Consider the following 144,179-nt stretch of genomic DNA (forward strand, 5'->3'; position numbering starts at 1 on the left):
GCAGAGCTTTAGATGTTCTGAGTAGCTCTTTGTCTGCTTTGGTGGACAGCAGAAAGGGAACGCTGTCTCCAAACAGAGGCTTTCCCACTGGGTTGTTGACACCATCGCTTTGGCCCATCACACCCAGGCCATGCCCACCCCCTTGCGGGTTCAAACACACTCGATGATAAGTGTGGCATCCTCATGGGCACTGGCCACGCAATACCTTTACGAGATTTTACAATCTCAGGGTTGAGTCGGTCTCATGCCGTGTTCTCTCAGGTCCAAGTACAGATGTTCCGCTTGCACATAGCACCTTTCTCCTCCACTGAGGTGATCACGTGCACTCTTTTTCCCCAGGAGAGTCTACTAGATTCACACTCCCTGGATGTTCTTCCTCCCTAGCCCTGGTCTGCGAATTCAGCTGAGGAATTCCCTGACCAGACCCACTACGGGTACTAAAATTAATCTGTACTGGAATAGGTGCTACACAGGATGGGCCCTTGTGGATTAATCCCCCTGTGAGTATTCTCCCCCTACGGGAGGACCCGCGTCTCCATTGGGCAGTCCCTGCTGCCGCCCGGTCGCTGTGTTTGTAGCAACTCCTCCCTCTCAGCAGGTAGAATCTACCACCGTGCCATTTCCACATGTGGCCTGAAAACCCATGTGACGTATTTTGCCACTCTTTGCCTCCCCCCAACCTGGGTAGGTGGTGGTCTCCACAGTGTCTTTTCCCCCTGAAAGAATAGGAGTTGTAAAAGAACGCCTTCCCTGATGTGTGTGATAGCATTAAGATGGCCCAGCCGCTTTAACTCAATGCGAGAAACATAGAGAGAGAAAAGGGCGTGGCTGGCGTGGCCTGCTCCCATGCTTGGCACGTCGCTTTAAACCTAAAAAGTTTATGACGATTTTATGGGGCGTTGGGGAAGGGTACGTGCAGTTTGACGCAGCCTGTTGCTTTGGCATGCAACTGCCTGACCGCACCTGCATCAGCAGCGCACGTACGAGGTTCAGCGCATGGTGTGATTGAATAGGGACCCCTAGTGTCACTTCACTCGACACAATGTCGAAGTGAGCGGCAGATGGGAAATGTCTAGGTTACTGTTGTAACCTCCATTCCCTGATGGAGGGAATGAGATGTTGTGTCCCCCTGGCCACGACACTGAACCGAGCCACTGCAATGGCCAAACCTTATTCTCGGCTCCTCAGTGCAAAATCTGAATGAACAGAGGCATGATCATGGGTTTAACAGTTTCTACCCCTATGTCCGGGGGAGGGACATGCAAATTCTGTCTGCCAAATTCTCATTGGCCTTTTCTCAAGTTCAGAAGTAACCGAGGCCTTCAAGGAAGTCCCCCTAGTGTCGCTTCACTCGACACAACGTCTCGTTCCCTCCATCAGGGAACGGAGGTTACAACAGTAACCTAGACGTTCTCAACATTCAAAATTCTTGACAAATTTGCTGGTGCACTTACTGTAGTGTCGCTATATTATTTACCATCTGTTGGTCAAGCACGTTGACAGAAATTAAAGGCACCTGAATTGTCTTTGCCCTACCCTGCCTTTCTCACAGCTTGAAGACAATAAATCCTTTGCTTCTATTAATAAGACTATTTGTGAGACATGCCCAGCTTGCTGTCACATTATTTGAGCCCATCACTAATAGTCAAATCAGGTGATTGTTTGGAGGGCAGAACTGACGGGACTGCAGAGACTCAGAGCAAGACTGTAAAATTGTACTGGACGCCTTTGAAGAGCATCACCCTAGAGGATTTTATACACATTTATGATCAATTGAACACTAACACTGCATATTATTGCTTTTTTGCTTGAGTTTAATGGGATAGTTCCCCCAAAAAGACAACTGTCATCATTAGCTCACTCTCATGTTGTTTCAAACCCATATAAACCCACGTCTTGCGTGGAACACAAAAAGAGGTGTTTGGAAGAATGACAGCCTCAGGTTTTCACTTTTATTGTGTGGAAAAATAATGTTCCATGGATTAAAGAAACTCATATGGGTTTGGAACAACATGAGGGTGAGTAAATGATGACAGAATTTTTCATTTCCAGGTGAACTATCCCTTTAAGTCACTTATGACTTATCTTACATCCATGGCAAATCGGTACAACCACCATGGGTTTCGTTAACTTAAAACAAAGACAGATATTCTGTACTGTATACAATATAAACAGCACATACAGTGGTGTGAAAAAGTATTTGGACCTTCTTGATTTGTTCTATGTTTGTGTATTTTCCAAGCTAACTTTTTTTAGATTTTAAAAATATAAAACCTAAAATAAAGGGTGGTATTGGACAGTTGGGATTGGACAGGCCCAGTTGGTATTGGTTGGTATTGTAACTTTTTTGATTCAATATATAACAGTATCATTTAAAAACAGTATTTTGTGTTTACTCAGATTCCATTTGTTTTATGTTAGATTTTGTTTGAATTTTGGTATGAGATATACACGAAAACAGAAGAAATCAGGATGGGGGCACATTGTTTGTCACAGCACTGTAAATAAACGACACAGTATTCACCTTATTTAGCCCCGCCTGTTTTCCGACCTCTGCTTTAACACTCAAAAAATCTACTCACCTGAACACGATGGGTGAATGACATGAGAAGATGCTCAGGGGTGTCTTACAGAGATATTTTTTATGACTTTTTGTTGTCTCTTGGAGTTTCATGAGCATAGTGGCATATCAGTATGTCCACAGAGTGAAGGTAGAATCTTGTGTGATATGAATTCATTACTCTAGTTTTACAATGCTCTGCTTCCAGTTCATATGAAATTCACTGAACACTTTAAAATATTCATGATAACTTTTGGCAACTATACAACCCATAAATCCACTTCGCTAGCTAATTACACTTAGACACCAACCGCTACAACGGAAGTTCTCGAGACAAAATATTCAAGATGGCTAAAAGCTAGTTTCTCTGTTGCATAAGGTGAATACTGTAGGAAAAAGTTGAATATTTTCTGGAGCATTCAGCTCTCAGTGATAGCTATTACCATTCCTCACTTCATCAAGAACATTGTAGTGCAATAAGTTCTAATTCATAAAGCATTTTATAAAAGATTCAAGAAGATTGACAACCAATTTATATTTGCACTTAATAAATATTCCGAGTTTAATACAAGTTAAGACAGCATTAACAGCATTTGTGGCATAATATTGATAGCATAAAAAATATATATATATTTTTACTTGCCCCTCCTTTTCTTAAAAAAATGCAGAAATCTGGGTTCCAGTGATTCACTTACAATGGAAGTCAATGGGGGCCAATCCGTAAACTTTAAAATAATCACTGTTTCAAAAGTATAGCTACAAGACATAAACAATATGCATGTTAACATGATTTTAGTGTGAAAAATTGCTAACTAACTGTGTAAAGTTATAGGCAATTTTGCAAAGGTAATTCATTTTATAAAATCATGTTAACATGCATATTGTTTACGTTTTGTAGCTATACTTTTTAAACAGTGAGTATTTTAACATTGGCCTGGATTGGCCCCATTAACTTCCATTGAAAGTACCTTATTGTAACCCAGATTAATTTTTTGTATTTATTTTTTCAAGAAAAGGACATTATGCCACAAATGCCGTTGATTGAGTTTAACTTGCATTGAACCCGGAATATTCCTTTAATTGAAGACATTCCAATTGTAACTCATTGAAGTGACTGAAACGCACCACCGTGAGAGCAATAAAGAGTTAATCAAAAGTGTCTTATTAAAACGTTCTCTCTGCTTCAGTGTGATTACAACAGTACCATCCTCTCTGTCCCAGGACAGACATGAAGGGTAAGAACAGCCTACAGCACTAGGTCATGTCTCTCAGCTAGCTTCAAAGCCTCCTGCATGCTGGCCGCCGAGAGCTTGCGGTTGATGTTTCGATAACGGCAGCGGATGAGGTTGTGGTAGGTGGTCCTGAGGTCCCGGTTGAAGAACGCATATATGAAGGGGTTGATGAGCGAGTTGGCATAGCCCAGCCACAGCAGGGTCCTCTCCACCCACAAAGGCACACAGCTGCACTGCACCCCACAGATGAACGGACGCGCAGTGGAGAGCACAAAGAAGGGCAGCCAGCACACAGCAAAAGCCCCCACGACGATCCCGAGGGTGGCCGCTGCCTTCTGCTCCCTCTTGAAGATGGAAATATTTTTACGGTCATTTTTGAGGAGGCGAGAAAATCTCACACACTCTTCCATCTCTCTCTGCAGCTTTAGGACAGCAGTCACGCAGTTCACGCTGTCCTCATCTTCGGCTTTGGGAAAGCCGGCAATAGTGTGTTTGGCAACACTCACCTTTGCCACCCTGTATATCCGGTAGTACATAATGAGCATCACAGACATGGGGATGTAAAAGGCCACAGCAGTGGAGTATATAGTGTAACCCAGGTCCTGGCTGATCAGACACACATTATCATCGTTGACATTCTGAGCCCATCCGAATAGTGGGGGTAGGGTGATGGAGGCAGAGAGAAGCCAAACAGACAGCACTATTTTGGCCATGCACTTTCCACTCTGTCTCACGGGATACGTCAGTGGCTTAGTGATGCCCAGGTACCTGAGAAAACGGAGTGGAGAAAGGGAAAAATTAAAAAAGAACTGTTCAAGCGCATCAGCATCAAATAAATACATAAGAAATGCCCAATTTCACAGTGACTTTCAATGTTATTCTTGGAAATAATACAATCAAAGCTTGCATATCTTAGTTTTAAAAAAGTGTTAAAGGAATATTCCTGGTTCAGCAAAAGTTCAGCTCAATCAACAGCATTTTTGGCATAATGCTGATTACAGTATCACAAAAAAATAGTTTTACTCATCCCTCCTTTTCTTTAAAAAAAGCAAAAATTGAGGTACAATGGAAGTGAATGGGGCCAATTTTTGGAGGGTTTAAACTGAAATGTGAAGCTTATTATTTTATAAAGCACTCATATTAATTGTTCTGTTAAAACGTGTGTATTATTTTAGCTGTAAAGTTGCTTAAATTGTCATTTTAGGGTTTACGCATTATGTCATCATGGCACAAAGTTGTAAAATTGGATATAACATTTCAGAAAAGATTAGAAAGTTATTTTGACAAGCATATTGTTTACATCTTGTTACTACACTTTTTAAACAGTGTGCATTTTAACGTATATTGATTAGCCCTCATTCACTTTTATTGTAAGTGCCTCACAGGTACCCAGAATGCTTTTTTAAAGCAAAGGAGGTTCAGTGACTCCAGCCAGGTCTTCTAAGCAACCAAATTGGCCCAGTTGCTAGGGAGTGTAGAGTCACATGGGGTAACATCCTTGTGGTCAAGATTAGTGGTTCTTGCTCTCAATGGGGAGTGTGGTATGTTGTGCGTGGATTGCAGAGAGTAGCATGAGACTCCACATGCTGTGAGTCTCCGCGGTGTCATGCACAATGAGCCATGTGATAAGATGCATGGATTGATGGTCTCAGAAGCGGAGGCAACTGAGTGAGTAACCGTGCCACCTCGAGGACCTACTAAGTAGTGGGAATTGGGCATTCCAAATTGGGAGAAAAGGGGATTAAAAAAAGACATTTTTGTGGAAATCAACATTACTCCACAAATGCTGTCAATTGAGCTTAAATTGTATTGATCGTGGAATATTCCTTTAACCTATATATCAAACATTAGGCTACTTGAAGTACTGTTAGTGTTTGTTATTATTATTGTAGCGATTGAGATTCTTATTATGATAATGATGTAAAGTATTATTGGATTATGATTTTCTATTTTTTTTATGAGAAGAAACTTAATACTCAATCAAAATAACTTTGATCATAAAAAGTACCGGTATGTATTTTTACTAAAGTACACTTATTTTGCCCCATGGCAGCCACTCACTTTATATCATACACTGTAAAAGTAACCTGCAATTATTGTGTTAATTTTCACATGACCTAACCTTTAAAATGAGTTTTGTTGGTTTAACCACATGTATTAAAGTTGATTTACTGATGTTAAATACTATTTTTGACTTGAATAAAACCACTTCATTTAGATGTTACCACATGAAGCACATTTTTAGGCTTACATTTGTTTAAGTGTACATCAGTCTCCCTTATTTTACACTCAACAGCTCATTAAAAGAGGCTCCATGACCTGAACTGGGTGTGTCAGATATAGAAGAGTGCTGAGGACCTCCAAGATTGAGAGCTACTGGCAAACATGAGGCATAATACCATCTGAGAAACCTACCTATCTATACTTATGACACAGAGTGTCATTATTGAAGCGGTACAACACATCACGTCCATAGCGATGAAAACGTTGCAGAAAACACGACCAAAGATCCACTGTCCTCCAATGAGATCAGTGATGATGACAAATGGCATTACGACCACGGCCACCGAGAGGTCTGCAACAGCCAGAGATACGATTAGAAAATTAGAAGGTTGCTTGAGTTTCTTGACAAAACACACCGATATGACCACTAACAAATTCCCGCAAATTGTTAGAAAGGTGAGCAAGAGAAGAACTCCTCCGATGAGCACTTTCTCAACATGTCCGTAACTCAAAATCTGCTCTCCGCATCTGGTGTCATTATCCATAAAAGTCGCCGTCGGCAAAGTTGTAGTCGTGTCGTGCATCTGATTACGCAAGCGCACGTCCATCACTTGAGATGTCAAACTAGTCATGAGTTCTTGCACGCGATCCTTCGTCAGCGCCGAGATCATGTTTTCTGTTGAGAGCTGTCCTTGGTCCTGAAACGATCCTTCTCTCATTATCCATCAGATCTCCAAATCCCCGTTAAAAATACATTATATTTAATAACACATGAATGAGATCTAGAATGTGTTTTCATTGATTTTTCTGGCTTATTTGTAGAACAATACCACCGCTGTACGCGCTGAGAGCCACTACAGTAAGTTGAGAAGTTAACTCTCACAGAACGAACAGCGCGCTCTTCACGGGTTATATGTGCGTCTAGCTCGTGCGTAATGACGTTCAGATTTTTGTGGGCGTGGCTGAATTATACTGTACTATCCCTGTTATACTGTACGAATGTAGATTGTGTCTTGTGAGACAAAATAATGTGGTAGCCTAAATATCAAATATTTGCTTCAAGAGAAAACAGCGCAATACCATCTGTTTTAAAAATTGCAATGATTTTAATTTTTGAGATTAAGTGGTAGACGTAACAGCACATAAACAGCTGGTCTAATACTGATTTAAAAAGATTATTTAAGAATTGTGGGTTGATGTAAGCAAACAAAAAAAGTAGGCTACAATGGTTTTGCGAGTTAGTATTAAAGGGATAGAGTGCCCAAAAATGAAAAATCTCTCATTTAGTCATCCTCATGCATCCCACAATTGTATGGCGTTCTTTCTTTTACTAAATACAAAGAAAGGTTTTCAGAAGAATATTTCAGCTCTGTTTGTCCACACAATGCAAGAGATTGGTGGTCAGAACTTAGATGGTCAAATAAGCACTTAAAAGGCAGCATAAAAGTAATCCATATGACTCCAATGGTTTAATGTATGTCTTTAGAAGCAATATAATAGGTGTGGGGGAGATACAGATAAATATTTAGGTCCTTTTTACTATAAATCTCCATTTAAATATTGATCTGTTTCTCTCCCGAAGCGACTGCATCACTTCAGAAGGCATACTGAACCACTGGAGTCTTATGGATTACTTTTATGCTGTCTTTATATGCTTTTTTGACCTTCTAAATTTTGGTCACCATTTACTTGTATTGAATGGACCTACCGAGCTGAACTATTCTTCTGAAAATCTTTCTCTGTGTTCAGTAGAAAATAGAAAGTCATACACGTGGGATTGCATGAGGGTGACTAAATGAGAGAATTTTCATTTTTGGGCACACTATCCCTTTAAAGCGGATTGCTTGAGTCTCTAACACCATCACATGGCCTTACATAGAATTACACTTGTTACAGAGTTTACGCTTGTAGAATTACAAGTTGTTAGTGACCTTAAAAGAAAGATTCCGGATTCAATACAATTTAAGCTCAATCGACAACATTTGTGGCATAATTTTCATTGCAAAAATGTATTTCTACTTGTCCTTTCTTTTCTTAAAAAAATGTATTAATAATAAATAATAATAATCTGGGTTACAGTGAGGCACTAACAATGGTAGTGAATAAGGCCAATCCATAAACATTCAAATACTCACTGTTTCAAAAGTATAACACAAGACATAAACAAAATATGTTATATTTTTTAAAGAACAGAAGGGATAGGTCAAAATTATTTTATAATATTAACATTATGCAAGAAATTATGTTGATTGAGCTGAGCTTTCGGGAATATTCCTTAAATGGTATTTATTTTCGCGTGAAACTACAGTTTGCTTTGAGATTGCAATAATTTATATTATTAATACAGAAAAGACATTGGCTATTGTGTAGGCCAGAGGTCATGACATGAAATTGTAACTTATGAAATGCATATGTAAACGAAATCAGTTTCAAACCATTTACACAAAAGTGACCAGAAATGCTGTACAATTTTCTCTGATTTTCCCATGTCTGAATCTGAGAACAACTTATAGAAGTTCTCTTTTAGATATCTTCCCTTAATCAGCAGGTTGATTAACAAAACAAAGTGTTTACTGTAACACTTTATACACGTTTCCTTTCATTAACATTATTTAATGCATTAAGTATCATGAATGAACAATAAACAATAAATTTTTTTTACAGCATTTGTTAATGTTTGTTAATGTCAGTCAATAAAGTGAAAATGATCATTTTTAGTTCATTTTAGATCATTAACCAATGTTAACATACTATATCCAACATTTGATTTAAAAATGTATTACTATATGTTGAAATTAATATTAACCAAGATTAATAACTGCTGTAAAAGTAACATTCATTGTTAGTTCATGTTAACTATTGTTGTTAACTAATGTTAACAAATGGAACCTTATTGTAAAGTGTTACCTTGTTCACAATAGTTTTAATTTGCTATTTAAGAAGTAGCATGTAGATGGCTCAACACTAAAATATGAAGAGTGAATTAAACAAAACCTGTAAATTGCAGTGTATAGCGTACAAGATTAAATAATATAGGATATTTTCCAGTAATGATCTAGATATGCACAGATAGCTATTAAGGTACAGTATTTTTGAATAAGGCTCCTAGAACTGGGATCAAACTGAGGCACAGAAACAATGGCTTATGTAGTGTCTGGCTTCTAGTTATCATTTGCTCATCGAGCCAGTATATGGTGGTGTGTTCTCCCTCTAGAGAGTGAACCCAGCTAACATTACAACAAGAGAGAGCATAAATGGATGGTGGTCCCAAAAACCCTGCAGAAGAGAAATAAAAAGGTGAGGTGATGTATTATTCAAGAAGAGCAAAGGAAAAACACTGGAAAGTGGGGGATAGAGTGGACAGGCATGAGAAAGTCACTAGAGAGAAAGAAGAGAAGGAGTTGAGTAAGTGGGAGGAAAAAGAGAGTATCAGGAGGAAGGAGATATATGAATTTAAGGGCACAGTTTAAGCATGTTTGTATATTTAAAGGTATAGTTAACTCAAAAATAAAAAATTCTCTCATCATTTATTCACCCTCATGACATCCCAGAGGTGTGACTTTCTTTCTTCTGCTGAACACAAACAAATATGTTTGAAGAATATTTCAGCTGTCAGTCCTCACAATGCAAGTGAATGGTGACCAAACTTTTGAATCTCCATAAACGCAGCATAAAAGTAATCCATATGAATCCAGTGTTTAAATCCTGCGTAAGGTGTGTGTAAGAAACAAATCAGTGTTTAAGTCCTTTTTTATCATAAATCTCCTCCCTGCCCAGTAGATGCCGATATGTACAAATAATGTTTGAATGATATTTAAAGTAAAAAAGGACTTAAATAGTGATCTGTTTCTCACCCACACCTATCATATCACTTCTGCAGACATGGATTTAACCACTGGAGTCTTACAGATTACTTTTATGCTGCATTTAAGTGCTTTTTGGAGCTTCAAAATTTTGGTCACCATTTTCTTGCATTGTGAGGACCTACAGAGCTGAGATATTTTCAAAAAATATTTGTTTGTGTTCAGCAGAAGAAAGTAAGTCATACGCATCTGGGCTGGCATGAGGGTGAATAAATCATAAGAGCATTTTAATTTTGGGGTGGACTATTCCTTTAAGAGTGCACTGTACTGTAGAGTTATGATTTATCATGTAATGTCAAACTAACAGATGATTTTTTTATTAACAGCAGATTGAATAATATTATGATAAACTATATTTAACGTTGATTGCACATTCATCATTCAAAATGATATTTAAAACATCCATAATTTTTCCAAAATAATGTTTCTGTCATGAAAAGACAAGTTAATGAGGATGTAAGAACAATCAACCTTTAAAAAATTACCAGCAAAAAAATAGAGGATTATGTCAGCTTTTTCTAAAATCAGTTGGATCAGCCAAAACTGGTTGGATTGCTTCAGATGCCATGGATTAAACCACTGGCATCTAATGGATTACTTTTATTCTGCCAATGATGTGCTTTTTGAGCTTCAAAGTTTTGGTCACCATTCACTATGTCCTCCTATTCACTACTATTCTGTTCTAAACACAGGGAATTTTTAAGTGTCTACTAGCTGTTCGTATCTATTTTCAAAGTACCGGTAAACACATTGTTAACACAAGAGGGTTAAACTGCTAAAAGAAATGTTGAAATGTCTCTCTCTCCAAAATATAATTAAAGCATTGCACTTATGGGGCTAAAAGAGAAATATGTTTGTCCTATTGACTGTACAATAAGAATGAAAGTGTAGTTAAGCTGTTCTTCTATCTTTGTCTTCAAGGTCGCAGCAGACATATTCATGAAGATTATTCACAGGTGTAGACCAATGTGTTAATCTCTGTGGCAAACTGGAGACTGTCAACCCACTCAACACAAACATCCACAATTATACACTGCTCCACTTATACAACTTACACAATTGGGGTGGAAAAACTAGCATGCTGTCTGATCGATGACCCTCAATCAGACTTCAGTGTTGTGAAAACTTTATAATATAAATTATAACTACATGTCTCCTTTGATTAGGGAGACTATCCAGGGGTTGTAAATTATGTGAATTTCCAAAACATTTTAGTGGTGTCTTTGAGCTGGAGCCAATTTGTCAGCTGGGTTTAGAAGTGTTTAAAGAGGAGAAAGGTAGCTTCAGGAGACTTTATCCACTGATGAAAACTTTTATTTATTCTGCCTCCCTGTGAAATGTAAATTCACCCAAGAGATTGGGATCCTTTAAAAAATGCAAATGATGGTCCTGACAGCGGTTCCTAGATTTATACAGCAAAATGAATTTAATGACAAGAGTCAAGGTCAGGTCTTCTTCCAGACACAGATTTGGACCGTATTATTATTTCCACCCTATCTCATTTATCCACAGAGCATTCTGCATTGAGTCCTGCTCAAGGACAGGTCAATGCTAGGGAAAGAAAATTATATTGTCACAAAAAATCCCTCTATTAAACCACATTGGTAAAAACTGTGTTCCAAAAACATGGATAGTGACAAAAACATTCAAAATCAGTTCAATAAGAAAATGTAACAGCATTTTAAACCCCAGTTTATGCAGTTTGCAATATACATGTAAAACGCAAGAAAAGCCAATGATTAGCATTACATTACATTGTCACCAGTTTGACATGGCATAGTCATCTGATCTGCAGAAGGATAGATAGGCAGATACTATCTAGGTTTACAGTAATAATATCTAATAGCCACTAGATGAAGTCGTCCAGACATAAATTCAGTTCATAATTGTTGTTGTGTATGCTTGACTTCATATAATTGTTTAGCCCTGTTTAAGTTCATTGCTGAAGCCTTTTTTTTTTTTTTTTTTTTTACTGATAAGCGTGTGCTTGCCTTTAACTTTCTGTGAATTTTTGAAGTTATTTTTTTTTATTCAGGTGATCATGTTCGCCCTGTTCTACACTTGGGTGCACGTTCTTCAGCTCTTCCATAGAGGCTTGGGGTTAGATGCCTAGTTTCTAATTCCAAAGCCTTGAGATCAGTACACCAGAGTCGTGACCTCCTGTTTTGACCTTTATCTTTATTGAGCAGTCAGAGGCATAGATTTTCACAAATCGATTTACTAAAGAGGTCTGACCATGTTTGGTACAAAAAAAGCAGAAACATACACTTGTAAATCTAACAATTTTAATAGAAATTAGATGAAACATTATGTAAATTTGTGATGCAACATTCAAAAATGGTTTCTTCCTGACTGTTTCTGTTGTGATTTGAGATCAAATTAGTGCTGAGCACATTGATTTTATGAAAAACAAAATAAACTGCTTGTCCTTTATCTTGATTTCTGCTCAAAGAATGAACTTGACTTCCAGCAAAAATAATGCAGCTGACTGATTGAAAGAGTTTTCTGGTTATTGGTAATAAGGTAAGAGGTTAGGTGTGATAAGCAGTGTCTGGCAGTAAAGGTCAACTATAATCAATATGATACGGCTTTTCATAGGTTTTTAAGCAGAACCACTTTGACTGCTTATAAGACTTTCCATAACTTTTTTCCATCAGATTTGTATTTCTATTTTACTCCTGGTCCATCACATATTTTAAAGGTTTCTTATCTTGTCAATATTTGTTCTCTGTCCATCTGTCTTGTTTGTTAAAGGTGCAGTAAGCAACTTTTTTTTAATACCACACATACAATGTCACTATTGCCCTTTTTTACCCAGTGGCCAATAAAAAATGCTCGCTGCCAGTGAATCATTTTGTGCGTGCGGTTGCTGATTACTGACATCAGGTTGGCTGACATGTCTTTGATAGGTGGAGTTTTGGTGAGAGGGTGTGGTTTAAATTAGAAAAAAATTAGTTTTAATTATTAACAGCACCATTAAAACCCTTAAACGTAAAGGCTGCACATTATAATACATATTACTGTAATCGGAAAAACATCAGACTGATGAAATAGCCATGTTTCATATGTTGTTGGAAAGCTCTGAAAGAGTTGAATACAACCAGCCTATTTGGTTTACTCACAGATGCATACAGCGATGTCTTTGATATACTGTACATGTTACATGTAAACAGGTGTTTCTTATCAGGGCGTGGCAGACATTTTATAAATGTGTAAATACAGTGCAGTATTTATATATTACAGTACATATTAATATACACGTCTGATATAAGAATTACATTAATATATGTATTATATACTTGTAGTATTTGTAGTATTTAAAAGATTCAGGTATTGCAAATTAAGAGCAAAATTTAGGAAATTAGCAGCAAAAATAAAGCGCTTCTTTTGGAGCACTTGCTTCTGTTTCACACATGACAAGAAAAGACTGAGCACAAGCTGGTCCTAAATAAATTATTAAATAAGTTACAATAATGACAATTAATTTTTTTATTAAATGTATCCCTGTGACTTGAGTGTTTTGTTGACATTCACCTAAATGAGTTCAGATCAATTTAATAATTTGTTCAGTGACCATTTCTGGTGATGCCAACAGTTGATGTCTTGTGTGAAATGAGTGAGTCACTGAATCAAAGATCAAAAGAAAATTTGAATCCTTTAAAATTTGTAAATCTACAGACCTACAAAGAGAATTTAGTAGAGGTTTTATGCATTATAATAACAAAGCAAATCTAAATTATAGTTTTAGTTTAGTTTGTGAGCTGCTCAGCATGACTTTTTTCAAAAGACAACAATAATAGTCTTATAATACTTATGAGTTTCAATAACACCTGTACATTTTCATGAATACATTTTTTTTTTTTTTTAATGTTTTTTATCTGGCTAAAAACACATTAGATTTTCATGGAAGATGACTTCGTCGGAAATTATGTAGTACATTGTCCAGCGTCATGGAACGCTAAACCAATCCTATTATGATTCTGATCGCTTCAACCAGTGGTGGAAGTCATCCAAATATGGGCAAAGAGGATCGTTCAAGATAATTACATATGGCTACCAGGAGATGGCTGTGTGGTTCACATGACACAGAATGGAACTGAATGAGATCTCATTATTCATGCCTGCATGCACTAGTGAGAGAGATGCCTTTAATCATTGATGTATTTGCATGTGTAATTAGTTCATGTGTACAGTTGTTATGTTTTATTTGTTAAGAGGGCTTTTGGACACTTGGAGATGCTTTTGGACACTAGGATCATTTATTTTTGCAATGCTATAACTTTTGAGGGCTTTGTCATATCAACATGAACTTTAACTCAGTTACAGGTGACATGATTGGGAATACAACAAAAGCAGTGTTTCTGAGCTACCTTATTTACACCCTGAGAAATATATAAATAAGTATATTTTTGGCTCACTTGAACCTGAAACTGTGCTTTGCAATGCTTTTGCTTAAGTAACTACTGCTTCAGCTACTATTGTAATTGTACTGATTTTTGCCTTTTTCTTAGCATCCACAGGATCTGTTCAGTCAAATAGTTGTGGCTATATTTATACTTGTTTTTCATTCTTCAATACAAAAAACTGGACACACATAATGTAAACTTTGATCTGACATTTCATGACAGTAGCAAAATATTAGCATGGGTCTGTTAATATTTTAACTTTCAAAATAAAATGTATAATTATTTTGAATGTATTGCACGTAATAATGAATAATTATCAATTATGTCAGATTCAGAAAAAAATAAATAATAATAATAATCACAGTTTAACAATGCCAAGTAATTTTTCAAATAATGAGGCTTTATAATTAAACACACTAAGGCCATATAAGTTATATGTACAGTGTATCATTCAACCAGATCTATCTAAAATGTTTCCTAATATTTGTTGAAATATTCTAGAAGAGGATCTGGTCAGTCAAGAGATACACAAGCAAAGCCATCAAAGAACCACACAGAACTGAGGCCCTGGATTCCCTCACTTAGTCTGTGGCCCATTTATCTGTGAACATATATATTGTAATGCAGTGATGCTTAATGTTGATATTTAATGAATAAAGATCACATACATGTAAGTCATTTTTAAAAGTGAAAATTCTTACCTGTTTTGCTTTTTGTCCTGATCAGAGGACCCACAGATATGGAAGCTGTGTCATGGAAGTCCAAAGATCTGCGTATTCTCCTGTGGTAACCAGGTTCACAGTGCTAAAAGACAATATTCGAGCAAATGTATTTAAAACTTTAAGATGTTTGAAAATGTATAATATTATATTTACAGTGTAGTCACAAAATTGCAGATCTTCTCAATCTACAATTGTGCTTTCGACTGCACATGCTGCAACAGAACGTGACCATCATACTGATACTATTGCATTTAATTTATCCATTCAATCCTTATGAAATCAACTGCTCACTTTTTTTGGTAATCGGAATGGCTATGGGAGGTCACCAAGAGTTCAGGGAAATAACCAACGATCTACTGCTTGCCGCTGTCAATGTTACAGCAGCCAGTGCAGGTCTCTAAGGTTTAATCTTAGAGAGTGGTGGTGGCGTAGTGGGCTAAAGCACATAACTGTTAAACAGAAGGTTGCTGGTTGGATCCCCATGGCCACACCATTGTGTCCTTAAACTTAAAGGCACTTAACCCCAGGTTGCTCTGGGGGGATTGTCCCTGTAAGATGTGCACTGTAAGTTGCTTTGGATAAAAGCATCTGCCAAAATGCATTAAAGAAAATCTGGAGAAAAGAATGACTAAAACCCTGATTAATATGTGGTGTTGTATGGACAAAAGATCAATGTTCCCCTCTGCAGAAATGTTTGATTTATGCTATCTTTCTTTAAAATAAGTGCCTCTTGGTTTGATACTCATCATTTTTTTTAGGTGTGTCTAAACTGATTCTTATTTTAAGGCCACTAATAGGATAGACTGACAAGCAAAATAGAACTATAATGTAGGTCCCATCTATTAAGAAAGTAACATGAAAGATGTGAATTAGAGAAGTTTCACTAACTCACCGCTGAGCAGTCATTGTTTTTCAGAAGGCAAAGGTGAACGGAACAATGCAGGAAAACCTTATCAGAGTCTGCAGTGAAGGTAAACATCCTAAAGGAGAAACGACCTGATGTGGACACACCATTCTGCAGCAGATCCACTGTGTCATCTTTTGGATTTGGGCACCTGAGAATATTTGGAAAATAATGTTATATATCATTATCATAAACTTCAAATCTATGTGTGGGACAGAAATTAATTTAAAGAGTATTATGATGCAATAACAGAAAGACAGAGTTTAAATTGGTGCATTTTTGATTGAATTTCCAAGAGCTGGTGGTTTTAAAATATACAATGTTTGCTCCTAATTCAAGCTATATGTTAATTATATCAGCAATGCATGTTTTAAAAATTTTAAACAGAGTTAAATAAGGAAACCTGAATAAAATAAAGTATCAAAAGCTTTCATCACTGAGCTATATTTTCTTATTCTCCATGAATTTTGTATGTTACTGGGCAAATAAAATAAAAGCATAGTCTCTTACTCTCCAACAATGAGGTCCCAGCGGACATCATAATGAGGGTCATTCACAGGTGTTGCCCAACATGCATCTATCAGCATTGCACTCTGTTGGCCGTCAATCCCATCTATAGCAACTTCCACAAAAATTGGTTGATCCACCTCCACATTCAGACTACCAGTGAAGGGTTGGGAGAACTCAGGATCCTGATATGGAACTATCCTGACCTTATATGTGCCTTGACCAGCAGGAATCTTCCTGTGCAAAATGCTGTAGAAATGTTAAGAGGAAACATTATACAGTTGTTTAACACAAATATGAAACATGTTATGTAAACCAGTATGTTTTGTGGATAATATTGTTCCGTTCTAATCCCTAGTAAACTGTCTTTAGGCCTGTAGGCTGCTAACATATACCTTCTGAAAGAAATATTATACTTCATGGAAACTCCCAAGTTATTGGTTTGGAAATCTCTACAGCAACTCACCACACATAAAGCGCTTTGCACAGGAGATTTGACTCAACTTCTATAGAGTTTACGCTTGCATGTTGCTAAGCTTACAATAAGCATATAAAATAGATGCGCTACACAACTTTTTGGTAAAATATAAATTTTTAATGACAACTATTTTTATTGATAATTTTCAGTTTTAAAGAAAATGCTTATTTAAGCCTCGTCTGCAATCTTGAAATTTCATTTTTAGCTTAGTTTGTTGCAGTACATTCTGAAATAGAGTGGAACAGTGTCCACCCGGTTTTCAGACGTCTTGGTTCCAGAATTGTTTTTCACATTCATTTTTTCCATAGGGATTTCATAGAAGAGTTCTGAACCATGAACAGGTGAATCACAACATTACAAAAAGGTATTTGAGTTTTCTGACAAAAAGACAAAGACTGTGTACTAATGTCTTTTTATGATGGAATGAACTACAATCCTATCAAGCAAATGATGTAATAAAATGTAAAATGATGGAAACTCTGATTTTAGGTTGTAGATTATAAAGTATAGACACATATTTGCTAAATATTCAGATATATACAAATATGAGTAATTTGAGTGTGTAGGGAGTCTCGATTGAGTCATTCACTGTGTGTTATCATGGGAATGAACGGTCACTGCAGAGCATTTTTTGCCACCGTTTATTTGCTGCGATGCCTGATTGAAAAATTATTTGCTGCGATGCCTGATTGAAAAACTCAAGCCCGCATCTACATATGTTGGCATTGTATTTTGGCTTCGCTATATGCAATGCATAATTTGATTTCATTTAAACTGACTGATCACATTTCAGGAGAATGTGCTGTAAGTAAAGGGTCAAACTTTGGTCATGTGACCAAACATTACATCGATCACAGTGGAGTTTGTGTTTGATTGAAATGCCAACAAAACTACATCTGGTAACCTAATTAAGTTTTTACAATAATAAAATGCTGTCACACAAACACATATACGGACTGTATGCTCAGTTTCATATAAAATATCCTATATTCACTGTGCATTATCACATTGAGAATTAACAGATGCATCCAAAAACAGGAAAATGTTGCTTTCAGAGGCTGTATACAGTGTTAAGTTAAGTCAGGGTTAAGGAGGTTAAGTCAATCTCGGTGACACTTTATAAAACCAGTGCATGAATAATCATGAATTAATACCTGAATTAATAGTTATTTCCACATAAATGAATGATGAGTTAAGGAATGGACTAAACAGGAATGAATGAATAGCTAACATTATCTACAACATGAGTCATATGAATTCATGCTTTAATGACAGCCACCTTAATTACATGGTAGTACATGTTTGATAGTTACTGCATTAATTAACATAAGGGAGTAAACTGAGTCAAACAGCCTTTATAAGAAAAAATGTGAAGTAGGCTACTTCCACCTTGAATTAAACATTCATATTTAATGTCATAGCCTAACTAAAATATTTTATACTTCTAGCTGTCTGTAGTTTCACCACAAACATTGAATGACGCAGTATTTACATAATCCTCCACCCTCATACTCACCCTACACATTCACTCATCATCCAGACCATAGAAGTAGGAAATTTTGCCTTTATGTTGCTGGATACATTTAGTTTTTGTTACATATATTTCTCAATATTTTTCGTGGTTAATCAGTGAGTTTTATCAGTAGGCCTACTCAGAATCTAAAAATGACGATAATGATTGGATTATCATCATCATCGTTAATTATAGTAATTTGTTTTGCTCATTTTTCTGTGGACATTTGCGCATGTAAAGATTGAATCATTTATTGTGTGACCTTCCATTTCGAGTGCAGATAGTTAGCAACATTTCTGCCCTGAACTACAGTATGTGGAGGGTTTGTTTCTGATGGGGCACTGGTGCTCTCTTGAAGTTGGCTGCCACACATACCTGTCAACATTTGGGGTTGGTGGTGCTGGATGGCAGAGGCAGGCTAAATACAAATTGTGCCATTTTGATTTAATGTGCTGAGTAACGTAATTTTTCCCACCGTGTCCGATATTAAAATCAGTGTGACACACATTGCAAAAGGTGTGGGCATTGTCAATATGTCTTCGAGATATGAAATACAATTTTTCCTCCCAGCTGTTGTTAAATTTACATGTATATTTTGTTTTTTTCCTCAGCACCAGCTGAGTCTTTTCCTCCCGTCTACCAGTGACGCTTGATTCAACTTCACGCGTCTACTGCCTGCGCAGATATCAACAGCGCAAATGGCTTTTGGTTGCCAGGTTGAGGTCACAAATGGGTTGACATTTGTATGATGTGTTGATTGTGTGAGTAGGATGCGTTTCATACAAGATCTGGCAACTGGACAACCTTGGAATAATATATTGACGTGATTATTCATATCACGAGGTTTGGGCCATACAAATTACGGGAGTTTCCCGGGAGAAATAACAAAACGGGAGGGGGTTTGAAATACGGAAGACTGCCGGCCAAAACGGGAGTGTTGACAGGTATGCTGCCACTATTTCCAATGTTAATGATGAATTTTTTAATCTAAAATTATTGGTTGTTTGTTGGACTGAATTAAGGATTGAAGTAAGAGTGTTCATAGTATAAATTTTTATGACGTTATTTTGAGTATTTTTATATGAATAATTTTGTTATTTGAATTTAATATTTTAGGCTAAGTGCTAACATTAGCATTTTTAGCATTTCCAATTTGACATCAGGAGATGTTGAGAGGGACAAAACACACCTTATAAATCATTGAAAAGTGTATTGTATGTCTTAACAGGTATGTTTGGATTTTTTTGTCTGTATATGTTTCAAAAGAGATTTAATTCATTTAAAGCATCATGGTGGAAGATTGACACTTGACTTTCAGTATTGTTCATTTCTTCACGTTAAAGGTGTTTTTCCCTTTAAATGTTGTGTTTATTAATGTCATATATGCTGGTGGATTTGTAATTTCAAATAAGCAGATCTTTAAAAAAAAATATTGGTCTATTTCACTGGTGCAAAAGGGTAAGGATCAACTTAGTGCATGTGTATCATCATGTCATGACTTTACCTGGAGGGGCACATCATTATTAACTCATTGTTACCTACTCGTGAACTGTCATCAACTGATGACTTGTTAATCTTAGTGCATGTGTATCATCATGTCAAGACTTTACTTGGTGGCACACATCATTATTAATTTTCTATCAACTACACATGTGCTACACTAGTATTCATCCTAGTTAAATCACATGTTGTTTAGCATCATTTAGACTGTCATGAGGTAAAAGCTGAGATTTGTACACGGCTTGAATATGGATGACAATTGAACTGAGTGGTAGGACTGACAGTGGTAGAGTGAGTATGATGGGAAAGGAATGGAGAATCCCACAGAATGGGTTGAGATTAATTATTATTATTATTATTATTATTATTATTATTAAGAACAATTATTGGTGGCCATCATTAAAGGATAAGTTCACCCAAAAATGAAAATTCTCTCATTATTTACTCACCCTCATGCTATTCCAGATGTGCATAACTTCCTTTCTTCTGCAGAGCACAAACCAAGATTTTTAGATCTCAGCTCTGTAGGTCCATAAAATGGTGAATGGTGACCAAAATCGCTAAGCTCCAAAAAGCACATAAATGCAGCATAAAAGCAATCAAAATTACTTTAGTGGTTTAATCTAAGTCTTCTAAAGTTGTCCAAACAGTTTTCAGAGAGATCAGACCAAAATATAACTCCCGTTTCACGATACATTTCCTTGGCCATCATGATTTCAAACACAATTTCACTCCTTTGCACCATCTAGAATTGTGCATATGTCAAGCTTTATAGTTAAAGTGTAATTGAGCTTGAAATCATGATTGTGCCTGGAGACGTACAGTAATAAAAGAGTTACATTTTGATTTATTCTCACCCAAAATTGATAGCAAGAAAGAAAGGAAGTCATACACATCTGGAATGGCACGAGGGTGAGTAAAAGATGGGAGAACTATTCCTTTAATGTTTTCAACAATTAATTAGGATGATCCATGTAAATTATGCAAAATAATCCTGCGTCATCCAGTGATGTTTGGGGCAAACCTGAAAACATCAAAAGTTATAATTCTTTTTAAAATTAAAACCATATTGAATTATGCACATTTAATTCAAGGACGAAGTACTTCACATTCTTTCTTATAAAGCCTGTTTGATTTAGTTTATTTCCTAATGCTAATTAATGCATTAACTATAAAATATGTACTAACATGGAATTAAGGTGACTGTTATTAATGCATGAATTCATATGACTCATGTTGTAGTTAATGTTAGCTCTTCATTAGTTCCTGATTAGTCCATTCCTTAACTCATGATTAATTTATGTAGAAGTAACTATTAATTCAGGTATTAATTCATGATTATTCATGTACTGTTATTATAAAGTGTTATCTCATTCTCTAAATAGGGAGCATCCTATAGCTTTCATATGCAGCTGCAAGTGCATTCAATCCAAACTTCCTATTTAAAGTTTAGTTTCAGGCTGCAGATGATGTTTTGACCACTCAACATGTTTGGCAGACATGGGACAATGATAATCAGTACATACATTCAGAATTTATTATGTATAATTTTATTTTAACATGGTTGGCATTGATTGGATGTTGCTGGTCATTAATTTGAATCAGAATTATGTATGCTAACTTCTGATGTAATTTCTGTAACGCCTCAAAAACATGAATAACCAACACTCCTGGAAACATAAACAATTTTATATTAAAAAAAATATGAATTTTTAAAGCATGGTATTATTTAAAATTTCACAACTTAGTTCACTGTCCACAATTTTTAGGAAAAATATTTGGTCTAGTAAAAAAATATTACTATTATTATTATTATTATTATTGTTATTATTATTATAATTATTATTAGGGGCTACTAGTTACAAATCAAAAAGGGAAATGGAAAATGCACACAACAATCACCCTCAGATCTCAGAAGTTTATATTCATAAAAGGCTGTTCATAACTATATTGCTTTCTCTGTAAAAGATGCATGCGGTGCTGCCTTAGAATTTGAGTAAAAACAAGGTAAATTTTGGTTAAGAAGGCACAGTTAGACAAGGAGCAAAATAAAGGTAATAAGGCAGCATAATTACATTTAATTAATTTAGGAACAGCCTTTTCATTGCTACTGTGCCTGTAGCGTGCTGTCACCTCTGGATGAAAAAAGAAAAAAATAGTAGAAAAGCTTATAAGTTAATTTTATAAATTAATTATAAACTATATTATCAGTGTAATAATTCATGTTATGTTCACTCATGTTATATTTTGACTTGGTCAACATAATCACCACCCGGTTTTTTAGTTCCCACAATGCCTAAAATACTGCCTCCATAGCCAGTTCACTAGGTTTGGCACAGAGCATATATATGTTTTGTCCAGAAATAGTTAGTAAACAGGCCAGCTGTATGTATGAAGTATGTGAGCTGTCAGTCCCAAGATAGTCTTACCTTTCCAGAGGGTTGATGTGCATGTTCATAGAAAATGATTGGCTTTGAGGATATATGCAGGAGACAGGCAGCTTCAGATGACTCTTCCTCCTGATGACCTCCTGAGTTGATTCCACCTCCCCCAAAATAACATTCTCATAGATAAAGTGCGTGCCATTAGCCTGTATAGTGGTGAAGATATATATATATATTATATATTTATAATATATAGATATATTTTACTGTATGGAAATTGAATATAGATTACCATAAGTTTTGTACCACAGAGGTGGTCATTGCTATCAAAATGGAACTCCACTCTGCCATTCTGGACAGTTCCTTTGCAGTTAGAATCACTGAGGTGTAGTTTTTCAGCAGGAAAACCATCCTCAAAAAGCTGACAGCGGGACAGTGAGAGGAAACCAGAGCTGCTTTCACAAATTTCAAAGGAATCTGAGAAAACAAGAAGATCCAAAATAGATTGCTTGAAAAACATATGAGAAACAAATTATTAAACAGTGCAGAAAAGGTATTCTAATATTTATTGTAGAGTGAATCCAACCATAAATGTTGTGGTTGAGTGGGAGATGGTTCTCGTTACACAAACAGCCATAGATTCCATCTTTCTCTCCACACCGTTCGCCATCAGTACATTTCAGCTCAACACATGGGTCTGTTACAGCTAAAGTGCAGTGGTGAGATTCATGATAATAATGAATTAATTTATGCTTTATATATATACCTGTAGTATGCATATGTATACATGCAGGTATACTCACTGAGCACTTTATTGGAAGACCTATGCACCTATTATTCATGTGATTATCGAATCAGCCAGTTGTGTGGCAGCAGTGCAGTACAGTGCATAAAATCATGCAGATAAGGTCAGGTGGTTAATGTTTACATCAACCATCAGAATGGGGAACACTTTTATCTCAAGTGATTTCGACCTTAGTATGATTGTTGGTGCCAGACGGGCTAGTTTGAATATTTCTGTAACTGCTGATCTCCTGGGATTTTCACACACAACAATCTCAAGAGTTTACACAGAATGGTGCCAAAAACAAAAATGCACATCTCAGAATGCATATCAAACATTAAGGCGGATGGGCTCACAACAGCAGAAGGCCATGTCATTTTATTAGGACCATAGTGTTGCTAATAAAGTGCTCAGTGAGTGTATACTATATATGTGTTATAAAAAAACATGCATATGAGCATTCTAATATCAAGTAGTTCTTTACCAGTGGTTGTGATGGACATTGGCATTGTTGTTGATGAGGGGTTTAGGCTTCTAACTTCTGAAAAGTGAAGCATTATATATTTACCATCAGTTAATTTCAAATACAAACCAGATCAATCAATTAGACATTTTGTTTTTGTATTACTGAATGTGTCTACCTGCACAGTAGGCTGAACAGAATGTTGGACTGACAAACTCATAGACATAGTAATTTCCAGGACAGGCTTTCACTTGTATGGGATAGGACCTGTAATCACAACAGTCACTCCAAGAAGAAGCACAGACTTGCCTGGTGACCACTCCATCTTCCAGCTGTGGGTGATGGCCATTGAGCCACAGTGGGTGATAAGTGCCACATGAGCCATAATTTACACATGACTCAGGCATCTGTGCACTCTGACCCTGATAGAAAAGTCTGTACCAGCCATTCCAATTGACATTATAATCACAAACTGAATTGTGATAGTTGTAATTATAGGAATAAGTATTGCTGGTGGATCTCCAAGGCTCGTCCAGACTGGTATAGCTGTCACAAGGGTCGACAGTTGGACTGAAGAAAGTGACTGAAATGTGAAGAAATTTGTTGTTTAAAAAGAGAAAAGCATTTTTTTCCCTCATAAATTACTGTCAAGAGATAGCTGAAAATGTAAATGTTCCAATGCTGTTACTGGGTCTGTTCCAAAACCTATGAGTTTCCCAGCAGCCTACATTGGCAGCTGACTTCTGCTGCAGCATATGAAATGAAGACCGATGTGGAACACTCAATATATGCAGCAACTCTGCGCACCTGCCAAATGCATAAATGTAAATATAAAAAATACTAGTGCTTTGGTATCAAATTGATTGTACTTTGTTTGTTACGGGTGCATTCTCTTAGTGTTTGGGGTAAAATTTGACCCGAAACAATAAACGAGTAATTTTGTACCATAATCATGTAATTATTTTTAAACAAATGTAGTAATACTAACTTCACTCATTTAAAAACTCTTAAGTTGTGCAGTTTTTTAGGGGGGTTGTGTTTTTGTTTTTTTTTAATCAAATTTGTACCTTCTTAACCTCTAAATGACTAAACTACACCATTCATTTTCATATAAAATTAGATTAAATTACCTTAAATTACAACTGTAGCCAGTAGATTGCAGCAGAGGTCCACTCATTTTCCTGATTAGCAAATTGTAGCAAACTTATCACAAGTTATGCATTTGGATAAATATTTAGACAAAGACATAAAAAATTTTTTTAAAGTTTAGCATTATTTGGTTTGAGGTGTTTTGAAGTGTCAGTTTTTGCAATGATGCCACATTATGATTACTGATTGTGCTGTTACAAAGAGAAGACTTTACCTATCATTGTGGGTGCTCTCTTTTATAGTTTCACAGTTTCATTCCTGTGTGTGTGTGTGCGTGCGTGCGTGCGTTGATGTTATAGTATCACCCCTTAATTTCTGTGTGTGTGTGTTCTGCATTTTGGCTGATTTATTGATTTTATTTGACAAATTAAAGAAGAAATCCTCTGCTTTATCATCTCATCCATTAATTTCCTATGTGGGGTAAATTTGACCCTGAATGTGATTAGTGTATTTATGTCACACCACCCCAATCCAGCCCAAGTGTGTGTGTGTGTGTGTGTGTGTGTGTGTGTGTGTGTGTGTGTGTGTGTGTGTGTGTGTGTGTGTGTGTGTGTGTGTGTGTGTGTGTGTGTGTGTGTGTGTGAGCGTGTATTTATCACTTTGTGGGGACCAAATGTCCCCATAAGGATAGTAAAACCCGAAATTTTTGACCTTGTGGGGACATTTTGTCGGTCCCCATGAGGAAAACAGCTTATAAATCATACTAAATTATGTTTTTTTGAAAATGTAAAAATGCAGAAAGTTTTCTGTGAGGGTTAGGTTTAGGGGTAGGGTTAGGTTTAGGGGATAGAATATAAAGTTTGTACAGTATAAAAACCATTATGTCTATGGAAAGTCCCCATAAAACATGGAAACACTACGTGTGTGTGTGTGTGTGTGTGTGTGTGTGTGTGTGTGTGTGTGTGTGTGTGTGTGTGTGTGTGTGTGTGTGTGTGTGTGTGTGAGCGTGTATTTATCACTTTGTGGGGACCAAATGTCCCCATAAGTATAGTAAAACCCGAAATTTTTGACCTTGTGGGGACATTTTGTCGGTCCCCATGAGGAAAACAGCTTATAAATCATACTAAATTATGTTTTTTGAAAATGTAAAAATGCAGAAAGTTTTCTGTGAGGGTTAGGTTTAGGGGTAGGGTTAGGTTTAGGGGATAGAATATAAAGTTTGTACAGTATAAAAACCATTATGTCTATGGAAAGTCCCCATAAAACATGGAAACACAACATGTGTGTGTGTGTGTGTGTGTGTGTGTGTGTGTGTGTGTGTGTGTGTGTGTGTGTGTGTGTGTGTGTGTGTGTGTGGATAGCAAATGTTGGAAAAGTTGAAACCGATCATCTTTGAAGCAAGAAAAGTAAAAAGATAAAAGTCATTCACATCTGGAATGGCATGAGGGTGAGTAAGTTATGACAGAATTTTTATTTATTTGGTGAACTATCCCTTTAAAGCATACATACAAACAAACAAACCTTTGGGCTAAAGGCCTGAATATCTACCAGAGACTATATAGCCTGAAACGGAGTAAAAATAAATGGGAGAAAGGGATGGGCTTAAAATAAATGGGAGAAAGGGATGGGCTTGAAATAAATGGGAGAAAGGGATGGGCTTAAAATAAATGGGAGAAAGGGATCGGCTTGTATGAGTATTTCTGTAACTGCTGATCTTCTGGGATTTTCACCCACAACAGTCTCTAGAGTTTACTCAGAATGGTGCCAAAAACCAAAAACATCCAGTGAGTGGCAGTTCTGCAGACTGAAATGCCTTGTTGATGGTTCTAGCTGACAGAAAGGCTACTGTAACTCAGATAACCACTCTGTACAATTATAGTGAACAGAAAAGAAACTCAGAATGCACAACTCGTCTAACCTTGAGTCGGATGGCCTACAACAGCAGAAGACCAGGTCTGGCACTTTATTAGGTCCATAGTGTTCTCAATAAAGTGCACCTATAATGCCTTAAAATGCTGCCCGCAGAGGCAGCTCACTAGGTTTTAGAACAGACTCAATATTAAAAGCATCCATTCACTAATACTGTAGTAGTACAATTCTGTTTCATCTTTAAGGCAAATAATTGAATCGGGTCTTCATCAAGGTTAAACTGTTTTCTGAAAACTAATATGTTTAAAGAACTACAAAGTAACGAACAGAAATTTTATATTTAAGGTATTAAGCTTTGTTTATCTCAATTAAAATCCAGTTTGAATGACTTTTTCTTCAAATCTTCATTAACCGTATAACTAGGAGCAGAGCAAACCAATCACAGAATAGAAGGAGGATGTTTGAACAAAGATAGGCAACTAATAGTGTATTTAAAGATTTATATAAATATTCTGTAAACATTTACTGTTTCAAAAGCATTTAACAATTAACAAGTTTCTAAATTCTAAAATAATTCTTAAAATTGTTCAATTATTTGTACTTATAATGTCTTTCTTGTTGTTTTTCAATTATGGCTCTAAGAAATCCATTTGTCACATATTCCCTGTTGTCTTTTGTTTTTGTGCTTTTATGTTGAAATTCTTGTTTAGTTCCTGTTTCCTGTTAGTTTTTGTAGTCCTTTGTAGTTTCATTTTATGATTGGCTTTCCCCTGATTCTTTCTACAATTGTTCCTCGTTCCCTAGTTTGTTCCCTTGTATATTTAAGCCCTTGTTTCCCCCAGTAAGTTTGTCAGTTCTCACGTGTTGTCATGTTCTGTGCCTGCTTTCCTTTGTTTTATTATATTCTGAGTTACCTTGTTTATCTTTTGTTTCAATAAAGCTGCACTTGGATCCTCATTCTTTGCCTGCCTCATCACACCATTAAAGTACAATTTGACCTATTAATGTGGCCCATACTAAAAATGTTTTTAAATATGATAAAATCAGAGTATGATTATTGAGACTGTACCTGCACAGTATGAAGGTATGTAGATCGACTCATCTGGTTTGACAAGTTTATAGACATAATAATCTCCAGGACATGCTTTGATCTGGATGGGGTTGGATCTGTAGCTATCGCAGTCAAAGGAGGAAAATCCCAAAACTTCACGTGTCACCACTCCATCCTCAAGATGTGGATGAGAACCTTTGAGCTTTAGTCCACTATTACCACCACATGAGATGTAATGCACGCACCATTCAGACAATTGAGCAGGTTCTCTGTTTAGATAGAACCGATACCAACCATTCCACTCAACAAGAGTGTCATCATGTCCATAATTGCCATATTGACGTATGTCTCTCCAGTAATCTTCCAGAATATTATAGTCATAGCATGGGTCAGTTGCTGTTTGGGAGAATAAAAAGGACATTATAATAATTATGCCTAAAAAATATATATATATTTAAGTGACAAACAACTTTATCCTATATATGTAAATGTGTCTATATACTGTATTATGTGTGTTGTTATAAATAGTAAATGACTTTTCATAGTTCCATCTGGTGAGTTGTGCATCTTCAGCACATATTGATTGAGCATTGTTGAGCACGCTAAGTGGTAACACACCGGTTGCTATGCTGGTTGTCATTTCTGTAAAACTGTCCTTGTTTGATGGTGTAGTAGTGGTGTAAACTTCTGTGAATATAAATTAAAGACAAAAAGTTAATGAACATCCTATACATACTGTATAGCTTTACACTCACAATTAACTGATAAAAATGGATGCTCATGTCAGGATTCCGGGGTAAGCTGCCAGTGTGTCTTTATTTTCTTCGTGTTTCTGTTGCCTCGTGTCATTTGTGTTTGTTTTTTGTGCCATGTGCTCACCGGGAAAGCGGGTTTGCCCACAGCGGTAGCCGCCTCATAATCCCTATTAGCAGCACCTGTTAATCACCTTCACTATTTAATCCCCTTGTTTCTGCTGTCTTGTGCCCGATTGTCTTGTATTGTAGAGCCGAGCAGGCCAGCATATGAGTCTTCTCTCAATCCTGCCGGTGTGTTTTCTGCCTGTTAGTCTTCCTTTTGTTTTTATGCCCAGACAATTCCTCTGCTTCATCAGCATGTCTCCGGGTATCCCTCTCTTCATGGTTCTCCCAACTGGCTATCAATCCTACCACCACCAGGTTCTGCATTAGTCGCGAGTCCCAGCCGACCTTTTCCTGGGGGTTCCCAAGCTCACCTCATGGCCCCCGTCCTGTTTTCTCTGCAGCCTCCAACTCTCTTTCCAGTTCCTCTACCTGGATATCACCTCTTCACCCCTCAGCCAGTCAGTTCAATCATCTTTCCTGCTGGTTTAGTATTATTGCTCTCTTGCTCTTTCTTGCCCTTCAAGTTTGTCAATTAACAGACTGATACTGTTACTCACCTGTCTGTGTCCTCCTTCCAGCACCTGACCGTAACAGTGCATCTCCTGTTGCCATTTAGTACTAACTTATTACAAGTTAAAGCTAAGAAATTAAGTAAGGGATAATATCCAGTTAGGCAGTCGTTATAGCTAAATAAACCCCAACAGGGTGATCAGACAGATTATTTTTGGGATAACAACCAGATGACTGTATATCACACTTTATCACACTTATTACATGGTTACCTGCCAAATAAATGAATAAATCAATGTGAAATATAGATTTGAGTTTAAATTATGTTATTTTGTGAAACGAAAGAGACCACAGATTCTCCAGGAACAGCTCAGTTTGAACCTCATTTGCGTAGGAGTGCTGTAGGTGTTTATATTGGGAAAATTAAAGTCTCACTGCTCATTATTCTGCTTCTTACATGACTTCTTGCCAAATAAATACAAAGAAATTAAATATTGATTTGAGTTCAAATTATTTAACCTGCCAGTCACCTCACGATACGATATGTACCGCAATACATATGTCACTATTCAATATATTGCAATACATCATGATATAATTTTTCAATTTACATGCTCTCAATTTCATTCCAATTCATATTGCTATATTTCAGTTTTGTCCATGTTCTCTTAGCTAATGTTTTCTGCATGCGTGTGTGATATATACATAGTGTGTGTGTGTGTGTTTATTGTTTAGATGCCTAATTTGTCCTTTTTACAACTATTTACATCAATATGTAGAACACATGCTAAAACCTGTCACTTTAAGGACAGGGACTTTAATGCAATAGTCACTATTTATGGTAGTGCCATCTTTGATTATTAAAGGAAATTACAAGGAGGCTATGGCACACATATAACTCTAAAAAGCTCTTAGATCACATCGGATTTTCCACAACTCATGGTGTGTGGATTTTACTGAATGTTCTTGGAAAGATGTTTTTTTTTTATGTTTTGTCCTCAGAACGATCCAAAAATGCCTTAAACTGCAGTAAACCCCATTGAAGAGACAGTACATATATCCCTGACCATAGATATCTATACATAGATACCTTCTTAGCAGTTGTTTGGACTGCGATCCATAGGGGCGTCTGCCATATTGGATAGGTCAGAGCCATTCATCAACAGATTTTTCTGCCGGTCTGCAAAAATATTTTGTCTTTTCCAACCAACTTTCAGATTATCAGATTTTCCTTAAACATTGTGCAATATTTTTGATGACATAAAAAATCCTGACTTCACTTCTAAAACGGGTAAACAGGTTGCGTTTCATCTGAAAATCTATATTTTTGCATGGCACTATTGCTGTGAGAGAAACAGGCTCACCCTGCTCTGTGAGTTTGCACTTATTTAGAAATATTGATACAGAGATCTAAAGTATTGATAAAATACTGTGAGGAAAAGTATTGTGATATATCGATGTCACAGTACTAGTCACGATACTAGTCTGATATCACTTTATCTCTGGATGTGCAGTTGTTATTCAGACAGCTAGATGGCGCTATTGACCAATCTAGTATTTCCGAGAGCGACGTAATCACTTAGATGACGTTAACTGATTCATTTGTGCTGTTCTATAGGCTTCCTGTTTTGGCACAGTTGCAAGATTAATATTTGTTTGATTTCCATGAATTCAAGCCATTGTATTATGGATGTTCTACAAGGTCAGTCATGCTAGCTAACTAATTTTGTCATATAGGCCTATGGTTAATGACAACAAAACAAGGAATTACAGGTCAACCAATCAAAACTGAGCAAAGACCAAACAAAGGAGAAGAACTTCATAGGAATAGAATATATGCAAACAGCAATTATCTTCAGAACAATCAAATCCCAATGACACCCTCTATTTGCTGGAAGCACTACAGTGAAGCTCCTTATGGAAAAAGGTGGGAGCTCAAAATCAATTTAAGCACATATTGGAAACATTTCAGACAACAAAACACCTGGCAAAGAATTATCCAGCAGTGAATTAGCATTAGAAAATTGTTATGTTGAATAGAAGGTATGTACATCAATATTTGGGTGCTGTCATTACAACATTGTAGGATTCAAAACTGTATTTTGAGTGTTACTTCAATAATGGGCTTGTAAGTTACATTAGAATCGAGGGTGAGATAAATCCTACTCGGAGTAGAATTGCAAGGAAAGACCAAACTGACAAATTATAATTTGCTAAACTTAATATGGGTGTTACCTGACCAACCGGTATTTTAGGATTATCCACATTATAAATGCTCATATGTCTGAACACAACAGTAATGTCACACCTGTATTGGTATGCATTCAAACCTTTGTTAAGGAACAATGCAGTACAGTAGGCTTTATAATTGGTTAATATGCAGACTGAGAGCCCTAATTTGCAATTTGATTTCAGACTTAAAATACTCTTGAATTGAAGTTGAAACCTCACCATTATTCTTCAGTAGTAGCACCACACACAATGGGATTAGAAACCCCATTGTGTCTAACTGCTCCTGGAGACTTTTGAAATGATCTGAAAAAGAAAAATGACGATTTTATGAATGTTAATATTCTTATAAAGGTCATTCTATGGTAAATGTTCTAAACTATGTTGGATAAATTCCCCATAACAAAACTAAAAAATAAAATATAAAATGCTCAGTAATATTCTTTTCAATGAAAAATTACTACTGAAAAAATATAATTTTAATAAAAAAAGAATTTCCCATTTACTTGTTTTTTACAATTTAGGTTCGATTGATTAGACTATCCGACACAAACATCTCACTTTGAATCATGTTTGTTGCTCTATCCTGTTGCTTTTTGCTGCTGATTGCGTTATACCTTTATCAAATTGCAACCATTTTGCAATTTTAAAATCAAGAATAAAATATTCTAACAAAATGAGAACAGAAGAATTTGTATCCATTAGAATATAGCTCCATATAGCTGAATAATAATGTACAATGTGTAACTTTACCTGAGATAAAATATTACTGCTTTAGCTACCTCAGGGAGCCTCTCTCTTCATTAGATTCACTGGAGCATGGATGCAGTCAACATCTGAATACTGTCCTATATGGATTCACACAGTTAGGCCAGGCAGGTTCTATGAACCAGTTTTCCTTTCATTTCACATCACATGAAAGAATACTATAAAGCAGCCAATGGAAAGGAGGAGGCGAGAACCAGCTTGAAGATATAAATAATATTTTAATGAGAAACTTAAAAGACACAAACACTCACATGAGGGACATGTCCGTAAACGATCTCTCTCTCCCGCAATATCCTCCGCAGTCGGCCTTTATCCCTCCCTGAGGCCTGATAAGGGACCGGGTGTGTAGAATCACGACCCGGCCCCGCCCTCCACCCTGCTACATTCCTCCCTTGTTCTCTCAGGCTGGGGAGCATGACGTTGAAAGTGTTGCTTAACTGACCTGTTTGTGGGGTTTTGCATGCTTTATTGCTTCTGGGTGACGTGAAAACTAACATTCCTCATATTGCTTATCCAGATACTGATGAATAGACATACAGATACATGTACATTATACATATGTTGCTGGGAAATTCAGATTCAAAACAATATCACATCTAATGTTAAGTGTGCAAAGAAACACCAACATGAACAATGTAAGTACTATCAAACTGGATAGTACAAGACACAACATAGTGTGAATGAATTACAGGTTGAAAAATATTGCAGTACTTGCTGGAAATGCTGTCGGGCAACATCGAACTGTCTGATTGCAGCAGGTACGTGTAATGCACTGGTGGTTAAATGACCTATTATAGAGAGTATTATAGAGAGGCAGTGAAGGATTGCAACTATTTTCTTTAGTTTTGACACAGTTATTTTCCTTTCTATTGCCTCCATGGTAAGCTGGAAATGCGAGCCAGGCTTCTTCATAAATCCATGATACATGTCTTCTGAGCCAGGGTCTGGATGACATTTTTAATAATGATACAAAAAAGTAAATGTATAGGCTAATAAATAATAAAAAAGGTTATTCCATTAAACACAGCAACCAGGAATAATATAAATAAATAAATCTCTTGATTTGAATGGAATGATGACAGGCATGACTTGGTCAAAATATTTGTGATTTCTGTATTGACAAACAGTAGTACGCTGTAAAAAAAAATAAAATAAACCAAAAATAAATGTTCAGGTAACCTTAAAATGTAATACCTAAATTAACTGGTTTTATTTGGGTACAAATATTATGTAGTATAACTAAAGCTACACCACCTAAAGTACAGTAATATTTAGGGTTAGATCAGAGAGAAATAGCTCCTTAAGGTAACAACTGTAAGTGTCCACTTTAACAGTATATGTTTTTTATTGTTGTTCTAATCTATTATTAACCTTTCACATAGTCCCGCAATAAATTGAAAAGAGTGACCAGAACGCAAGCACTCTCCTTCATCCTCTTAAATTGTCCTCCAAAGCATCTGAGGCATCATAAGAACTCACAAAGACACAGTAAGTCTTTGTTTCAGAGACCAAGGAGAATCCTAAAACACCCTTGTGTATGGCAGAAAGAAAAAACCAGCAAAGAAGATATATACAATTTAATGCAACAAAATTGGATCCATGTTGAAAAGTATGACAGTATGCATCTACAATAAACAGACATTTCTCAGTTACTCAGTATTGAGAAATGCTTGCAGTCACACTCTCTAGTTTATACACATATAAACTAGCACTTACGACAGAGACCATCACTCTAATAAACCCAGAGGAAAATTGTATTGCTCTTTCACTCTTTCACAGCTCATGTAATTTAAGTGCAACTTTCCCTCAGTAGATTCTTCTAGAATTTATTAAGAGATATAAAATGGAAACAGATGAGACATGTGAGATTACTGAAGTCTTTTTATCAAGATGCTGCGGGGCTATTGGACCCTGCAGACAAGTTGATAGCCCTAGCTCGCACCGGCCTGAAAGTGGAAACGCAGGTAATGAGCATGCACTGCACCGGCCATCCTCGCATATGGCACTCCCTGACCAGGTCCTCGTACATGGACTTCTTCCTCTTGTAAGCTTCCCCTATCTGGTCTTCACAAGGCACAGTTAATTCCAGCAGGACCACATGCCTGGATGTTTTGGACACCAGAACTATGCCCCTAAGTGTGGTAACTGCAATGGTATTTGGGAACTTTAGCGGTCTCCCAAGGTTGACCTTCAGCTGCCAGTCCCGACTTGTGGCTAGGAGTCCTTCTAATTGTTTTGGCTTTGGTTGTGACATCTCACCCTCCCTTACGAAGGCAAATCTCTGCTTCACCAAGCATTGTTTTCTTTGGGTGAGTCCTGTGCAGATGACATCAGCTATTGCCTTCAGGACCTGGTCATGCTGCCAGCAATAGCGTAATTCGCCTAGGGCCTTAGGGCAACTGCTAAGGATGTGCTCTAACGATCCTTTGGCACAGTGGGCATGCTGGTGTCTCCACCAGGGATGGTAGGGTGTGCGACTTTATAGACCTTCCCCCTCCTCACAGTCAGGGACCTGGATTTCGTTGGCTTAAAGCTCACCCAGGCCCAAGTGATGTCATTGTCACTGTTAGGTCACAATGATATAGCAGAGAGATCTTGTCACAAAGTGGCCTGACTGTGCTTCCCCTGGCTGTCTGTGTGTCATATCTGTGTGTGCCATGACTGTGTGTGACTGTATTTCCCATCATTCTAGTTGGATAGCCCTTTTAACAGATCATCAGGACCTGTGTCCCTTTATTTTCTCCTTTATTTAAACTCTCTTCTACCTTGTGTTCTCTGTTTGTTTGTTTAGTGAGTTTGCATGTCTGTTCTCAAGCCTAACGGTTCGACTTTCATAGCCCTAAGTTGGTACTGTTTACTAGTCAGTTACTGACTCAGTTTTGCTTTTAATTTTGTCTCCATTGTGAGGGTTTTGTTTTTATTTCGTTTTTCTGTTAATAAAAGTTTATTTTGCCACAAACTCTGCGATTGGGTCCTTTGTCTCATCTGTGATTGTGACAGATCTCAGGAGTTGTTTCTCTTTCCTACAGCTAAAGTTCTGACTTAAGGCTCCAAAATGTGACCATGCTCATGTCTATCAGAAACCTTTAAACTTCCAGTAACTAAATCATCCTGTACACATTTAATTTTAGGCCAGTGAATCAATATATAAACCTTTAATCTGTTGTTCCTATTTTTAAATAAAATTTACATCAACAATGTCCATATCTTGAGCATAGCATGTTAATACTTTATATAAAGGTCAAATTTAAAAGTAGGATGAACAAACAGGGCAAATATTGATTCACTTGTATGAACAAAAGTACTTTTATCATGCTCATAGCACCACCTTGAGGCGGTTTTTGGGGCCACATTGATTCATATTTATTTCTTTTTACAATAGTCTAATGCATTATTAAACAGATATATTATTTAAATGTAAAGCTAATTGAAAGCTATTGTAATTTTACAGCCTCCAGTAGTTACGTTTTGACAGGATTAGATTACCTCCTGTCCTCCTCTGCCTTGGCATATATGATAAGAGCTGTTTTTCCTCTAAGATCTTTCTTCCCAATTAAAATCTAATATTATTATTAATAATCAGCCTTAACAAGTTCACTTGTCCTTCTGATAATAATGAGTTAAATACCTGTGTGGGATGGTTGAGTGTCTGTCCAGGGAGAGGAGAAGTGGTAAGGATTCATACCAGGGTGATAGAGAGAGTGATGCACAGCAGTGTGGCGAATAAGTGTGTTTGAAGAAAACCATTATTTTTTTGTGTGAATAAAGAGTAGAACTTACTTGAACCTCGCTTCCTCCTTGGGAAATCCATCATAATCCATCATAAAGAATGCCATCATACAACAGGTTGGCCGCAGCCCAGAGCAACAACACTTCCACTCGCTGACACTGAGCAAGCACGGCTGCCCGTTTGCATTCAACCAACAGCTCTTTGACACTTTCCGGAAGTGGCTGCTGGCGGAGGAGCGTGGCTCTGAGGGACATCTGGTGGAGCAGTTCGTCCTTCGTCTGCCAACCGGAACAGCAGAATGGTTCCAGTGCCACCACCCGAAGTCACTGGAAGTGGCTGTCCATCTGACTGAGGACCATATGGCAGCATACCCGGGGGCGGAGCAGCCCTCGGCTTCTCTCTTTGCTCTTCCTCTTTCTCTCACTCCCTCTTTACCAAGGTCCAATATCCCCTTTGACAGAACTGGCATGGACTTTGTCGGGCCATTGCTTTGTGTTGATTCTGGTGGATTATGCAATGCGATATCTGAAAGCATCTTGAAACATCTCAGCACGCAGTGTTGCGGAGGCACTCTTCAGAATTATCTCCCGAGTGGGGATTCCGAAAGAATTCCTCACTGACCAAGGGACTAAATTTATGTCACAAACAATACACAAGCTGTACGATTTATTGGGTATTAAATCGATTCACTCCAATGTTTGTCACCAACAAAAAAAGGGGTTTAAGGAATGATTTAATAAAATCCAGAAAAATATGATTCGTAAGTTTATGCACAAGGATACTAAATTGGGAAAAGTGGTTAGAACTCCTGTTATTTACAGTACAAGAGGTCCACCAAGCCTTCACAGTGTTTTCCCCATTCGAGCTGCTGTATGGGCGTCACCGTGGTAAGTCCAAAATAAGTCACCAAGTGGCAAGGGCCCTTTGAGGTCACACAACAAGTAGATCTCGATTATGAGGTAAAATGAACAGACATAAGTGACACCAATCAAATATACCATCTCAACCTCCTGAAATTATGGAAGGAGGCGGTCCCTATGATGTTGGTGACGGTGGTTCTGGAGAGGGCTGAGCTCGGGCCTGAGGTGAACTTAAAAGCTAGTCATCTCACCCCAGTCATTTGTGGAGACCACCTCTCTCCGTCTCAACTCACAAACGTGGCTAAATTGCAGAAAGAATTTGCTGACGTGTTCTCACCTCTACCTTGTCATACAAACCTCATACAGCACTACATCGAGACTACACCTGGGGTAGTGATACGTACTCGTCCCTACCAACTTCCCAAGCATAAGAAAAAAGTGACACGAGAAGAATTGGATGCAATGCTTGAGATGGGAGTAATAGAAGAATACCACAGTGACTGGTCCAGCCTGGTATTGCTGGTTCCTAAGAGAGGCAGGTCGGTCCGTTTCTGTGTGGATTGTCAAAAGGTAAACGCGGTGTCTAAATTTGATGCATATCCAATGCCTCGAATTGATGAACTGCTCAATCGGTTAGGCACAGCTCATTTTTATTTGACACTGGATTTGTCAAAGGGCTATTGGAAAATCCCCTTAACCCCAATATCCCATAAGAAAACGGCCTTCTCCACACCATTTGGCTTACACTAATTTGTGACGCTTCTGTATGGTTTGTTTGGGGCTCTGGCTACATTCCAATGGCTCATGGACCGAGTCCTCGGACCGCATGCTGCTTTCGACTCTGCCTATTTAGACAATATAATTATTTACAGTAATGATTGGCAGCTGCAACTGCAACATCTGAGGGCTGTCCTGAGGTCATTGAGGTGAGCGGAGCTCACAGAAAACCCAAAGAAGTGTGCAATTGGGTGAGTTGAGGTAAGGTATCTTGGCTTTCACTTGGGCCATGGGCAGGTGCGTCACAGCGATTAGAACCTCCCCGAGACCTAAGAACCAAAAGGTGTTAAGGCAGTTCCTGGGGCTGGCTGGCTACTATCATAGGTTTGTACCTAATTATTTGGCTGTCACCAACTCGCTGACTGAATTTACTAAAAAGGCAGCTCCAGATCCAGTCCAGTGGACGGAGCAAAGTCAATGGGCATTTATGCAGGTGAAAGCTGTACTCTGTGGCGGGCTGCTTTTACATACACCTAAATTCTCTATCCCTTTCATTTTACATATGGATGCTTCAGACAGGGGGTTGTGGTCAGTGCTCTCACAGGTGGTGGAGAGGGAGGAATGGTCAGTGCTGTACATTAAACGGAAGCTCTATTTGAGAGAGACTAAGTACTGCACCGTGGAGAATGAATGCTCGACCATCAAGTGGGCTGTTCACACTCTCCGTTACTTCTTGTTGGGGTGGGCCTTCACCCTCTGTTCAGATCCCGCCCCGATATAGTGGTTCCACCGCATGAAGGATCACCCTTTGATATCTGGCGTTACAGCTATTTATGTTCGAGGGAATCTGGGAAGAACAATAAGAGGAGCCCACGCCAGAGCCCAGGGAGAGAGAGAGTGAACATGGCACATAAGTGCGTTTGAAGAAAGCAATCTATGAGTCATTATTGTGTGTGATTAAAGAGTTGAACTTACTTGAACCTAGCTTCCTCCTTCCATACTGACCAGTCCTACTACAACCTGTTATTATGTTTTCTAATTTTAGAATTGCAGAGAATTGAGACAGTAAACTCAATTCAATTTACAGCAATACATGCCAAGGAAGATGCTTTTGGACTGTTGATTGGATTGTCAGGTTTGCCCTCAGGAACTTTTTTGTTTGTCTCATCTTGGACTTACACTGACACCAAGTAGCTTGGATACAGCATCATTCGAAATCGATAGTTTTATGTGTCAGGTGCCACTGTAGAAATGTACATTGAAAATAAAATGTGTAATTTAATCATTTTAAGGTAAATAAGGTCTAATACATTAACCTGCGCCACACGCTCAACTGTAGTGTTTTTAGTTTAGTGAAATTGGTGTTATTACTTATCTTGAAAAAAAAAACCTATTATATTACACACACAATAATACACGTTTGGGGCAATTTTGACCCACAAACATCTGAATTTGTGTATTCCTCATGCAACTTTATTTCACATCTGCCATACATATAATTTTTCTCTATTTTCTGTGTCTTTTTATTCCTGTTTGTATAGATTTGCCATAATAGACAGACCTCCTGAGTACAAATGGAATGCAAGTTTCCAGGGGCATTTGAACAAGACTGTCAGATGGAGTAATATTACTGAAGGTAACATAATTACGCTTCTTAATGTAAAACGACCGCACTGTGAGATTTACAGACCTGTAGGATGCAGTAATGGTTAGTGCTGCAGTATTTAAGTAGGCTGCTCTGAAAAATGACGTTTCAGCAAAGGGAGTGGGGGCATTTTCCTTAGTGACGTCGCATCTACCGGCTGTTTGACTCGGAAACAGGCGCACAGCGTGTGAAGGAGAAATGACCGACAGTGACCTCGAATAAGATGTTGAAGACCTACCCATTGTCTTCATCTCATCACAACCCATCAGCGTTTATGTAGAAGTCGTAAAACAACGTTTGTAAATTTTAGAAGCGCCTTCGAGACGTCGAGAGGAAAACGGAGTCGTTATACGCATTTAGTCTGTCTTCCGAGCGTTCACAATTACTGCGTAAATGATGGAAAATGCTGAAACATCCGATGACAACGGAACGACGAATTATACTAATGGTTTAGTGAACGGATTTCACAGTCCACCGTCCAGTAAAGGGGACTGTATTTCTTGCGGTTCTAACGGAGGTGGTCTGGGTGGTACTGAGAGTGGCTGTAACAGTAGCGGTGGCCATTATGGTATTGAAAAATCCCACCATCTTCATCAGGATCATGTACACAACAGTGGTTCAACCGCGAAGCGCTGCAGACTCAGAAGACGCGTGGATTCGGGAAAGAAGAACAGACCGCGTAAGTCGAGCTATCAGAGTGTAATTCGTGTCTTAAATTGTAACTAAAGAGAACAATGACAGTTAACACAATATTGAGTGAACATGTATTTTTGACGTGTTGTTTGTATAAAATGACCATAATTTAGGTAGATAAATTATTTCAGCGTAAAACGCTTAATTTTTCTTTGAGAGTCCTTCATATGTTGGATAAAAACACTGAAGAACCATAGCCGGATATTTAAAAATGGACGCGTCAACATCACAAATTTAAGGTTATACCGCTATACGTTAAAATGTCAATTTTTGTTTTATGCTTTTTTAGTATAACGTTTGTTATGAGGCACGAACTGTTGGTTTTTCTCTCACTCTCATTAAGTAATTTTTCATATTTCTACCAACAACGAAAAGGCGAGATTTTAAGTGCCATGTCCCGGAAGTAGCGAACCCCCTAAATGTTGTCATTATTGTTGGTTTTATTTAACCACTCTTCTCAATTTTAAGGAAACAAATATGCCTCTTTGTGAAAGAAGACGGTCAAACACTTCAAGTCAATGTTCACGTTCCAAAATTGCCTGTATTAACAGGTTTATTTGTTTTGAAAGACCAGGGTATTTAGTGTTGTGAAATCAACGTAATGTTCGTTGTGCGGATTTCATTGGTCAGACCAGACAAAGAGGTGTGGCCATAACACGCCATATATAAAGGACAAGTGTTCTCAACCAATGAGCGTGATGGAACTCATAAAGGGGTGGGACAATCGCTCAGAATGAACCAACAGCCTGTACAGTTCTTGTAGAATGAACATAAAAAGTCAATAGAACACCACCTAAGTGATATAAAACACATGTATTCTCCTGACGGCGACGCACGTACTACAGTTAAGATTTGAATGATATATTTTATTTGATCGCTGCGTGGCTCAGTTTCAGATCCTGCCTGTCTTACCTGAAAGTATGAAGCTAATTGTAAAAAAGTCAGGTAACCTCGTATATAATATATAAATAATATAATAATAATAATAAAAAGACAGTACCAGTTAGTTAGTATTTAATGTTATAGTGTAAACAAACTTTAAGTTTAGGCTTTTATTAAGTTTTCAGTTTTTTTTTTTTTTTGTTGAAATTAATTGCTCTACAAATATTTACAGTTTTGGTCCACCCTCGTAAGCAAGTAGTTGCACATTGCAGCATGCCCATTCTAACTGAAATCTAAAACAGTTAGAGTTACAGGTGGATTTAATCAGTTGTTTTCAGATTTGAAAATTATATATTGCATTGCTTTAAAATACATTGACTTGTTTTGAGCCTGAATGCAGACCTAATCTGCTGTAACTTAACTTTTTGTCCATTAAATGCTTTATTGTCACTCTGTTCTTGGTGGCTGTGGAGTACTTTGCTCTCTGATCCTCATGGCAAGGAGTACACACACACCTTTAACCTACATGAACATTATCATCATTGGTCTAAGCAAAGGCTAATCAATAGCCTAAGAAACTGCTTTCTCTCAAACACTGCAAATCTATTCACTGATCTAAAATTTCTATGAGAAATACCCTTTCTGATATTATGTGATTAAGGAAAGACAAAAAGCTAGTTGTGCTAAAACATTTTACTATGAGATTTTATTGCTAGAGATTACATTTCCGCAACTAATGTTTAACTTTAATCTGAAGACAGGCTGTTTCTCAGAATCTCCAGGAAATCTCTTTAATCTGCTGTTTTTGTCATACCAACAAAATGCCTCACAAGCTGCTGTGAAAAGACAGATATACCGCAGCTCTCATAGTTATCTACAATCAGACAAATAATCTTTCATGTATTTATTACCCTCAGTGTCTGGTGATGGCTTGTAAAAATTCACTTGGGTATTAAATTGATAACTTGATTGCAAGATAGGTGATTGCACACCACATGCATTATTTAGTTTGGTTTTTGTAAAGTGTTATCTCACTCACACTCATCCACAGGTTATGAAATAATAGTACAAATTACCATTTTCAAAATGTATGTGTTTTGCAGCTTTTCCATGGTTTGGGATGGATATTGGAGGAACTCTAGTAAAGCTGGTTTACTTTGAACCAAAAGACATCACAGCTGAAGAAGAACAGGAGGAAGTCGAGAGCCTGAAGAGCATTCGTCGCTACCTGACCTCCAATGTGGCCTATGGAAACACAGGTATCCGTGATGTGCACTTGGAGTTGAAGAACCTCACCATGTGCGGCCGCAAAGGCAACCTGCACTTCATCCGCTTCCCAACACAAGACATGCACCGCTTCATCCAAATGGGCAGAGACAAGAACTTCTCCAGCCTGCACACCACACTGTGTGCCACGGGTGGAGGCGCATACAAATTTGAGGAAGACTTCAGAACAGTATGTGGTCCACTGAGGAATGGCAACATTAAATAATCAGGCATGGAAATCCTGGAAATATCATGGAATTTTTAAATTGTGATTTCCAGGCCTGAAAATGTTATTGAAATTAATAAGCTCTTTAGAAGTCATTTAATCCCATAAATTAATATACAATTATTGTATTTTGCTCTTCTCTAAATAATTTAATTGACCAGATATTGCTCTTGTGTAGAGCTTATCTAGAGTAAAACAAAATGATTGCAAGCTGTAGTTGTCTATTTTTTCAATTAATTGTCTGAAATGGTTAACATGGTCTGAACAAATTGGTAGCCAATGGGTTTGAATCAAAATTTTATATATATATATATATATATATATATATATATAGTAATCGCAAATTACTGCAATGTTCATGGAACTCACCAGTCTCTCAAAGTTGTGATCATGTATTTTCTTCTTCTCCTAGGTGGCTGGTCTGGAGCTGCAGAAGCTGGATGAACTGGACTGTCTTATTCAAGGTCTGCTGTACGTTGACTCCATCGGGTTCAATGGGCATCCTAATTGTTATTTTTTCCAAAACCCTTCTGACCCTGAAAACTGTGTCAAGAGGCCATGTAGCCTGGAGAACCCCTTCCCCATGTTGCTGGTAAACATTGGCTCTGGAGTTAGCATCTTGGCTGTCTATTCCAAGGACGATTACAAGCGGGTCACTGGCACCAGGTAAATACTGTCTTCATCTTTTGCTTGTAGCTAAGCAAACAGAATTACTAGAATTTTTTTTTTTTTTCCAGAATTCCCAAAGTATTGGCCTTTGAGGAAAATTTGGCCAGAAAAATACCATGAAGGGATATGGCCCTTCAAGTGTTAAAGTGTATCTTTAAATCTGGGCCACAAATCAGTTTTGACTTTCTGCATTTGGGTTCCTGTAATTATGGAGGCCCAAACCTGCAAAAATAATAAATACATAAATAAATGTAATAATAAAAAAATAACTAAAGGAATAAATGTCTTGATAAAACAAATATAATTAGTTTTTAATGAAAGTTATTCCTGAATTTATTATTGTATGATTTTATTCCTTTATTATTTTCTATATTTATTTTTAACTTTATTTTTTATTTATTAATTTATTTTGCATTGTTATTTATTTTTTATACATCAATAAGCACCTCTACTCTAAATGAAACATAGTCATTTGATTTGTGGTTATCGAATTAATTCGCAAGTTGCGCAACTCTCTAGATATATGTGAAGCGTCAGCTATAGTTTTTTTTATTGCAGAACTTGTATATACATGCATACATAAACGATCAGGGAAATGAAGCATGGTTGTATATTTTACAATGAACAATCATAACAACAGAAAACAATATTATGGATTTGCAGACATCAAAATATGAAGTTTTATTCACAGAAAAATAAGAAAACTATAAGGTTAAATTATATCATTTATGAAACTTGCTAATTTTTTAGTTTTGTTAAAGAAACAGTTCCCCATTTATTTTGTGATTGTAGTATAACCAATAAATCTTGGATTGACTTAAGCTCTTATGTTTTTAGCCCCACAAATAGCTTTAGTTTACAGGATATGGCTATGACCTAATGTCAAATCAAAACAAGTCAAGAGTAATCGAGCACACGCTTCAATCTACAATAAGCCAATGGTAAGCAGGACCCGCCCAAATAATTATCATACAAGAGATAGAAATGTAAGAATAAATATAAAAATAAATACATTTGGGAATAAATAAATATAAAAATAAATACATGTGTGAATAAATAAATAAATAAAAAATAAATGAATGCATAAATAAATAATAATAAAAAAAAATTAAAGAATAAAAAGGTTTTAAAGAATAAAAATAAAAAGAGAAAATAATAAATAAAGTGAAAAAAAGTGAAAACAAAAATTCAGGAATAGCTTTCATTAAAAACAAATTATATTTGTATAATCAAGACATTTATTCCTTTATTTATTTTCTTATAAATAACATGCACAAAAATAAATAAATACATAAATAAATAAATGTAATATTATTTATTTATGTATTTATTTATTATTTTTTGCATGTTTTGTCCTCCATATGGAATATCCTGTAATTTCTTTTATGGATAATTCACCCAAAAATCTTCTGCTGAGCACAAACAAAGATTTTTTTAGAAAAATATCTCAGCTCTGTAGGTCCACAATATGAAAGTACATGTTAGCCAAAACTTTGAAATTCCAAAAAGCCCATAAAAGCAGCATTAATGTAATCCAGTTGACTCCAGTGGTTTAATCCACATCTTCTGAGTTGATCTAGTCAGTTTTGGGTGAGATCAGACTAAAATATAACTCCTTTTCACTGTATATCTTGTCATTGCAGTCTCTAGGCATGGTCCTTATTTCAAGCTCGAGTGCTAGATGGAGTGTAATCAAGCTTGAAATCATGATTGCCAAGAAGACTACTAATATCATGATTTATAGTGAAAAAATTTAACATCTGATCTCACCCAAAACTGAAAAGAATGCGTGAATTCAACCCTTGTATTCTGTTTGTTAAGGGTTTAAATGCTGTGTGTTAGGGGTCAATTTTGACCTTATTTACCTCTAAATTACCAAACAACATTTATTTTTATATAAAATAAGAACATTTTATGTTAAAAGGTGCAATATGTAACAATTTTCATTCATATTCACCCTTTTTTTGCCAATGTGTGAACGGCTTGTAACATAACTTAAAAAATGAGCCCTTCCCGGACTTCCTAGGTTGCCTATTAAAGCCTGTAGACTGATTTTCATGCAAAGGGAGAGGGTCACTTTTGCAGGGAAAATCTAAAGGATGTATCATAGAGATGGAATCCAGCAAACGTCTGGCTCCCAGCACATCACTGACTCCTACACAATCTCTGAGTAAGCCAAAAAATAAATACAAATAATTTATTTACTGAATCCCGTCTGGCTAAGCGAGAATGTGATGGTGGTCTAGCAAAAACTAGAGTTAACATTGGCAGGGCATTTGATTCCTGGATGGACATTCGTTCGGTTTAGGGGTCCAAAACTGACCCTGAATTGGCGTTCTTGTTAATAGACAGGTAAGCTTACATAACTGCAAAGCATGTGAAATATAGTGCCATAAGGATTGATCTGTATAATTTTAGATAATTTGCTGACGAATTGCAAGCTACATTTCTGCGTAACTTTCAAATAATTTAAATGATATTCTCTTTGTATTAAAATCAGGTATACAGGATCAATGTAAGCAAATACGCTGGTTTCTTGATCATAGTACAACATATGACGTACATTGTATAGTTTGGTAGTATGTAGCTGAATGTGTGAATCAGTATGCTATGTTAACTGATAAGTAGTTTTAGTTTAGTCTCAACATTTGTAGTAAAACAATCATAACCGTGTAATTTTAATTATGCTACCTCATCTGTCAGCATGATGCCAGTTGATCACATTCAGTCTCTTTGTATGTTTCGTCATTGTTTTGGCTGATGCTCGCTCGCGCGTGTCCCTATGGATTAGCTGGCTGGCAGGTGTCATTAATACATACATACTTAAATACTGCACCTTTAAATTCACTACACTTTAACTACATGCCACAGTTTTATTCAGAGACATATTGTCATGCATTGGGGGCAGATAACTACCATCTGTTGGAGAGAAGAAAAACTTTAGACATGAAATGAAATGACAACATTTAACCAGCAGATGGCTACGGAGGTCAACACATTTGCTGGATATTTGTATTCAGGTCTTAAGACTAGTTATGCATTTAAATATACAGTATGTTTAGACATTATCAAAGACATTAAAAATTCATAATTTTTGTCAAAGTGTGTGTGTGCGCGTGCGCACGTGTGTGTGTGTCCTTCATTGTGGATGTGTATTGGTCTCATGCTTTAATTTCTGCTGTGTGTGTGTGTGTGTGTGTGTGTGTGTGTGTGTGTGTGTTGGTTTTTGTGGTTTTTAATACATTTTTTGCAGGTTACTAACTAGTAATTATGATGGTATTATGCTATATATGTGGTTTATGAGGACATCCCTAGTGTCCCTTTTATTCAAACGGCTTAACAAACATACTAAACAATGATTATTATATTTTAATGCAAAAATGCCAAAAGGTTTCTATGAGGTTTAGGGGTAGGTTTAGGGTTGGGGGACAGAATATATTGTTTGTACAGTATAAAACTCATGACGTCTATGGAGAGTCCTTGTAATGAGTATCACCCCTCATTTCTGTGTGTGTGTGTTCTGCATTGTGGCTGATGTGTGCGTGCGTTTGTGTGTACCTGCGTGCGTACGTGCGTGCGTGCAAGGAAGCGTGTGTTTATCACTTTGTGGGGACCTAATGTCCCCATAAGGATGGTAAAACCTGAAATTGTTGACGTTGTGGGGACAATTTGCTGGTCCCCATGAGGAAAACAGCTTATAAATCATACTAAAATGCAGAAAGTTTTCTGTGAGAGTTTGGTTTAGGGGTAGGGTTAGGGGATAGAATTTATAGTTTGTACAGTATAAACACCATTATGTCTATTGAAAGTCCCCATAAAACATGGAAACCGTGTGTATGTGTGTGTGTGCGTGCGTGCGCGCGTGCATAGTAAATGTAGGTAAAGTCACCATGCCTCATCACACTTGAATGAAAGGAACCATGTTTTTTTTAAAAACAAAGTTTAAAAGGAGTCAAAAAAGTCCCCAACAGAAGATTATGGTTACATTTAAAGGATTGTTATACACTATGGCTTATTACATGCCTAAAACATGAATGTAACCAAGCAATTGCAGCTTAGCTGACAGCAAACAAGCCTGTGTGCTCGCATCCATCCAAAAAGTTTGGGTAAATGTGTGTGCTAAATAGTACACAAACTGCATAACATTGGCAATAACTTGTAATGTAAATAGTTAAAATTCATGGTTGCAATAACACTTGTATCTTTTGTAACTGTTCAACTGGCTCTTTACAGTCATGAAAGTGAAAAATGGTAACTCTGTTTAAGAGATTCTTACAAACATTTAGTCATTTAGCAGACACTTTTATCTGATGCGACTTACAAATGAGGAACATAAGTAATTTGTCTCACAAAAGCCTATAATATCTGCAGTATTGCACTGCTAAGTAAAAATGAACACATCATAAATTAAATTGAATCATTCTGAAGCACTGCAACATTCTTTAAATACAGTGACATTGATTTGTTCCATCGGTTGTGCTTCAGTCTAGGAGGTGGTACATTTCTAGGCCTGTGCTGCTTGCTGACTGGTTGTGAGACATTTGAGGAGGCCTTAGAGATGGCAGCTAAAGGAGACAGCACAAACGTGGACAAACTAGTGAAGGACATTTATGGTGGCGATTATGAGCGCTTTGGTCTCCAAGGATCTGCCGTTGCATCCAGGTACAGACAGATTTACTAGCATTCGTGTGTAAAAAGTTTGTTTGTGATGAAGAAAACCAATTAAAGTTTTTTTTGTCTTTTAATTTGAATCCTTTAGTTTTTGTCATATGATGAGCAAGGAGAAACGTGACAGTATAAGTAAAGAGGACCTGGCCAGGGCCACTCTTGTCACCATCACAAACAACATTGGCTCCATTGCTCGCATGTGTGCAGTGAATGAGGTTTGACAATTCATTCATAACTCTTTACAAAAGGTCATTTTTCACAAGCTGTAGTTTTTAATCCATATTTACAGCCACATTACTAGTTTAAAATTACTTTGAAACTTGCACAAGTTATTTTCAGTGCCTAGAACCCTCTTGAACAAACAATATACAAACCATAAAGTCCATGGTGACAAAGATAGGGATGAACTCTGTGTGCTCTGGGCTTCTTTACAGTGTTGCCTTGTGGCATGGAGATCAAGCAGCATTGTACAGGGCTATCAAAGCACACTGAAAAGCCACAACATGGACTCTGGCACAGAATTGAATTACTAAACTTGTTTAACCTGGCATGTTTTCTTATGACCATCACGCCAGCTATTTATAATATGTTCAGTCTGACCAAGTGAAGGGATAGTGAGGGGTTTTCCCTTACTTGTACTTGTTTATTTAATTTTTTGGTTGGCTAAGGTTCTCAAATGTAATTAAACGATTATAAAGCAAACTTGTTTTGTTTCGTTTTTTCCAAAGATGCTGTAGTTTACAAGAACATGTGATACATTTATACATTCGGACTGCAACAAACATTTTCACAGTATAATTTATTTCATTTCTTTTAGAAAATTGATAGAGTGGTTTTTGTTGGGAATTTCCTTCGAATCAACACTGTATCAACTAAGCTGCTTGCCTATGCCATGGACTTCTGGTCTGATGGACAACTAAAAGCCATTTTCTTAGAACATGAAGTAAGTCTTTTTTCTTTTCTTTTTTTACCACGTTCTGTTTCTGCTCAATGCTAGAGCCACTTACTCTTATGTTTGTCCATCTAAGAGTTTTGAATAGGCCAAACAATCAGAAAATATCAGCCAATAACCACCCGCTTTGCTGATTAACAGAAGCGTTAGCTCCCCCTTGTATTTGTTTCAAAATCTACCAGACTTGTCAATAGATCGTGTAGATTTTATGTTTTCAAATATTGTGAATTTTCAGTTAATCTTGTATAAAATAAAGGAATTAATAAAATAATATAATATAATCAAAGTCTTTGTCTTTAAATATCTAGATAGCAGACAATGGGGGAAATCAATGCAAGATAAATAAATGCAAGTAACCATAAAATTGTTCATAGTTTTAATAGCATAATAATTTTTTCAGCAACTTTTATGGAGGAGAAAATACTTCCAATATCCTCTGTTAACATTAAAGGTTGTGCGTCCAATCAAACTCTATGGTATTATGATGGAAATGTATCCATCAATTGGTAGAAGCTAGCCATATTAGGCAGATGCCAATATGGACAAGTGTCATGGAATGCAATCATCATCAAAAAACATGAACAAAGTGCACAAGGTAAAAGATAGTATGACCCTGATTGCATTAAACCATTGAGAACCCCAGTGTTTATATCAGCATCATTCTTTGAAAAAGCCTAAATTATTGACTATTAATCATCTACAAATACCATCTTGTCAGATCTGAGCATGTTATTGAAAGTGTTTACATGCATGATCTTACTTCAGTTATGCTTAATAACCCAACAGCATGTAATGTCATGTAAACGAATGTGCTCTTTTATGAGAAAAAAATCATAAACTGTTTAAGCAAAGATTATCTGCGCATATGTTTTTCCCATTACCCCATATAAACCCTTTTACCAACATTTTGGCAGCTTTTCCACACTGTTAACCCTAATAAGTTAGCAGAGCTCAAACAATTTAAGGCAATCAGTTCAAACTCCCAAGTTTAAGTTAATATAGCTTTCAGATTTTTGTTCTGCACTACACATGCATGTTGATTGCTCTTAACTTGAAATATTGAGTAAGCTAACTGAAACATTTTAAAGACACTTAACTTTAAATCTAACTCTTTGGCTGAACTTAAAATGGCCATGTCAGCTCAACTAAATACTTCAAGTAGAGGAAACCTTACCAGCTAGAAATAGCTAGTTCAGTGAATGCTAGCGTGCTGAATGCATGCTAATTGGAAACACTATGCTAAGATTAGCAACGCAATTGCTCAAAGAGTAAAGTTTAAGTTCCTTAAAAATTAAAAAGACAAGTTCATTAAACTCAATACAATGAAACGATTTATGTTACTTAAAATGTGACAGTTTTGTGAACTCAAATGAAAGAGAAATTTCTAAATACTCCTCATTCCCTACTCAAAACATTTAATTATTCTGAGCCTCAAATTTTAAGTAACATAAATCGTTTCATTGTGCAATGTGTTTATGTCTTTTAAACGATTTGAGAATTTAAAATGTCACAAACATGGTTTTATTGCATTGATTTGTTTGAATGGGAAGCTTGTTGATAGTTATCAGTTATTATATTTTTGTGCATGTAATTACACTCAATATATGCTCTGCTGCTTCACTCCAGGGTTATTTTGGAGCTGTTGGTGCCTTCCTTGAGCTACTAAAGATGACTGAAGACTTCTAAGACACTGAAGATATCCCAACCTTCAAACCAGAAGCTGTTGTAAGATTTCAGGAAAGCCACATCCCCTAATAAGGAAAAGCCATTAATAATGTGACCGAGTTTCCATTTCCCTTCAAATAATTAACACCTTCACCCTTCTATTGCTGATCCTTGTCCATGCTCATGACTAAGAGGAGGTGGCACAGAAACGGAGCACAGTTTTCAGTGTGTGATGAGCTGCACCCCATACTAACTGTGCCTCGCCACCACTGTTATAAATCCAGCATAGTGTCTCCTTTGCCAAGACCTGTGTATTGATGATTTGAGGGGAAGATAATTGAGAATACTAATTAATATGTCTGTGTCCTTCCTGACTCCCTATTTGTTAGCTTTATGCAAATAATCTTAATGGTATAGAGGTTAGTTTTATGTCTATTTGTGATACAGTCTGCTATATAAAGATGAAAATGCATGTATTGCTACAAACTTCCCTTCTAAACAAATTAGGTTGACCTTTTTAAAGGTTTTTGAGCTGCGCATTGTGTGATCAGATTAAGATCACATATATAACGAGCCATTTATGAAGTACTTTGCTCACCCTCTTCTATTCACAGAGAAGTGTTAATTATGTCTGTGTTGCAAGTGTTGTTATTATTAAGCATACAATAATTTTGGACTCTCAGGTGTAAGTCTGAATTAATCAGAAATCCTTTTCAAATGAAAAATAATTTTTTCAAAAAGGTTTCCTAGAACACTCCCCTTTGATATTGGTCGAACAAACAAATGTTTGGATGGCGCAACAGAGCTACAGTGTTTACACTATTCGGGGTATCAACCTATGAATGGCTTGCTTGTCTATGCGCGTTCAGCTGCGATAGGACAAAGTATTTTAACATACAATTACAAAAATCACTCGCATTAGCTTTAAGTCGTTTTTCATTAAAACTAAATTAATTTTAAAATGTTCAGAACTGGAAATGACAGGAAGACCTATTTTATCTTTGCTAGACCTTGTTTGATTAGTTGATTGTTGATGACAAGAGTAGCTGTAGTTTCTAATATATCTTTACCTCTTGACTGGTGTGTCTAATGAACAGAGAACATATGCACCTGAGCTGACACTGATTGTGTTGGGACCAAACTGTCAATGTTGACTAGAGAACAATATATATGTTCATCTGATTGAGAATTCTCATAGTTCACTACATAAGGTTCTTCTCTGTGATTTTTGGGTTTAATAATCCCTAATGCTGAGATTTCTCAGATCTGAATGTGTTACCAATTCCCCTTACCCTTTGTACTGTATATACACTGTAGTAGTTTTGTTTTTGAACATTTGCACAAACAGTAATTTAATCATATTCATGATCTCAAGTTTCATGCGAGACCGCTAAAGAGTCTTTCGAATGCCTTCATCCTTCAAATATTTTCAGTTTATACATGGCATTGTCTATAACTGAAAATATTTTGCCTTATCATATTTTTGCCACCTATCAACATGAAAGAACCACTTTATGCTTAAATTTTTTTTTGTAACTCTTCCTTTTAACACTGGACAGATATGGGGTTAAAATGTACCTCAGTGACATTAAGTTGGGACTGACTGATAGCTCCATATTCTTGTTCAGAACTAGACCTGTGCGAAACAAGCCTTCCTGCAATTGGAATTAGGAATTCTAAAAAAAAGCTACTCCAGTCAAAATAATCTTTCTAAATATGTCAGAAAACAAAAGCACTTCCAAGAAATAAAGGTATTGCTTTTGTAGACCCTTTAAGCCATGTCAGCAATTACATATATCATCATTTGGCTCCAATACTATGAATTCAAAAGATGTTAAATCCTTTATTTTTAACAGCACTGAGACAGTACGCAGTTCTTCAGTTTGCAAGCTTCATTGCACTTAGATTTTGCAGTGTTATTTTGTGATCATTAGGAATGAAAGCAAGACCAAGACTCTTAACTGAAGTAATATTTCCAATAGAGGTTGATCGATAGTGGATTTTGCAGATACCGATAACGAAGGTGGTGGGAAAGGCCGATAATCAGTTAATTGGCCGATAGTTTTTAAAATAGAGTTATAGAATGTCAAATCTTATTCTTTTCTTTCTATGGTGGGCACAAAAAAAAGTGTCTAATAGGAATACAATTCCAGATGCGGTTTATTGTTCAACCAAAATAATAACCAGAAAAAATTAAGATTTGATGCATAACATGGGACTTTTATATATAAACAAGCCCAAAACACTCCGGGGACATTATTTTGAAAATACGAAATTATGAAAAAAAACGTTTTGCAGATAACCGATAGTTCCAAAAAGCAACAATCTTAATCTGGCTTAATCGGTAAAACCGATATATCGGTCTACCTCTTATTTCTATGTAGAAAACTATCAGAATGCAATTTTAATCTGAGAATTTACTTATTTCGTGTTGGAAGTATTAGCAGTGATACTGTAATGTGTGTACTGAACTAAGTATTCACCAGCTACCGTAACTCAACAATAGACCTGTGCTGACAGTAAAGTGTCTTCTAGATGTTATTAAAGGGTTAGTTTATTCAAAAAGGAAAATCTCGTTTGACTACCTTGGAATACAAAAGATAGAGGCAGAATTTTAATCTCAATGGTGATTGGGGCCAACAGCCGGCCTAACATCTCCTTTTGCTATCCACAACAGAAATAGTCATATGTGTTTGGAACAACTTTAGGGGGAGTAAATGATGACAGAATTAAAATTTTTGGTTGAACTATCCCTTTAACATCTGCAACAGCAAATTGCACACAATGCCTCTTTATGTCTTGATGCCACTTACTGGATACAAAAATTGTACATGCACTTGATGCTGTTTGCCTCTTCCATCTCCTTGATTTATGCATTACTTCCTCTGCTAAATCCTTAGAATTGCCTTATGCAGCGGAGTGCCATTTTGACTTTGGTTGTCTGGATTATGCAAAATGGCACCCCAACAACTCTCTGAGCCACAAAGGTACCTTCCAAGTGTAATGGGGTGCCTTTAACTGATAGAGACAAGGCTTTATCTCTGTGTCCTCTTTGTTGATGCTAATGCTACATCCAGATGCCACTGTATCCATTAATCAAAACTGTGTATTTGAGGAGTGTTTTGTTTGTGTTGCTTTTTCTTATTAGACATGCAACATCAGACTGAATGCATGTGTCGGTACATTGTATTTTAACTGAGCCAATGCAAAGCATGCAAGCGACTGGAAAAAGTGTGTCTTTTCCTTTGGCCCTTAGATGGTTCACTCCATCTAATGTAGTCCAAATGCCTTTTGTTTCAGGTTCTGTTCATGTAAACCAGTGTAATGCCTGGATGCTAATTGTCAAATTGTGCGAAACCTGTTAGAACCTGTCTTTGGGTCTTCTTTCATACAAACATTGTATTCTATTCTATTTGACAGCCATTTTTCAGAAAGCATGCTCTAAACTATTAATGCTAAATCATCATTACAATTTAACTGTCTGTTTTTTCAAGAGCTAAATTGTATGTTTCTAAATCAGTTAATTATATGTGAAATTCCATGCTAATAATCCACATTAATGACCTCAGTCTTCTGACAAATATGTCTCATGGATGTGATCTGAAAGAGTATGTATAATTCCTTAATGAAAAGTCCATTGTTTTTAGTTCAGTTCATTCAACAGTATCAAAATGCAGTTAAGTGTATTTCTTATAATATAACATTTGCCGTTGATCGCAGAGGGGCCCCTGATTTATTTATGCCTCCTAATAAACAGTTTGCATTACTGGCTCTGAAATTCATGTCACAAGATTTTTTTTGTCTCAGTTTTTAGTGAACTTCATTTGTCAATAGACTAATTTGTAAATACCTAATAAATGTGTTAATTAATGAAGCTAGTTTATTGTTGGGTGTTTCTTCTCTCGAAAAAAACGTTTACACTCTCACTAGTATTTTTTCTTTTCTACAGTGTCCAACAGTGTATGTGCATGCCCATAAAAGTATTCTGCTTGATTTTATTTTTTTGTTTTTATCAAACATCACTTTTCCCATATTTCTTCTCAATTATGCTCTCATGCTCTGACACTTTTTTCAACTTTAATAATCACACTAACTTTTGAAATTACTTAAGTAGCAGCAAAATTGTTTTGTGTTGTGGAAGTGAAGCAACAACTGTGGGAGAGTATGATTTTTCTTTACAATTATTATTATATAATTTGTTTTCACACAATAAAGAGTGAAAAAGTTTGTTTATTTATGTATTTTTTTTTTCCTCCCCAATTTGGAGTGCCCAATTCTCAATGTGCTCTAAGTCCTCGTGGTGGTGTTGTGACTCGCCTCATTCCGGGTGGCGGAGGACGAATCTCAGTTGTCTCCACGTCTGAGACCGTCAATCCATGCATTTTATCATGTGACTTGTTGAGTGTGTTACTGCGGAGACATAGTGCATGTGGAGGCTTCACGCTATTCTCTGCGGCATTCAAACTCCCCACGTGCCCCACCGAGAGCGAGAACCACATTATAGTGACCTCAAGGAGGTTACCCCATGTGACTCTACCCACCCTAGCAACCGGGCCAATTTGGTTGCTTAGGAGACCTGACTGAAGTCACTCATCATGCCCTGGATTCAAACTACCCAAGCCCCAAAACAGTTTGTTTATTTAACTTTTTGTTTGGATTGTAAGAGTTTTAAACATGTTTATGTTTAGTGTGGTGGAAATAAAAGCAAGACCATTAACAAAATAATATTTCCATTAGATGGTTTTTGAAAAACATAAAATAGGTTTATGTTTTCAGTCTTTGTTTGGTTTAAACGTGGACTCATTGGATATGGACTAGGTTTTCATAGTTGAATATGAAAAGTCTGGGTCTAGGACAAGGCTAAAACAATAACATCTACAGTGTGTTTAATAAAAATCAACCCTTCGGACATGGAAGTGCCTGAAGTTAACGAAACACACTGTTAGGGTTCAAGAATGTTGTTTTGTCCTTCACTTTTGTACCCAACAAATAGCCTAAAATCAATTTTAAAATTCAAACTTTACACCAAAGTCTGCCATAGTTCCCAAAACTAACCCTAGACAGACATGCACGTTTGTAAACAGAGCAAAGGCGTTGTTCTTCCACAACTTTTGAGGCGAGTCAGCTCCCACCAGAACCCACAAAGAACTCGTCACGATACCCTGCCATGCATACTTGCATAATTTTCTTTTCACGTGTCAGGGGGAGTGGATACAGAGGTAGGTAAGTTCACTGCTCGCACGCTGGAACACGTTGAATTACAGCGGCCAGGATGTTCCCGCAGCTGCAGACTTGTTCCCGGCTGAAAGCAGCACGATGATGATGATGATGATGATGATGATGATGATGATGCATATCGCACTTACTGAATTAATCCAATGTGCAGAACTGGACTTGTTCATGTGTTTCCAGGGTCGCGAAAATAGACTTGAATGGGGAATGTTTGGACGGTGACTGCGGTAAATGTCTGAAATGGTAAGTGCTTCAGACGATTTTGCCGCTTAAGAAGTTTAACAAACATCTGGTGTGAGTTTTAACAAGTGAACGACGCGTTCCAGTCGTGATTAGGATGCATATTCATATTCAAAACAAATTCAAAGAAAAAACAACACGCCATGAAACTTTCCCCAGTTGTATTATTATGATTATTATTATTATTATTATTATTATGTGTAAGGTCTGAACGGCCACTTGAGGTCAAACTGTTTAAACTCTCATTACAATAACATTGTCTTGGGTGGAATATATTTTTTAGGCAAATTAATCGTAATGCTGCGCACAGACGCCTAATTAAACAGTAATATTAAAATTAATGAATGAAATATTAAAAGTGAATTATTGAAAACAAATATTAGAAATGCCGTCAAAACAAAAACAAAAAGAAGTTGTGGTAATTTCTCTCTTTTTAAAAATCATACTTCTGAAGGGAACCATGCATATTAAATGCACCAAAGCAATTCTTTTCAAGTCCTTGCATGTGACTGGGCTTGCATGTTAAAGATCAGATTTGAGACTAATTATACATGCATTTGACAAGGCATACTTTACATTGAGGGAGAGGAGGTGAAACCATTCCTTGAAATCAACTGGTGATATGCTTCATTACAAAATAAATAAATAAAAATAAAATTCATGCCGCAGGAAGCAATTTGCAATTGGTTCAGTTGCATAATAAGGAACAAAACTGACAGAGTACATTGTGTACTGATACGTTGCGTATTGCACTTATCAAATAATATTGTTATTAGGGCTTCACAAATTTAGTTATTCCACACCAGTGTCAGTCATTTTAATAGACTGAATTGGGCTATGCTAGGATTTCAGCCATACTTGTGCTCAGCCCCTTTTCTGAATTTGATGTAATTGAGTTCTTTAATACTTTATATATTTAATAAACTCAGAGAACTTCAAAGTTTGCTAACAACAAGAGGAGAATTCAGAAAGAAATGTAACCTCAGATAGCTTACTGCAGCTGTTGTTTTCAGCAAATGCAAAAAGAGATCACATTATCATAGATATATAAGAGGATTGACTGCAGAATTGAGTCACAGATTCAATAACCATTATACACTCACTGATACTTTTATTAGGTACGCCTTTACACCTACTTATTCATGCAATTATCTAATAAGCCTGTTTTGTTGCAGCAGTGCATAAAATCATTCAGATGCGGGTCAGGAGCTTCAGTTAATGTTCACATCGACGGGGGGAGGTGGGGGGGGGGGGGGGGGGTGCCAAAAAACATACGTTGACAAGAGAGGTTAACGGAGAATGGCTAGACTGGTTCGAGCTGACAGAAAGGCTACTGTAACTCAGATAACCACTTGTAGTGAGCAGAATATCATCTCAGAATGCACAACATGTTGAACATTGAGGCAGATGGGCCATAACAGCAGAACATTATTAGGACCATAGTGTTCTTAATAAATTTCTCAGTGAGTGTATTGTCAATTACTATTGTCAGTATTGTCAATGTGTACTGTTGTAGGATACAAAAACTGGGTGATATTCAGAAACAGCATTCCAGTAAAATGCTTTCTCTGGCAAAATCCTTTGAAAGAATTGGCTCAACACTACAACTAGGTCAAAAGACCTTGGACAGGTCAGGCTGGGAGACTGAAATGTCCCGAGTTACTTAGGCAGCTCGTCATTTAGAAACTTTTTCATGAAAGGGTTATGCATCACAAGTCTTTTTCCTTTACACAAGTCACAAGACACTTTTCACTGTGAATAGTTTGCATGGCTCACTTGCTTTGTAGGGCCCAAAAAGAGACTGTCCACACTAGAACACTAAACCCTGGATGTTGTCACATCATCTGTGAGCACTAACAGAAGACACGCATCAAACATCTTGCCTGTTAATCATTTTAGCTGAGCTTGTTTCTTATTCCTGGTTGTTTTGCTGTGTGTGTGTGTGTGTGTGTGTGTGTGTGTGTGTGTGTGTGTGTGTGTGTGTGATCTTGTTCTCAGCAGAATCACTGACCGGGCCTCACATCTGCAGAAGGAATTTCATGAGCATTGAGTGTGGCGACAGAGACGTGTAACGAGTGTTTAGGACTGGCTGGGCTTTTGACAGGGCTTTTGGTGATTTGGAGGGGAAATATTAACAGTGGGAAGGACTGACTCCATGGCTCAGGAAAAGAAGAAAGGAGGGGTCCTTCCTCCAGACGGAGGGTGGGGATGGATGATTGTGGCTGGCTGCTTTGTGGTCACTGTTTGCACTCGAGCTGTCACAAGGTAAACTTTGCATTTGTTTTTTTTTTAAGTTATGTGGTTGTTTATACCTGTATAAAATGAGAAGACAATTGCAAGGGTTGTTATTTAAGCTGATATTAGTGATTCTGTTTTCAGATGTGAACAAAAACCTTAGGTTGCAGAGGTGGGTAGTAACATGCTACATTTACTCCATTACATTAACTTGAGTAACTTATTTGGAGAAAAAAAAATGTACTTTTAGAGTAAATTCACTCAAGTAAATTTCAATTGAAAAAAAAAACCTTTTTCTTCGTTACAATGGGCGGCAATCCTGTCGTTACATTACTGGGATTAATTTGAATTAATGTGTAATTTATTGAGAGATTATTGAATGAGACTTTTACAACAGCGAAGTTCACACAGCTGCGTGCACTGTCACAGTCACTCAAGCCAAGTCCATCACTGCTGCAGCATCATGCTCTTCTAACAAAGTGACAAAAAACTTTCTTCGCTCCGCACAGTGAAAAAATTATAGTTTCGTCATGCAATGCCTTCATTTAACACCAAAACAAGCGGATATTTCAAGATCAAAATCTCAGCTCGGCACTACGTCGAGTTATATTCTGGCTCTAATGTTAACGTGGGCTTTTCTGTGTAATGAGAGGGTCATTTTCAGGGTGATTCTGTAACTGGGCTCTTACGACATCCGTTTTTAAGTGTACAATTTTTAAATCAGTGCAGCAATATATCAGTGCGCTTTGTCCCACGTCCCGCATGTCACGAGCAGTATTTACACATTTACTGGCAGATATGGGCTGATTAACTGTATAAATCCATGTAAACATCCAGGTTAAGTGTACTTGACTTTTGCCTTGCATTTCACTTGATTGAAGTCTGGAGCGTAAACAGACAGCATTTCTGCATATGTACACCACAAGGCGAACATGCGAGAGCTATGCGGGTGCGAGGCGATAGAATGTCGAAGAGAGTGGCTGTGTCCGAAATCATTCTGTATTTCCTATATAGTGAATCACAGTGAGTGTACTATATCTCAGCAGTGTTTGTGAACGAAATAAGTGAGTGAATTCGGACGCTGACGTGGAGCATCGGAGCTCTGGGGCTTTCACTTTTCACATATGAACTTTTAAAATACTTGGGCCTTACTTGTTATTCTTATTAAATAATATATTAATACTATAAATCTTCATTCTGTTTGTCATTTTTTATATATATGTTAATATAAAGAGTAAACACATTTGATCAAATGTACATTATTGTATTTATTTGTTATGCTTTAGTATCTTTAAACTCCAATACAAGCTGGGTAGCGTTTTTCTTCCGACCATAAACAGCATCAAAGTTATCATAACCTACATGTTATAACCAAATATTTAAATCATCCACAGAATGATCATTTCTACTGTGTGCAGTCTCCTGAGTTAAAATAATATCACCTCAGTGAATTATTTAGTAAATAAAGAATTATCCAGCTTAGTGGAAAAATTATGTATGAATATAAATAAAGAGTACATTTTAAAATGTATCTGTATGTTTTGCCTCTCTATATGTTATTATGTTTTTTAATCAAGTAACAATTTGTCAAAAATTGATTTAGAACATTCAGCATGAAATAAAACATTGCAGGAGTGAACGAAGCAGTAAACTGGCATCTCTCGTGCTAATATTTTCACTGTAATAATTAATAGAAATGTTTCCAAAACACTCTTCTTATTTACAAATTCATCCATATCTGACAAGAGCCCTTAAAGGGATAGTTCACTCAAAAAGTTTAATTCTCATAATTTACTCACCCTCATGCCATCACAGATGTGTATGATTTTCTTGCATCTGCTGAATACAAATTAATATTTTTTAGAAGAATTTTGAAGCTCTTTGGGTCCATATAATGCAAGTGAATCGGTGCCAACATTTTAAAGCTAAAAATAAATCACATAAGTCAGCATAAAAGTAATCCATAAGACTCCAGTGGTTAAATCAATATCTTCAAAAGTGATTTGATTGGTGTGGATGAGAAACAGATAACTTTCACATTCCTCTTCTTGTGTTTTGTTGGAGCATCCCATTTGGCACCCATTCACTTGCATTGTACTGAGCTGAAATATTCCTATAAAAATCATAATTTGTGTTATGCTGAAGAAAGGAAGTCCTTACTCATGAGGGTGAGTAAATGATGAGAGAATATTCATTTTTGGGTGAACTATTCTTTTAAAGTGATAGCTCAGCCATAATTAATATTCTGTCATCATTTCCCTACCATCATGTTGTTCCAAACCTGTGTGACCTTCTGTATTCTGGAACACAAAAGATGTTAGACAGAATGTTAGGGACTGACAGTCTCGGTAACCATTCACTTTAAAAACACGGTGAAAAAATCACATTCCTTGAAAGTAAATGGTGACTCAGGCTAACATTCTGTATAATATCTACTTAATGTTTTGCATGGCAGAAAGAAATACATACTGATTTGGAGCAGCATGATGGTGAATGATGACATATTTCCCATAAATAATAGTAATAATAATTCTGTAGTACATGTTAAATGGGTATTTTGTGATGGCATGTAGGGGAGTTAACATCCATTATGTCATTTGTGAAAGTAACAAGTTACTCACTACTTGAGTACTCTTTTAATTGGATACTTTCTTACTCTTACTCAAGTAATTATTTAAGTTAGTACTTTTACTTTTACAATTTTTGGCTGCTCTACCCACCTCTGTTTGGTTGTTGACAGGTCACTAATCAATAGCTGAATAATATTTTTTTCTATTATTTGGCATTTACTTATACACACTATCCTTAGTGTTCAGATTCATTCCTCGTACATATGGGTTTAACCTGATAAATAGTACACACTGTTAAAGATAAGTACAGAACATGAGGTACAACAGAATGCTATGTTTAGTTCATTCCACAAACAGAATTACTTAGAATGAGTCATTGGCTCACAAAGTGACAAGAGCTATCCAGTGTTTCTGCAACAGCCTTTCAGATCAGGTTACATTTGACAGACTGGTAAACAACTTATAGACCTTCACACATAAAGCCATCATGGACACAGATAACACTGTGTTGTTAACTATTTGCCAGTAATTACTACCTATAGAAAGAGTTTTCTTTAAACAAAAAGAAGAATGTATTTACTGGTTTGAATGCACTGAAAATAAAATGTTAATCTAAAATGTGCTTCATGTGGTGACATCTAAATTTACTGGTTTGATTCAAGTTAATAAAAAGTAATTAACAACACTGGATCAACCAATTTTAAGGGTTAGATCAGATAGAAATAGCTCCTTAAGGTCAAAATTGCAGGTGACGTTACTACTATATATTTATAACTATAATAGATTAAAATATTTTTCTATGTATTTAATATTTTGTCATATATAAGGTCTTCCTTTTACACTGCTTTGGCTTTATCACCATAAAACAATATTCCCACCCTCCCCCGAGGCGATGAATGTGCCAGACTGACTTGCTTTTCATACAAATTTAAGCACTATAATTACAGATGAAGTCAGAAGTTTACATACACTTAGGTTGAAGTCATTAAAACAAATATTTTAACCACTCCACATGTTCAAAATTTGCAAACTATAGTTTGGCAAGTCATTTAGGACATTTGTTCAAGACACAAGTAATTTTTCCAACAATTGTTTACAGACAGATTGTTTCACTTTAAATTGACTATATCACAATTTCAGTGGGTCAGAAGTTTACATTCACTAAGTTAACTGTGCCTTTAAGCAGCTTGGAAAATTCCAGTGTACCTCTGTATTTTAAGGCCTACCTTCAAACTCAGTGCCTCTTTGTTTGACATCATGGGAAAATAAAAAGAAATCAGCCAAGAACTCAGAAAAAACAAGTCTGGTTCATCATTGGTAGCAATTTACAAACGCCTGAAGGTGCCACGTTTATCTGTACAAGCAATAGTACGCAAGTATAAACACCATAGGACCATGCAACCATCGTACCGTACAACAAAGTCTTGTATTTGAGTGGCCATCACAAAGCCCTGACCTCAATCGATAGAAAATTTGTGGGCAGAACTGAAAAAGCGTGTGCGAGCAAGGAGCCCTATAAACCTGACTCCAGTTACACCAGTTCTGTCTGGAGGAATGGGCCAAAATTCTTATTCTGATCTTAATATACTTATTGTGAGAAGCTTGTGGAAGGCTACTCAAAGCGTTTTGACCCAAGTTAAACAATTTGAAGGCAATGCTACCAAATACTAACAAATTGTACGTAAGCTTCTGACCCACTGGGAATGTGATGAAAGAAATAAAAGCAGAAATAAATCATTCTCTCTACTATAAAATAAAGTAGTGACCGTAACTGACGTAAGACAGGGAATGTTTTCTACGATTAAATGCCAGGAATTGTGAAAAACTGTGTTTAATTGTATTTGGCTAAGGTGTATATAAGGTGTTCTCACGTTTTATATATAAAACGTGAGAACCTGTTGAACAGGTGTAAATGAAGACAAGCGGACTGACATACGAGACAAGCGGACTGGCAAGAACACAACAGCACTGTCATGTGACCTCTCATCTCTGAAAGGACTCTTTCGACCATTTCTTAAGTCTTGTAGAGATAAGTGGTAATAATCAACCTGAAGAGTAGCAGATGATGAAACCTCTTTTAGAGCTTAAAGGGCAGCCAGTTGTCTTTTGAAAATGTGCCTTTTTAAACTCTTCTTTATCTTATGGATATTCTCTTTTCTCTTCTTAAAGGAATATTCCGGATTCAAACAAGTTAAGCTGAATCAACAGCATTTGTGGCATAATATTGATTACCACGAAAATTATTTTTGACTTGCACCTCCTTTTCTGTAAAAAAACAAACATCTGGGTTCCAATGAGGCACTTACAATGAAAGTGAATGGGGCCAATCTGTAAACATTAAAATACTCACAGTTTTAAAAAAGTAGAGCCTGTTTACAAGACTTAAACAATATGTGTGTTAACATGATTTATGTTATAAAATCACAATAACCTTTTCTGTGTAAATTTATAGCCAATGTTCCCAAACTTCTTTGCCATGACGATGTTATGTCAACAAAGCCTAAATTTACTGTAAAAATGACGATTTAAACAACTTCACAGCTATAAAAAATATATTATTTTAATGAAAGAATTAATGTAAGTGCTTTTATAAAATTACAAGTTTTACATTTCTGCCTTTAAACCCTTCAAAATTGGCCCCATTCACTTCCATCATAAGTGCCTCACTGTAACCAGATTTGTGTTTTTTCTAAAAGAAAAGGAGGCAACATTATGCCACAAATGCTGTTGATTGAGCTTAATTTGTATTGAACCCAGAATATGAATTTAAAGGGATACAATCCAAAATGAAATGTGAGGCTACGTCGATACTAATCTGTTTTCCTTTTCCTAATGTTATCATTTGTTTAAATATGGGGTAGAGGTCTGTGCAGGATTGATTTTTCATACCCGCTCCCGTGAGAATATGTTGAATATTTTGCCTCAGAGGGGTGCTTTCCAGCACAATGGAGCATGAGGAAGACTTTGTAGGAATGAGCCACCAACCCTGCACCTGTAAATTGTTTGTTTTTGTTGCTCTTGCTCAATAGATGAATAACACAAATGATATTCTGTACCTTAAAAACATAAAATAAATTTGAGTAATTTTTATTTTATGTTTAGATATTTATATTTTGCGGGAGTCCTGTGATTAATTTCTTTCTCCCTCCTTCCTGTGCACACATCAGTGTCTTCCAACCTGCACTCAGTAATCAAAACTTGTCTCTTTAGTTTTTTGCTGGTTTTACACACACTCAATATCTGTCCACGCCTCGTGGAATTATGGTAAATGTGACCATGCCTTCAGGCAGAATTTTAAAGACTGACAGCAGACTGTTCACATGATGCTGATGCTGAAATCGGGCTCTGCTTACTGAAATTCGAAACCACTGCCCTAGGTGTCCATAGATAGCATAAAATGCGAGTTGTGTTTTTAGAGAATTTTTCTTTTGGGGTAAACTAACCCTGTATCCCCTTCATACGTTCTTATCAACCTTGTATTTGCTTGTTGTTATTCCAGTCCTAGAGTGAGATTGTTCACTTTGAAGTCTTGACAAACCATCATGAGCAAAATATTCAGTGTTTTCACACTGATTGTGGAACGGTTGACTGAAGGACACCTCCTTCTTTGATCGCTGACCGACAGACACGTCTGTCTTTGACCAGTGACGGAAGACGTGAGAGTTGCTGGTTGCCCACACTGAGTGCTCTGACCCGGCTGACCTGCCTGGTGATCTTGTTGTGTTTGTTCAGGTGCAGAGCAGGCTTGTGCCTCATTAGCCCTGTCTCAGCCTTTCATATCCAAACAGTCACAAACTGCACGGCTATTCATTATTAACGCCTGTGAATGGCACTCGGTCCATAGTGCCTCTTGAAATCTGCAACCTCAGCATTGGACTTTAAAATATGTTGATATTCTGAATTATCAAAGTATGTTCCTTAAAAGCCATGCAATGTGTGTACTATCTTCGTGTTCTGTATCTTTGGTATAATCAGAATTGTGATGTCTGCTCTTTTCCAGATGCATCTCCATATTTTTCATTGAATTTCAAATGAACTTTGGTAAAGATTACTCTGGGACAGCATGGATTCATTCGTTAGTGGACTGCACAACCATGCTTTGTGGTAGGTAATGATCATACTGCGTTCTCATAAGAGTGCATTTACATGTACAACAAAACACTGAGAACTATAAAAAATCACTGCATTTTTGAATTTGTGGGATTTTCTCTGGTTTTGACATCAAATTATAAACAGACATGCACACATAGAATATCCTTCCAGAGTGCTGGGAAAGGTGTTAACATGCACAGTGAATTGGGGTAGTATGCAAAAATCGAGGTGTGCCAATAAAATAACACAGTTTAATGCATTTACATGACCCAACATTAAGAATAATAACTGGAAAACATGTTTACAATTCCACATGAAAATGAACTCACAGTTAAACAAACCCATCTTTTATGACTTCAGACAGTGTGATACAACATGATCACAAAATTGACATGTTGCTTCCGAATATACCTGTACCCTGAAATCTACCACATTCTGTCGAACAACTGACAAGCCCATTCCCCCATCAGACGTTACTGTATCGATTCAAATGTGATCACCTTGGCTTTCCCTCTAACACTGCTGATAGATAGTGTGTTGCACAAGCAATTTCTGAGACCCGGGTTCTAGTCAAATGGAAACCAGGAAGTAATCACTTTCACATAAACAAAGGTGAGTGCAGGTCGGAGGTTGCATTTTCGCTCTAAAATTATATTTTTACTCCTCTGATGGTTTGGATTAGAGGTGTGGTTTGGGTTGGGGGTAAGTAATTAATAAATAATTTAAGTAATTAATAAAATATGCATTCCTGCAAATACTGCATTTCATTATTTACAACAAAAAATACAACTCTGTGGACATTTCACCTGGAAACTGGAGGTCAGACATTACTTTTAACCACACTTCTAGCTTCAGCCACTGGGGGCAGTGATTCGAATTTCAGTAAGCACAGACCAAGTGTGCCGCACAAGCCCTCAAAAGTAAAGCCAAAACGTCTCGATCGCCCCCCGGTGACTGGTCCAAGTATAGGTCATAAACCCCGCCTCCCCATGTTATTCAGCGGGACGTGAGACCAACTAAACAATTAAATTACACTTCACATATCTTTTTTCCTAAGATAGTTTCTGTCATTTACTGTAGTTTCTATCACATTGATGTAATTTCAAGTGTTTGTTTTCAAAATAAGTTTGTTTTTAATTACTAATTTGATGCTATACAAACAGTGCTGTGACATCATGATTGACAGCTGTGATTGACAGGTTCTCTGAGCGAAGTAGTCACTGAAGCACCAACTGACTTTTTTTCGGGATCTTCGGAGGACTGAGGAGATTGGAGCTTTAAATTTAATATCTAAATTTCTATAATTAATTATTTCACACCGTCAAAAGTCAAAAGTGCAGGGGCGTGTGCTTGCGATTGATTCAGCGAGAGTGAGGGCGGGGCCTTGATTTCACGGCTTTACTTCCTGCTCACTACTGTGCAGGTCTGGTCCCGAAATCGCAACTGCGCAGACTCAATTTCCAAGATATCAGCGCCATATCGGGACACTGGCGGCTTCAGTTGTCACCAATGGAAAAGAGCGAATTGGCGTCGTCCATCTTTTTTTACAGTCTATGGCACAGACCAATTTCAGCAGCTGAAAGTTTGACCTACTATTGATTTACTATGGCTCTTACTTAAAAAAATTTTGATTCTATTTGATGCTAAATTTATCTCTACTAGCTGATTTCTACACTGGTCTTACATGTTTTACATGAGAAGAATAGACAGAGTTTTTTTTTTCCATCTGAGACAATAATGTTGCATAAGACACTAGGAAGACCTGTTGCCTGTGGGAGGCTCAAAACGTTCTCTTGAAGTCAGCAACACACAGCGAACATCTTGAGAGGACATGCCAGTGTCACATAGCCTGATCCAAAAACAGGCCTGTTTGCTTTCATTACACCCAGTGCTGTCTGCTGTTGACAGTAAAAGCAATGTTAAGAATGACATTGCTAAGGAAATGCATCTTTAGGCTGTACCTGCTGACTAGTAAACAAAAGACGTAAGAAACTGTGTTATTAGCAGACTTGTCCATCAAATATGTACTAATACCTTTAAATTGACTTTAAGACTGCTAATAAGCTCTGATCTTGTTAATATTATTTTTGTAGCGTATTGTTCCGTATGACTTGCTCAACATGAATGTTTATATACATGTTATTTTGCAGCTCCACTTGGAAGCCTGATTGGGAATCGGTTGTCATGTCGTATAGCTGTAATACTAGGAGGATTCCTGGCCTCCATTGGACTTGTTCTCAGCTCCTTTGCCACCAGTCTGGAATATCTTTACCTTTCCCTGGGAGTGTTAACTGGTAAGACTTCTAAGAATAAAACACTGACCTACAGACCCATTTACTCCACTTGGTGTATGCAAGCAATGTCGGCCTGCAGTTTCTGCCATAATTGACTCACCCTCATGGCCTCTATGACTTTCATTCTTTTGTAGAACATAAAAGGAGATTTGGCAGAATGTTATTATTAGGAAGAATGTTAGGGACATTCTCAAGCCGCCAATATACTTAAAGATTAGTTCACCCAAAAATATAATTCTCTCATAATTTACTCACACTTATGACTTTTTTACTTCTGTAGAATACAAACAAAGATATTTTGATTTAGATATTTGCAAAATCTGGCCAAAAAAGGTGTTTTTATATTAGCTGCGGTGGTTCAAAACAGCTTGCAAGCACAACTTTCAGAAAAACTTTGTAATGGCTCTTAAAATTGCTGTTACTGTCCTCGGTCCATATCAGTGGTGGGTGACACCTGATACGCCACATTCTATGACACCAACACCTTCTTCAGATGATCTTGCATCACAAAATTCAACATAAAATACTATAACAGAGGTTACCGGTGCATATTAGGACCACTAATGGCATGTTAGCATTAGTATTTAACACCGTGAATGCAAACATGACAAATTACATATTATCTACAGCAAATGTATATTACTTTAAATCATCATCGAGTGGTGAAAACATTGATATTCTTTAGCTGGATTGCATTTAAAGCTTGCGGTGAAATGCGTCTTCACTGTGATTGAATAGAGATCTGATCAAAGTTACATGCTCAAAATGGAAAACACTACTTGCTTACATATTACATCAGTAGCTGTGGTAACTGAAAATTCTTCATCTTTTAGTGATTTTTAAAAACATTGACGAATAATTAAAATGCTTTCCATCACTTTGACAGTCAGGGTTTTTCCTTCATTGAACATTTTTTAGCCGGCGGCAAATAAATATTTTGGGTCACCAAAGCAAATATTATGATATTCATCTCGTGTTCGGTCCTTTGTTATTGCTAAATGTACTTCTCATCTGAAATGCGCGAGTGAAGTCCTGATTGAAGTGAGTGTTGTGCGAGCCACATAGTGATGAGAAAACAGGAAAGAGACTTGAACAAATAGGGAGTATTTGAGGATAGAGATGAGATATTCTAAGTGTATTCCAATGGAATAATTCATGGGATTTTATTAATTGTTTGGGTAACAAGATTCTAAGACAAGAACCCACAACGCAGCACTTTAACTACGGATGACTTTTGCTTAAACTCATCACATAATTAATTACTTACATAGTTGTATCCGGATAACAAAAACACATTTGCATTTACACCTTCTTTGAATGTGGTCAGAATCTGTCCCTGACCACCTCCGAATGTGGTTTCAGTGATCCGATAACGATCTGATCATAATGCATCTTGGGTGCATTATTCCTGTCATTTAATGTGGTCAAGTGCTATCTGATAGCGATCCGATCACTGAAAATGCATGTTAAAGGTGCACTCAGTAAGTTTTTGTACATGTCATCTTAGACTTACACTGACACCTAGCTGCGTGGATGTAGCATCTTTCAAACGCAGTCGTTTTCAATTACAGAGGGCAATGTAAAAATTAACTATTCACAGTCAGCCATAATAAATGTTATCTATGAGTGAAAGTATCGAATAACAGAGATTAAGTGAGTAGTATGTGGCTAGTCATGTTATCCTAACATGGCAGCCCCCTGAGGGTACCCTTTCTATGTAAAATAAAACAGCTTTTATTAGGTTACTGATGTGACTGTGGTCTTCAATGCATGTGAGTGGAAATGATTTTACACATAGGTTTCAAAATTGCATTTCATTTCTTTAGAAGTACAACTTATTTCATGTGGAAAAAATTACTGAGTGCACCATTAATGCATGGTGTAAATACACAACACATTTTAATGTCACATTGCTTTTATATGGATGGAGTCTGGACAGTGTGCTTCTCATATTTAAATCACCTCTAAACGCCCCTGCCAGCGGCATGGCCAGTGTCTAAATGTTCGCAAACATTATACGGGTGCTCAGCTTTTTAACCTTCTTTTTGGCTCTAAGTGTATCAGGGCCTTCAATCACCATTCACTTACATTGTTTGGAAAAAAGGTGCAGTTAATTGAGACTGAGACATTCCTAACATTAGAATAGAAGTCAAATTGGTTTGGAACACATGAGGGTGAGTAAAAATGACAGCATTTTCATTTTGGGGTGAACTATCCCTTTAAGGAGCTATTGCTACAATTCAGTCGTATTAAATTATATTTTTGACTTGAACCAGTTAATTTAGATGTTTCCACATTTTTAGGTCAGTCAGTACATTTAACAAATGTTATGTTTACAGTTGTATTTAAAATTAGCACTCAGAATAAGTATACCTCTTTTTTTCAGGGCTTGGCTTCGCTCTTTGTTATACTCCAGCTATCACCATGGTCGGGGTGTATTTCTGTGAGAGGAAGGCTTTGGCCTATGGCATTGCCATGTCTGGCAGTGGTATTGGGACCTTCATCCTAGCACCGGTAGTGCAGCTGCTAATCGAGCACTACTCATGGCGGGGGGCCCTCCTCATTCTGGGTGGTTTCGTGTCTAACCTGTGTGTATGTGGAGCTCTGTTACGACCCATCATTCTAAAGGAAGAGGAGGCCTGCCCACTTCCAGTGGACTCTGAGTGTGGGTATGAAGTTAAACTGCCAGTGGTGAGCGGTATCCATACGGGGAAGACTGCAAGTGATAAATTAAAAGTGGATACTAAACAACGCTGCCTTCAGTCCATGCAGGAATATCGCTTCCTGCTTATGCCTGATTTCCTGGTGCTGGCTTGCTCCTTCTTGCTCTTGGCTAGTGGCTGCAGCCTGCCATTTGTGTATCTAGTACCGTACGCACTGGATGTTGGTGTCAGTCATCATCATGCTGCCTTCCTAATGTCCATATTAGGAGTCATTGACATCATTGGGAACATTACATTTGGCTGGCTTACTGACAGGAGGTATGTTGTATTGTGCACTGAGAGTGTTACATTACAGTCAAAAACAGGAGTAGGTCATTTTTTGATGGAGCCACATGTTGTTTGTTTACTATCATTATGGATAATTATCAGTTAGTTTCTACACTGCATTTTTATTTTTTTTTGGTCATCGAATGTTTCATGTTTTGCCATAATATCTATAAACATCCTTAAAACAAGATACATTTACTTATTCCGGCTTCAATAAAAGTTAAGCTCAATTGACTGCGTTTGTGGCGTTATGTTGATTAACACTAAATTAAGTTTGACAATGGAAGTTTATGGGGCCAGTCCATAAACCTTAAAATACTCACTGTTTCAAACGTATAGCCACAAGACCTAAACAATATGCGTTTAACATGATTTTAGTTTGATACAATTGCTTACTAACCTTTTCTGTGTAAAGTTATGTCCAATTTTATAACTCCATTGCTCTGATGACGTAACACCCCATTTCTGCCATTAAACTCTCCAAAACTGGGCACCATTGCCTCACTGTAACTGTGAACTACTTACAGTGGGATGAGTTAACATGTTTTTTTGTGATTAACATTATTCCACAAATGCTGTCGATTGAGCTTAGCTTGTATTGAACCCAGAATATTCCTATAGGTCTTGTTTTCAGAGAAATCTAACAAAATAGGTAAATAGCAAATAGGTTTTTCTTGTTTTCAAGTATGAATACCAATAATTGTTTTTAAATTTCTCTGAAAACAAGGGTTAACGTATTGTCATTTTGGTTTAAGAATGTTTATATATTTTTACTGGAAAAGAAGACAAATGTACTGATTAGGAAAATGATTTTATCATGTAAGCACAGATATTGTTATAAACAGCTGTCAGTTTAGAATTAGAATTGGAAAAATGTTTTTATTTGTATTGGATATTTGTCAAAGATTAATGATTTGAGAGGTCAAATGGCTAAAAAAAACTGCTTAGGTTTTAGGAAAAGAGACAAAGAATATTGATAGTGTTTCTTATTATGCTGACTAACCCTTTCTGTATCTCTTCTAGATATCTGAAGAAGTATAGGAATATATGCTACATGTTTGCAGTGGGAATGGAGGGCCTATGTTGTCTGTTTATCCCACTCTTACACACATTTGTCTTGCTGGTCCCATTTTCTGTGCTCTACGGGTACTTTGATGGAGCATATGTTGCCCTTATTCCTGTGGTGACATCAGATGTTGTAGGGACAACTTACCTTTCTTCAGCTCTCGGGATTGTGTACTTCCTTCATGCTGTTCCCTATCTGGTCAGCCCACCCATTGGAGGTGAGAACCACAAAATTCTTAATTTATACTTAATTATATATATATATTATATATATATATTTTAATCAATTGTATATTATACATTACATGTGCTCTGCAGTTTATTTATACACAATGAGAGACAAGTCAAAAATATTGTCTGTATTGTTATTCACAGCATGCCAAAGTACATAGATATTGGGTTGAAAATAACCCGGAATAAGCTTTTAATAAAAAAACATTAACCACAGTTATAACATGTGCATTATAAAAGTAGCCATTTTGTGGTTTCATAGGAAAGCGAAATTAACAATTGATAAACAGTGGCAAATTATCCAATCAAACTGATCCAATTTCACCACCCTGAACAACTGGGATTTACTCACTGCAAAAAGTATTGTGATTTTGTTTTTTAGGTTGGTTGGTAGACACCACAGGGACTTACACAGCGACATTCTTACTGAGCAGCTTCGCCATGATCTCCAGCTCTCTGCTGCTGTTCTCAGTCGCTATCATTCGCCACTGCCAGAGAAAACGCAAGAACAGCCTGAGCAAAGACCCAAAATTGGAGCCATGTGAAGGCAAACAAGTGGACTATTATACTCCAAAAAATAAAGACTTGATGATAATTATCCCAGCCTCTTCATAGCATTGGGATAGTCATTTGTATTGTTTCATATGTCTATTTTTTTAATCAATTGTAAAAAAAAATGTTAGCAACATATATAGTGTTAGCAATATTGTTTAATTAACTGCAAAAAATAATTTGAGTGTAAAATGTGCCTTTTTACTGTCTTGCTGTTAAAATCATTTCATTCTTATCTAGAATGGCAAGCATTAAAAAGGAGAGGCTACAAGCTGGTGCACAGTGCAACAAGATTTACATTTTAAGAATTTTCTCCTTGTTTCTCATACCTCATGTGTCAGCAAGGAGTGTGTTTTCTTTTTGTAAATTTGTCTGTTTTCCTATGGACCACAGAATTACAGAATTTATTGTCATTTTAACTCAAAATATAACCTAATCCAACTTGAGCTTAAGTCAGAAGAGGGCAGTGTTGATCCCTAGACTTCTGAGCAGCCTGGGTTGGTATCAGTGATGAAAGGGAAGCAAATCCACCCCTGCTCTGCAAATGGGTTGATGTATTAAATTGCTCAAAAACAATATGACCATATATATGTAAAAGCATCTTATGTCCATGAGTAGTACCAGTACCAATTAAAAAAACATTGTGAAAGCAAAAAACTTTTAGTATTTAACAGATTTGATTAGTTCAAACTTTGTCTGTTCCACTTCTGTCACTCACTCGACGTTGTACCGAATTGTACCTCTGAACCTGAGAAAAGGCCAGTGTCAAGTTGGCAGACAGAATTTGCATGCCCCGCCCCGGACATACGGGTATAAAGGGAAGCGGGGCAGCGAATGCCAGTCAGAATTTTTCTTCAGAGCCGAATGGTTGTGCAGCAAGCAGCTGAGTTTCACTCCTGTTCCACTCACCTCTACCAGCGAGAAGCATTGCTGTTGGATCCGTATGGCGTATTTCCAGCTGGCGTTTCTCTCTCTTCACGCTGTGCAGTTCATGACCCTGGGCGCTTCGACAGCGCTTTTTCTCTGTTTAAAAGAGTGTCTCCTCCTAAAAGAATTATATTTTCTCTAAAAGAATCTGACTTTTCCACTCACAAAAAGAGCAATACACAGCATCTGTCTTTTTCAAGATGCCTTTCCGCCCCTGTGTTCTTCCTGGATGCGGTCAATTTGCTGCCTCATGTGCCTGTGTAGCGATCACACTGAGGTGGCGTTTGTGGATGGTTCATGTTCTCACTGTGAGAACATGACCATGGCAACGTTGCGGTTGCGGCTCTCCTTCCTGAAGGTGAATGCCACTTCAGCCACCCCCCGAGTCGCTCCTTCCCACGGGATTGAGGACGACCCGGCTGGCGATACGGGGATGATGACGGACTCGGTTTGGCCGGTTAAATCCCCACGAACCACCCACCCCCCGAAACGCTCGTGTGCTTCCTTCCGTGCTCGGGATGAGTGCGACTCGCCTCCCTCAAGCCCCCGGGATTGGATGATGACATCACCGCTGCATCAGAGAGCGTCCAGGCGTCTGACGCGGAAGACTCGACTGGGCTGCCGCCTTCGGGCCAGCCCGCCCAGTCGGAGGCAGATGCGCAGATGGCCAACATGCTTGATGGCTTGGACTGGAACCCCCCGTCCTCCCCACAGCCTTCGCGGCTTGACGACTGGTACCTTGGCACCCGGCACCACTCACAGCCATGCCCCCGTACCATTCTTCCCGGAAGTGCATGACGAGCTGACGCAGTCATGGAGGGCACCTTTCACTGCCCGTAACCGATCCCCTCACTCGTCCACTCTCACTACCCTGGATGGCGGAGCGGCCCACGGGTACACAGAAGTTCCCCATGTGAATAGGATGGTTGTGATCCATCTGTGCCCAGAAAACGCCGCCACCTGCCGGGACTGCCCAGTACTCCCCTCTAGAGCCTGTAGGACGACGTCATCACTGACCTCCAAAGCCTACAGCGCCACCGGACAGGCCGCCTCCGCCCTGCATGCCATGGCTCTCCTGCAGGTCCATCAAGCCAAGGCACTTAAAGATCTGCACCTGGGTAGTCCCGATCCCGATGTGCTGCAGGAACTGCGCTCTGCCACCGACCTTGCTCTCAGAGCCACAAAGGTCACAGCACAGGCACTCGTTCGGGCGATGGCCACCCTCGTGGTCCAGGAGCGCCACCTTTGGCTGAACATGGTCGAGATGCGCAACGTTGACAAGGCTAAGTTTCTCAACGCCCCCGTCTCCCAGCTTGGCCTCTTCGGCGACACAGTCGACGACTTCGCCCAGCAGTTCTTGGCAGTGAAGAAGCAGACGGAGGCAATTTCTCACATCATGCCACGGCAGTGCCCAACCAGCGCACCCCGACGCAGTAGATGGCAAGTCCCTTGGTAAGCACAACTTGATTATCAGGTCCCTGAAAGGCGTCCGGAGACTGAATCCTCCCTGGCCTAGCCTGTTCCCCTCTTGGGATCTCTCAGTGGTCCTCTCAGGTCTTCAGAGACCCCCCTTCGAGCCGCTTGATTCAGTTGAAGACGGCCCTCCTGATCACGTTAGCCTCCATCAAGAGGGTTGGAGACCTGTAAGCGTTCTCTGTCAGCGACTCCTGCCTGGAGTTCGGTCCGGCGCTTTCTCAAGTTATCCTGAGACCCCGACCGGGCTACGTGCCCAAGGTTCCTACGACCCCTTTCAGGGACAAGGTCGTGAACCTTCAAGCGCTGCCTCGGGAGGAGGCAAACCCAGCCCTTTCGTTGCTGTGTCTGGTGTGTGCTTTGCGTACCTATTTGGCCTGCATGCAGAGCTTTAGATGTTCTGAGCAGCTCTTTGTCTGCTTTGCCGGATGGCGGAAAGGGAACGCCGTCTTCAAACAGAGGTTAGTCCTCTGGGTCGTTGATGCTATTGCCTTAGCCTATCACACCCTGGCCATGCCTGGCCCCTTGCGGGTTCGAGCACACTCTACTAGAAGTGTGGCATCCTCGTGGGCACTGAGCCATGGCACCTCCCTAACAGACATCTACAGAGCAGCAGGTTGGGCAACACCCAATACCTTTGCCAGGTTTTACAATCTGAGGATTGAGCCGGTCTCATCCCGTGTTTTGTCAGATCCGAACCAGTAGAACTCATAACGCGGCACAACCGACCGGGTGTTCCGCTTGCACCTTGCGCCCTTCACCTAGTTGATCCAGTGCGCTTTCTGTCCAGGGTCAGCCACTGAGCAACGCTGCCTGGATGTTTCTCCTCCCTAGCCCTCTGGCCCATGAATTCAGCAGAGCAAATCGTGGCCAGACTCACTACGAGTCTCAATGCGCTGTACTGGGGTCGGACTCCACGGGCATAGTTCCCTCTTCAGGCTAACTGATATATTTGATATGTGTTTCCCCCAGGCAGTCCCGCTGCCCCGGCCGCCATGCTTTTAGAGTTCCCCCTCATTAGGCTGGACCTACCACCGCGCCATATCCCACGTCCGGCTTCTTAACCCTCGTGGTGTAATTGCCACGCAGTACCTCCCCCTAAAACTGGGCAGGGCGTGGCCTCCGCAGGGTCTTTCCCTCCTGAAAGAATAGGAATTTTGCAGAGCGGACAGCTACCTTGCCTCCGGCCTCGCCTACAGCTCCGGCACACCAGCGCTGACAAGTTCTGAAGACGCCCCCTTAGGCCTCTTCCTCAGTCTCTAAATCCACTCCCTGCCGGGTGCGCGGCGCGACCGCCTTTCCCCGGGGAAAGACCGCCTTCCCCGACTTAAGATAGGCCCCAGCCGCATTACGTCCTATGTGAGAGACATAGTGAGAGAGAAGGCCGCGGCTGCTGGGAAACCTAAGGTTTGTATGCAAAAAAAAGAGTTGGGGGCGTTGGGGAGGGCTACGTGCAGCCGGCACAGGCGCCTCTAGCACGCAATAACTTGCTGTGCACATGTGCGTGGCGCTTTTTTATGGACACCTTGTGTCAATTCATTTGACACAACGTCGAGTGAGTGACAGAAGGGGAACGTCATGGTTACTGTCATAACCTCCGTTCCCCGAGGGAGGGAATGAGACATTGTGTCCCTCCTGCCACAGCACTAGACCTAGCACTGTAAATGGCCGTACTTCATTTTCAGCTCCTCAGTGCAAAATCTTGACTGGCATTTGCTGTCCCGCTTCCCATTATACCCGTATGTCCGGGGCGGGGCGGGTTCTGTCTGCCGACTTAACATTGGCCTTTTCTCAGGATCAGAGGTACGATTCGGCATCCAAGGAAGACCCCTTGTGTCACTTCATTCGACACAACGTCCCGTTCCCTTTCTCGGGGAACGGAGGTTTCGACAGTAACCATGAAGTTTTATTAATATAAATGTTCCAGAAAGGATAGCATGCTCACTACAACTATACCAAAGAAACATATTGCCTCATTTTCTGTTTACACGTGCGTTATATTGAAGTACATGCACCTGTATAGAGAGCTTTGTTGTTTTAGGATAATTTTTCTTCATTATTACAAAAAGATGCCTCTGTGCTGATTTGTGATCTTGTTTCATTATTGAAATCAATTTAATTTAAACGGCATAAGAACTACTATATAAGTCTCTACCATGTAGTGCAATGGCATTATTAGCCTTTATTTTATTTTTTAATTAATGCAGTTATAGGCTTCATCCATCACTGAAATACTTGGCAATCAGGGCGTAATGACGGTGGTCAGCCGCATTAGGGTCCAGGGTGAGAGGGGGCCCGCAACAGTCAACAGTAAGGAATCATAAAAATGACTGTGGGCTGACAGGTGACGATAAACGTCCCAGGCTCTCCAAGGTGTGGGCCCGACAGGTTTTTTGCACTACTGTCAAAAATTCGTATTACTTTTTTCCTTCAATGAAACACAAAGATAATTTGCTATGATTTTGTCCATACAAAGTAAGTACAACTTTAAAGCTCCAAAAAGGACATACAGGCAGCACACAACTAATCCATACGATTGTCTTTATTTTTAAAGACTTCTCTTTAGCTAATCTCATAAGCACCATGCTCCAGTAAATGTGCAGTTGGTCTACGATTGCTGAAATTTAAAGCACTGTCCCAGTGGCTGAAGCAGGAACTGTTTTTGAACATATGGGCACGTGGGAGCTCTAGTTTCAGGGGAAATGCCCAGAAATGGGTGCAAAGAAAGTTATTGAAGAAAATTCAACCTCCGAATCATACTCAATCATTTTGCAAGCCCTCTTGCTTTCTGGTTTTAACACAGGACAAGACCCCATGTTTCCCATGCTGCTAATGCAGCGCACTTCCGGTCATGCCACAAGTGAAGGTAAACATGTTTTAACTGATGTGAAACTGTCTGATGGGAGATGCCCCTTGTCAGTAAATTGTCATGATGTGGCCGACGCCAGTGTACAAGAACATTTGGAAGCAACATGCAGATTTCCCGTGCGATCATGTTGTTAATTCTTGGATTCTGAAGGGATACGATGAAATACCCAAATTTCAGTTCTAATTTACTATAAATCTAAAAATCTTTAATCTATTCAGTCTCTTCGGAAGTCCAAAATATTCAAGTGAATTGGTTTGTTCTCATGTAAGTGAACCAGTTCAAATAACTGATCCACCATTTCACTTGAGCCCATGTGTGGAAGTCACTGCGTGTTCTTTTTTTTTTCTTTTTAGGTAATTGCTGCTCTTTAACACTATGTTTTCGAATAAATGTTTTTATTAGTTGTATTTAGTAGTCATTCAATTCTGTTTAATTTAGTATGAATTTAATTGTTCCTTTTAAAGTTGCCTTCCTATTTGTTAAATGTAACTATTGAGATGTCAATTTTTGTGCCAGATAAATTCAGCATAGTTTATAGTAGATTTAATGTAGAAATATAGACCTGTCATTTGATCATTACATTATTAAAACATTTTCTTTCTTCAATAGCTTTAATACAATTACCTTAGCTGCTTATGTCTGGTCTTACCTAGGGTACCTTGTGAGTCAGGACTGCCAATGCTCAATTAGATGGATTGTAATATTTTTATTTGCAGGTTTAAGTGAGATTAGTTATTGAAAAAACTTATACCACAAGTGCTTATTTTGTAAACACAAAAATATTATCCTGTACGTGATTTCTGCAGTTTTTCTTCCCTCAGATTGTTTTATTTGTCAAAGAAATACAAGGAAATCATCTAATCTCACTTACAATACAGTAAAAGCAAAACCGCTCATGCTAACACCCATAATTGCATTTAAAAATCTAACATCCCTACAATGCATTCCCTATACATTACTCTTGCATTAAAATGGTATTCCAATGAACCAGCAGGTCACATGTACAGTATATTAATGATGACTACATACTACTTTAGTACACAATTTGTCAGCATTTTCACATACACTTTCCAATAACACGATATTCTGTAAATTTAACAATTAAAAAATTCTAACATATCTGCGTAAAAGGTGGAAAACAACTAACATTAGAAATAATAACTATTGTCCACTGGTTATAAATATTTTTTTTCACACTAAATAATTTTGTACCCTTGTATAAGATTACGGTTTACTGAAAATACATTATAAGCTCATCAAGATTTTTGAGGTGTTCATCATCCTCCTCATTGCTTGAAGCATTTGCATGACACTTGTTGTCCCGCCACATCTCACCCTTTACTTGGTAAATTAATCCCACTATCTCATTGGCCTTCCAATCATTTGGGTCATTCTTTATACGTCTTTGGGCAATCTTCATCAGTTTCTGAGCACTTCTAGTCCCCTCACCAGTATGAGGACCTATTGCCAAACTCTCCTTGTAGTGCTGGATTGCTAAATCCTCTTGTCTGGTACTATACTGCTGGTACTGAGCATAGTGGAAGTGGACTACATGCAGATGGTCCTTTATCTCTGTAGCTGTCTTAAATGTTTTCTCAAAAAGTTCCTCTGCTATGTACAGATCGCCTCTCTCTGCATATTGAAGTGCCAGCTCACTCATTGCAATAATAAATGAAGCTTTTAGTGAGGTTGCTTTTTCCATATGGTAGATGATTTTATCACGAGCCTCATCTACAACCTCAGTGTCACGTCGTTCTCTCTGTAAATTCAATTTCTTGTTCTTGTAGCACAGTGCTAACTGATGGTGTATAAAGCATGAATTGGGTGAGCTTTCAAGTCCTTTCTTCAGCAGTGCAACTGATCTGTCTATAGACCCTTGATCCCTGAAGAATATACCAACATATCTCATGACATGTGGATTTTCTGGAGACCCATTCAAAGCCTCCTCCACCAATTTCTCAGACTCTTTCATCAATGTCTTGGAACATAACAGTAATTTCAGTCCCAGAAGTACTCTGAGGACATCATTATCTGGAGTTATGTCAATGGCCTGTCTCAGCTGCTTGATTGCTGGTGAATCCACTTTACAAGATGACTCAGTTTCAGTGCGATACAGAGCGATGGCATAACCAGCATTCCACTCGCCATGGCCTGGTTCCAGCTCTAGAGCCTTCACGAAAACTTCTTTTGCTCTGTCATAATATTTGCGAGAGAATTTAAGAAAGGTCCATCCCTTCTCTCCAAGCACCTCTGGAACAGATGAAGACTCAGTATGGAATTTTTCATTTATCTTCTGAAGTCTCTGCAGGTAACTTTCACACTCTGTATAGTTCTCCATGTGGTAGTTTAACCAGGCGAAGTTTCCATAGGTGACAATGAGAGTCTTGTCACAGTTGTCCTTGAGGCTTTCATTAATGAGTACCTCAGATCTCAACAGGTGGCTCAGGGCCTCTTCTTTCAGCCCACAAAGGAATTTCACAAATCCTAAAGAGTTGTGAGTTCGTGCAACTCCTTGCTCCCTCCCTAGGTCCAGCTCAACCTGTTCCTCTAGCCTATTAAGAAGATTATTTAAGTCTAGATCTTCTTTTTTAAGTTCCCATGTGAAGTGACACTCCAACTGGCCGAGTTTTGTTTTTAAACTGTCCTGGGTAAAACTGATAAGAGAACAAATGAATTAGTAAAACATTTGTTAAAACAACTAATTAGAAGATTATTAGGCTCTAGAGACCAAATGCCATCATGTTATACAGTAACTGTATTTCCTTTAATGAATACCTTTAAAGAACCATTTTTCTTGAAAACAAAATAGTGCATTTGGAACAAATATGATTGACAACATTTTTATTTACACTACATATGAGAAAATATTTATGTATACATATTTAAACCTCTGCAGACCACAACTTCTGCATTTACAGGTCTGCTACATAAAATAAAACTAAGGTCTGAAAACATTCGAATTGCAAATCAGTGCACCTAGAATTAATGTGGTAGAAATATTAATATGAATATATGTCTTTCAAATGGCACTTAAATAGACAAATCATATATCAAAAGAAAGCTCTCATACTCAGGAATGCGATCAGAGATTGCCACTAATACCACAGTTTGAAAGATATTCAAAAGAATCAAAGTGAAATATGATTTCTGTTAGACATCAAATATAAACATCTATTTATGCGTCGATCACTTCTGCTGTAAGCCCCAAATAGCTAAAAAAAATATATATTTTTATTTATTATATTTATTTTAAAAAATCGAAGTTGGCAGCCCAAAAATGCACCAGAGTGGAAAAGGTACAATAAGCTTTTACTAAAGCAAACACTAAACAAATGCAAGAATGAAAGGCCATTTGAAATGTCTCTTTCTCACAGTACTTTCTTAAGGATACCATCATGGCCAGGAAGTGCCTCAATCCCTGGTTAAAAAGGCACTCATCTTTTGTTTTTAAATTTTTGATTTAATTTAATTTTTTTAAGCAATGTCTACTCAAAGTCTAACCCAAATCAGACTGATGATGACATAGCTTATCCGTTATTGGCCAAACTATAATCAACGATGACATGCGTTTCATGTTTATTCTGACACCTTCAGTTTCGCTTCTATCATAAATTAATCTTAATCTTAAATTAAAGGATTAAAACAAAAACGCTAACTCGAGTTTATTATAACAAATATTGGTTGTAGTGTGAAATTGTAATTTTTATTATTATAATTTTCTTAAAATTGTGTACAGGTATAATTACATTATGTGGTATTGTATTGCATCTGTAAAAAATGTTTATACATGTAGACAAAGTAGACTGTAATGGCCATTGATTATCAATGTTGCATAATATCAGTAAGGACCACAATGGAATTTTTTTGACAAATGAGTTTATTGTCAAATAGAACTGAAACCAAATTGGTAAATACGTATGATTTTATTACCATGAGAATATAACACAGGATTCGATGATAGAAATCTAAATTAAATAATGCACATGAATAAAAAAGCCATTAGGTATATATGAAATGTGGGCACATTTTAGAAATTACTGAAAGTAAACTTACAACTTTTTAGAATGGTTTGGATTTACAATGTAATTTAATTTTTAAAAACACTATAAATATAGGCCTTTTATGTTTAGCATGTTTGCAATGAATGTGAATTATTTTAACTTTCAGGTTATTCCTGTCGACATACGCGAAGCAGGCCGTGGCCAACTCGTCGGCTCTCTTGTCAACGATTTTCCCGACTGCAATAGGTGTTGTAACTGAAAGTTTACATATAAGGTTATTTTTCTCCATTAACCAACATCTTATGGGGTTTTGAGTTCCTTGCCACAGTCGCCTTCGGTTTGCTCACTGGGGTTATAAATACAATCATTATTTAATTTCCTAATTTTTAACACAATTCACAATCGTATTTTATCAAACTACACAACTATCACTCTTAAGAATTAAGAAGGATCTATCAGACCAAAAATTTATAAAGTTTCATGTTTTTTTTACATACTTGTAATTATGAGATTGATATGGTTTGTTTTTCATTGATTTTGAATGTTTGTTTTGAATTAGGCTATAGATTTATGTATGTATGTATGTATATATATATATATATATATATATATATATATATATATATATATATATATATATATATATATATAGATAGATAGATAGATAGATAGATAGATAGATAGATAGATAGATAGATAGATAGATATATTATTTGTAATATTTCTTTAATTCCCACATTACATTTTGTTATGTTATTATTATTTTATTTTTTTATCTACAAATTCTTTTGAGCTTTTTTTCAGTAAATTGTGATGAAAGTGTAGCTACTTGTTGGGAAAGAAAACCATCAGATTTAGTTTACCGTAAATAGCTGAATTAAAGAGGACAGAGCTCTTGTGGCAAAATCACGCAATTGCATTTCTAAAACAATTATAATAATAATAATAAAAATCTTGGCTAAGGGGGAAAAAATAGAAATATGTTGCATATTTAGCCTATAAAATCAGTTATGTGATTGAGCACACATTTATTCCAAAAGTCTACAATGTTCAAAATGAAAACTCTCGTAAATATAATATTATTTATTTATTGATAGAAATAATAGTAGGTGGTTGTGTTCATAAAGACATAAAAACGCTACAAACATAGGCTCTGTTACCCCATTTCCAGAATATAACAAGACAGTCATTAAATTTGCCTTTCACTTCTAGAATACAACATTATAAAGAGTTTTTAAAGTCCCCATGAATTCAAAATTGACCATTCTTACTTTGTTTGCCTAAATTGATCGTTTTGTGGTGAACAATTCATCCATGCAAGTCAATCCACACACAAAAAAAATTTGGCTTCCTAATCTTTAATCAAAATCTGAAAATTCCCCGCCCCTCTGCATTGGAGGACCTTGCCTGATGACGTAGGTTTGACGGTTTAGGTGTCTCCTTAACATCCGTAACCACGCCCCTCCAACTGACAGTAGACAGGCTGCCTGTGTGTTTGCGAGCATTGACAGCGTGTGAAAGGAGAGATGGCGAGGAGGTGCATTTTTGGTTGTGACACTCACGGAACACTTTTTACCATTCGAACCCTCCGCATGTAACGGCTCAAACATGTAAGGTCTGATTCCCCCCGTGACGAAATTATCCTCCGTGTGTTCCTGTTCTTCTTCATCTTCCTCCTCCTGCTGCAGGAAGGGGACTGCTGGCGGTGTTTCAGGCGGCGAGTAATCCTCAACAACCGATTGTAAACTTGCGTTAAGATCTGCCTCCATTTCTGAATGAAACACCTACTTTTTTAGATCCAATCAGGTGCTAGTTGGAAAAAAAGCCACGCCCACTATTTTGCCTCATTTAGTATTCCGTTTCTCTCAGAAATACGTCACAACAATGGAGAAAAGTCGTTTGCAACTTCCGGTTCACGGGGACTTTAAGCTAGTTAAAAACTCTAGTTTTGAGCCTTAGCGCTCTCCGTAGACCTCAGTGGTATGAGCACAGCATCGCGGGAGCGAGCTTTTTGAAACCTATCCGACGGGGAAACAGACTTCGACACAAAGCTGGACTCAAGTTTGATCCATCCATCCATCCATCGTCAACCGCTTATCCTGTGTACAGGGTCGCGGGGGGCTGGAGCCTATCCCAGCTAACATTGGGCGAAAGGCGGGGGACAACCTGGACAGGTCGCCAGTTCAAGTTTGATCGTTGCCCCAAAAAAATCCTCCTTACAAATAAGGTTAAGGAAATATCATACAAAATAATTCACAGAGTCTATCCTACCAAGCAATTTAAAAAAAAAAAATGTAAAAGTGATATTAAAAATAAAATGCTTTTTCTGCGAAAGTTCAACTGAAACTAATTTTCAAATGTTTTGGTCCTGCCAAGATACACAGTGTTTCCTGAATGATGTTGAGAGATTAATTGCTGATAATATCTTAAAAACTATTCTCATATCCTATTAGTATGTGATATTAGGTTATTATATTAATGACCATTACTCATTACATTTTATTTTATTTTTATGTAAATTTCATATCCATAAATGTAAATTCACAAATGGCAAACCCAACTTTACAGTGCTTAAGAAGGAGATCAAAATGTGCATAGATATTATGTCAAAATCTAAAACTAGCAAAGCAATTAAAACAACTGCAATATGTTCTTTATTTAATATTTTTTATATAGAAAGTATTTATTTATGCTTATTCAACAATATACATGTACCATCTATCGGTTTGTTTGTTTTTTCTTTCTTTTACTCTATGATTTCTATTGTATTGTGAAGCATGTGATATGTTCCTTTGTTGTAATATGGAAATTACTCTTGTACATACAAGAAAAATCAAAGCTAAAGCTGGTCCAACAAAATATTAGAGTATTCAACTTTTTTTTGGCCCTGCATTGTATTTGCCTTCCTCAAGTCACCCCAACCTGATTTCAACCATTTCCAGCCTTAGTAACCCCGGGTCTTAAAACCCCTTTTCTTTTATTTAAATAACTAAAGGAGGCAGACCTTAGCATTTAAATGTAAAAACCACACTCACCTCATCTCAGACATCTTTCTTTTTACTCGCAAGCTCTGTAGCCTACAACCAGCGCAGTACTTTCACTTTTCATTCAGTGATTTAATGATGAAAGCTTTTTGTTACTGCCACTGCTCTTTTGTTTTTCCTGTGTGAGGCTGCAAATTTGATGGGGGCGGAGACTATGAACTACACTAGACTCTAATACACCTGAAGTCCTGCCTATTTAAAGGTGCACTCAGTAATTTATTTCCTCATTACAAAAGTTTAACTCCCAAAACTTGAATTGTAATTTTACAATATATGTAGGAATTCATGAACACACATTAAAATGAAGACTTCATATCAGTAATCTTATAAAAGCTGTTTTATTCTACATGGAGAGGGTCCACACATGGGGGCTGCCATGTTAGATTCACATGACCAGCCGAATACTGTTATTTGACACTTGCACTCATTGATTAAAGTAATCATGGCTGACTGTGAATACTGCATTTCAACAATGGCATCTGTAACTGAAAACTATTGATTTTAAATGATGCTGCATTCAAGCCACTAGGTGTCAGTGTAAGTCCAAGATGACACAAAGACAAAAGAGATGCTGGCTGTACTTAATGTCAGTTGCTGTCCCAGAAACAGTATACAAAAGACAGAATAGTAAAGCTGACCAGGGGGCTGTTCCATAAACCAAGATTAGAGTATAAGCCAGGCTTATTTCGGTTAGTCAGGCTTGTTTTTGGTAGATTCGGTTTCATAAATCAAACTTAAAGTTCAAACTCAGTTACCCCGGCAACTTATGCTGGCAAATTAACCTGGTCCGGGGCAGGCTAACTGTCAGGCTAAGTCTGAGTTCAGGCTTAACAAGCATACCATTTATACTCACCTGCTGGTATTTCGATGTCATTTTATTTTACTTAACCACTATTAATAATTTTTTTTTTTAAATAAATAAATAAGGAAATGTACTTTACTAATAAATGTAAGAAATAAGGTATAAATACACTAAGAAATGTTCAAAACTTGTGTTTAATTGGTGAGTTTGGTTAATGAGTTTGGTAATTAATTAATTAAAAGTATATAAATATATAAAGCATTGCACTTCGCTTTTTTGCCAGTGGAACATTTTTGTACACAGTTGGAGATGCAGAGAATATCAGCAAAGCATCAGTTTGCCGCTCTGTACGAACTGTGTACCTTTCTTTAAAAAGACTACTCAATGTGTTCATCACATTCCTGGCCTAAAGCTATTCGTACCATTAAACATGCCTTTTATGGAATAGCTGGTAAGTTCAAATAACTATAAAAACATGGAAATATTTCTTGACTGTTGATTTTACATGGGACATATTTAAAACAAACAAATAATTTTCCTAGGTTTCCCAAATGTTATCGGTGCATTGGACTGCACCCATGTGCGTATTAAGTGTCCGTCTGGTCCACATGAAGCGGACTTTGAGAATAGGAAATCAGTACACAGCATCAATGTACAGGTACGGTCCCACTGAGATGATATTGAAGGCTATGCTCTAGCACTGAGTGTTCTGCACTAAGCTGGGCACCAGCGTTTAGTTCATTGCAATTAAAATGTAGTGACCTACAGGTTTAATTTATTTTAGATGATTAGTGATGCAGATTGCATCATCACAAATGTAGAGGCCAAATGGCCAGGCTCTGTGCATGACTCCAGAATCTTTAGAGCCTCATCTCTCTACCAGCAACTAGCAAGAGGTATGCTAGTAATCACTTAAATCGCAAAGGCTTAAAAAAAAAATAGAAGAAAAAAAAAAAAAAAACTACATTATATATATATATATATCTATTCATTCTGTCTATGCAGGAGAATTCTCAGGAGTTTTGCTGGGAGACAAGGGATACCCATGCCTGCCTTACCTCTTGACTCCCTATCAGGAGCCCCAGACAGAGGCACAGCACCGCTACAACATTGCCCATGCACGCACAAGAGGTCGTATAGAGATGGCATTTGTGCTGATAAAGTCAAGGTTTCAGTGCCTGAAGCACCTCAGAGTGACTCCACCTAGGGCATGTGACATTGTAGTTGCTTGTGTAGTGCTCCATAACATTGCTTGTCTGAGGAGAGAGAGGCAACCAAGGATTGTTGAAGAGGAAGACTGGGGCAATGAAGCAGTATTGGAAGAAAACGAAACAGGCAGACTTATACGAGACACGTATGCAAATAATTATTTTGCTTAATATGGTTTAAACCATGTGTAGCCTTTAAAATTGTCCACTGGCCCCTCAACTTACTCCTTAGTTGAACAAACACACAGAAGTCAAAGTATTTAATGTGATTTGTCTTTATTCAGAGTGAATCTGCCTGTTAGGGGTGAAAACACACAAATAAATGTTGTGGAAGGTGATCAAAAAGGTAATGTTTTTTTATTCTTTTCCTTTTTTTAAAAAAATGGTAGTTCTACTTGCATTTTTCTGTAGCTGTTGAATTTCCAGCTCCAACTTCCTCATCTTCAGTTTTTTATACTGGATGTCGATATCGATCGCTTCCATTTGTTTAAGGAGGTAGCGTTTATACACTCCTTTTATGTTTTCTGGGTTCTGTAGCAACATAGATTTAAGTTATTTCATTGAATACTCTTGTCACATTGTTTTCATTTCTTAATACTCACTTTGTCACATGTGGTCCCAGACTGAGAGGGCTCTAGAACAGTGTCAGCATCCTGAAAACACATTATGATCATTTTATCACACAAGTACACTTTTTAATATTCAATACAGTATAGCATGTAACCTGTGAGTACCTCAGGCCTCCTTGAACATACAGACACAGTCTCCTCATCCTCCTCAACTGATGGGCCGTCTCCCTGTGACCACTGATTAAACTCAGTTAAACTCATTAGCTTACATGACTGATTTAAAAGGTCTCATACTCACAGGCAACATGATGTCTGGTGGATCCATAATGCATACAGAATCTTGATAGAAAAAATATTTTTTTTTTAACCAAAATGCACCATTACAGTAGCACAAGTACCTCTACGTGACATTACTGCTATGATGTACTTAGGCTTACAATGCTTAAGGAAGGAGGAAATCAGTTAGTCAGGAATGAATAATGATAATAAAACATACACACCTTTTATATACTCACTCCTTATACTACGTGATATCATTTTAGATGATGCCCCCCCTCTATTCCCTCAAGGACGGGCCTCCCTTTATTAATTTCCAAAGCCAGCTCCTCTGCAGGAGTGAAGCTGGCTGATGGTGGCCCTCCCCCAGTGCCAGCAACCTCAGTCTTCTTTTTTGGTCGCTGCAATTAAAAAAAATTATTAAAAAAAAACCTGAATAGTTGTAACTTCAAGCTGGCATTTATTACATATGTACATACCATTAGATTTACTTACCATTCTGAACTATATTTTTATATTTTATTTTCACCTGCTGCCAGGTTCTTTTTCCTTCACTTAAGTTGCTGCTGCGTGAAAGCAATTAACGTTACTGTTATTCACACACAAACGTTGGAATGTATTGTGACACATTCAATGTTGATAAAGTATTTTAAATAGTTTACACCGCTACTTACGCATTGAGACGATCAGCAATTTCCTGCCAACCTTTCTCTCTTGCTTTATTTATTGCCGCTGTATTGCCTTTTGTGGTGATGACATCTTTAAATTCTTCATATGTTTCCAATAGCAAACGCTGTTCCGTTGCCGTGAACATCGCTGCTCTATCTTTTCCTTTTGTTGCCATGGTAGCCCACAGTAAATCGATTGACCCATGCTCGACTTTTCAGGACTTTTAAACAATGGCGTGCATGCGCAATTATCTAGACTATTTAAACCTGACTCAAATTAGTAAGATCACATGATCCTCAACTTACTGTTATGGAACCAATTTAAGCGCGGATGTTTAGCTCGGCTCATTCAAGTCAGGTTTTGGACTTTAATCCCCGCTTTTCTAAGCGGCTTTTATGGAACAGCCCCTAGGAAGAGTTATTTTCTGTGTTTTTCTTTTTTAACAGGAGTTAGGAGGTTTTGCTAACTAATTGATAGTTGAAGTTTGTCTGCTCAGCAGTTTAGTAAGTTTATATTTACTGCTGTTTTCTTTATTTTCGCTGTAAAGAAAACCTCACCTTTTTTAACCTGGCCATTGCAACATTTTTGTGTTTTTATTTTACTTTTGACTGCCTCTTATGTAGGTCCCAAACTTGGGTAGTGACACTTTTACTTTGCAAATACACCTGAATTGAAACAATACTGTTTATTTTGACCAACAGCATAAATGCTTACTTGGAAAGCATCTGTAACCTGTTAAATGACCCGCTGTCCTGCCTCAAAAATCCTGGTATTGGGTATTCATTGTTTAAAAACTTAAACTGTCAAGAAATTCATTATTTAGACCTTGCTGAAATCTCTGTTGAAGTAATAGTCTGGTCAAAAGAGGACTGATTCATAGAATTCTACAAAGAATTGTATTGTAATAGAATTCTTATAAATTCTCCACAAAAAAATTCTCTAGCATTAAATAGTACCTTAAAATTGTGAATGTATCATTTAATGATTTAAAAATACTTTTAATATTATAGCCACACATTTAAAATGTATATTTTAAATATACACATTTATAGTATTTCTCATTGCGTCCATATAGGCTTCTGAGTGGAATGTTTCCCTGCTGAATAAATGTGACTATTATTTGAGCTATTATGTATATCAGTACTTGGCTGTCAGCTATCTTCCATACAGTCATAGTTCTTTTCTTTTCATCTCGTGTATCGGGTGCCATCTTTTCTTGAAGTATTTGATGACCTATGGAAGATATCTTACAGCTGAAAGTCATCAACGGTCAGTTCAGTATATGCATTTCAACTTTCTGTAGTTTCCAGGACAAGTCAGGTTATTTTACCCAGACAAATGATTTGGAGAGTTCATAAAGCTAAAAAATGGAATGGAGGGACTATACTGTTTGTTTTTATTGTCTTGCTGTAACCCTTCTCAGTTTACCCTTTTTAAACATCCATTGTGTAATTCGTTTGATGCGATACTTTCTCTTATCCCAGTTTAACGAGACAAGTAAGGCATTTGTAGGTTAGAGCGGGGGTGAGACTATGGCTCTGTGCCACTTTCAAAATATTGCTTTTTGTTTGAGGTTTATGTTTGTCGCTATTTTTTGGGTTGGTCTTTCTGTCTTTGTCTGCCAAATATATCACAACAACCCAGGCATAAAAAGCTATGTTGGTTCACACACTGACATGATGAAAAGGAGTCAGGTGAATCACTGAACAAACGTTTCTTTATAAATTTTGTCAATCTCATGTCATGATCACAGAAATTCAGAAACCCTGCTAACCTTCATGTTGTGCATGCAAAGACACTGAGGAGGGACATGAGGTAACTATTCATAAAGCACTTTTTACATAGAAATCCAACATGAAGGAAAAACGCTGGTAACACACAAGAAGGAGTTCATCCATCTAGAAAAGAAGTACCATTTCAAATGACAATTTAGGCAATTTTCCAGCTCAAATATCAATGAAATGTTACTTAAGGATTCATGTAAATGCTTTAACAAAAATACAACCAACATATCACCAACATATCACAAATGCTCTAAATAAACCCAGAAAATTCTGTTAATTCTGTTAGTTTATCCAGTTACAGTAAATAAGCCAATATCTATCTCAACAGGTGAATTTTAGTCATGGTAAACAACAAATCTTAAACTACTTTCTCAACTTTTGGTCCCAACATTCAGGGACAAGAGGAAGATTTGTTTATTTATTGTTTGTTTGTTTTTGTCACTAATCAGTTGGAAACTTTTAGACCAATTTAATATTAAGTTAATTTATTAGGGGAGCAAGGAGTGATTCTAAGATTTACCTTTACATCAGGCCATTTTCATATTCCTGTGTGAATGCATAGCTTAATACCAAACCATATAATTTATTTTACAGTTAGTAATAAGCTATATAGTGACCAATTGACAGTAACGCATGATTATCACAAGCTGATTAAAATATTAGGTCAATTTGGCCCATTTAAATGTTTGAGTGGTCGGAATATCGCGCGCCCAGTCCCCAATCGGCCTGATGAGGCGCGCGAGGGATAAAGGCGGCCGGTGACGATGTTCGAGAGAGAGAGAATTACGCGCGTGCGCTTTTGGTTTGAGTTTAATTAAATTATCATTTATATTGACAAGCCGGTTCTCGCCTCCTCCTTATAGAGGACAAAACATGCAAAAATAATAAATAAATAAATGTAATAAGAAGAAAATAAATAAAGGAATAAATGTCTTGATAAAACAAATATAATTAGCATTTAATGAAAGTTATTCCTGAATTAATTTTTGTATGACTTTTTATCCTTAATTTATTATTTTCTCTTTTTATTTATTATTTTCTCTTTTTATTTTTATTCTTTAATACTTTTTTATTCTTTCATTTGTTTTTGTTTAAAATTATTATTTATGCATTAATTTATTTGTATATGTATTTATTCCCACATGTATTTATTTCTATATTTAAATATTCCCACATTTATTTATTTTTGTATTTATTCTTACATTTCTGTCTCTTGTATGATAATTATGTGGGCAGGTTCTGCTTTGAAGCGTGTGCTCGATTACTATTGACTTGTTTTAATGTGACGTTAGGTCAGCCATATCGTGTAAACTAAAGCTATTTGTGGGGCTAAAAACATAAGAGCTTAAGTCAATCCAAGATTTATTGGTTATACTACAATCACAAAATAAATGGGGAACTGTTTCTTTAACAAAACTACAAAATTAGAAAGTTTCATAAATGATATGATTTAACCTTATACTTTTCTTATTTTTCTGTGAATAAAACTTCATATTTTGATGTTTGCAAATCCATACTATTGATATTTCTTGTTATGATTGTTCATTGTAAAAGATACAACCATGCTTCATTTCCCTGATCGTTTATGCATGTATGTAGCCTGCAATAAAAAAAAAATATAAAAAAAAACTATAGCTGACGCTTCACATATATCTAGAGAGTTGCGCAACTTGAGAATGAAGTCAATAACCACGCATCAAATGACTGTTTCATTAAGAGTAGAGGTGCTTATTGATGGTTTAGGAGAGCTGTAGGCCAGTATGAATGTCGAAGCATATCCTGGATTGTTAAACTCTCTGCAAAACGTTCCCTGCATATTCAAAATCTGTGCGAGTCAGAGGGTGCTAAGGTGGGACGTCCATCTGCTTCCTATAAGTACTATTGAGCTCTCAACCAATGATGCACTGGAGCTACACAAGGACCGCCTCCCTCATTTACATGTTGCACACAGAAAAGTAAAAATAAATACATGTATAAATAAATAAATATATATGGAAATAGATATATGTGGGAATAAATAAATCTAAAAAATAAATGAACACATAAATAAAAATATATGCAAAATAAATTAATAAATAATTAAAAGTTAAAAAGAATAAAAATAAAGTTAAAAATAAATATAGAAAATAATAAAGGAATAAAGTCATACAATAATAAATTCAGGAATAAATGTAATTAAAAACTAATTATATATTTTTTTTATCAAGACATTTATTCCTTTATTTATTTTTTGTATATTACATTTATTTATTTATTATTTATGCAGGTTTGGGCCTCCATACCTCCTTGCCCATCCTTTAACTGTGTTACATTCTCCTTGAAATTTGACACCTCTTACAGGGTCATGAACATGCATGCAAATTGTAAACACACTGAATTGTCATGGAAAATTTGTATAAAAATTGTATACAACAGATCCGACTTTTTCGGAATTGATGGTAAATAAATGAGCCTGTATTTTGAGTTCTGCAGTTATTTTTTCCTCTATAAACAGTCTATATATAATATGTTCTCATATTTATTTTTATTTTTTGTAATCTGTAACAATTCATCCAATTAAAGGTTTACTGTTTTAAGCTGTTTTTGACTATTTAAACTGTGTGTGTCAATCTGTCTTGTACAGTAAACGTGCTGTACTTAATATAAACATAGTGAGGGTTAAACATAGTTTTCTCATATTTCTCATATCATTTTTTAGTCTCTGCAGGACACTGTAAATGTTTTCTGTTTTCGCTTAATTCTTTTCTGTTTTTCATAGTGTGAATTTTGGTTGATTGCACTGAAAACAATTAGGGTCCATTTGACCTCAATACCATAAAGGATATATATCCTTTTTTATTATTTTTATTTTTTGACATATTATGAGGGTTAAATCATGATGATGGTGATGATGATGATGATTATGATGATGATGATGAACTGTAACCAAAAATGATACCCTCCCTTAGAAAGACATATGAAACATATGAAATTGAGATGAGGTACAGATGAGGTTCACAGTATCTATCATTAAAGATTCTCAAGCAGTGTGTGAATGTTGTTTTATTGTACATACAAAGATGTATGAATGAACGTTACATTTATATAGCGCTTTTCTGACACTATCAAAGTGCTTTACACAGTGAACAGGGAACTCTCCTCAACCACCACCATTTTGCAGCATCCAACTGGATGATGCAACAGCAGCCATAGTGCACCAGTACACTCACCACATACCAGCTATTGGTGGAGAGGAGAGAGTAGAGTTATACAGCCATTTAATGGATGGGGTTATTAAGAGGCGATGATTGAGAAGGGCCAATGGGGAGAATTTAGCCAGGACGCTGGGCTTACACCCCTATCTTTACAAGAAGTGCCCTGTGATTTAATGACCACAGAGAGTCAGGACCTCAGTTTAACAACTCATCTGTAGGACGGAGCCTTTTTAGAATACAGTGTCTCATCACTACAATGGGGCATTAGGACTCACACAGACCACAGAGTGAGCACCCCTGCTGGCCTCCCTAATACCACTTCCAGCATCAACCTTATTTTTCCCCAGCTGTGTAGCTTCAGTGGGCAACCAGTCTTGAGCTAGAGGGTGATATGGCTGCAATGTAGATTCGATCTGAACATTACAGAGTGTTTACATTCACTGTAAGAAAACACATTTAGTTTCCTCTCATTGGGAAAAGAATTTCAGGACATTTCAGGGTATATACTGTAATATGTTCATTGATATATCGAGAAAAGTAGTTTTTTAAATTGTTTGTTTCAAGTCAGAAGAGATAAGTGTTGATTCATAGAATTCTAAGCCCAAGTTGCCATATGATTGAACAATTAGGCTACTTCACTAAGCTCAATTTGCCCTTAGTATAAGCTTCGACATTCAAACCACAAATACAATAACAAATGCAATACACTCACTGATAATTTTATTAGGAACAAGGTACTAATACAGGGCAGGGGCTCCCTTTGCTCTCAGAACAGCCTAAATTCTTCATGGCATGGATTCTACAATAAGTTGGAAACAATCTTTTGAGATTCTGGTCCATGTTGACATGGTTGCATCATGCAATTTCTGCATATTTGTCCAATGCACATCCATGCTGCAAATCTCCCATTCTACCACATCCCAAAGGTGTCCTTTTGGATTCAGATTCGGTGACTGGGAAGACCACTAAAGAACAGTGAACTCATTGTCATGTTCATGAAACCAGTTTTAGATGACATTTGCGTTGTGACATAGTGCATTATCATGCTAGAATTAGCCATTAGAAGATGGGTAAATTGTGGCCATGAAGTAATGCACATGGTCAACAACAATACTCAGATTGTGGCATTCAAACAATGATTGATTGGGATTAACTGGCCCAAAGTTTGCCAAGAAATCCTTCCCCACACATTACACAACTGCCACCAGCCTGGACTGTTGACACAAGCCAGGTTGGGTCCTTGAATTCATGCTGTTGGCACCAAATTCTGTTCCTATCATCTGTGTGCCTCAGCAGAAATCGAGATTCATCAGACCAGGCTATATTTTTTCAGTCTTCAACAGTCCAGTGTGGTGAAGGGCTAGTTGGTGAGCCTGTGCCCACTGGTCCATAATACATCTATGACCACACACACACTGACTCACACCTACTTTCATACACAGTTTATTGTGTTGATGCTGTATATCCCTAATACAAATTTGCAACACAATATTGACTGTAAGTTTACAAAAGTCTTGTAAAGATGTGTAATATTGTTTAATTAAAATATCTGTTAGAAAGTTGCATCATTACTTTTTTCTAAATAATCATAGAAATATTACAGCAGAGCTGAATGGAAAATCCCCTTACAATGCCAAATAGGCACATAATATATACATTTTACCCATTTGAATCTTCTGGGATAAAAGAAGGAGGTGTATATATACAGTATTATGGTGCTTTACCACTTTGTCAGTCATGTTGAATATATGTTGTCAAAAATAAAAAACACAATGTATGACATATTAACAAGGTCAATCATATAGAATTATGAAAAAGGGTCTTTTATCTTTTGATGGAGACAAAAATGTGAGGATGCTAAATTAAAGGATATGTACTGTGAAACAGGTTCAAAGAAATCTCTAATGAAGATTTTTTTTCAGTCAGAAGAGGGCAGTGCGGATTTATTGTGCTCAGTTCTACAAAGTTGCAATAAAAAGGAAAAAGTGTTGTAGTGAGCTCCATTTGCCCTCCACCTAAAGTACACTTAGACAATCAAATCACAAACACAATAGCAACTGCAATATATGTTCAATAAAATAATTTGTGTGCATCTGAAAAAACCCCACTTTGCACTATTCCTCATTATTTGTGGATTCTAGAACATGCTCGCAGCCCTCTGCAGTTGAAAGTCTCCCACCTGTTACCTGCTCAATAAATTCTAGTATGCTTAAAGCTTCTGCCATCGATACATATCTGCTAGCAATCTTTCTCAGATTCTTAGCACTTTTCTTTCCATGTTTTGTATCATTTGCCATTTTCAAGCATTTCTTGTAGTGTTCAATGGCCAATGGGAGACAGTTTTTTCTGTACTGCTGGAACTCCCCATAATACAAATGAACTGCTTGTAGTCCATCAGTTTTCTCGTCAGAAATGGATATGGCTGTTTGAAACACTTCTTCAGCCTGTTTGATTTTTCTGTCCTCACCATAGAGAATACCCAGATGTGCCATTGCAATAACGAAGCCACTCTTCAGAGTGATAGCCTTCTCAAGATGGGAGATGCTTAAACGACGAAATCTTTTTTTCTCACGAAACGAGCCAAATCCTTCTTTTTTTATTTTGTAGCAGAGACCCAACTGATGGTGTATGAAAGCTGAATTTGGGGCAATCTCTAATGCTCTTTTCAACAGGCCAATGGACCTATCCAAAGATCCATAGTTTCGCATGTATTTCCCAACATACCTGATTACATGTGGACTATCTGGAGACATCTCGAAAGCCTTCTCCACCAAGTCCTCAGCCTCATCAAACAGCTTAAACTCAGCCAATTTCAGAGCTAAAAGAAGCTTGAGCTCATCGTTATCTGGGTTTGTTTCTATTCCTCGCCTAAGTTGTTGAATTGCTAATGAATCCTTTGGACTCTTGCACTTAGTTTCTGTTCGGCACAGTACAATGGCATAACCAGCATTCCACTCACCCTCCTCAGGCTCCAGCTCTAATGCTTTCCTGAAACACTCATTTGCTCTGCCATAATACTTGCGTGAAAACTTGAACAGGGCCCAGGCCTTCTCACCAAGCACCTCGTGAGGGACAATTTTTTTTCCTTTGATCTCCCTCAATTTTTCCAGGTAACTTTTGCATTCGGCATATTGCTTCATGTGATAGTGTAGCCAGGCAATATTTCCATATGTGACAATGAGTTTCTTGTCGCAGTTGTCCTCATAATATTCTTTAGTGAGCTCCACAGATCTCTGCAGGTTGGTTAGTGCTTCTTCATGAGAACCCAAAAGATACCTGACATATGCCAATGAGTTATGTGTTCGTGCAGTCCCTGCCTTGTCCCCCAGATTTAAGTCACGGTTGTGCTCCAATCTATTCAAATGATCAGTGAGATTTGTGTCTGCTTTTTTTAAATCCCATGTGAAATGGCATTCTAGCTGGTCCAGTTCAGTCTTGAGAGGTTTCTCCTCTGTACTGCTGCATTGAATGAGAAGATACTGTATATTTAATCATTATCAGACAGAGTCAGACTTTTCACTTTGGTCACATGTTAAGTGATCTAGAATATGCTGTTCGACAGTGCTGTTCTGTTCCATTCGCTGCGCTGCGTGGATTTGTTTAAGCCATTGAATGTAATCAAGCACAATCGTGATTTCACCCGTGTCTCATTTCTAATCGGTTACTCTGCTGATATTACAGTCTCTCCAAATACACTCCAGGGTCTCCGCTTTATTCATAAAGATAAAAATATATATATAAAGTAATTTAAGTTTGAAGTCGTCAAATGACGCATTAAAGCATATGGTGCCTGTTTGCCCTGCTTAAAACACGAGCATTGATCAAATAAAAAAAGAAAGAAGAGAAGATAATAAATATACAGCAACAATAAAGATGAAAGCTTACCTCATTTTCAGCGTGGCGAAGAAACAGTGCGACGTTGTTGTTGTTAGAGGTTTGGAGCGTATAAGGAACTATCGTTATGCAACGCAGCAGAGTCGAAACCGAAAGTTACCAATCATGAACATTACAGGGATTTTTTTATTTATATATATTTATAATTTTTTATTTATTGTTTTTATTGTATTATTATTATTCTTCTTATTATTATTTTTTATTTTTTTTGTAAACTATCCGCCTTCCCAAAAGACGTCGTCTGTATTGGCATGGAGCACAAAAATGTGGTATGCAGCATGTGCAGCGCATAGGGGCGCCAAAATCATATAGCTCCTATAATAATACCTTTCAAGCGCGGCCGGATGAAGGCATGGGCAGGAGTGGGCTGAGCACTCCCTAACATGAGTCTTGCCAACCCAATCAAACGTTTGGCAAACACAGCATTAAATAAAAATGTACGATTTGTAAGTGTACTTTACCTGAAACACCTTACCTGAAATTGTACTCTCTCACAATTATTTTTCAGAATTATTTCTTTATCCAAGATGTGTGGCCATGGGGAGTGCATTTAACACTCTTTTGCAAACTTGTATATGGGCCTTTCTGAAGAAAAGTTCATATGTTCACAGCATGATCATGGTGCTAATGTGTTCATTTGGAAGATATATTTGGATGATTGCTTCTGGAATCAAGTGAATCAAGGGAAGTGTTGAACAATTTGACCCTTTCCACCAATACTTAAATATTTGCTCTGAATATTAGAATTTTACCATGGATGTTGATAAGAACAAAATCAGATTTATGGATTGTTAAAGAAGGAAATTGGCGTCATAGAGACCTTTTTAGGAAACTTACAGCCTGTAACACATTAGTGAGGGCTGATTCTTACATCCGTTACCTTTAAAGTAGTCTTCCATAGTCAATTTTGTTGGATAAAAATAATATTTAGTAGACCAGAAGATCTTAATAGGAATTTGAATGGTAAGAAGAAACGTTTTTATTGAAGAAAAAAAATTAAAAACAGTCCCGTTTAGACTTATTCAAGAAAAAAGAGAAATGCCAAAAAAAAAAAGTTATTGGTTGTGTTTACCACGAAATGATCTAAATGTTCTGAGCAATTCAAGAAAATCATAAATCAACATTGGCATATTTTACAACTGGATATGAGACGTTACAGTGTTCAAAAAGGACGTAATTTAAGAGACTGCTTAAGTCTGACTTGATCCCTTCTCCACCTGTGAAATGACAAGGCACGTTTGACATCTATCCCAGAAGGCAACCGTCATTGTGGTGCATGTAACCAATGTAACTACACATATCATTTGTACGTCATTCAAACATCCTCACACTGGAAAAATCTATTCTGATAAAAGGTATAATAAGCTGCAAAACAAAAGCTTTGATTTACAATAACTTGTCCTTTCGGTAAATCATATGTGGGGAAAAAACAAGCAGTGAATTAAAAACATGAATTGCAGAACATTGTAGAAGTATAAGATGTAAAAATATAAATTACCCATTAGTACACAGAGATATTTATATATTATATTTTCACCGGAGACGCCAGTATATTTATATATATATTTTAACCTGAATCAATTATTAACTAACTCCAACATTGATATTGCATACCACTCAACAAATGTTTAGTTGCACCCCTGCATATAGATAAAAGCTTGAGTAACAGATTTATTATTATGATTATTTTTAACTATAAGTTTTAAAACTTATTTTAGGAAATACTGAGTAATATTTTTTAGCTTTATTCAACAAGATGTTATGTCAATGATAGTTTAATCTTAAAACAGGCATATACAGGCAATACAATTTTATATTATCAATCTTCTATTGAACACAATGTACAATTTACAATCATGTAGAATAGATGCAATTGTTGCAAGTAGACGAAGCACAATCAGTAACTTACAGTATATTACAATACTTATACACCAGTAAACATACAAGGCCTAATGTTGTGATTTTACTTTAAAGACAGCCTGAGAGCACAAAGGTTACTGAGGTACTCAGCATTGTCTCCATAACTCAGAGCTTTCTCATAGCACTCAATGGCTTGACGGTTCTCTCCTTTCACTCTGTGAATGAAACCTAGTATCCCATGAGCATCTGCATCATCTGTGTTTCTATGGATACGTTTATCAGCGATCTTTTTCAAATTGTAGGCACTTTTCTTCCCTTCAATTGATTCTGGGAACATCTTCAGACATTCCATGTAGTGCTTGATAGCCAAAGCCTCACATTTGTGGCAATGCAGCTGGAATTCAGCATAGTAAAAGTTGATCACATGGAGATTGTCATTTTTCTGTTTGGCTGTTTTAAATGTGATCTCAAATAGCTCATCAGCCCGTGACAGTTCACGCCGTTCTCCGTACTGCAGTGCCAGATCACTCATTGCAGAAATGAAGGAGGGTTTTAGGGTGGTAGATTTTTCCAAATGGTAGATACATAGATCACGAATCTGTTGAACCTTAGACATCTTGGCATGGTGGCTTCCCTCCTGCAGCAGTTGAATTTTCTTAAGCTTATAGCAGAGAGCTAACTGATGATGAATGAAACTTGAATTTGGTGCATTTTCAAGTGCTCTCTTCAACAGAGTCATAGACCTATCAACACATCCTTTATTCCTGAAGTATTTCCCCACATATCGCATGACATGCGGGTGTTCTGGAGATCTTTCTAAAGCCTTCTCTACCCAGATTTCGGCCTCATCGTACCTCTTGTAAACTGCCAGTCGCATCCCTAGGAGAACCTTAAGAACATCATCATCTGGATTTGTGTCAATGGCCCGTCTCAGTTGCTTGATTGTGAGGGAATCCTCAAAAGGTAAGTTGTATTCAATGCGATATAGAGCGATGGCATAACCAGCGTTCCACTCACCTTCTTCTGGTTCCTGTTCTAAGGCCTTTCTGAAACATTCTATGGCTCTGTCGTAGTACGTGCGAGAAAATTTAAGAAAGGTCCATCCCTTCTCACCAAGCACCTCTGGAACAGATGAAGATTCAGTTGGAATCAGTTCATTTATCTTCTGAAGTTTCTTCAGGTAACTTTCACACTCTGTATAGTTCTTCATGTGGTAGTTCATCCAGGCAAGGTTTCCATAGGTGACAATGAGAGTCTTGTGGAATTCCTCCCCATGGCATTCCATGCTGAGCTTCACAGATGTCATGAGGTTGCAAAGTGCCTCTTCATGAAACTCCAAAAGGAATTTTACATATGCCAAAGCACTGTAAGTTTGTGCAAGTCCCTCCTTCTTTCCCAGATCTAACTTAATCTGTTCTTCTAGTCTACTGAGAACATCCGTTACATTGAAATCATCTTTTATCAAGGCCCAAGTAAAGTGGCATTCCAGCTGGAGAAGATTTTCTCTTAAAGATCTGTCCTGATTCACACTAGTAAAAAAGCAACAACAACAGGATGAGAGAAATGAATTGAATTACTTATAATCAGCACAGTTTTTTCAGAAACAAAATCTATTATTAATCCAACATTGAATGTAATCAACAGGATGGTATAAAATAGATCAAATAAATATTGTAATGCAATACTGACTTCACTCTTGTTTATAATTTGTAACTCTTTCATGACAGTGAGCTCTACTTTACATTCAGTTATTTATCCTTATGTTTTTAAAATGATAATCACTGTATCTTTAGATAACAGAATATTTACGTTGGAAATGTCTGACTAGCTGATAGTTTTGCTAACATCAAAATCATTATAAATTGTAAATGCATCTTACCTCATCTTGGTTGCCTGTACAATAAATGCTTCAGAAGCTGTATGATGCCGAAGATGGTCCAGACACTGTTTTATAGTCCTTTCCCAGAGATGGGAGGGTCAAACTTAGAATGAAAACTGAAACTTAACCCTGGCCAAGAAATAATGAGAGAGAGAGAGAGAGAGAGAGAGAGAGAGAGAGAGAGAGAGAGAGAGAGAGAGAGAGAGAGAGAGAGAGAATGACATAGGCTGGTGTGTAATGTTTGCAAGTTTAATTAAGGCAGGTGTTATATTTATGCCTCTTTTGCATCAGCTGATTCTCCTTTCGTAACAGTTGGATCCTGCCAAGTTTTTATTTTCTGAAATTGAAGTGATTGATCAAAATATGAATTTATGTCTAAGAATTTAATTTAAAATACTCTATACCAACTTAGTATTAGCAAGTCATTTTTAGGTCCATTTTCACAAAAAGTGTAAACATGTGGCACATATGGCCTAAGAATCCAGACCAGCCCAACATAGCCGCATTGTCTCGAACAATAGTGTGATGCCCCAATTGTTGGTTTGTCACAATGGTGAAATTAATATTGTCTCTGTATGTAAAAATACTGTAGAGAGACTAAATCGAACTTTGCTACAGATGCTGTGATGCAGACTGATAAGGATAAACATAGCTGGAAGGAACATCTGCAGAAGGCAATCCATGCCTACAACTGCACCAAACATGAATCAACGGGGTACTCGCCCTTCTACCTTATGTATGGTCACCATCCCCAACTCCCCATTGACTTATTGTTCGGGCTGGTGCAGGAAGACGGATTCAACACCCCACACGGGTATGCTGAACGCTGGGCAGATCGGATGGCTGAAGCGTATAGAATTGCAGCGCAGAGCAAGCAGATGAGTCTTCACAATAAAGAGTACTATGACCAGAAAGCCAGCTGAGTCATCCTAAGACCTGGAGATCGTGTCCTTGTAAGGAATCTAAGTCAGAAAGGTGGCCCAGGAAAGCTGCGTTCTTATTGGGAGCCCACCATTTATGTTCTGAAAGAGCAACTAGGTGACAACTTTGTATACAAAGTGCATCCTGAAAACAATGAATGCAAGATTAGAACACTGCACTGAAACCTCCTTTTGCTTGTGAATGACTTACCAACACCAGAGAGCCTGGACCCAGAGAGACAGGAAGTACCTCAGAGGAGACGTGTTGTGACAAGGGGACAGCAAAACAGAAAGGTGACACAAAAAGAGGAGGCAGAAGAAGATGGAGAGATTAGATCTGAAGAAGATGAAGGTTACTATATGAGGAGGGACAGCAATTCAAAATATCCAGGAAATGGGAGAGTACAATCAGAAAATGTACTGTCTCAGAAAGGATGGAATGGACCCTGCACCACTGAAAGAGATGATTTACCAATGACTTGCACAAGAGAGACTTTGGGACAGTTACCAACAGAACCAGTAATCCATAGTGCCAATTAATTATATGGTTCCAACTTATTAAAGTTCTGTATAAAGACAAAAGAAAAGTTATTGTTTCACCTTCTGTGGTGGGGAGAGTGTGATGCCCCAATTGTTGGTTTGTCACAATGTTGAAATTAATATTGTCTCTGTAAAAATACATTGAGGGAATGGTGGTTCTGCCAGACCAGTAGAAGGTGCTATGGAAGTGCAGTGTGTTTTTTTATTTATTTATTTATTTATTTATTTTTTTATTGAACAATACCAATTTACAAAAACAAATAGGGAACAATCAAATGCCAAATACAAATATACACTTTTTTTTTCTTTTTAAATCTCCATCCTAAATGTCCATATGTGTATAAATTACATACAATAACAACAAACAAAAAAACATTTATTAACTATTATTTAGGGGGTGCAAGGAAACATAAAATAATAATAATAAAAAAAAAAAAACATATTTAAATCTTACCAAACTTAAAAGGAAAGAAACTCATACATGGATTTATACAATTCTTCAAGGGTTTGATTCTCTTTGGATAAATGCTTTAAAGATTCTAAATAATTTTTGCATTAATTTTTAAAGTAATTTAAAGAGGGCTTACTGTTATTCCACTTACTTTTGTGTATATGGTATTTACCCATTGTAATAATAATGTTCAAAGTATAAGACAACTTTTTTGAAAACCCATCTGCATAAACCAAAATCTGAAACAAGTTTAGTGCTGGAATATCAGTGTTGATATCAATGTTTAACCAACTGAAAAGATCCTGCCAGAATTCCAATATTACTGGACGGAAGTGCAGTGTGTTGCGATGGGTCTGCTGCGTTGTTCGTGATAACCCAGCAAGACCAGAGTTGATCACACGCACATTGTTGTCCTGTGTTTATTTCACCATTCCACAGGTTAGTCGATTGTTTTATATGTCAATCTGCATGGATGTTGAAAGAATATCTGTTAGTGCATATTAAGTGTTGGAAATTAATTCGTTTTGATAACATTTTGCATGGTTAATCATGAAATGAAATCACGATGTTCACCCGCGATTGGATGATATGCCTGTCCAATTACAGTGTTGATTTGAAGGTGAACGTTTAAATATTATGTCTTTATATTAGTTCATTTAATGATTAGTTCTCTTTAAAAACGCATGCAAGTGGTCTGGAATGGGTAAAACACAGAAACGTCATGTTTGAAAACGTGTTTGATATCATTTATTTTATTTGAACTGAGTGAAATCTCTGAAAGTCATGTAAAAAATGAACAACATTTTGAATATGCAAATGAGTAACACAGTGATTGGCTGACGGACAGATCTTCATGAAAACAATGTATTTGCAATAAAGAGACTGAAACAGTGGAGATTTGCATAAAGAAAACAATTTGTTTTGACAATTTATCTTTTTGACATTTGTGTTTGTTCTAATGTGAACATTTTGCTAAAACAAAAATCAAAGCTGATCACACTCACATTGTTGTCCTGTGTTTATTTCACCATTCCACAGATTGCTGGGAATGCTTAACTGTCAGCTGATACGGAGATCCTGTACCCGCTACAATAGCATGCGTTTAAGATGGGACTGTCTGTTTGCTCAACCTATGGAAGATGGGGGGAGTGGATAATGGACTACATTTTTAAGTTGTTTTTTTTTTTAGTATTGGAAAGTCTTTTTGAAGTAATCTTACAGCATGACAATCATGCTCCAAAGCAAACTCTGCTGTTTGAAATGCAGGGAATGTTTTTGCAATTCAATTTAGTGATGCTAGTGGAGCAGAAATGACACTTCACATTTAAGTCAGTGACAATAGATGAATGTACTATATGAGCATATAAGAGAAAATCATTTTATTGATATTATTTAAACAAACATAATTGGGTCATTCCTGGGATTCGGTAATATTTCAACTACAATACATTTGATCAGTTGTCTGAATACTCAACAACATGAGGCACATATTAAACCTCCAACAAATATCTTCCCACCTCAGCCATGAAAGCCCTTTTATTATTTCCGAATTTGTTTTTTTTTTTGTTTTTTTTCCTCAACCCCATCACGGACATAATGGAAGTGGTTTGAAAATGATTCTACACAATACTTGCTATAAAACAAACATCTACCTACTGCTCATATGTCCCTCATATCAGTTTAATGACTAAGTTTCTTATTTTTTTATGTGATTAAGTGACAAAAGTTCAAATTGTGTGTCTGTGGCCTCATAATTGTTTGTTAAAAATGTATTCTGTTACGTTCCAGAACGTATCTTGTGTTGTAATATGTTGGGTGCATAAATGTTGTTCTGTCTCTCTGTTCTGCTCCTGTAGGATGAGTAGTGGCACCTGTTCCGAATCAACCTGATTGACTCCTGATTGGCACCTGTGGCTGTGTGTTTTGGAATAAAAGCTCTCCAGTTTGGAGTTATGATCAGAGACATTACATGACAATCTCTCTCTCTGAGTGCAGGCGGACATTCGCTGTTTCACCTGAGTGCAGGCGGACATTCGCTGTTTCACCTGAGTGCAGGCGGACATTCGCTGTTTCACCTAATGTGTCACAGCTATCTGACAAGTGTGCACAAAATTTGGACAGATAGTTCACCATACCTAATAATCTCTGCAGCCCCTTCACATCTGATGGTCTGGGCATCTCCACTATGGCTCTCACCTTCTCTGGATCAATCTTTAAACCTTCTGAAGTCAGTCTGTGTCCGATGTATGGCACCTCTTTCTGTTTCAGCTTGAGTTTGTTGAAGTTTAGTTTGATGTTTCTGCATCGCTCCAGTAGTTGTCTTAGTTTTTCGTTATGATCTTTCTCAGCTGTCTCATCGTTATCGCCTTCCCCACAAATGAGGATGTCATCCGCTATTATCCGGATTCCTGGGAGCCCCTCCAACGCCTGAGTCAACCTGTGCTGGAAAACTTCTGGAGCCGGGCTGATCCCCATGGGCATTCTGATACATCTATAGCTGCCAAACGAAGTAGCGAAAGTAGTAAGATAACTTTACTCTTCTGAAAGCCTTACATGCCAGAATCCATCCTTTACATCACACACTGTAAAAACTCTCGCTTTAGTCAGATCCGGGAGAACATCATCTATGGTAGTCAGGGGAAAGTGTTGACGCTTAAGTGCTTTGTTTAGTGGTCTTGGGTCAATACAAATTCTTAATTTTCCATTTTGTTTCTTCACCACCATGCTGCTAATCCAATCCGTGCTCTTTTCCACCTGAGCTATGATGCCTCTCTCTACCAGGCTTCCTAGTTCATCTTTTAGATGTTTCATTAGTGCCACCGGAACTCTCCGCTTTGGAAGCCTCACCGGTTTAACTTCAGGATCCACCTCGAGGTTGTATTTCCCTTCCAGGCATCCATCTCCCTCAAATACATCAGCATACTCTCGTTGTATGTCTCTTGTCCCACGTTAACTTTTCTCTGCATCTCTCTGTGGTAACAATATCATCAATTGCCATAATGTTTTCATACTGTGTTCTTACCAGATCCATTGCTTGCACAGCCTTGTTTCCTAGCAGGGGCACTGATGAGCTTTCCTCCACTACAATGAACTCCAGACGATTAAGTTTTCTGTTTCTGGGGTTTCTTATTTTTATTCTGCACTTCCCTATGGGTTTCAAGGTGCTCTTGTTATACATGACCAGAATCTGTTCAGTCTTTTCCATTACTGTGTCAGGGTTTAACAGTTGAATGGGTATGACGTTACAACTGGCGCCGCAGTCTAGTTGAAATTTTTTACTGGCCTCTCATTTATCAGCATGATTGCAATGTTTGTCCTCCTTTTGTGAATTAAGGCTTAGGATTTCTTGATACGGTTCTTCTTCCCTTTCTGCAACACTGTGTATTTCCTTTCTCATTGTCTCTTTTGTTTTGCATGTGGATGCAAAATGTTTCAGCTTGCCACATTTCCTGCACTGCTTTCCGTAAGCTGGGCAACTCTGTTTTTTCCACTCATGCTGTTTTCCACAGAATTTGCACTTAGCTGGTTGTGTTTGTTTGTTTGGCACTCTGGGCCTGTCTAACTCTCTGAACAGCGTGTACTTCTGATTTCTGACCCTCAATAGTCATCACATTCTCTTTTGACAGTTCTGATGCTTTACATATCCTCACACATTTCTCAAGTGTCAGGTCCGTCTCTCTTAATAGGTGTTCTCTCACGTGCGAGTTCATTATGCCGCATACTATTCTGTCTCTAATCAGAGTCTCTAGCCGTTCCAAAATTGCATGTGTCAGCCAGCACTTTCAAATCAGTAACATACTTGTCAAACGTTTCGCCGGAGTTCTGATTTCTGTAGAATTTATCTTTCAACAGTTTCATTCGGTGCCGGATTGCAATGATTTCTGAACGCGGTTAACAGCCATACCATCGTCAGCTCGCCGGCAGGGCCGCGCACATCGTCTTACACAGTTCTCTTCCTGTTTCTCCGATTAGATATTGGAAAACTTTTACCTTCGTTTTGTTGTCCGCATCAAATCCATGTACAGGGAAAATTCCTCTTCCCACACTTTCCAAGCTTTGGGTATGCACATTGCATTCCAATCCAAACGCCCCCTCCATGATCGGCACTCGTCTCTCGCAGTTGCTTTCTCGATAGCAAACTTTAATCTTTCACTTTTATCTCATACTTTACCGCTGCCACCATGTTATATGCTTGGTTCTGTCTGACACTCACTCTATTTCTACAAAATAAAGAGTCTCGCAACCGCATGCTTCTCAGTGCTTACACTTTACTTCACGTGCTTGCGCATCTCAATGACGTCACATACACAGGACTCACAGTTCAACCATACATGGTCTGTCACATCCTTCTGACAATGGCCCTGTCCCAAATGGCACACTCCGGACTTGTGGACTTCCTCAGAGTCCACACTTCGGTGACGTCATGTAGTGCAGACTTATAGGGCCCCTCGCGCAAGTCCACAAGGGCACATTAAGAAGTATTTTTGGGACAGACTCGATCGTGAAGCGTGGTTATTGTTGGACAGGAGCTGCAGGTTCGGTTCGGGGAAATATGCTGCCTGTTGTTGTTTTTACTATTGTGTTTGCGAGATGGCTTGCCATGCAGAGAAATCACATTTATACGCTCCAATGTCGTAGAAGACAAGATTATTTTTCATGCATACAAATGCTGATGTTATGCACGGAGGAAAGGGTAAGCAAGTAAATGTTATTGACTTTGTAGATAAACATATATAACTTGTCAAAAGTCGTTAATGCATTGTCATTATTATTTGATTTACTGTTTAATTTTCTTTTTTCTTATATAATGTATTTTATATTTTTTATGTGTATCTTTTTTTTTTTATGTCGTTTTTAATTTACAGGTTTAAATATCCATACTTCACTTACATATGACTCAGTAAAGCCCTGCCATTCGGTTCTATATAATGAATCGTTATGCGATCAGCCTATTATTCAGCGCGCTATTACTATGTTTGAGACATCAACCACTGGTCGATGACCATAATGTTTGTATAAACCGTAGGTAACAACTGGTAAAATGTACACAGTCATAAAAACCATAATGATACTTACACTTAAATATTTTCTTCTCAGCCATGTTATCAATTGTCTGTGTCCGTGAGCGAAAGCGCTCTTCACACCAGTTGTCTGATTGGCCTTTCGCAAGGACTCCTGGGTACTTGAAGTGCGTGAAGCCTGGATCTATGCGGGCTTCGCGGAAGACCGCTTCAAGGGTACAAAGGGGGCACTGCTGAGCACACTTCAGAGCGTTAAAATGCTAAATGGGACGGCCTACGGACTTGTAGACTCAGCGAGCACACGCAATTTAAGTCCACGAGACCGAAAGTCCGCATGAAGAGCGCCATTTGGGACAGGGCCTATATAGTGTAACAAGTTGTAACATATTGTAACAAGTGCAGGCGGACATTCGCTGTTTCACCTGAGTGCAGGGCTAGTTAAATCTTGTTTCAGTCATTTTATGAGTTATTTTAGGAAGCTGTAGGGAGGTGGGTGCCAATTATTTTGCATTTATTATTTAGAGAGGGAGTTAGGATCGTGTGTGTGTGTGTGTGTGTGTGTGTGTGTGTGTCGAATTAACACAGGCTCTTTTGTTTGTTATTTTTGCATTGCCCTCTCCTGAGGTTATATTATTGCTTGTAAATATTCCTAAGTTTCTGTTTACCAAATAAATCTTTGATTCTAATAACTTGTTCAATGCTGCTGGGACGGGAAAGCAGGGGCTCAGCAACTCTAGCAAGTAACATTTAAAAATATTTAAGTTTCCTGAATTTTTTTATTTTAAACTGTTCCTTCTCTACCCTAGACAGGGGAGGTCGTAACAATTCATTTAAATACTTTTTTTTTTTTTTTTTTTTTTTTTTTGGCCTGGATTTAAAATCGAGTGTGTCTCAGTTCTGGCATTTCATATTTAACTAAAACCTACAATATTTTATTTATTTATTTTTTTTTTTCTTATGCTAGTCCTTAACATGTCAGGCTGCGCTCAGCAAACAATATATAGATTTTGAATTGTGTTCCCGTTTTAACTCTAATATTATCACTCTTGTCTCAGCCCCGTCATAATTTTACTAGGCTTCTTGAATCCTCATATTTTTAACACCATGTTTCATTAAAGTAAATGTATAGCATTTGTAATATAATGCATTGACTATTCCATATTTGTGTCACAATATTCATTAGTGTAGTGAAAGGTTGAGCTTGACAATACCATTTTACTGTAATACACTTCAAAATATGAATGCAGATTATGATTCTTATTTCTACACCACGATTTTGAAGAAAGCTGAATGACACATATGGGCAGAACCAACATTTTTATGGGCTTAAAGAATGGTTGGTGTGACGGGGTTGAGTTCAGACTGATGGCAAAAACTTTATGGCCTGGTTTTTATAATAATATAAAATGTTTTGGGGTTAAAATATCTTTCTCAGCAAATGAACACAAATCTTTGCATAAGTTAAAAAAAATTACAGGCAGTATGGAAAATGTATGATTTTAGTTTTGTGTTGGTGCAAATTCAGTGATTGTTCCTCAGGGACATGACAAAATGCTAGAATTAAGATAGGAAGACATTCTTTTATTATAATAGATTGTTTTAATGCAATAACTATTTAATTCATTATAATGGACATCTCAACATCTTGTAAAAATCTTTCAACATTTAATTTTAGCACACCACCACTTTATAAAGTCTGGGGGCCTGAAATTATCATGTCTTTGTTTTTTTTTTTCATGTCTTTTTATTTTTAGATTCTAGTTCCTGTTTCATGTCATTTGGTTCCCTTGTCATGTGATTTCATGTGTCTTGTTTTCATTGGTTTATTGTCTTATCAGTTCTAGTTTGTCATTGATTTATGGTTATTAATCTTGTTATCTTGTTCATATCGTTTAATTGGTTTTGTTGTTATTGTTTTACCCAATGTCTGTGTATTTAAGCCCTCATGTTTGCAACTGTCTTTTGTCAAGTATTGTTAATGTAACCTTGTTTGTAAGCCAAGTCATAGTCTAGCCAAGTCTAATTCATGTTCATGTTTCACATTTGTAGTCAGGGCTTTTTGGGATTCCACATTTGAAAAATAAAATGCACTTGGGTTCTCACTACGTTCATTGTCAGCACCAGTGCTTCGTTACAGAATACTTGACCACCAAACATGAACAAAAATTAATCTAGACATGACAGAAATATTACAGAATCCCAGGAATTACCCAATTCAAGAGGTTTTAAAAAGCAGTTTGTTCAGGTACACCATATGAGCCACCATGATTATAAGTAGAAAACAAAAATGCATTACATTAAAATGAAGATAAAGAGCCTGTCTCTACAGCAGGCATGCCTTATGTAATGTTTATTAGGAGTAAGTGAACATTAATAATAGCAAGTCTTTTGCCAAACATATGTGCAAGTAAGAGTTTGGTCAGTTTTCTTTTAGCCTCAGTCCCTTAGCAAAGGTTTCTGATAGCTCATCAGGATCTGAGCAGTGCTGCTGGGCTCTACGGAGATCATCCTTTGCTTGTGTGTCCTGCTTGTCTTCAGAAGACACAAAGGCCAAAATTTCTGATGCTTCTGTGACTTTATGCTTGGTGTTGAGATGCCGCTCTGCAATCTGTTTGAGCTTCTTGCCAGCTTGTTTCCTGTCGTAGCTGTCTACATGAATCTTGTATGCTACCTTGAACTGACAGACTGCTTTGTCTTCATCCTTTTTCTTGTAAAGCAAGAACACACCATAGCATGTGTGGCAGTGCTGCTTATCAGACTCGCTGAGAGATTTGTCATATATCAGGGTGGTGAAGATCTTCTCTGCCTCTCCAAATTGCCGGTTCTCTCCATAGGCCTCTGCTAAATTCACTTGGGCATAAATATTGGTAGGTTTCAGTTGTACAGCCTTTGAGAAGTGCTTGATACACTCAGCTGCCTTAGCAGCTTTTTGAGCAGCAGGAATGCGTCTACCAGGCCTCCTTTCCTCAAACATTTGAATAAGCAACTGTTTATGGCACAGACCAATTTGATGATGCAGAAAAGAGGAGTTTGGAGCCATCTTTACTGCACTCTCCAGGACAGAGAGTGATTCGTTAATGGAGCCCTCTGCTCTGAAGAATTTTGCTACATATCTGGTGACTTGCGGCACATCAGGAGACAGTCTGAGGGCCTCCTTTATAAGGTTTTGGGCTTCCTGTCGCCTTGAATTCTGGAGTTTCAGAGCCAAAAGAACCATGATCTCAGTGTTTGTGGGTTCCAAACTAAGAGCCTTTCTAAGCTGTGCAACTGTTCCACTTTCTTCTGCTCTGACTGGCCTTTCTTTATTCATGCCCTCTAGCCTGTACAGCACTATTGCGTAGCCCACATTAAATGACATGTTGTCCGGTTCTGCCTCAAGAGCCTTGGAGAAATTCTCTTTTGCTTGCTCGTAAAATGACCCCCCAAGCCTCAGAAAGCTCCATGCTTTCTCACCATGTACCACAGGCAAGCTGCAGGAGTAATCGGATGAACCTGGTATGTCCTTGCATATACCTTTCACTTTTTCCAAGTAATGTTCCACACCATCAAGCTTCCGTAAGTGATAGTGTATCCAAGCAAAGCTGGAGAATGTCACTAGGAAGTCTGTTTTCTTTCCCTTGTCTTCCCTCAATGCTGATTCTGCTTTTTGCAGGTAGTCCAGTGCACTCTCTGTTTCACCTTTCAAGTGGCTGATAAAAGCCAGAATGTTGAAATATGTGGCATGGTACTTTTGAGGGCAAAATTTTATCCTATCAAAGAGTTTGTCTGGTAAGCTGTTCAGATCTCGTAGGTCTAATTTCTCCACACCCCATGTAAAAAGGCATTCCAGCTGCCCAAGCCTAGCTTCCATGTTTTCGTTGCTAGAGAAGAAGGGAAAAGAGATAATAATTGCTTTGAATCACGTATACATACAATGCAAAATTATTTTTACACATCATTACCAGTATAACACTACAATTGAAGTGTTTATCTTTATTCTGCACATATTGGTTTGTAAATCTAAATTTGATATGCAAATTATACCTATACATTTGAGAACTTGCAAATCACTTCTATTACATATTACAAATTTGTATAAATAGGCTATTTTAGTTAAAACATTTCAATAGGAAATTATATACACCGGTTTTAGACAGGTTCGTTTTTTAGATCCTAAACAGGACCCACATATGCATATCGGTTGCAAAAGAATAGGTTCTTCTTGGTAACTATTATCTCATTTTAAGAGTCCAGGATGTGTTGATGACAAATATTTGAGCAGATGTTAAAGTGGGACAGATTGGAGACGCTGTGCGCAACATGAAGAGTCATTGTCACGAAAACGAAACCAAACCACTGAGGGATAAGTTTCGATTTTGTGATAACACCTATTAGTATCGGAGCTGTGCTTGTCCAAATGATTTCGTTTTCTTTGTAAGATTTGTATTTGTCATATGCCCATTTGTTAGGGAGGGATGGTGACATTTTCCTGTACGGTACGTCATGTCGCCGTATGTCATATTGTTCAATAGCCAAGATTATGCTACATTTCACAGTATAAAAGGGAGCTAAAGGCACTTTGGATTTTATTTTATCCCAAAACACTAAACAGAAACAAAAACTACGACACAATGACTGCTTTTCCAAAAACACGTTTGATCATTTATTTTTAACATTTAGGCTAATAACCTTTAAAATGTTGCAAATGTATTCACAGAAATTTTCAAATTTTTCCAAGTAAATATTTAATGTATTTTTTATGTTTTATTCAAGGTGAATAAATCAAAGGTTTTTTTTTTTTTTTAAACAGTCCAATAAGTGAAAGGATATTGACGGCAATCACTGTATCTTTAGATAACAGAATATTTACGTTGGAAATGTCTGACTAGCTGATGGTTTTGCTAACATCAAAATCATTATAAATTGTAAATGCATCTTACCTCATCTTGGTTGTCTGTACAATAAATGCTTCAGAAGCTGTATGATGCCGAAGATGGTCCAGACACTGTTTTATAGTCCTTTCCCAGAGATGGGAGGGTCAAACTTAGAATGAAAACGTTACTGAAACTTAACCCTGGCCAAGAAAGAATGAGAGAGAGAGAGAGAGAGAGATGTTATATTTATTCCTCTTTTGCATCAGCTGATTCTCCTTACGTAACAGTTGGATCCTGCCAATTTTTAGTCATTTTTAGTTCCATTTTCACAAAAAGTGTGCCTAAGAATCCAGACCAGCCCAACATATCAGCATTGTCTCGAACAATAGCATGAGTTTAAGATGGGACTGTCTGTTTGCTCAACCTATGGAAGATGGGGGGAGTGGATAATGGACTTTATCCACTTTTTTTTTTTTTTTTGTTTTCTTTTTTTTTTAGTATTGGAAAGTCTTTTTGAAGTAATTTTACAGCATGACAATCATGCTCCAAAGCAATCTTTGCTGTTTGAAATGCAGGGAATGTTTTTGCAAATTCAATTTGGTGATGCTAGTGGAGCAGAAATGACACTTCACATTTAAGTCAGTGACAATATAAGATGAATGTACTATATGAACATATAAGAGAAAATCATTTTATTGATATTATTTAAACAAACATAATTGGGTCATTCCTGGGATTCGGTAATATTTCAACTGCAGTACATTTGATCAGTTGTCTGAATACTCAACAACATGAGGCACATACTAAACCTCCAACAAATATCGTCTAGGTTACGGATGTATTACCTCTGTTCCCTGACGGAGGGAACGATACGTTGTGTCAAAGAAGCAACACTAGGGGTCTCTCTTGAGCGCCAAATATATCTCTGATCTATGAAAAAAGGCCAATGGGAATTATGGAAAGCCGTATTTGCATACCCTGCCCAGACATACGGGTATAAATGCGGGCAAATACGTCGAGATACATCACATGGGTCCCTCAGGTCACATGTGGAAAAAATGGCATGGTGGCAGATCCAGCCTCAAAGAGGGGGAGTTGCTACAGCACGGCGACCGGAGGGAAGCTGGCACTGCCTAAGGGAGACGCGGGTCCACTCGCATGGGGACCGTACTGCGGAAAATACACACAGGAGGAGTCCATGTAGGTGTCCAGACCTGTGGAGCACCTATACCAGTATGGGTAGATTAAGTACCCATAGTGGATTGGGTCAGCGAATTCCTCCGCTGAATTGCGGACCCATAGGGCTAGGGCGGAATCGTCCAGGGATCCGAGTATATGGAATCTCCTGGGAGAGAAAGCGTACAATTTTACCTCGACCGAGGGAAAGGGCGCTAGGTGCAAGCTATCCACCCGGTCAGTTCATCAGCGTGTTACCGAGTTCTACCGGCTCGGACCTGAGAAGACATGGGACGATACTGACTCAACCCTGAGATTGTAAAACCTTGCTATATAGGTGTTGCCCAACCCGCTGCTCTAAAAATACCCCTGGCCAGTGCCCACGAGAACGCAACACTCCTTGTTGAGTGAGCTCGGACCCGCAAGGGTGGGGGGGCATGGCCTGGGTGTGGTAGGCCAATGAAATGGCATCCATCACCCAGTGGGAGAGCATCTGTTTGGAGACAGCGTTCCCTTTCCGCTGTCCGCCAAAGCAGACAAAGAGCTGCTCAGAACATCTAAAGCTCTGCGTGCGGTCCAAGTAGGTACGCAAAGCACGTACTGGACACAGCAAGGAAGGGGCTGGTCAGTGTCAGTGACGATGTTGTCCTACAGGCCTTGGAGGGGAGTACAGGGTGACCCCACCAGGTGGTAGGGTTTTCGGGGCATAGGTGAAGCGCAACAGACCTATCCACCTGAGGAATTGCTGTGTACCCGTGGGCCGCTCCGCCGTTGAGGGTAGCAAGAGCAGATGAGCGAATGGCTTTGTGACGTGTGGAGAGCGGTGCCTTCCATGCAGCCGTCAGCTCATCATGCACCTCCGGGAAAAACGGGACCGGGGGGGCTCGTCTGTGAGCGGCGCGGAGCCCCAAGGAACCAGTCATCCAACCGCAATGGCTGTGGGGAGGACGGAGGGTTCCAGTCCAGCCCCACGCTGGTGGCGGCCCGGGCAAGCATATCGGACATTTGCGCGTCGGCCTCAGCCTGGGCATGCAGGCCCGAAGGTGGCAGCCCAGGGGAGTCCTCAGCATCAGACGCCGCGCTCTCCGATGCAGTGGCGAGCTCATCCACCTCAAGCTCTAGAGGATAGGCAGACTGGCCGTGAGGCGAGCTGCTGTTGCCTCAAGCACGGACGGGAGTCAACGAGCGTGCCGGGGGCGGGTGGTCCGAGGGGGCGTATGCGGCAGAGCTGCACCCGCTGCCATCCCCAGATCGCCTCCATTACCAGCCACACCGTCCTCATTCCTGTGGGAAGAAGGAGCAATGCGGGGGGTGGCTGGAATGGCGTGCTTTCTGTTGAAAGCAAGCCCCGACCACAACGTTGCCGTGGTCATGTTCTCGCAGTGAGAACATGAACCATCCACAAACGCTGCCTCGGTGTAATCGCAACCCAGACACACGAGACAATACCTGTGGCCGTCTGAAGCGGAGAGCACTCTACCGCATCCGGGAACTACGCAGGGGCGGAAGGGCATCTTTATAAAGACGCGTCCTGAAAAGGACGTTCAACGCCAGCTGCGTATTTGCTCTTTTAGAGAAAATCACTCTTTTATAACTCTTTAAGTTTCTTGCACTGTTGAAGTGCCCAGGGGCAAACTGCACTGCCGTGCAGAGAAGGAGAAAGCCACTGTAATGCGCTGTCGAATCCAACAGGCAAGCGTCAGAGGAAAACAGGAACAGGTGTGTAACTCGCAGCTGACTGTAACACGACCATCGGCTCCGAAGAAGATTTCTGAATGAACTCGATGTATTTGCCTGCTTTTATACCCGTATGTCCGGGGCGGGGTATGCAAATACTAAAATTGCAAATACCTAATTCCCATTGGCCTTTTTTCATAGATCAGAGGCATATTTGGCGCTCAAGATAGACCCCTAGTGTTGCTTCTTCGACACAACGTCGAAGTGAGCGACAGACGGGAAACTTCCCACCTCTGCCATGAAAGCACTTTAATTATTTCCTATTTTGTTTTTCTGATTTGGACACCTTTTTTCTTCAACCCCATCACGGACATAATGGAAGTGGTTTGAAAATGATTCTACACAATACTTGTTATAAAACAAACATCTACCTACTGCTCATATGTCCCTCATATCAGTTTAATGACTAAAAACATCAAATGTATGACGTTTCTTATGTTTTATGTAGCGACAAAAGGTCAAATTGTGTGTCTGTGGCCTCATAATTATTTTTTTTTAAATGTATTCATTTCAAATATTTAACTAAAACCTCAACTTTTTTATGCTAGTCCTTAACATGTCAGGCTGCGCTCGGCAAACAATATATAGATTTTGAATTTTGTTCCCGTTTTAACTCTAATATTATCACTCTTTTATTTGTGTCACAATATTCATAAATGTAGTGAATATCTCCACCCTATCACAGGCTGACAGTGAAGAAATGTGATGTGGTTGTCTGTGGCAGAGTTGTTTTTTATTTCTCAAAATGGACACTATTCCTCATGTGGTGTAGGACAGAAGTCCACTAAGCATACATGATATTGTGATAATGAATTGTATATATTTATGGATTTTAATATAATTTTAAAAAGTCCTGATGTAATCTTAATTTCAAGTGACAGGGTTGAGTTGTTGAGCTTGACAATACCATCTTACTGTAATACACTTCAAAATATGAATGCAGATTATGATTCTTACTTATTTCTACACCACACTTTTGAAGAAAGCTGAATGACGTCACTTCTGAGTAATGACACATATGGGCAGAACCAACATTTTTATGGGCTTAAAGAACAGTTGGTGTGATGGGGTTGAGTTCAGACTGATGGCAAAAACTTTATGGCCTGGTTTTTATAGTAATAATAATAATATAAACATTATTTGGTAAAATATCTTTCTCAGCAAAGGAACACAAATAAATCTTTGCATAAATTACAAAAATTATAGACAGTATGGACATTTAATGATTTTAGTTTTGTGTTGGTGCAAATTCAGTGATGTTCCTCAGGGACATGACAAAATGCTAGATTTAAGATAGAAAGAAGACATTCTTTTATATAAAAGATTGTTTTAATGCAATAACTCTTTTAATTCATTATAATGTACATATCAACATCTTGTAAAAAGCTTTCAACATTTACTTTTAGCACATCACCACTTTATAAAGTCTGGGTGCCTGAAATATTACAGAATCCCATGAATTACCCAATTCAGGAGGTTTTAAAAAGCAGTTTGCTCATATACACCATATGAGCCACCATGATTATAAATAGAAAACAAAAATGCATTTTACCAAAATGTAGATTAAGAGCCTGCACTTTTGCAACCATCCTGCTCAACTTGAACCGGTGTCTCCAGTATGGGAGGCAAATGCACTAACAAGGAGGCTATAGGCTATGGCCTCTGACATCAGTAGCTATTGTGCCTGTTGAAGCCAGGGAAGTGAGGTTTACACACTGCACAGTTACCTACCAGCTGGCTACTGTTACAGTCACCCGTCTAAACCTCACACCCATCCGGGTCACGGCACCACTGCAACCGGTCCCGCTCAACCTACTCTGAACGGGATTTGAACTGGCATCTCAGGTGTGGGAGGCAGGTACGCTGACAAGGAGGCTAAAGGCTACAGCCGCTAACGTCTTGAAGCCAGGGGAGTGAGGTTTACACACTGCACAGCTACCTACCAGCTGGCTACAGTTACATACATATATATGAATATGTGTATGTATAGGTTTGTGCATAGGGCTCTAATATGATATGATGTGGTGGCTTTTTATTATTTAATTGTATCTCGTGTTTTTAAATGTGCTTAAGTAATGTATCTTATGACATATAAATCAGTCTGATGTCTAAATTGTCTTAATTGGTTGAGACAGGCTTGTTAGCTAATTACTAAACGTCCATTGTGATGTCACTGCTTTCACCTGTATGTGTAATGGCTGACTATATATACTGCTCTCCATTGTACGGAAATTGTACCTTAATAAAGGCTTGTTGCCGAAACATTGGTAATAAAATAAACTTGTAAGAGAGTGTGCAAAACTTATAACTAATTATCCCTTTATAGCTTAAAATCTTGAAGAATGGCTTAAAGTTCAATGTTGCCAAGAGGTGCTAAAGGCCAGCTAATAAAAATATCAGGTCATTTTCAAGTGTCTTTTCTGTCAAGGTCATGCAAATTGGCAAAATTCATGTTGCCATTTGAAATCCCTTACCTCAGGGATTATTAAACAACACCTGACACTGATATGCACCCCTGCATATAGATAAAAGATTGAGTGACAGATTTATTATTATGATTATTTGTATCTATACGCTTTAAAACTAATTTTAGGAAATACTGAGTAATATTTATTAGCTTTATTCAACAAGATGTTATGTCAATGATAGGTTAATCTTAAAACAGGCATATACAGGCAATACAATTTTATATTATCAATCTTCTATTGAACACAGTGTACAATTTACAATCATGTAGAATAGATGCAATTGTTGCAAGTAGACGAAGCACAATCAGTAACTTACAGTATATTACAATACTTATACACCAGTAAACATACAAGGCCTAATGTTGTGATTTTACTTTAAAGACAGCCTGAGAGCACAAAGGTTACTGAGGTACTCAGCATTGTCTCCATAACTCAGAGCTTTCTCATAGCACTCAATGGCTTGACGGTTCTCTCCTTTCACTCTGTGAATGAAACCTAGTATCCCATGAGCATCTGCATCATCTGTGTTTCTATGGATACGTTTATCAGCGATCTTTTTCAAATTGTAGGCACTTTTCTTCCCTTCAATTGATTCTGGGAACATCTTCAGACATTCCATGTAGTGCTTGATAGCCAAAGCCTCACATTTGTGGCAATGCAGCTGGAATTCAGCATAGTAAAAGTTGATCACATGGAGATTGTCATTTTTCTGTTTGGCTGTTTTAAATGTGATCTCAAATAGCTCATCAGCCCGTGACAGTTCACGCCGTTCTCCGTACTGCAGTGCCAGATCACTCATTGCAGAAATGAAGGAGGGTTTTAGGGTGGTAGCCTTTTCCAAATGATAGATACATAGATCACGAATTTGTTGAACCTTAGACATCTTGGCATGGTGGCTTCCCTCCTGCAGCAGTTGAATTTTCTTAAGCTTATAGCAGAGAGCTAACTGATGATGAATGAAACTTGAATTTGGTGCATTTTCAAGTGCTCTCTTCAACAGAGTCATAGACCTATCAACACATCCTTTATTCCTGAAGTATTTCCCCACATATCGCATGACATGCGGGTGTTCTGGAGATCTTTCTAAAGCCTTCTCTACCAAGATTTCGGCCTCATCGTACCTCTTGTAAACTGCCAGTCGCATCCCTAGGAGAACCTTAAGAACATCATCATCTGGATTTGTGTCAATGGCCCGTCTCAGTTGCTTGATTGTGAGGGAATCCTCTAAAGTGAAGGACTCGTATTCAGTGCGATGCAAAGCGATGGCATAACCAGCGTTCCACTCACCTTCTTCTGGTTCCTGTTCTAAGGCCTTTCTGAAACATTCTTTGGCTCTGTCGTAGTACGTGGGAGAAAATTTAAGAAAGGTCCATCCCTTCTCACCAAGCACCTCTGGAACAGATGAAGATTCAGTTGGAATCAGTTCATTTATCTTCTGAAGTTTCTTCAGGTAACTTTCACACTCTGTATAGTTCTTCATGTGGTAGTTCATCCAGGCAAGGTTTCCATAGGTGACAATGAGAGTCTTGTGGAATTCCTCCCCATGGCATTCCATGCTGAGCTTCACAGATGTCATGAGGTTGCAAAGTGCCTCTTCATGAAACTCCAAAAGGAATTTTACATATGCCAAAGCACTGTAAGTTTGTGCAAGTCCCTCCTTCTTTCTCAGATCTAACTTAATCTGTTCTTCTAGTCTACTGAGAACATCCGTTACATTGAAATCATCTTTTATCAAGGCCCAAGTAAAGTGGCATTCCAGCTGGAGAAGATTTTCTCTTAAAGATCTGTCCTGATTCACACTAGTAAAAAGCAACAACAACAGGATGAGAGAAATGAATTGAATTACTTATAATCAGCACAGTTTTTTCAGAAACAAAATCTATTATTAATCCAACATTGAATGTAATCAACAGGATGGTATAAAATAGATCAAATAAATATTGTAATGCAATACTGACTTCACTCTTGTTTATAATTTGTAACTCTTTCATGACAGTGAGCTCTACTTTACATTCAGTTATTTATCCTTATGTTTTTTAAAATATGATAATCACTGTATCTTTAGATAACAGAATATTTACGTTGGAAATGTCTGACTAGCTGATGGTTTTGCTAACATCAAAATCATTATAAATTGTAAATGCATCTTACCTCATCTTGGTTGCCTGTACAATAAATGCTTCAGAAGCTGTATGATGCCGAAGATGGTCCAGACACTGTTTTATAGTCCTTTCCCAGAGATGGGAGGGTCAAACTTAGAATGAAAACTGAAACTTAACCCTGGCCAAGAAATAATTAGAGCGAGAGAGAGAGAGAGAGAGAGAGAGAGAGAGAGAGAGAGAAACGTATGTATAAATCATGACTACTCACATGAGATGAGGACTGTAGTTACAGGTGAAACTCGAAAAATTAGAATATCGTGAAAAAGTTCATTAATTTCAGTAATTCAACTTAAAAGGTGAAACTAATATATTATATAGACTCATTACAAGCAAAGTAAGATATTTCAAGACTTTATTTGATATAATTTTGATGATTATGGCTTACAGCTTATGAAAACCCCAAATTCAGAATCTCAGAAAATTAGAATATTGTGAAAAGGTTCAGTATTGTAGTCTCAAAGTGTCACACTCTAATCAGCTAATTAATCCAAAACACCTGCAAAGGGTTCCTGAGCCTTTAAATGGTCTCTCAGTCTGGTTCAGTTGAATTCACAATCATGGGGAAGACTGCTGACCTGACAGTTGTGCAGAAAACCATCATTGACACCCTCCACAAGGAGGGAAAGCCTCAAAAGGTAATTGCAAAAGAAGTTGGATGTTCTCAAAGTGTTGTATCAAAGCACATTAATAGAAAGTTAAGTGGAAGGGAAAAGTGTGGAAGAAAAAGGTGCACAAGCAGCAGGGATGACCGTAGCCTGGAGAGGATTGTCAGGAAAAGGCCATTCAAATGTGTGGGGGAGCTTCACCTGGAGTGGACTGAGGCTGGAGTTACTGCATCAAGAGCCACCACACACAGACGGGTCCTGGACATGGGCTTCAAATGTCAAACGTCTTACATGGGCTAAAGAAAAAAAGAACTGGTCTGTTGCTCAGTGGTCCAAAGTCCTCTTTTCTGATGAGAGCAAATTTTGCATCTCATTTGGAAACCAAGGTCCCAGAGTCTGGAGGAAGAATGGAGATGCACACAATCCAAGATGCTTGAAGTCCAGTGTGAAGTTTCCACAGTCTGTGTTGGTTTGGGGAGCCATGCCATCGGCTGGTGTTGGTCCACTGTGCTTTATTAAGTCCAAAGTCAACGCAGCCGTCTACCGGGACATTTCAGAGCACTTCATGCTTCCTTCAGCAGACAAGCTTTATGGAGATGCTGACTTCATTTTCTAGCAGGACTTGGCACCTGCCCACACTGCCAAAAGTACCAAAACCTGGTTCAATGACCATGGTATTACTGTGCTTGATTGGCCAGCAAACTCGCCTGACCTGAACCCCATAGAGAATCTATGGGGCATTGCCAAGAGAAAGATGAGAGACATGAGACCAAACAATGCAGAAGAGCTGAAGGCCACTATTGAAGCATCTTGGTCTTCCATAACACCTCAGCAGTGCCACAGGCTGATAGCATCCATGCCACGCCACATTGAGGCAGTAATTAATGCAAAAGGGGCCCAAACCAAGTACTGAGTACATATGCATGATTATACTTTTCAGAGGGCCGACATTTCTGTATTTAAAATCCTTTTTTTATTGATTTCATGTAATATTCTAATTTTCTGAGATTCTGAATTTGGGGTTTTCATAAGCTGTAAGCCATAATCATCAAAATTATATCAAATAAAGTCTTGAAATATCTTACTTTGCTTGTAATGAGTCTATATAATATATTAGTTTCACCTTTTAAGTTGAATTACTGAAATTAATGAACTTTTGCACGATATTCTAATTTTTCCAGTTTCACCTGTATATCAGTAACCTTATAAACGTTGTTTTATTTTATATGGTGCAGGGGCGCCCTCAGGTGGGCTGCCATTTTAGAGTCACATGACAAGCTGAATACTACTGGCTTAATCTCAGTAACCATCTTGTTATTGGACACTTTCACTCCTGAATTAAATGAATTACTGCTGATTGTGAATAGTGAAACTTAACCCTGGCCAAGAAATAATGAGAGAGAGAGAGAGAGAGAGAGAGAGAGAGAGAGAGAGAGAGAGAGAGAGAGAGGACATAGGCTGGTGTGTAATGTTTGCAAGTTTAATTAAGGCAGGTGTTATATTTATGCCTCTTTTGCATCAGCTGATTCTCCTTATGTAACAGTTGGATCCTGCCCAGTTTTCCTTTCTGACATTGAAGTGATTGATCAAAATATGAATTTATGTCATTTAAAGGTGAAGTGTGTCATTTTGTTCTATGCTGAAATACTTAAAATACTCTATACCAACTTATTATTAGTAAGTCATTTTTAGTTCCATTTTCACAAAAAGTGTGCCTAAGAATCCAAACCAGCCCAACATAGCAGCATTGTCTCGAACAATAGCATGAGTTTAAGATGGGACTGTCTGTTTGCTCAACCTATGGAAGATGGGGGGAGTGGATAATGGACTCAATTTTTAAGTTGGTTTTTTTTAGTATTGGAAAGTCTTTTTGAAGTAATTTTACAGCATGACAATCATGCTCCAAAGCAATCTTTGCTGTTTGAAATGCAGGGAATGTTTTTGCAATTCAATTTGGTGATGCTAGTGGAGCAGTAATGACACTTCACATTTAAGTCAATGACAATATAAGATGAATGTACTATATGAGCATATAAGAGAAAATCATTTTATTTATATTATTTAAACAAACATAATTGGGTCATTCCTGGGATTCGGTAATATTTCAACTACAATACATTTGATCAGTTGTCTGAATACTCAACAACATGAGGCACATATTAAACCTCCAACAAACAGAGGCGTTTCCAGCATTGAAGGACATACGGGGTTTAGCCCAGACAATTTTATTTTCACACTAGCAACCACTTCTCTGTAGTCCAAAGCTGGTGAGAGGGTATTCTTTGAGTTTTGCTCTGGCTGGGCCTGTTTCTACAGTTCCTAAATCTTCCACTCTAGTACTATCCTCGACTAACTCATCCTCCCTCCTTGCTGAATCATCTGTGATGCAAAAGAACAGATACAGCACATAACTTATTGCAAATCAGCTTCAAACAACTAATTCATCAAGTGCTACATATTTCAAATTGTGGACCAATACCATTGAATTAAATGTATTGGGAAGAGCAGATCAGTGGGATTGCCCTAATATCTATCATGATTCTTGAATTTTCATGTACATTACCATAAAGTCATCACAAAAGAGTTTATAGTTTATATTATAGTGAGTAAAGTGAGGTAAAAAAATATTGAATATAAATAATTTATATTTTTTGACATAGTCAAAATGATGTATAAGATCCTAAGTTAAAGCAATACATGAATGACTTTAGTCTAAGTTCATTGACACACTATGGCATCGAACTGTATATAATTCTCATCATCTCTATGAGAATAATTCATCTGTCAAAATCCTTTCATTAGGATCATTGGGATAAACAATGTTTCACTTTTAACTTTCTCTAAAGTACAGTGACTGATTAATTGTTACCAGTTTCCATGCCTAATTCTGGCACAGCTGCTGCTGCTCCTCAGTCTGTTGCTCATCTTTGCTACACTCTAAAAAACCATTTAATCAAATCAAAGTGTATATTTCCTACAAACTAATATCACAAAACAAGTCACACATACATTTTATGCTAATGCTTATTGGTTATCCTTAGCGAAAGCAACACATGATAAACAAGAAAAGTACACCCCGAACGGGACTAGAAACACAGTCTCCAGCGTGAGAAGTGAGTGCGCTAACTAGGAGCTACCAAGTTGCATCACTCTGTAGAAGGAGGCTAAAGGCTATGTAATGGCAGTCGGTAGTGGACATCTTGAGGTTTAGCCTACTGTGGGTGAAAGCCAGCTAGATGATGATCTTCAGACTTTAAGGACAAAAACAAATGTGAATTCTTACCCACTGATTTCTTTCGGAAAAATCCCCAAAGCCTCATTTGCTTAATTTTTGCTGTCATTCCTGCTAATTGCCGTTAACTTGCCACTAAGTAACGTTAGTTGATGTCAACGACTGTGCAAGCTCCTCCCCTACCTGCTGCATATTCAACAGAGAGGAAGAAACGGAGTCGCCCATAGGCTACCGACAGCAAAGGAACTTATTCTATAGGCTAGATTATGCCTGTGTCTATTTTTACAGGCTGTATGCAGTATGTGCAAAGCCAAAGCACAATGAAATAAGGCAACTTATGATTTCGAAGGTTTACATAGGCTTTTGTCCGGTTTCACAGGGCCGTATCAAGACAGTGTGGTGCCCCTGGGCACTATACCTCAAAAGGCCCCCCCCCCCCAAAAAAAAGTCCGATCGCGCGCGCACACACAAACACACACACACACTCCAGCATTGCAATCTTGATCAGACTGTTCATTATGCGAAATAGAGCGATATGTATCGCTATTTAGTTTTATTTATTTTTATACCGTGTATTCTCCGTGTAAATTCGTGCACCGAGACGTGACGCCCGTACCTTTTCGGTTCAATACGAATAACTTACATGTACCGTCCCACCCCTAATATTTATCTTCATTAATGTCCTCTTCCTCACCCGAGTCTTCCTCGCTCCTGTCTCCCCCAAGGACAAGGAGAATATCCTCATTCGCCTGGCGGTCATCGCCGACGCCCTGACTAACATTAGCAGCTGCTGCATCTCCCCCGCTAGCAGCGCCAGCGGTGTCAGACTAAGTGTTAGTGCTGCTGGTGTCTGCAATTCCCGTGTTCTCCCAAAAAACTAGTGATTTAACAAAAAATGTGTCGATCCCTGGAACATTTTTTATTGTAGCTAAACGTCTAGCATCCTTCTCTTTCTTTAATCTTCTTTTTGCGAAACCACTCAATTGCCGTCTGTCCATTTTGGATTTTGATTCATTTTCTGTAGTAGCCGTTAAAAAAATGACACATTTGCGCGTAATTGTTGTGGACCAACTCAACTGTGACAGACTGGGGAGGGGGGGAGTGATAGTGGTCATGTAATCTTCATTTATTTATAATTTATTATTATTATTATTATTATTATTGTTAAATTAGTGTTCATAAACAAGTTATGTATGGTCTTTCAAGAATTTCAAGTTACTAATATAACAATTTACGAAAAATATTTTTAAAGCTTGTGTCATGTGGTGCCCCCTAGTGGTTGTGAATGGTTGGTGCCCCTGGGCACTGGCCCAAGTGCCCTTATGGATAATCCGGCTCTGCGGTTTCATATTTGTCAGTCAACTATTCAAAATACATTCAGGGCTACACTCAAAACATTCGGGGCTGAAGCCCCGGCAAAATCGGCTCTGCCAACAAATATCTTCCCACCTCTGCCATGATACTTGTTTATCTTTATTCTGCACATATTGGTTTGTGAATCTAAATTTGATATGCAAATTATACCTATACATTTGAGAACTTGCAAATCACTTATATTACATATTACAAATTTGTATGTGTAAATAGGCTATTTTAGTTAAAACATTTCAATAGGAAATTATATAGGCCTACACCGGTTCGTTTTTTAGATCCTAAACAGGACCCACATATGCATATCGGTTGCAAAAGAATAGGTTCTTCTTGGTAACTATTATCTCATTTTAAGAGTCCAGGATGTGTTGATGACAAATATTTGAGCAGATGTTAAAGTGGGACAGATTGGAGACGCTGTGCGCAACATGAAGAGTCATTGTCACGAAAACGAAACCAAACCACTGAGGGATAAGTTTCGATTTTGTGATAACACCTATTAGTGTCGGAGCTGTGCTTGTCCATATGATTTCGTTTTCTTTGTAAGATTTGTATTTGTCATATGCCCATTTGTTAGGGAGGGATGTACGTACCGTACATTTTCCTGTACGGTACGTCATGTCGCCGTATGTCATATTGTTCAATAGCCAAGATTATGCTACATTTCACAGTATAAAAGGGGGCTAAAGGCACTTTGGATTTTATTTTATCCCAAAACACTAAACAGAAACAAAACTACAACACGATGGCTGCTTTTCCAAAAACATGTTTGATAATTTATTGTTAACATTTAATAACCTTTAAAATGTTGCAAATGTATTCACAGAAATGTTCACATTTTTCAAATAAAAATAATTGCTCATATTGACTGATCTAATCACAATGGAGATTATTTCTTTATAGAAAACTTGAGTTAAAATGCCAAATGTGATTGAAATGAAAAGGAACCAACAGGAAATGTGTTATATTAAATATGAATTATCTTAATTTGTAACTCAAAAAAACATATATCACTGTAACCTCTCACCTGCACTTAAATTAATTTTTTATCCAAAACAACCTTTCATGATTATTTCTTTTATACACATTTTCAAAATCAGGGCTGTAGCCAGGGTTTGAAAATTAGTGAGGTCCACGGTGAGGTGTCAAGACTTTTACCAAAATGACACCTATAGGCCTAAATGCAACATATTCTATACATCAAAATGGAGTATAAAAATGAAAGTACAGTTAAAAAAAAAAAAAAAAGATTACTGTGGTTAGATGTAATTATTGTATGTAATTAATTTGTATAAAATAATAATTATATGAAATTTGTAATGAAAATCAATACCCTCAACACATGTAGAAATATTAAACAACCTCCATAAAAGTGACTGTTATTGCCCTAATATAAAATATTTAATATTTTTGTAGGCTAACAGTATTAACATTTATTGCAAATATATACACTATTTCTGGCAAACCGTCCAAACTAAATTATACATGCATGCAGACACTCAAAGGAGTTATCAACCGCTTATTTATTTTTTCTTCAGTTGTACATAGCATCCAAATTTATTTTTGAATATGAAAAAATGACCGGTGACCTCATAGCTGGCTACGGCCAATTGGCAAGTGCTCTTGCGACACTGATAAAGGGAAAATAAATATAGGAAAATGTACAAATAGAGTACAGCGGGGCTCAAATTTGCTTTTTCTGGTTTTAAATTTTAAAATAAAATGTAGATAATTTTAGACCGAACTTTGCGTCCAAAAAAAAGCTTATTTCAGCCCTGTTGTACCCTATTTGTACGTTTTTCTATATTTATTTTTCCTTTATCAGTGTCGCAAGAGCACTTGCCAATTATTACCAGAAGGAAGCAGTATTTACTTAAGAAAGAAATCAGAAGAACTTTTTTAACCGATCCTCCTTTCTGTTCCTCGATAGCAGCTATCAAGCGCCCACGGAATATGTGTTTTGCATATTATTTTGTATGATTTAGGAATATTTCGCTTGGTTTACATGTTCGTAGTTTAGCAGATCAATATAAGGTAGAACAGATATCTCAACGGAATAACGTTACAGCACCCATCTTGAGTTTACAACGCCATTGACTAATGGTAATGTTAGCAGTTTCTGAAAGTAAGTACTTTACTCTTTTTTGTGTTATTCTATTTGCACTATCATTGATTACAACGGTACTTCTTCCTATCGTAGTATGTAAAAGTTAATATTATAATATTTGTTTGTACAAAACAAGTTCCAATGTCTACAGCATTGCTTAATTTTTGTATTCATGGATATAAAATAGATTAAAGTTAATTATTAACTATGTGGCCAATATGAAATTGAGAAGCCTTTTTGGAGTCTTCTGGAAATTCCAAGTGGAAAACCCATGTAAGGGCAGAAACGTAATAAAGGGGTGGGCCCCGGTGAGGCAATAAGGCTATATAGGCAAAGCGTTGAAAGAGCATGTGTTACTACTCTTACACACAACAGTACAGAACTGTTAAGGAATTGAGAAGATGTCTGGACTAGTACAGTACATCTGGGATTGCGTTCTACAGTACGAGACCTTGCTACGGTCTCCCTTTTTCCCAGTGCTCTTCTCTCTCACAGTCTACTTAAGTTTCTGCCTACCTTTCCTGGTGCTGGACACCCTGTCTCCCAGAGTAGCACTCGTGAGGAGATACAAGATTCAACAGAAAACCAGCGTGTCTTGGAGTATGATGTGGAGCTGCCTTGCACTCTCAATCTACAATCATGCCGTGTACATCTTCCCGCTGAGTGTCCTGCATTGGTATTGGAGACCTGTCAACTACACAGCAACAGCACCTGGGATCCTGCAAGTCATATGGGACCTTTTTGCCTGCCTCCTTCTCTTTGACTTCCAGTACTTTGTATGGCATCTTCTGCATCACAAAGTACCCTGGCTGTACCGCACTTTCCACAAGGTGCATCACAAACATACATCCACCTTTGCCCTGACTACAGAGTACTCTGGGGCTTGGGAGACACTGTCACTGGGTTTCTTTGCTGCGGTTAATCCCATGTTACTCGGGGTTCATCCTATGACAGAGATGCTTTTCCATATGCTGAACATGTGGTTGTCAGTAGAAGACCATTGTGGCTATGATCTGCCATGGGCAACACACAGACTGGTGCCTTTTGGACTGTATGGAGGAGCACCGCACCATGATCTTCACCATCAGAAGTTCAAGTCCAACTATGCTCCATATTTCACCCATTGGGACAAGCTCTTTGGTACACTGCATACTGAGTGAACAGAATGACTGGGACAACACAAACTCTCTTTTTTGTAAAAAGTGTATTGGTGGCTTTATCATTCTATGAATGAATGCTTTTAACCTAAAGACTCTAAAGCTAAATTTCTTTGTACTTTAGATGTGTTATACTAATGTTCTGTATTTATTGAATGTCTGTATTTAAGTGTGATTATATGAAAATGAACAAATATACTGTGTGGACGGACTATATGAAGCACTATTTATAACCCCTGTTTCATGAAGAACAAATACAACTAAACTAAACAATAAAACTGTGAAGTAAATTCTAAAATATGTGTTTGTGTTTACTTTCATTTGACATGAAAAGAGTACTCAGAAAAAGAGGTTTGTACAGTCAATCTGTGCATGCCCTAAAGTTTGAATAAAGTGATTTAGGGATGTAAACTATGATGACTTACAGTTTGATGACAAGCATTATTTAGGATTGTCTATATGTATTATGATTATTTCATTAACTCACATATTTTAATCAATAAATAGTTAATAATGCAAGTGAAATGAAATCAGATACAGGTGTATTATTTGTAATGTAACAGGTCCATTATAGACAGTTTATGAAAAACCATGGTAAATAACAGTCAAAATTACATTTATTGCGATCATTTGCAATCTTGCATGAAGAAATGTTACATAACTGGAGTGTAGCTTGGACTTCAGTTGTGGCCTCGGCCAATAGTAATAGATCAATTAGCTGAGTTCTTAAAAAAGTGGCAACTTTTTACCTTTAGGGGTACAATGGTTTGTCACTGGGGCAGTACCCTCAAAGGTACATTCGTGAACCCTTAAACGTGGGTACATTTTCATACCTTTACAGCTTGTACCTTTTAAGAGGCAAATATGTACCCTTGGTGACTAACTTGGACCTCAGTGATGTGGTACTATAATGTACCCTTGGAAAAGGTGCAAATCTGGCCTTGTAAGGGTACTGCCCCAGTGACAAGCACTTTGTACCTTATGAATGGCAAATTTGTACTCAATAAAGCATATTAAAAACTGCCAAATTAATGTTTAATCACGTTTATTTAATAACATGAAACATTCAATAATTTCACATTTCTGTTCACAATGTTGCAGAATTAACACTTTAAATATCTCAGAATCACAATTTGTCATCAAATACTGTATAATACATATTTGTTTTAGCCATTTCGCTTTAAAAATATTACCACACATTTCATTTTAACTTAAGTACCCTTTAATATTCACCCAAAAATACATTTTAGGAGCACATAAAAAGAGAGGTTTTAATGAACATCACAGGCTATCTTTTCAACACAATTTGTATTTGTACCTTATCTATCTCTAAATGGTAGTACCTTAAGGTGTAACCTTGAGGGTACAGTGAGGGTACAACGACATAAGCTGTACCCAGGGGCGTCGGACTGGGGGGGTAAAGGGTACCGAGTACCCAGGGCCCGAGGCAGGGGGGGCCCCTTAGAAGTCAGTTTTCTATACATACATATTTGGTACGGGGGCCCAGCAAGATGGTTTGTACCCAGGGCCCAAAATTTGGTGCTACGCCCCTGGCTGTACCCTATGTGATCACAATGTCATTTCTGACAGTGGACTGTTAAAAATGTAGCGATTACAAATTAAGATTCAACTTTATTGTCATTGTAATGCAGTTGTTTTTGCATATCCCAAATAAGCTGGGGACAGAGTGCAGGGTCAGCCATGAAACAGCAGCCCTGGAGCAGATAGGGTAAAGGACCTTGTTCAAGGGCCCAACATTGGTATCTTGGCAGTGCTGGGGCTTGAACCCCCATCCTTTCAGTCAGTAACTGCTGAGCCACCACTGGCCTGGTGATATAAATGATGAAATAAGGTTTCATCTGGGGAGGTGGTCTGAATGGTGGGGCACGGGGTGATCTTTGCCACGCCAACTCGGACTCCTCTCATGTACTGGAGATGGTGCACAACGGCTTAATCCATTCGTGTCATGCATGGTTCCGTGCAACTTTGCCCCCACCCCCGCTCAGACATTAAGTGGAGCACAGCGTTCATACCCCCGATCAGACGACATTATTATTATTTTCTACCCCATGAAAAAAATCCTGGACATGCCCCTGGGTTTCATATATGTGAAACCTTATATGAAGTGGTGGTGGCATAGTGGGCTAAAGCACTGAACTAAGCAGAAGGTTGCTGGTTCGATCCCCACAGCCACCACCATTGTGTCCTTGAGCAAGGCACTTAACACCAGGTTGCTCCAGGGGGATTGTCCCTGTAATAAATGCATTTTAAGTTGCTTTGGAAAGAAGCATCTGCCAAATGCATAAATGTATATAAAAATATATTTTTATTACAAAGATTTCCCAATGAGGCAAAAATGCATATTATCTTAAAAAGGTATAGCAAAGAAGGAATGTTTTTTTTTTTAATCACATAATAAGGGAAAATAATCATTGAGTGAGACATTTTCCTAGTTTTTAGTCACCGTTCCAGTGGATCACCTCTAGTGTATGTGTGTGTTTTATTTGAACACACATCCTGAAAAAGACAATGGAGAATTTCCTAAGTCATGAGAGAATTCCCGTCATTTAGATCCAAGCCACACAATCTGTTCCGAACATTATTAGGGATTACAGTAAATTATCTTATCTAAATATATATATCTGAGACACACTGTTGATTGGAACACCCATCCTATTCATCTTTACATTTATTTTTCATGTTTTTGTAAGTAGTGCCACCGTGATGTCAACACACCTTTCGTTTTTCCACATGTATAGGCGCAGTCACTTTTTTACTCTAATAATAATTTGCAGAAGTTACAGCAACCTGGTGTAACCTGTTCATCTTCATAATGGCTTTTTATATCCTTTTCACATTAACAGTCTGTAAAATGATGTACAAGTTGGCAAAAAAATACTCCTGAGTTTCTGCTTGATGTGTGGTAATAGTACCTTGACATAATGTTTGTCATTGGCGAAGAATCTCAAAGAGGAACTAACAGATTTACTTTTCAATTTTGGACTGCTGTACTCATCACAAGTTCTAAATTTAGCATCCTTCAAAGATAAAGCTCCATAGTTTATGGGTATATTTCAATGGCAACTTTAAAAGTGCCATGTATTTGTGTATTACAATGTAAAAACTATTTTCAAGACCAATTAAATGAAAACAAGATAAATTTAATGCCTATCTTGTCCATCTTGACAGTTATATCTGCTATCTGAATACAAGAGAGGGTAGTCTGTGTTTGCTGATACTAGATATGAGACACACGTTTCAAGATAGCAAGAAAGGTGGTTTCCATACGTAGAGGGGGGAATCTGACATGAGGTTACACATCCTTTTTTCAAAGAACAAAACAAACTAATTACTTTGAGAATTCAACTGGAAAAATGCAATTAAATTTCAACATTTTGCCATTTGCCAGTGATTTTGAGTGTAACAAGTTTCTTTTTATCATGATTTCACAATTATTGTCTCAGTCACAAATGTCTTGAGACAGAGTCAGACAGATGAGCATATGAACAGCTAATCCAAAGCATCAAAGGATGATAAAAAGTGAAAGAGGAAAGGCAAGAGGAAGAAACAGCGAAGTGAGAGTAAGCTGTACATTCAGTTTCCTCTGAGCACAAAAATATAGCTACAAAAATCCCTTTGAAGCATTTAGTGAAGCTTGCATAATGCTCCATGAATATGCCTTTGGGGGATAGTGAATCAAAAGGACACATTGTGAAACATCCTGTACAAGTAGACACTGGCTGAGTTTTGTAAGAGGAGAGAATAATTCAAGTTCCTACAGGATTGTAGGAGTTCCACTCTTTTGAGGATACATTTTAGACATTGACATTTAGACATTTTAAGACTGCAATGTAGTTCAATGTGCATGTGAAATCAATATCAATGTTAACCATAATCTTTCTAAATTCACCTTCTGTGAAATGTTTGTGGAGGATTTTTTCCACTGCTAGGTAGTGATCAGTGGGTAATGGGCACGACAGTCCCCTATAACCGGTAATGGGACATGCATGAAATGTCAATGCAGATTTCTTGTGTATCTTTATTGGGGTTTCATTGTGGGTAGGAAACATTACCGCAGGGGAAAAACAAACTTTCACCAAACTGCAGTACGTTTTGAAAAAACCACAAAACTGTCCTTTAGAGTAACTACTGTGATGGAATGGCACATGAAAGCAGTGTCGAGATTGCCTCAATTGAGTCTTTAATTTTATTTTTTAATTTTAAGACAGCATCTGTGGCATAATGTTGATTACGCAAACATTTAGTTCGACTCGTCTCTCCTTTTCTTGAAAAAAAAAAGCAAATATCGGTGAGTCATTTACAATGGAAGTGAATGGGACCAAGTTTTGGAGGATTTAAAGGCAGAAATGTGAAGCTTATAATTTTAGAAAGCACTTAGATTCATTATTCTGTCAAAACTCATGTATTATTATTACATTTTTAAATCATTATTTTTACAGTTGTTTTAATTTTTACATTGTCATGGTAACAAAGTTGTAAAATCGAATATAACTTTACAGAGGAAATGTTAGTAAGCAATTTTATCACACTAAAAGCATGTTAAATGAATATTGTTTTTGTCTTGTTGCTATACTTTTGAAACAGTGAGTATTATAACATTTACAGATTGGCCACATTCACTTCCACTGTAAGTGCCTTAGTGTAACCCAGATTTTGGGTTAAGAAATTAATTTTTATGGTAATAAACATTATGACACAAATTCTGCCGATTGAACTTAACTTGTAATAAACCAGGAATATTCCTTTAAAATGGGCTATTTATCCATGGATGAGTTACAGTCGTGGGATTTTGCGGAATATCCATCAGTTGCTATGAAAGTGAATGGTGACTGACACAAACTTTCTGCCTAACATCTACTTTTGTGTTTCATTGAAGAAAGAAAGTCATACAGGTTAAGAAAAACATGAGGGCGGGTAACTGGTGACAGGATTTTGATTTTGGTGTTCAGCTCTGATTAGTACGACATACATCCTTTGACGTAATATATAAAAGTCATTGCTTCTGTATTACAAATTACTAGCCTTTCTGCCAAAAAATCAAGGAACATTGCTTAAACAAAAGCACATTTGAAATGTTATACTCACTTCCAGGCCTTAGGACATTTCAGTCTCATTGGCAGAACACCAGGCACAACAAATAAAAGTAATACAGGCATGGCAATATGAGATTAATTACAGAGAAATCATTTGTGGATGGATTGATATACAGTAGCCTCCAGAAAATAATTAATTAATTCAAACTTTTTTTTTTGTGTGTGTGTGTGTGTGGAGGCTATATCAATCAATGAAAGGCACTTTTAAGCAAGATTTAATTTCTTTAATGACATGTTTATACACCTTTGAATGAAATATTTCTTGAGAAAGGTTTGCAGGACCCAACAGACCCTCTGAGATTAATGGAATGCGAAGAGCATGTGACATGATAATGGGGCACCTTTTCACCTCAAGATGCAGATCAATGCGTATGAGTGATAAAAACCCATAATAATTCCCTATAACTGGTTATGTGACCTGTCAAAAATGTCAGCGCAGAAGTCTTTTATATTTTATGGTTTTGTTGTGAATAGGACACAAAACTAAAGACCTCAGGGGAAAAAACTCTGGGTTGAAAGTCTGAAAAAACTTTCAATAAACTGTGGTATGATTGAACAATAACAGACCCATATGACTTACATTCTTCTGTGAAGTAAAAGGGGAGACATTTTGAAGAATATTGACACTGCTCTTTACCATACAATGAAAGTGAATGGAGACTGAGTCTTCTCTTTTTATGTTCAACAGAAGAAAGTAAGTCATACAGGTTTCAGGTTACATCAGATTGATGTCAGAATTACCATTGTTGAGAGAACTGTCACTTTATGAGGAACTACTGCAGTGAGAAATGAAGACAGTCACATAAATGCAGCAGGTGAGTCAACGGGGCTTTTATTTTATTATAAATTGGGAGTGAGGTGACATTGGGGTTTTGGAGATAGGGGAGCCTAATCCAATGGAGATCCCTGTGATGCCCTCCACCACTTAAAAAATAAAATAATTGATCAATAAATAATTACATACATTTACAGATCTATTTAAATGTTATGCTAGTCTTTGAATACGAGCAGTTCTGAGTTATAAATGAGCCAAGTTAAAGGTGTATAAATATTACTTGTGTTATATATAAACCAAGCAAATATCTGAATCTTTTCTTTTGTTTAATCGAAGGTGGCTGCTTTGCCCTCGTCCCAATTTAACCTCTGCTGGTTTCCCCCCTCAAAAGTGTTGATGTGTTATCCTATATTGCACGCATCAGCGTTTAAGAACTATATTCATATTACACTTATACATCTGAGAATGCTAAATGACAATAAAGTGAACATGAACTTAATGTTTTATGACCCAATCTGGTCCCCCTTAACTTGAACTTTGTTTATGGTATGAGGAACTGAATTGGTCACTGATAAGCAGCCCATGACTGATTAAAAGAGACCTTGTGGAAATGAGTCAAAATTAATAACATTTAAATGTGGTTGTATCCAAACTCACTTTTTCCAGTTCATAAGTTCATGAGTTAATCAGGAAATTGAAGGCCTGTAAGCCACACTAGGCTTTGAGCACGCAACGGAACAATATATGTCACATGGGAGGGCCTCTGGTTTAAGTAAATAATACATCACAAAATAACATAATATTATATTTAAAATGTTAAAATATACAGTGCCTATAGAAAATCATCATACCCCTTTGGAATAGTCACTTTTTTGTCTTACAGCCTGGAATCAAAACCCATGTACATGGCAGCAACCATTTTCCCTTCAATCCTGACCAATTGCCCAGTCCCCGCTGAAGAGGAACACCTCCACAATATATTGTTGACACCACCATGCTTCATATTAGGTATGGTATGTTCTGGGTGGTGTGCTTTGTTTGCTTTTCTCCAAATATACGCTTGGAGTTCAGTCCAAAAAGTTACATTTTTGTCTCATCTGATCATAAAACCTTTTGACACATGGCATCGGAATGAGGTTTTTTTTTTTTTTTCGCTAAGTTCAAACTAGACTTACTGTGGCACTTTTTCAGAAAAGGCTTCTTTTTACTGTAAACCATCTAATTACTGTAAAGTTGAGGTTACAAATATAATGGTCCTCTTTGGTCCTGAATGCGAACATTTTCTGAATAAAGGCTTCATGCAATAAAGGCCCCAAATTGTATAATTTTTGGTTTTAAAGGTACATGTATTTTTTAAGTTCACACAGTACAAGACAAACACTGTTTCAGTCATTTTTTCAAAAAAATTTCAAAGAAAAGATGAATATCATTTAATTTCTTTTCATCATTGATGTATCTGTAAAATGACATGATTGTGTCTGCTGGATAGCAAAAAGAAAATACACAAAATTATTTACTGCCTTCAAGTCAGGGGCGTGTCTAGGGGGAGGCAGTGCCTCCCTTAGGATAAGCTCTGCCTCCCCTGAGAATTTGAGAAATAATCTGTCCATCTGATCAGAGGCGGCGGCAGCCGATTTTGCCGGGGCTTCAGCCCCGAATGTTTTGAGTGTAGCCCTGAATGTATTTGGAATAGTTGACTGACAAATATGAAACCGGACAAAAGCCTATGTAAACCTCCGAAATCATAAGTTGCCTTATTTCATTGTGCTTTGGCTTTGCACATACTGCATACAGCCTGTAAAAATAGACATAGGCATAATCTAGCCTATAGAATAAGTTCCTTTGCTGTCGGTAGCCTATGGGCGACTCCGTTTCTTCCTCTCTGTTGAATATGCAGCAGGTAGAGGAGGAGCTTGCACAGTCGTTGACATCAACTAACGTTACTTAGTGGCGAGTTAACGGCAATTAGCAGGAAAGACAACAAAATTTAAGCAAATGAGGCTTTGGGGATTTTTCCGAAAGAAGTCAGTGGGTAAGAATTTACATTTGTTTTTGTCCTTAAAGTCTTAAGATCATCATCTAGCTGGCTTTCACCCACAGTAGGCTAAACCTCAAGAGTTGTAGCCTCTAACCTCCTTGTTTAGCTTGACGTAGCTTGGTAGCTCTGAGTTAACACAGTCGCCTCTCACGCCAGAGACTGCGGTTCGAGCCCTGTTCGGACCGTACTCTTCTTGTTTATCAGGTGTTGTTTTCGCTAAGGATAACCAATAAGCATTAACATAAAATGTATGTGTGACTTGTTTTGTGATATTAGTTTGTAGGAAATATACACTTTGATTTGATTAAATGGTTTTTTAGAGTGTAGCAAAGATGAGCAACAGACTGAGCAGCAGCAGCTGTGCCAGAATTAGGCATGGAAACTGGTAACAATTAATAAGTCACTGTACTTTAGAGAAAGTTAAAAGTGAAACATTGTTTATCCCAATGATCCTAATGAAAGGATTTTGACAGATGAATTATTCTCATAGAGATGATGAGAATTATATACAGTTCGATGCCATAGTGTGTCAATGAACTTAGACTAAAGTCATTCATGTATTGCTTTAACTTAGGATCTTATACATCATTTTGACTATGTCAAAAAATATAAATTATTTATATTCAATATTTTTTTTACCTCACTTTACTCACTATAATATAACTCTTTTGTGATGACTTTATGTTAATGTACGTACATGAAAATTCAAGAATCATGATAGATCTTAGGGCAATCCCACTGATCTGCTCTTCCCAATACATTTAATTCAATGGTATTGGTCCACAATTTGAAATATGTAGCACTTGATGAATTAGTTGTTTGAAGCTGATTTGCAATAAGTTATGTGCTGTATCTGTTCTTTTGCATCACAGATGATTCAGGGAGGAGAGAGGATGTTGAGGATAGTACTAGAGTGGAAGATTTAGGAACTGTAGAAACAGGCCCAGCCAGAGCAAAACTCAAAGAATACCCTCTCACCAGCTTTGGACTACAGGGAAGTGGTTGCTAGTGTGAAAATAAAATTGGGCTAAGCCCCGGATGTCCTTCAATGCTGGAAACGCCTCTGCATCTGATGATAAATTACAATTTAAAAGTGGATTGTTTTGTGCATATTTTTCCATCGCTAGCAGATGCCTGAGGTCTGACACAACAAAAATCCAGTTTAAGCCCTATAGTCTAATAGGGGCCCTGTGCCTATCTCTGGGTTCCTGGCTTAGAAAAAGATATGCACTAAAACAGATTGTGTGTAGTATAGCTTAATTTTGCGCCGATTTTTTCAATTGTTTATGTTGCCCCCCCAAACAAGCCAAATGCCCCCCAAACATGATATCCTAGTAACCCCTCTGCTTCAAGTTGTCTCTCATTGATTTTCCTCCCAGTAGAATCTTAAGACAATATTATCTCCAAGAATCCTAACGCTGCACTTTTCCATACAAAAACAGTTCATATTGAGCACTGCTATCAAGGTCCAAAGAGAAGAAAGAATCATTATAAAAATATCATAAAAGTAATCCATTCAGCACAAAACTGTGTTGTGTTGGAATATAGTGCATGAGTCGTATGGACAACTGTTATGATGTCTTTATACTGAACCTGTAATAGTGCTTTATAATATTTGTCCTCTTTGAAGCTCGACAGCTCCTGCTCACTATAAACTGTTACTCTGTAAAATAAAGCTGCTTAAAATATATATTTTTATGTTCCAAGGAAAACCCCAGCACATGGGTTTTGGACAACATAAGGGTGAGTAAATGAGTGAGTAATAGTACATTTTCAATTTTTAGGTGAACTACCCCTTTAACTGATGGCACATTTTTGAGCTCAGACCTGATAAGACACTCAAAATAAAATGGTCTCTTTTAAAAGAAGACTCTTAGGTGTTGCTGTACAAAATTCAGAATTAAAAACATAAAGAAATTATTTTTAAATTGATTTTAAATTATTACCTAATGATATCTGGCCATATCTTAATTATTGTAAGGGACATGTCCCACTTAAAGTATATTTTGTTTATGGCCCTGTCTGGCCATGTGACTTGTATTGTGTCCCAGGGATAAGTACTTGGCACAATTATTTTTATAATCTACATGCTTTCCATTGGAGCCGTCACGTCCAGTGGCCAGTTGTTATGCCTGGAAAAACAAAAATCCAGGAAACTGTATCAGTTTTCATTCCCCTATATAGCTGTTCGAATGCCCCTGGTTAACTGCCCGCATTATTTCTATGAACTTTTTAACAGATTCCAGCTTTGCTATGCTCTGTTAAGAAAAAACAGAGCCTTATTATTCTATCCCAAAGGTCCCTATAATCTTCCATAATCAACAAGATCTTTGTAAATTGGAGTCAAAATCGCTCAGTTTATTGTTACACTTGGTGTGACTTTACACAGAATTTTTATCAGATATAGAGCAGCCTTAAATCAGCCGTGTAAAGACGCCTTAGTCATTTTATAGGAAACACACTTATCTTTTTTTGTTGTTGTTGTTGGATAAGGGTGCTAGAAAGGTGCTATGTTGATAATACATTTTTATAATTAAATAAGAGGCAGAAACATACAGGGGTGCCTGCAGGATTTAATCTGAGGGTACGCACAGAAATCTGCCTAAAAAAACCTGGGGGCATGCTCCATGCTCCCCTGGGAGATTTTTTGTTGTTGCAAAAAACAACAACAAATCGTTCTGGTGCCTTTGAGATGAGCATTTATTTATTTTCTCGAGCATGAGTAGCATTCATGTAACTATTGGCTAAAGCATTTCTTCCAGTAACCATTCAGACAGATGCAATTTCATGCAAAAATAAAAAAAAAAAGCAAAGTGCACCACAATGAATAGAGCCGAACGCAGGTGCATTTTGTCTCAGTTGATTGTTGGTACATTTCCACTGTATTCAGCGCTGTTTGTTCTGTGTTCGTAAATATCCCGTTACTGTTTTATTGTGTGAGAAACCTCTCAAAATGATTCAGTGATTGAGCACTCTGAACGAATTGTACTGAATCACGAATCGATTCAGACATATTTTCAAGCCCGTTTGGCCAATTCATGGAAAAGAACCGACTCAAAAGAATTATTCATTCACAAATTGGGCATTACTATTCTGTTCTATTAAACAGCCAACAGAAATATGGGACACATTCATGATTGGTGAAATATTCTGAGAGTAAAAATGTGTCAATCGGAGCTCTCGTGGTACCGCCATACAAATGCAGGTGGCACTGGAAACAGACATGCAGAAAACTGAACGGTTGGAGTGTATTGAATATCAGATATGACTAAGCTGCCCTGTACAGATTTGAACTAGTCCTGAGACTTGTTTGAATTGCATGGCTCAGATTCCCACACCTATAGGTGACAAGGAGCTTATTGTTTAATTCACACTTTTTGTTTCTCAGTGATGCACTTGTATTTCCAAATCCTTTGGTATTATTTCTGCAAAGCAGCTAAACCTTCAGAGAAATGTTAGTGAGTTGAAGAATACAAAAGAATTGAGCTTATTTTAATTGAAAGAGTTACAACAAGACAAACATTTGTAATCTGTTCACCCATTTATAAAGTTTAACAAGAAATTATAGCTCCCATTTTAATTTCTAATCAATTATTTGATTCAGTGAAACTTTTTAAAAACTCTTTTGTTTTAGGGTATGGTAACTTTAATAGTGGTGATCTGGTAATACGCTTTATTTTCTTCCTTTAGCAGGATTTTAGTTTAAGCTATTTATTTTTCTAAATAATTTGCTACTGGAAAAAGGTTTTGTATAGCCAAAACTGGAATCTAAATGAGAATCCCTTACGTGTAATGAAGAAAGTGTTGATGACTCATTTAGAACAAAGCTTGAGAGGAAAACAAGCCGTTTATGGCTAAATCTATTTTAGACCCCACCTCCACCCCAAATTGACCTCAGAATATATCTAATAATCTAATTCAAATTTTTCCGTTACTGCTTTAATGTTTTCCTTCTTACGTGTGAGGCCTCCTTTTATAGTGCATGTCTCTTGTCTCTCAGCCAGCTCCAAAGCTTTGAGAAAATGCATGGTTAGAAAAATTATATTTTGTGCCCTAAAGCCAATTTGCTTCTTTAGTGCTGTTAAGGTATATAGTGTGTGTTCTGTGTGATCGTTTCTTGTAATGAAACGATCATGACTTGTTCATGGTAGTTTGTGGTGTCTTCAAACATGTCACAACCTCTTTCATGCATTTCCTGCTAGCAGACCACATCAGAACATCTAGGTCAAAAGTAATAATTATAAATGTGTAATAATTAGGCATTTTAAACATTAAAAATCAAGAATATCAAGAAATCTGACTTAAAACATCAAAGTAGGCCTATTGTATCATCAAGGGTGGTGGTTTGAGAAGCAAATGTATTATCATTTTCTGATTGTTTTGTCTCTAAATACTTTGCAGTAGACAATGGGTGAAACGCTGGCCTGGAAATCCCAAACGATTCTTCAGAAAAACTGCAAACTCCAAACTGAGTTATTAAAAGATGAATGAGCGCCCCATGAGTATCGGAAGTGTAACTGCAGTTTGATGATGGCTCACACATAGACATTATTTCTATGGGCTCACATGTGTCAAGTTAAACTTGCATTGCAGTTCAGGGCGGATATTATTGCGTGTCTTTCGTCATACACGTGTTTAGAATGGAAAGCGCCCGGGGGAAAGTCCATTATCAAAACTTTTTTCTATCCACATTTTTCCTTTTCACATCATGATGCAATAAATGGAACCAACAGGTGGAAGTTAAGTCAGACAAGCCTCTGAAATAAAAATAAATATGCATATTTCATTTCTTATCCATTGTTTATATATTTATTATTAGATTTTTGTTTTCAGTTTATTTCAATGTAATGTATCAATTTAAAGTGATTTCATGTATAATATAATATAATGTAATATAATATAATAACACTTTACAATAAGGTTCTTAATGCAGCAGTATATAACATTAACTAAAAATGAACAATATATTTTAACAGCTTTTATTAATCTTTGTTAATGTTAGTTAATAAAAATAATTCTGTCATTGTTAGTTTATGTAGTTCACAGTGCATTAAATAATGTTAAAATTTACAACTTTTGATGTTATAATTGCATAACTACTGAAATGAACATTATCCAAGGTTAACACAGAAACACATTTTATGCACTAAAGAAGGAAAGTCTAAGATCTCTAACAATAAAATTATTTTTAGAGATATAATAATTTGAATTTTGACTGATAAATTCATTTAAAAGCTTTTCTTTTCACTTTAGTGTATACAAATCTAAATGTGTCTCTGGGAGAAAGTGACTCTATTTGATTTCTGTCTGAAAATTATTGCCACAAGGGGCTCTCTCTCTCTCTCTCTCTCTCTCTCTCTCTCTCTCTCTCTCTCTCTCTCTCTCTCTCTCTCACACACACACACACACACACACACACACACACACACACACACACACACACACACACACACACACACACACACACACACACATCAAAGATTGAGGGATTTAGGAACGATGATAGTGCACGTCATTGCACATAGTCGCCAGTAAACGGCATTGCACTCAGTTGCCATAAGACATTCCAGAGCTGGTTGTGTGGAGATCCTTGTTGATGCGAGGTGTCCAATAAGACACAGGCTACAGTCCATTAAAAGCACAGCTGCTTTGCCATTTTCGGTCAAAGCACATTCCGAAAGAGCAGAGGTTTTGTCCAACACCCAGTAGTAAACCCTACTACATGCTGCTACTGATAAAAGTGATAGACATTGGACAATGTTAAATTGAGGCTCCCTTAATCTGACGTCCAGTTCAACATATTCATGCAGGGATTTAATACCTTGAAATGAGTTGGTTAATTTAATTATGATTAATTACTTGAAATGTACTGGGCTATTTTCAAACTATATCCAGGGTTGTGGAGTAATGGAATACATGTAATGGGATTATGCATTTCAAATACAAAATATTAGTAACTGTAGTCCACTACAGTTACAATTTAAATCATTGTTAATTAGAATACAGTTACATTCAAAAAGTATTTTGATTTCTGAAGAGATTACTTTCCATATAAATTAAAGGAGCATTTGAACAGCAGTGAAACACTTTCTTATGATATGTTACACTAATACAAGTTCAGACTGATGTGAGTTAAAAGGTGAATATGACGTCATTGAGGAACTTTTCCTTGGGAGCTTAATAGAGGAGCTACATAACGTTTGTACAGCTTAATAAAAAAACTAAAACAGTTAGAAATGCTTTGACAGATTTAATATAAGTCCAATAAATACACGATTATGTGCATTTTTTTTTTTTTTTTTTTACAAGAAATGCTAGAAAGATACAAATAATATATTTTCTGCCTCATTCATTTTTTCTCTAGTAAGACCTTTGATATTAGAGCAAAGATGTACTGCAAAAATCACATTCTTTATTACAGTTTAAATATTGTTTTTCTTTAAAAATATCTAAATACCATAAAAGAAGATACATTTACTTGAGTAGCAAAACTGCTTTAGATATTTATTTTTAGTATAGGTGAATTTTCTTTATTTACTTTTTTAGTCAAAACAAGTGCTAAAAATTTGCCAAAGTATTTTAATTACGTTACTGACCATGAGTAATCTAACAGAATGCATTCAAAGTTACATTTTACAGCATGTATTCTGTAACAGAATACTTTTTAAAAGTAACCTTCCCAACCCTGACTACAGTATGACTTTTAAAAGAATGAAATAGCAGAAAACCAAATGACACAAATGAGGATTATAAGAGGATACTGTTTTTTTAATGGAGGCACTGGAAAATAGAAATCTAGATAAGTCTGGAATTTAAAGTGACAGTTCACCCAAAAATGAACATTCTTTCATAATTTACTTAACCTAATATTGTTCTAAAATGTATTTCATTGCATACAAAAAGATAATAAAAGAGTAATGACCAAGTCTAAGATACTTCTCAACATCTCTCTTTGTTTTCATGGAAGAATGAAACTAATCCTTTGAGTTGTGGTGGGGCAAGCTTTATTGGCTCACTGATAAATGGGAATAGAGGATGTTATTTGGAAAAAGGATGTGCCATATGCAGTTAAATTTACAAAACCTATGATGAGTCATGCATGTTTCAACATAAAATACAGTTTTATTACAACTAGTCATAATTTGTCTGATGCAAACGTAAAACATTTTCAACAAGTCCAATTAAAGCATGTTGACAATAAATGTGTGTCATATAAAAGTTATCTTTTGCCCAAGACTGAAAATTCTGTCATCATTTACTCACCTTCATGTTTCTTCAAACTGTGCTAACACACAAAAGATGTTCTGCAAAACATTTGCCTCAGTCACCCTTCACAATGAAAGTCAATGGTGACTGAGGCTAACTTTTTGCCAAACATCACGATTTCTTAGATAAAAGAAGCACAGTTTGGAACGACATGAGGGTTCCAAAGAGTAAATAATGACAGACTTTTCATTTTTGCATGCACTATCCCTTTAAATCAATGTTGATTTGAGTCTGAATTTTGCTGTACTTTCTAAACAGAATACAATGGGATGTGAGTGGGATGGGAGAGTCTCAGCATGGAAAGAGCTCATCTAAACATGGCAATGGAGCTGCACATGTAGCTCACATGAAAGATGTCTGCAGCTACAGTGGCAGTTCATAATCAACCCTTTTATTCAGGTTCTTTTCCTCTGGCCTTTCCCCCTCTGAGGGACCTTTGCTAACACACACACTTACACATAAGACATGAACAAGAACAGAGTCAATCACCGTTTTGTATACAACATTTACTGTATTCATCTAGAGCAGATCGTGTTTTGTGTGATTTCTTAGACCACACCTTCTGCGGGGTCATTTCTTCCCTTACATGCCTCTGAGAGTAGCGGACTCTCCTTATTTACAGAACAGCTCCTTTTTTGGTTTGACAAGGCAGCACAAACTGCTAAAGGGGTAGGGAAAAGCAAGCACTTTTCCTTGAATGAGGACAGCTGGGCACAAAATGGCCTAAAAAGAGACAGACTCGCTCTGCATGCTTGTTTACTTGAGAATAATCTGGACTGATCTCTTTCTAGTCAGGAATGTATCCAAAAGGAAAAAATAGCTAGCCCTGTCACAGGTGAACTGGTACAACTGGCTGGGTGTGTATATTGCATTGTGGGCTATTTTCCTTTCATTAAGATGTAAATGTTTTTAGTTTCCTGTGTATTTGTGTGAATCGTCCCTCCTGTTATGGCACATTTGCTTACTACTAGTTAATGAGAAGCATTCCATTTATTGTTTTCCCATTGTACAATTGAGCTGGAATGTGTTGTAGGAGGACTTATAGAAGCTCACATGATGAACAATTAACTGAATCTGCTGTAGTAATTATAGTCTTTTACAGTGAAACTCAAATCCTTTTTTCTCTAATAATGCATTACTTCATAAGTATTTTATTAGCAATAAATATATATCATGTTTTAAGTACTTTTAAATATTTTTACTGGAAAGTAACAAAAGTTACAGATTAAAACTTGAGTTAGTTGTGCAATTCAAAGCACTTCTCACTATTTAAATATCTAGGACACTTGACGCTATATATATTGGTACCATACAATAAATAAATATAAACCTAGCATTAACATGCATA

At 37.5% G+C, this 144,179-nt stretch overlaps 10 protein-coding genes across 15 annotated transcripts; 4 read left to right on the top strand and 6 right to left on the bottom strand.

Annotated features, from left to right (window-relative positions):
* Positions 1-3,806: 3,806 nt before the first annotated feature.
* On the bottom strand, positions 3,807-6,686 carry LOC127626446 (5-hydroxytryptamine receptor 7). The gene is made up of 2 exons (XM_052102221.1): positions 6,208-6,686; positions 3,807-4,560 (listed from the first exon to the last, which is right to left on the bottom strand). Exons 1-2 carry the CDS (start codon positions 6,684-6,686, stop codon positions 3,807-3,809), a joined length of 1,233 nt encoding a protein of 410 aa, XP_051958181.1.
* Positions 6,687-13,762: 7,076 nt separating this feature from the next.
* On the bottom strand, positions 13,763-32,225 carry LOC127626445 (uromodulin-like). The gene is made up of 14 exons (XM_052102220.1): positions 32,167-32,225; positions 31,901-31,995; positions 31,370-31,453; positions 28,167-28,235; positions 27,567-27,944; positions 23,718-24,122; positions 23,561-23,617; positions 22,879-22,998; positions 22,585-22,769; positions 22,338-22,498; positions 16,421-16,666; positions 15,899-16,061; positions 14,986-15,088; positions 13,763-14,885 (listed from the first exon to the last, which is right to left on the bottom strand). Exons 3-14 carry the CDS (start codon positions 31,416-31,418, stop codon positions 14,866-14,868), a joined length of 1,956 nt encoding a protein of 651 aa, XP_051958180.1. The 5' UTR covers positions 31,419-31,453; positions 31,901-31,995; positions 32,167-32,225; the 3' UTR covers positions 13,763-14,865.
* A 6,794-nt stretch (positions 32,226-39,019) lies between these two features.
* Positions 39,020-53,952, top strand: LOC127627087 (pantothenate kinase 1-like). Of its 3 annotated transcripts, none has more exons than XM_052103327.1 (7): positions 39,020-39,546; positions 41,546-41,898; positions 42,347-42,600; positions 47,089-47,265; positions 47,363-47,486; positions 48,089-48,214; positions 49,850-53,952. In XM_052103327.1, the coding sequence occupies exons 1-7, from the start codon at positions 39,261-39,263 to the stop codon at positions 49,907-49,909; spliced, it is 1,380 nt and encodes a 459-aa protein (XP_051959287.1). In that variant the 5' UTR covers positions 39,020-39,260; the 3' UTR covers positions 49,910-53,952. The 3 variants fall into 3 exon arrangements, with proteins under 3 accessions (XP_051959287.1, XP_051959288.1, XP_051959289.1); XM_052103328.1 differs by lacking the exon at positions 39,020-39,546 and adding an exon at positions 40,374-40,505; XM_052103329.1 differs by lacking the exon at positions 39,020-39,546 and having other exon boundaries at positions 41,764-41,938; positions 49,850-53,951.
* A 1,085-nt stretch (positions 53,953-55,037) lies between these two features.
* Positions 55,038-72,053, top strand: LOC127627145 (monocarboxylate transporter 12-B-like). 3 transcript variants are annotated; one of them, XM_052103399.1, is made up of 8 exons: positions 55,038-55,111; positions 55,301-55,363; positions 57,362-57,625; positions 64,166-64,269; positions 66,408-66,551; positions 68,938-69,532; positions 70,565-70,824; positions 71,220-72,053. In XM_052103399.1, the coding sequence occupies exons 3-8, from the start codon at positions 57,516-57,518 to the stop codon at positions 71,450-71,452; spliced, it is 1,446 nt and encodes a 481-aa protein (XP_051959359.1). In that variant the 5' UTR covers positions 55,038-55,111; positions 55,301-55,363; positions 57,362-57,515; the 3' UTR covers positions 71,453-72,053. The 3 variants fall into 3 exon arrangements, with proteins under 3 accessions (XP_051959359.1, XP_051959360.1, XP_051959358.1); XM_052103400.1 differs by having other exon boundaries at positions 55,091-55,107; XM_052103398.1 differs by lacking the exon at positions 55,038-55,111 and having other exon boundaries at positions 55,131-55,363; positions 57,359-57,625.
* A 5,779-nt stretch (positions 72,054-77,832) lies between these two features.
* LOC127627152 (interferon-induced protein with tetratricopeptide repeats 5-like) lies at positions 77,833-83,810 on the bottom strand. The gene is made up of 2 exons (XM_052103407.1): positions 83,695-83,810; positions 77,833-79,312 (listed from the first exon to the last, which is right to left on the bottom strand). Exons 1-2 carry the CDS (start codon positions 83,706-83,708, stop codon positions 77,890-77,892), a joined length of 1,437 nt encoding a protein of 478 aa, XP_051959367.1. The 5' UTR covers positions 83,709-83,810; the 3' UTR covers positions 77,833-77,889.
* A 1,479-nt stretch (positions 83,811-85,289) lies between these two features.
* On the top strand, positions 85,290-85,922 carry LOC127626661 (putative nuclease HARBI1). The gene is made up of 2 exons (XM_052102642.1): positions 85,290-85,401; positions 85,511-85,922. The coding sequence occupies exons 1-2, from the start codon at positions 85,290-85,292 to the stop codon at positions 85,882-85,884; spliced, it is 486 nt and encodes a 161-aa protein (XP_051958602.1). The 3' UTR covers positions 85,885-85,922.
* Positions 85,923-92,105: 6,183 nt separating this feature from the next.
* On the bottom strand, positions 92,106-96,345 carry LOC127626939 (interferon-induced protein with tetratricopeptide repeats 1-like). Its single transcript, XM_052103081.1, has 2 exons — positions 96,091-96,345; positions 92,106-95,664 (listed from the first exon to the last, which is right to left on the bottom strand). Exons 1-2 carry the CDS (start codon positions 96,093-96,095, stop codon positions 94,320-94,322), a joined length of 1,350 nt encoding a protein of 449 aa, XP_051959041.1. The 5' UTR covers positions 96,096-96,345; the 3' UTR covers positions 92,106-94,319.
* Positions 96,346-97,974: 1,629 nt separating this feature from the next.
* On the bottom strand, positions 97,975-101,178 carry LOC127627109 (interferon-induced protein with tetratricopeptide repeats 5-like). Its single transcript, XM_052103357.1, has 3 exons — positions 100,970-101,178; positions 99,839-99,967; positions 97,975-99,488 (listed from the first exon to the last, which is right to left on the bottom strand). The coding sequence occupies exons 2-3, from the start codon at positions 99,841-99,843 to the stop codon at positions 98,063-98,065; spliced, it is 1,431 nt and encodes a 476-aa protein (XP_051959317.1). The 5' UTR covers positions 99,844-99,967; positions 100,970-101,178; the 3' UTR covers positions 97,975-98,062.
* A 7,200-nt stretch (positions 101,179-108,378) lies between these two features.
* Positions 108,379-123,175, bottom strand: LOC127627108 (interferon-induced protein with tetratricopeptide repeats 5-like). 2 transcript variants are annotated; one of them, XM_052103354.1, is made up of 3 exons: positions 123,055-123,175; positions 111,690-111,823; positions 108,379-110,630 (listed from the first exon to the last, which is right to left on the bottom strand). In XM_052103354.1, the coding sequence occupies exons 2-3, from the start codon at positions 111,692-111,694 to the stop codon at positions 109,190-109,192; spliced, it is 1,446 nt and encodes a 481-aa protein (XP_051959314.1). In that variant the 5' UTR covers positions 111,695-111,823; positions 123,055-123,175; the 3' UTR covers positions 108,379-109,189. The 2 variants fall into 2 exon arrangements, with proteins under 2 accessions (XP_051959314.1, XP_051959315.1); XM_052103355.1 differs by lacking the exons at positions 108,379-110,630; positions 111,690-111,823 and adding exons at positions 115,954-118,803; positions 119,156-119,284 and having other exon boundaries at positions 123,055-123,174.
* A 3,167-nt stretch (positions 123,176-126,342) lies between these two features.
* LOC127626414 (cholesterol 25-hydroxylase-like protein) lies at positions 126,343-127,918 on the top strand. Its single transcript, XM_052102154.1, has one exon. It carries the CDS (start codon positions 126,883-126,885, stop codon positions 127,639-127,641), a length of 759 nt encoding a protein of 252 aa, XP_051958114.1. The 5' UTR covers positions 126,343-126,882; the 3' UTR covers positions 127,642-127,918.
* Positions 127,919-144,179: the final 16,261 nt, after the last annotated feature.

This window comes from Xyrauchen texanus, chromosome 33 (genome assembly GCF_025860055.1).
Source record: "Xyrauchen texanus isolate HMW12.3.18 chromosome 33, RBS_HiC_50CHRs, whole genome shotgun sequence".
Taxonomy (NCBI): Eukaryota; Metazoa; Chordata; class Actinopteri; order Cypriniformes; family Catostomidae; genus Xyrauchen; species Xyrauchen texanus.

What these genes read in the sequence shown, in the direction of transcription:
- LOC127627145 (XM_052103399.1), top strand. Translation starts at nt 57,516, where the DNA reads ATGGCTCAGGAAAAGAAGAAAGGAGGGGTCCTTCCTCCAGACGGAGGG. An exon ending in TGCACTCGAGCTGTCACAAG is followed by an intron (nt 57,626 to 64,165) that starts GTAAACTTTGCA and finishes GCTCTTTTCCAG; the next exon opens with ATGCATCTCCATATTTTTCA. An exon ending in TTCCCTGGGAGTGTTAACTG is followed by an intron (nt 66,552 to 68,937) that starts GTAAGACTTCTA and finishes TCTTTTTTTCAG; the next exon opens with GGCTTGGCTTCGCTCTTTGT.
- LOC127626446 (XM_052102221.1), bottom strand. Translation starts at nt 6,686, where the DNA reads ATGATCTCGGCGCTGACGAAGGATCGCGTGCAAGAACTCATGACTAGT. An exon ending in TGTGTCATAAGTATAGATAG is followed by an intron (nt 4,561 to 6,207) that starts GTAGGTTTCTCA and finishes CCGTTTTCTCAG; the next exon opens with GTACCTGGGCATCACTAAGC.
- LOC127626414 (XM_052102154.1), top strand. Translation starts at nt 126,883, where the DNA reads ATGTCTGGACTAGTACAGTACATCTGGGATTGCGTTCTACAGTACGAG.
- LOC127626445 (XM_052102220.1), bottom strand. Translation starts at nt 31,418, where the DNA reads ATGGGGTTTCTAATCCCATTGTGTGTGGTGCTACTACTGAAGAATAAT. An exon ending in TCTGTGGTACAAAACTTATG is followed by an intron (nt 22,499 to 22,584) that starts GTAATCTATATT and finishes ACCACTATACAG; the next exon opens with GCTAATGGCACGCACTTTAT. An exon ending in CAGGACAAAAAGCAAAACAG is followed by an intron (nt 14,886 to 14,985) that starts GTAAGAATTTTC and finishes ATATGTTCACAG; the next exon opens with ATAAATGGGCCACAGACTAA.
- LOC127627087 (XM_052103327.1), top strand. Translation starts at nt 39,261, where the DNA reads ATGATGGAAAATGCTGAAACATCCGATGACAACGGAACGACGAATTAT. An exon ending in AAGCGGGTCACTGGCACCAG is followed by an intron (nt 42,601 to 47,088) that starts GTAAATACTGTC and finishes GTTGTGCTTCAG; the next exon opens with TCTAGGAGGTGGTACATTTC. An exon ending in GCATGTGTGCAGTGAATGAG is followed by an intron (nt 47,487 to 48,088) that starts GTTTGACAATTC and finishes CATTTCTTTTAG; the next exon opens with AAAATTGATAGAGTGGTTTT.
- LOC127626661 (XM_052102642.1), top strand. Translation starts at nt 85,290, where the DNA reads ATGATTAGTGATGCAGATTGCATCATCACAAATGTAGAGGCCAAATGG. An exon ending in CTACCAGCAACTAGCAAGAG is followed by an intron (nt 85,402 to 85,510) that starts GTATGCTAGTAA and finishes CTGTCTATGCAG; the next exon opens with GAGAATTCTCAGGAGTTTTG.